At 46.0% G+C, this 144,179-nt stretch overlaps 1 protein-coding gene across 1 annotated transcript; it reads left to right on the top strand.

Annotated features, from left to right (window-relative positions):
- Positions 1-29,691: 29,691 nt before the first annotated feature.
- On the top strand, positions 29,692-94,820 carry Smad1 (SMAD family member 1). Its single transcript, XM_051168521.1, has 7 exons — positions 29,692-29,899; positions 56,145-56,720; positions 74,837-75,094; positions 77,760-77,876; positions 81,804-82,025; positions 87,813-88,069; positions 94,049-94,820. Exons 2-7 carry the CDS (start codon positions 56,321-56,323, stop codon positions 94,190-94,192), a joined length of 1,398 nt encoding a protein of 465 aa, XP_051024478.1. The 5' UTR covers positions 29,692-29,899; positions 56,145-56,320; the 3' UTR covers positions 94,193-94,820.
- The last annotated feature ends 49,359 nt before the right edge of the window (positions 94,821-144,179 follow it).

Here is a 144,179-nt window from a genome sequence, read left to right as displayed (position 1 = left end):
GCTTAGCACCCTTAGGATTCCCTGAATCTACCCAGCCCACACTGCTCTGCCTTGGAACTGTGACCTTGTGGGCTAAGAACTCACAACAAAGGATACACCCAATGACTTAACTAAAGATGTCACGATTCCATCTCAACAGCAACATAAAAAAGTTGAAGACGATACAGCTCTACCAAAGATGACTAATTCCGTAGTAATGATCACCAATGGCAACAAGTTAAGTGAAATTCAAAACACAGAATTGAAAAGAACACTTATGAAAATATTCAAAGAGGACATAAAAGAAGTGCTGTGAGGACACCAACAGATAGCTGGCTGAAGTCAAAGAAAACACAATCAGCTCAATGAAGCAAAAGAAATACTAAAAAAAAAAAAAAAAAAAAAAAAAAAAAAAATCAGGCTGAAATTAAGCTGGAAATGAAAAATACAGTAAATCTAATGAAAAGCTCAGTGGAAGCCTCACAAACAGAGTGGATCACATTGAAAACAGAACAATGGCACCTAAAAATAAGACAGAGGAATTGGATCGTACAAAGAAAATGATACAAGTTTTTTTTAGGCCTGCAAATGGAATATGCATGAACTTTGGTGCCATACAGGCACAGAAGAAGAAGAAGGACTGCAGATCAAAAGCATAGAAGATATTTCCAATGCAATTATAGAAGAAAATTTCCCAAGTCTAGAGAAAAAGATGCCCATTCTTGTGTAAGAAGCACACCAAATAGACAGACCCAGAAAATAAAGCAGCGCATTGTGTTACAGTTACAAGATTAGACATACAGAAAAGAGATGGCATCGAAAGCTGCAACAGAGAAGATCCAAGCAGCATAGAAAGACAGATCCGTCAGAATGACATCTGATTTCACGGTGAGAAATCTAAAAGTCAGAAGGCTTCGAGCTCAATGGTTCAAGTTGTGAAAGACCACAGATACCAACACAGATTGCATTACCTAGCAGAACTATCCATCATAATTGAAAGACAGAAAGGCTCTGATGATAGACACGGGCTAAAGGAGGTGATGACCGGTAAGCCAGCTCTACAGCGGATCCTGGGAGGAATAGTTCACAATAAAGAAAAAAAAATAAACACTTTAAAGAGGTTACAGGAAAGAAACAATAAGTGATGGTAGAATAGCAGTTATGCAAAGTGGGGCTAAGAAAGCCAACACCACAAAATCAACAAAATGACATCAGCCAATAGATTCCTCTCCGTAAGAATGTTATTACTGGTGTGAGTCTCCCAGTCAAAAGACAAAAGTTAGTTGATTGAATTAGACAGCAGGATCTAGGGCTATCAAGATGGCTCAGCAGACAAGGGGGCTTGTCATCAAGCCTGAAAACCATCTCTGGAATCTACATGGTGGAAGGAGAGAAGCCACTCCCACACATCCCCTCACTTCCAAAGATGTCCTGTGGCATGTTCACGTACACACAAATACATTCACAAATAAGTAAATGTCACTTAAAAATCAGGCTCCACCTTCCCAAAATCTAGAAGAAGCACATCTTACTGTCAAAGACAGGCACAACCTTCGAAGAGAAGAATAGAAAGCAAACGGAAAAGTAATTGTTCCAGGAAAAAGGAAACAAACAGGCAACACTAGTCTAACAGCTGGCAGAAAAGATAAACCTAATCAAAAGACATTAAAGGCTCACTTTAGTCTGAAAAAGAGAACATTTCACCAAAAGGACATTACAATTATAAACATACTCACTAAACCCAATGGTGAAGTGAATACTCTACTTTTGTCAATGAATAGGTCAGCCAGAAAAAAATTGACACAGAAATGTTGGATCTAAATAAATCATAGACAACATACCCAAAAGATAGCTACAAAATATCCTATAATCCCAGCACTCAGGAGGCAAAGGCAGGAGGATTTCTGTGAGTTCGAGGCCAACCTGGTCTACAAAGAGAGACCAGGACAGCCAAAGCTACACAGAGAAACCCTGTCTCAAAATACAAAACAAAAGAATATTCTACTCAAACACTACAGGAGGCATGTTCTAAGAAATGCATGGACATTTCCCTAAAGTAGAACATATATAAGAACACATAAAAAAATTCTCCCAAATTAGAAAAGTTAAAATGACTTCATGTATTCTATCTGATCACAGTGCAATAAAACTTGAAATAAACAGAAAAAGAAACTCCAGGAAATACACAAATTCATGGAGATAAACACGATTAAATGGGACATTGAAGGCATGAAGAAAGAAAGTTTTTAAATTTCTAGAATTAAATGAAAACAAATACACAATATACAAACTCTGGGATACAATGAAAACAGTCCTGAAAGGGAATTTGTACGTCTAAGTTTATACATGTAAAATATCAGAAAGAGCAGAAATAAACAACTTGATGTGCTTCAAGAGTGGAAAAAAGAATCCAAACCTAAAACAAGAGAGAGTAAGAAATAATAAAATTTTGAACAGAAATTAATGAAGTAAAAGCAAACTTTAAAAAAGTAAAGAATTAGTGAAATGAAGAGTTTATTCTTTGAAACTATATACAAGATTGTCAAACCCTTAACCAATTTTCCAAAGAAGGAAAGAAAAGATTCAAGCTAATCAAATTAGAAAGGAATGGGGAACCATAACACCAGGTACAAGGGCGTTGAGAAACATCATAAAGATATACCTTGAAAGTCTATATTCTCCCGAGTTGTTAACCCTGAAAGAAATAGATGAATTTCTAGATACATCTGACTGGCCACCAAAGTTAAATCCAGATGGCATTAATCGATTAAGTAAGCATACAACAAGCAAGGAAATTGAAGCAGTCATAAACGGATTCAACTGACTAAAAAGCCCAGACGCAGGTGGATTCACAGCAGAATTCTACCAGACTCCTAGGGAAGAGCTGCAGCCAATGCTTCTAACAGGATTCTACAGGTTAGAAACAGAAGAAGCACTTCCGAACTCCTTCTGTGAAGTTGTTATTGCTCTAACACTAAAAACAGATACAGACACAACCAATGTCCCTGATAAACAAAAATAGAAGCATTCTCAACAAAATACCTGCAAACTGAATACAGGAACATATATTTTTTTTAATCATTGACAATAATCAATTTGGCTTTATTCCAGAGATACAGGAATAATTCAGCCTGTTGAAGTGGTTAGATATAATAAGTCATATAAATGGAAATAAAGACAAAATCCATGATCATCTTAATAGATACAAAAACAGCCTTTAAAAAAATCCAACGTCTCTTCATAATAAAAGTCCTAGGAAGAAGAGTGTTGGAGGAAGCATATTTCAGCACTATAAAGACTATATACAGCCAACTCATGGCCAACAAACATCATGCTAAATGAAGAAAAACTCAAAGTAATCACATCGCCTCTACCTCTTCAATGTAAGACAAGAGAAGAAAATAAAAGGGATACAGGTAGGAATATAAGTCAAAGTATCTTTGTTTGCAGATGACATGATTATAAGAGAACCTAAAGACTCCACCAGAAAATTCCTGGAGCTTTTAGCAATGTGGCAGGATACAAAATTAACATAAAAAAACACAATGGGAAAGAAAACAATAAACAATCCCATTGACAGGAGCATTTCAAAAAAAAAAAAAAAATTCCTTGGAGTAAATCTAGCCAAAGAGGTGAAAGACTTCTATAATTAAAACTTTAAAACTCTTAAGAAAAAAAAAAAATAGAAACAACCAAGTACATAGAAGGGCCTTCCATATCAATGGGTTGGTACAATTAATACTGTGAAAATGACCATCCTAACAAAAGCATTATAAAGATTTATTATAACTCCAATCAAAGCTTCTGTGCCAATTTTCACAGGAAAAAGAACCCACATTATCTTAAAATTCACATGGAAACACAATAGGTCCCAACAACAGAAGCAATCTAACCCAAAAAGAATAAAGCTGGAGGCATTGCTATACCCAATCGCAGGTTACACTACACAGCGTAATAATAAAAACACCATGAAACGCATTGGACTAGAACGGAAGACTGACTTACACCCCCAAAATTACAGCCATATTTAAGAAGGATGCCAAAAACATACAATGAAGAAAAGACAACATCATGAACAAACAGTGTTGGGAAAATAGATGCTTATCTCTCAGTCTTATCAAAAGATCAGCTCCAAAGACCTCAACATAAAACCTGAACCCAGGAAACTGCTAGAAGAGAAGGGGGGGAGCACCGAGAGACACAGACAGAGATAAAAGACTTTCTAAGTAAGACTCTGGCCACCCAGGAAATAGTTGACAAACGAGATCTCATGAAACAGCAAAGAAAGCAGTCAGTGAGGAGAAGAGACAGCCCGCAGACTGAGAAGACCATTACCAGCTGTGTTTCCCACAGAGGGCTCATATCTAGAAAGGACAAGGAACTCAAAAGCAACCTATCAAGGGAACACACAGTCTAATAAGGGCTGTAGATAAGAACAGAGGGTTCTCGAGGGCTTTGTTATTCTGTGTGCCTTAACCACCAAAAAGCATCATCTGTTAGTGCGCACTGTAACATGACCTTGGATGGACAAGCACAATCTGTATGTTGCAGTGTGTCATATATGGATATTTTACTTGGAGAAATTCTTTAATTCTACCACATTATCATTAGTGACTTTAGAAAATAAAGCCACAGGTTTGGTTCTTTTTATTGCTTTGGATAGAACAATGAGAAAGTAGCTTAATTAAAATTTGAAATTGAAAACTTTTTTAAAAAATCCATTTATATGCCAGACGGTGGTGATACATGCCCATAATCCCAGGACTTGGGAGGCAGAGGCAGGCAGATCTCTGTGAGTTCGAGGACAGCCTGGATTACAAGGCACGTCTAGGACAGCAAAGGCTACACAGAGAAATCTTGTGTCGAAAAAACCAAAAACAAACAAACAAACAAACAAAAATCCATTTCTAGTAATAGCAATTAAAATGTGTTTAAGAATAAATCTCACAAAAAGTGCAAGAATTTCACGGCTCTCTTATAAAAGTGTACTGAAAAATGTCAAAGAAAATCTCAGTGCAATGAGACTAAAAAAGAAGTACGGTTTATCTTGACTGTAGACTTGATTAGATTGAAAAGAGGCCTCGGAGATCAGTGTTGGGTGTGTCTGTGGTGACTAACCAGGAGACCGGTTGCGGTTGTGGGGTGTGCCCTGAATGTGGGTGGCACCGGTCAGTAAACGGGGTGGAGCAAAAGGGGAAAGGGAAGCCCAGCCACAGGCGCTCTGCTTCCTGGCTGCCACAATGTGGACAGCTTTATACCGCGACAGCACCGTGAAGCCAGACAGCCACGGGGAGATCTCTGTAAACACGAGCTGAAATTAGCCTTTCTGTCTTTAGATTGCTATCTCGGATGCAGCATCCCAGAAACAAGAAGCCAGACTAACACAAGAACACAATAGTCCACATATATTAATTCTCCCCAAATTGATCTATCGTTTCAACGTACCATAATTAACCCCGCCCCCCTATGATGATTTTGGTGGTTCTCGACAACTGATTCTCATACATGTTCAGACGGATCACCAGTGCACGGGTCCGCTGGGGGGGAGGAGGCGGGGCATGAATAAGCACGGGAGTGGAGGTCAGAGGTTACCACCGAGCATCCTCCCATATTATTCTCCACTTTGTTTTTTGAGACAGGGTCTCTCGACTGGTCAGCGAGCTCCAGGGTCTACCTGCCTCTGCCTCCGCGGTGCTGGGGTTCTAGTCGTGTGCTGTCGCACCCGGATTTTATATGGGTTCTGGGGATCAGATCTTGGGTCCTAACGTTCAGGTAACCTTTACCCGCCGAGCTAGCTCCATAGCACCAAGATTCACCAGTAGTCTTGGGAAGAGACTAAATCAGATGCATTTCCCATCTGGTGTTCAAGCATTCACAGTTCTAGTAGTTAGGATAGTGCCGTCTTAGTGCAGTAACCGACACGTTGATCAGTGGACTAGAATAGAGAGTTCAGAAACCAGAGACGAGAGATACGGCAGCAGCTGCCTTGTATTCCAATTCGGCCAGACATGCTGGTACTGCCTTTGAGGCCAGCACGCTGGAGGCACAGACAGGTGAGTCTCTATGAGGTAGAGGCCAGCCTGATCCGCATAGTGAACCCAGGCCAGCCACACACATATGCAGACCCTGTCTCAAAACAGAAACAACAACAATTAGTGTACTGGGTATCTACCAATAACATTGGAGTGTTGCTGCATAAATATTGTAAAGCTGCAACAAGTACGGTATCGTAAGTCAGATTTCCTAAGTGGTATAAATTTATTTTCTCATAGTTCTGGAAGCTGGGAGTGGGAGATCCAGATGCCGGCAGAGTGTATTTCCAGGCAACCTTCCAGCCTTGGCTTGCAGATGGCCACTGCTTCTGAGTCCTCACCACACCTTTGCTTTGCACTCATGCAACAGTGGTGTGTCACTTTCTTCTTAAAGGCCAGAGCCTCACTGGAGCAGGGACCTGCCCTCACGGCCTCATTTAACCTTAGTGATGCCCCGTCTCCAAATCCGGTCACGCTGGGAGAGAAGATACAGTTGAGTTCATCATAGCTACTGTAGACCAATTAAGAGGGAAAACATATTCCAGAGCAAGGATTCGGTGTAAAACACAACACTGCAGGACACTGAGCGTGGCATTGGAACAACCATCCCGAGAGAGAAGTTAACAAGGTAAGCCCCAGATGATCCCAACTTAGTGCTCTTGGCAAGTTGCCAGGCTGTAGTACAGGAAGGAGGACAAAGTGACAGCCTGGTGGCTGCTGGGGTTGAGGACACACAGATGGGCGTTTAGAGAGACCAAGGCACCCAGGATCTGTAGGCTCAAGTACTAGATATATGGTTGCTCAGAGTTTGGGACATCGGCAGAGGGAACCCCATGAACTGTCGGGTAATTATTACATACTTATGCTGAGAGCCGTAGAAAGAGCCTCCAGAGGTCTGGTGAGATGGGGCAGTTGGTAAAGGCACTTGCTGCCAAGCCTGGTGACTTGAGCTTGATCTCCAGGATTGACATAAATACACACACACACACACACACACACACGTGAATAAATAAACTTTTTAAAAAAGATTTATCTATTTATTTATTATGTATACAGTGCACATCAGATCACATTATAGATGGTCATGAGCCACCGTGTGGTCGCTGGGAATTGAACTCAGGACCTCTGAAAGAACAGACAGTGCTCTTAACGGCTGAGCCATCTCTCCAGCCCTAAATAAACATTTTAAATGAGGTTTATTTGTTGTTGTTTTGGTTTTTTTTTTTTTTTCAGAAAGGAACAGAGGGTCCTTCAAAGATCACACTAAGCTACACAAGCTATACAAGGCACTCAACAGAGTATTTGAAGGAGCAGTGCTGCAGTAACAGGGCTGACCTAGCCCTAGACTAAAGTCTGTCTCGGTTCTACCTCAAAATGCTGAACATTAAGCTTTGCAAACTGTCAGTCAGTCTTCTGGTGCTTAAAGGGATCCTAGGACAGCATCTGAGAATATTTAAAGAAATACTCAGATTACAGCAAGATGAAATTCACAATGCTCAGTATGCCTCCAAAGTTTCCAGAAGAAAATAGCTGAGCGCCAAGGGGAGTGTGATCTGTAACACAGAGGAGAAAGAGGCTGGGGATGTCAATGCCGCCCAGCACTAGCTCCATACATCCTAGAAGGGAAAACCAACAAACAAAACACTGAGGCACATTTAGAAGAGACAGGAAACAGATTTTTTAAAAATTCAAACAGAGCAGATGTAAGAAATACAAAGATGGAGATGAAAAATGCATTCATGAGATTTAAAGAAGAGTGGAAATTAGGGGAAAAGGCTAGTCAATTTGAAAATGCCATAGCAGAAATTATTAAAAACGAAACACATAAGTAAAGGACATTATGCAGTTAGCTTGAATATGTGACAATATATTGGAATGTCTGAAAGAGGAGAAGAAAGGGGGAGGACAGAAGACAACAAATACCTGAAGTAGCTCTAAGCAGGAAGCATCAAAATTCCGGACTTCAAATTGTACTACAGGGCTATAGTGACAAAAACAGCATGGCACTGGGGCTTGCTCTCTCTCTCACTCTCTCTCACATGCACACATACACACATGCAGGCATGCATACATGCATGCCACACACACATGCCCACACATACATTGACAGAAACAGAGAATAATACATAACCCACGCAGCAATGACCACCTAATCTTTTGACAAAGGTGTCAAAAATGTACACTGGGAAAAAGACCCTATTCAACAAATTGCTCCAGCAAAACTGAGTGTCTACCTGAAAATGAATGAAATTAAGTCCACATCTATCATCCTGCATAATGATTAATTCAGAGTGGGTCAAAGACTTTTATTTAAAACAAAACAAAAGAAAAAAACAAAAACACTTAAATGGCTAGAGATAAGCATAGAAAACACATTTTAAGATACACAAGCAGACAAGATCCTTCTGAACAGAACTCCAATGGCACAAGAAATACCTCAAAATTAACAAATGAGACTACATGAAACTAAAAACGTTGCACAGAAAAAACCAAAAAACCAAAACCATCAAACTTATCAACACAGTGAACAAACATCACACAGATGATTAATATCTAGAATTCATACATAAAAAATTATAAAATCTAAACATCACTCTCCCCCACCAACAATGCACTAATACAATGAACAGTTTTAAAAAGAAGAAATACAAATGACCAAACAGTGTTTTTAAAAGTGTTCAACATTAAGAAAATGCAAATTAAAACTATTTTGAGATTCCATCTTATGCCAGGCAAATAGCTATCATTAAGACATCTAACAACAAATGCTGGTAAGGATGTGGGGAAATAAAAAAACAGTTTATCCACTACTGGTGCTATTATAAACTAATATATGCATTGCAGAAGTCAGTACTGAGAGAGCTGGAGAGAAGGCTGGGTGGTTAAGAGCACTTCCTGCTCTTCCAGAGGACGCGCGCTTAGGTCCCAGGACCCGTATCAGATGACTTACAGGCATATATAACTCTAGCTCTGCGGGATCTGATTCCCCTGGTCTCTGTGGACACCTGCATACATATGCACACATTATTTTGAAATATAATACAAACTGGTTTTTTTTCTACATAATTATGGAGGTTTCACAAACATTTTAATTAGGACAACCATAAAGCCCAGCTGTACCGTTTCTGAGTATATACCCGAGGACTCTGTACACTGCCACAGATGTACTAGCTCAGCTATGTCTATTGCAGCTCTGTTGACAGTGGCAAGGGAATGGAACAACCTAGACAGACATCAAAACATAAACGCATAATGAAAATGGTGTGTTTATTTAGCTATAAAATAGAATAAAATTTCGGAGGGAAATGAGGGTGGGGATCAGATGAGTGGAGAATGGGGGGCAGGAGGATGAGGGGTTTCGAGAGAGAAGAGAAACCATGGGGCACCTCTGAGACAAGGTGTAGACTTATGACAGGGTAGGCTCCTGGGAGGACAGGGTAGGCTCCTGGGAGGACAAGGTAGGCTCCTGGGAGGACAGGATAGACTCCTGGGAGGACAGGGTAGTCTGCTGGGAGCATAGGGTAGGCCCTGGGAGGACAGGGTAGGCCCTGGGAGGACAGGGTAGGCTGCTGGGAGCATAGGGTAGGCCCTTGGAGGACAGGGTAGGCCCTGGGAGGACAGGGTAGGCTCCTGGGAGGGTAGAGTAGGCCCTGGGAGGATAGGGTAGGCTCCTGGGAGGATATGGGGTCAATCTAGCTGAGACTCCTAATAGCAAGGGTCATAGAGACTGAAGAGGACACCCTCTAACCAGACAGGACTCCTAGTGAGGAAGGGGAACACCAACCCACCCGCAAAAACTTAGACCCAAAATTTACCCTGCTCACAAAATGTGCAGGGATAAACATAGAGCAGAGATTGAGGGAATGTCCAACCAACATCTGAGACCTGCCTCATGGGAGGAACCAACCCCCGATACTATTAACAATACTCTGCTATGCTTGCAGACGGGCACCTTGCATAGCTGTCCTCTGAGAGCCTCCACCCAGCAGCAGATCAAAACAGGTGCTGAGACTCACAGCCAAACATTAGAAGGAGCTTAGGGAACCTTGTGGAAGGGTCGGGTGAAGGATAGAAGGACCTGAATGGGACAGGAGCTCCACAGGAAGACCAACAGAGTCAACTTGCCTGGGCCCAGGGGGCTTGCAGACACTGAAGCACCCACCAAGGACTGTGTGTAGACTGACCCTAGGCCCCCTACACAGATGTGGCAGATGAGCAGCTCAGGCTTTATGTGGGTGTCCTACTAAAGGGAGTGGGGGCTGTCTCTGACATTGGCTCTGTTGCCTGCTTTGTGACCATTTCCCACTGGTGGGGCTGCCTTGCCAGGCCTCAGGAGAAGAGGAAGTGCTCAGTCCTGATGCAACATGATGATCTAGGGTGGGTGGGTAGGGGGGCTCCCCTTTTCTAAGGGATAGGGGGCAAGGAGGAAGGTGGAAGATGAAGGGTAGGGCCAGAAGGAGGGGAAGGAGGGGGGAATCTAAGGTTAATTAATTAATTAATTTTGTTTTAAAAAAAAAATAAAATTATGAAATTTGTAGCATCCAAACCCAGAAAGATAAAAACCAAATGTTCTTTCTCAAATGCAGATCATGTGAGTTATGGGTAAACTCTGAAAACACAAACCCAAACAGAACAAAAACAGAAAAGGCAGTCCCGAGGGAAAACAAGGGGCTGAGGAAGGGAGAGGAAAATGTCATATGATATGAAAGAGGAGGAAGGAGAAGAAGAGGGAAATCAACTAAAACCGTTCGGTTTGAAAAGACTGAGATGAGGCTGGGCGCGGTGGTACACACCTTTAATCCTAGCACTTGGGAGGCAGAGGCAGGGCCATCTCTGTGAGTTCAAGGCCAGCCTGGTCTACAAAGTGAGTCCAGGAGACAGCCCAGGCTGTTACCCAGAGAAACCCTGCTTGAAAAACCAAAATAAAATTAAAATTAAAATAAATAAATGCATAAATAAACATTGTAGTTGAGATGCTGGGGCGGGGGTACAACAAAAGGGCAGGAAGAAGGGATAGATCCCTGAAGGAATCCACTGGAGGAAAAATGACCAAGATGTCACTTCTCTGGCCTCAAGAGTGTGGAAACCATTAACAGAACTAAAGCTGTGAGGAGCTTGCTGTGGTCATGAAGTGCTAACTTTGAAGTCAAATTGTTTTTGTGACCATCAGCTAGCTAGCTGGCACTGCAGAACTGGTGAGGTGAGTTCCTGTCAGACAGGTGAAGTCAACCTGTTTATAATTGTGGGAACTGAAGACATTCTCCAGAGAGATCCCAGAGCAGATAGAGGGAGAGGACAAAAGCCCCTGGAGAGCCGCCCTGGGATAAAGGAGCATCCTGAAGGCCAGAGGAAGGACCAGGAGGTTGTCACAGCTCAAGAGAACAAAAATGTTTGTTAAAAAAAAAAAAAAAAAAGAGGTCACTGTACCCAGAAGGCTATAGAGTGAGAAGCTACTAGAATGTCTGCGTGGAGGGCTTGCCTCAAGACCTCAGAGGGAATTTCGTCATGGGTGAGTCAGGCCATGAGTGTGGGCTCAGGAACGCCAAGGAGACATTTAGCAGTAATGGGGGTGGGGCGTGTTAATCAAGTCAGACAATGGAGAAGCTCTCAGACTGGGAATAGTCCAAGAAAGAAGAGGATTCGGAGAAACTCAGAATTGAAATCAGAAAGAGACAGCTTGAAAAAAGAAGAGAGGACTCTGTTGGTGTCTAGAAAATGGCATTGGGGTGTGTGTGTGTGTGTGTGTGTGTGTGTGTGTGTGTTTACATGTGCATGCGCAGGAGGGGTGTGGGGTGTGGGCTGGGGACGGATTACAGTGGATGCCCTGGGGCAGTGAAGAGGCACAGTAGGTAGGGCGCTTGCTGCCAAGCCTGAAGACCCTAGTTTGATCCCCAGGATCCACACAGTGGGAGAAGAAAGCACGTTCCAACCCTCTCATACACACTACCCTCCCCCACAGCATACACCTTGAGAAACATACGTGTAACAGCATTTTAAAAGGTGATGCAGCTATGAACACAAGCAGAGGGATGGGACTCCCTGGGCACGCAAGACTTACAGAGATGCCAAGATCTGTTCCTTGCAAGCATGCACATGAACACACATGCAGGTGTACACACACACATACATGCACACACAAAACCCTAAAGCAGTATGTTTATAAAACGTACAGCAATTTTTATAATGGTAAAATTTTACAGGGTTTATTTTCTTCTGGATTTAGTGGCATTTTATTTTGTATTTATTATTCTGTATAAATTAAAAGTTTGGCATGTTTTTCTTTGTTTTTCCTTCTTTTGTTTTCTGAAGACATTTTCACAGTCTTATCCAGGCTGGTCTTGACCTCTGAGGCCAGAACCACCCTTTCACCTCAGCCTCCTGAGTAGCTGGGACCACAGGTATATTCTATCAAAAGAACCTTGAGCATTTTACAGGTTTCAGATCACAAGTCTTGCATTTCTTTTATAGTCGAAAGCATTCATGAGTTTTAAAATATTATTTGTCAAGGACACAGTTTTAAACAAACTCTCCTTAAGCTATAGGCTGAAATAAATGAGAAAGCGTATTTCATTTATTTCCTTATGTCTTTGTACTTTAGAATTTCTTTTTTCTTTAAACCCAGCACCTGCGATGCCGAGACAGGTAGCCTGGTCTACAGAGTTTCAGGGCAGCCAGGGCTACACACAGAGACACCCTGTCTTGAAACTAAAATTATTTTATTTTTAAATGACCTCTATTGTCAGGGTATGTGCACGCGTGCATGCTCCTGGAGGTCACAACAGGGCTCCAGATCACCTGGGTCTGGAATGATAGGCAGCTGTAAGCCAGCCAGCATGGCTTTCTGGGAAACAAACTTGAGTCCTTTGCAATGATAATGTGCTTTCTTAGCCACTGACCATTTCTTTAGCTCCCTGAAATTTCTTAATGTCCATTAACTTATTCCATAATCTTTAAACACATAAAGCTTTCAAGGAAAGCAACTTCAGTGTCCAACTGATGAACAGGGCAAAGAAAACCTAGTAATAAATACATTGAAAAATCTGTTCAGCTCTAAGAAAGGATGAAACCCTTTAATTCATGACAACTTGAATGGAACTGGGGGATACTGTGTTAAGTGAAACAAACCAGGTGGAGAAAGACAAATGCTCCCCAAATTCACCAATGTGGAATCTTAAAACATTGATCTTACAGAACTTAACAGTAGAACAGTTGTTAGCAGAGGCTGGGGAGGGAGGACAGTTCTTTTAAGAATAGTGCTTCATTGTAGAAGACCAGCTAAGATCCCTCAATGCTATAAAAACACGACAAAGAGACAGTCCTTCCCTGTGAGTATTTATATGTAGGTGTCCGTGGTCCTGAATGAGCGCATTTGTCTCCGTTAGACTGCATTTGTTCCAGTCATGGTAGGATGTGGCTACCCGGCCCAAGATGCTAAGACAGACAAAACCAGTCTTTGTGGGAATGGCATTCTCCAGCATGGCGTCCTGTATATCGCTGGTTCTTGTCTAGCCTTGACTCAAATGGCACTATGGGGAATGGTTGAGCATGTACAATCTAAAATGGATTATGGCCTCAGAGCTCAAGTGCTGTGGCTGAGGCCTTGAGAGGAAACAAGGTGACTCTATAGAAATACCCCAGTAGCCGTGAACGAATGTTCTAGCATTGGGAAGTTCAGGTCCCATCTTTAACTTCTGGTGACAAAGACACTTCTCTTTTCTCTCTCCTCCTGGCTCTCTGTAATGGGACTGGGCTCCTTCAAACTCAGTAAGTTGTAAGGTGGTGGAGGAGACCTCAGGAAGTCAGAGGACTTCCTGTCAGCAAGGGCAGGTGGGTACTCAAACACATAAAAGTGAGGTATTGTAAAGGTCAGTCCAGACACCTGAACCTCTGCAGAGTGAGTCATCCCCCTCCTGGTCTCCTTTGAGCTCTCTTAGATGTACTCTCCTAACGCCTGCATGCAGATAATTCTGTGCACATCTCCTGCATACTGGTAGCGGGTGCAATGAAAAGCAAGCATCACCTCACCTATGAGAAAAGTGGACCCAGAGAAGGAGCGTGGGAGCCCCTTGGGAGAAGCAGTCATGTTCAGTCCTTCTCTTCAAAGTGCTATTCCCAATACTAGTGAGGTGCTTCTTGGGACCCAGCTCCCTGAGTATTTCCAGGATCCATAGGACATTGGTTCTATGAAGGTAAGAGTCTCATGTGGCTTGCTCACTTATGGCAGGCCCGGTAGATGCTCAGTAAGTATTTACTGAACAAATAAGTGGTCTAGTCAGTTAATAGACATGAAAATACCCGAGCATGACAAAGGGGGTTTGGAGATGAATGCTATTTGTTTCTGCCCACTGAGGCTCTCCCTGGGGAGTGAGAAACAGGGCCATATTTGTTGGCATAATGTTCTTGTGGACTGTGTAGTTTACCCTTGTTCATTCAAATGCTGATTTCTCCACCCCACTATCTAGTTTCAATCTAGACATTGCATTGTGATGTTTATTCTAAATATCTCCTGTTTCAAGTTTGTGTAAACATGTCACCATTTGTTGGTTCTCTGTGTCGCCAACAAAAACCAATGAGCCAATGCTGAGCAATACCAGAGAATAGAGTGGACATCCTGGTCCAGCAAAGGGAAGAGGAAGGGCAGGAAAAACAGGAGGGATGCACACGGAGAGGACTGGGAAACACCAAGAGAAATGAACCGGGCCTAGTAAGATGAGTAAAAAGCAAGTGTAAAGTGGGAAGTCTAAATGAGAAGAAGTTATATTAGCTTAGAGGCTTAGGATGGAGTAATTATTGCCCAGGAGTGTTGCTTTAGGCTAATTAAGCATAGTCTCTCTGTGTGATTATTTGGGTATACACCTGGTTGAGGAGTAACACCGATTTAATAAAATAATATTTCAATATTAAATATTAATAATCATTCAACAACATTGATACACATGCTCTGAGGAGAAGGCCCATGTGACAGAGGGCTTCAGCCACAGGACCTCTCTTTGCTAAACCGTGTATACCTTGTCATGGTGCATACCTGTATTCTAGTACTTTGGAAACTGAGGCAGGGGAAACTGAGGCAGGTTTAAGGCATTCCTGCACTGTGCAAGAGGCCATATTTAAAACAAAACAAAAAAAAAACATTTGGGTGTAATTCAGAAAAATAAAAGAACAAGTGGGGGCCTTCAGCTAGGAATTGTAGCGCACAGGCCTTTGGAAAGCTGAGAAAAAAAACGATAGCCTGCGACAATCTTGTGCTAAGATGTTTGGATGCACTGCTGTCTGTGGGTACTCACAGTGCGGAGCCAGCAAAGGCGACTCATAACAACAGCAGGGAGTGTCTGAGAATCAAACGCAAGGTGCAAGGTGCGTCATTTGGCCCTGGCTCCCAGCGTTACCGTTCATACGAACTGTCCCTGTGTTGGACTCCTCCCTATGTGATGCTTGAGGGTAGCAACGTGCTCAAAACACCGTGCACAGTTAGAGCTGCTCTGGTTCCCTTTCCGCTGCGGTGATAAGACATTCTTGACCGAAAGCATGTTAGCAGAGGAAAGGGCTGATTCTAGCCTGCAGGTCATAGTCTGTCCCTACGGGAAGTCAGGGCAGGAACTCAAGGAGGGACTCCAAACCACAGGAGAAGAGTGCTTGCTGGCTCCCCGGCAGGCTGCCTAACACTCAGCTTTCTAAGGCAGCTTAAGCCCACCTGCCCAGGGAATGGTGCTGCCCACAGTGGGCTAGGCCCTCCTACAGTAAGCAGTAATCCAAAAACAAAAACAAAAAACAAAAAACAAAACAAACAAACAAAACAAAACAAAACAAAAAACCCAAAACCTAACAAACACTCCCACAAATGAATCAGATCTGGCAAATCCCTCAAGTGAGACTTTCTTCTTTGCAGGTAACTCTGGTCTGTGTCAAGTTGGCAGTTAAACAAGACAGTGTTCAATATTTGTGAATGAGTCAATGTCTTTGTTGTTGAATTCAATTCAAGTGGGTAGGACTTAGGTTTTTGTTGCAAACTGTGTAACCTATTGCTCGTGTAATACGTGTGTGTGTGTGTGTGTGTGTGTGTGTGTGTGTGGTGTAATCGACGCATATATACATACTCAAGTGTATGCTGAATACATATCATAATTTGGTCGACTTGTCAACATTTCCTTCACGTTAACTCTGCTGTTCTGAGTAACAGTCTCCCTCGCAGCTCACTGGTCTGCAAAGGCATTTTAGGCACCTAGATGGCCCTTTTACCAATAAAATCCATGTAGATTTTAAATGTCATTACCTGTTGAGTTTTGCAGTCATGGCAACCCAGACAGGCTTATGTAAACCTCCTAATTTCTCAGAAGCTTGTGACACGGCGGCTATTAATTCTTTTTCAGATGAAGCAAGGAGTATAAGTTTTTGGGTGAAACTCCCATGGCTCATCCGCCTCCAGGGCCCTGGAAATGCCCCAGTCATGGTCTATAACAATGTTAAAATAGCCGGGCGTGATGGTGTATGCCTTTAATCCCAGCACTCAGGAGGCAGAGGCAGGTGGATCTCTGTGAGTTCGAGGCTAGCCTGGTCTACAAAGCGAGTCTAGGACAGCCCTGTCTCGGAAAAACCAAAACAAACAAACAAACAAACAAACAAAAACAACAACAAAAAAAGAAAAAAAAAACCAAAAAAACAAAACCAAAAAAAGAAAGAAAGAAAAAAAAGAACCAAAAACAAAAGCAAAACAATGTTAAGATAATAAGTTTTGTCTTATATCTTATTACAGTTTAAAATTCAAAATGTCAAGTATTATTAATGACATGATTGTGGAGACTAGTTTTTCTTTCTTTCTATCCCCACACCCACCCCCATTCTCTTTGTCCTTAGGTTATATCTTTGTTAATGTTTCTTTCTTTCTTGTTTTTTCAGAAATGGTCTCAGAGTCTTGTCTGTCCTGGAACTAACTTACTGTGTCAACTAGGCTGGCCGACCTTAAACTCTCAGAGATCTGTTGGAGGATGTTTTTGTGCGCTGTGTATTCAAACGCTGATTTCTATACGCAGAGATCTGCTTGCTGTCTGGACTTTGGCATTATCATTATTTTGAAGCCTCTGCAGTCTAGGTCTGCTGTAAACCTCAGTCTCCATCACCTTCTGATTGGTTAAATAAAGAGCTGAGTGGCCAGTAGCTGGCTGGAGCCCAGAGAGAGCTCACAAAGGTCTCAGGAGGGGACCCTGAAAAGTTGTCATTGGGACGTGGATGAAGATGGAGGTGCCAGGGCGAGACTGAGATGGCAGGTAAGGGCCACGCGGCTGGGAAGTGGGCCAGGCCATTATTGTCGGGTTAGAATAGCTGTGTGTCTGCCCAGCTATAGTGCCTGGAGCTTTCAATAAATACAAGGATTTCTGTGTCATTCAGAGCAAGGGTGGGCCCAGAAAGTCATGCGGTTACAGAGATATGCCTGCCTCAGCCTCCCGAGTACTGGGACGAAAGGTGTGGGCCTCCATGCTTAGCAAGATGACTGTTATTTTGTCTTGTGACTGTATCTTTGTGAGACACTTGAAATAATTCCTCTCTGCTTCATAGGGTGCATTCACAAGTTGATTTATTTCTTTTTTTTTTTTCAAAAGAGTATTTTTGCTTTTTAATTATGTGAAATATGACTATGGTTCAATGTTGTAGTCTCAAAACATGTTATAGTCAGAAAAACCCCAAATTCCATTCTATTTCTCTTCTTTTTAAAATCTATGTAACTTTTAAATATGTTTTGGTGTATTCTTTCATTATCCTTTTAGTTGCCCTCACGGGCAATGACTTTTATTTATTATTATTATTATGATGATGATGATGATGATGATGATGATGATGATGATGATAATGATGATGATGTTTGGTTTTTTGAGACAGGGTTTCTCTGTGGAGCCTTAGCTGTACTGGACTTGCTTCGTAGACCAGGCTGGCCTTGAACTCCCAGCGAGTTCCACCAGCCTCTGCCTCCCAAGGCCTGCACCACCACCGCCCGGCTCCATGATCTTTTTTTTTAAGATTTGGTTTATTTGTGTGTGTGTATGTGCGCACACACACATGCATATGCGCACATATGCATGTGAGGGTAACAAGAGATAACAGAAGACACCATTTGATTCCCTGGAGCTGGAGTTACAGGTGCTGAGAATGGCCCACAGTAGGAGCTAAGAACAGAGCTTGGGGTCTCTGAAAGAACAGCAAGCACTCCTAACAACTGCGCCATCTCTCCAGCCCCAGATCTCCATGTGCAAAGAGAAACAACAGCCTAATATATACTTTTGTTCCTACTTAACTTTCTTCATTTGATATACCCTGAAGCATAGAGAAACGATTTTAATTCCTTATTGTGGCTCTAAAATATTACATTTGTTAACTGGTCCTCTAGGAATGATTTAATTCCAGTGTTTTAGGAAACGTTGACAGTGAGAGATGGAGTGGTGTGTAGTGAATCTGGGCCATTCAACAAAATGAGGCCCGAAAAATATCCATTAAGTTTGGTGTTATGAAGGCCAAGGACATTTTAGCTGAGGAAGAACTGTAGACACACAGTCTAGCCAGCAGGATACAGTGGCCTGGCTCAGTAAGGACAGTCCACTAGCAGGGCACAAATAGAAACTGGGCTCCAGAGGAAATGGGAGATCTTCCTTGGTCTTCTCGTTACTGTGACAAAACGCCGGACAGAAGTGGTGTGAGGAAGGAAAGGTTGGTTTTGATTGACAGTATAGGAAGGGATATAGTCCGTCACGGTGGGGAAAGAGCTTTTAGGGAGTGGCTGCACACTTGTGTGTGTGTTATGTACAGATTCCTCCGAGATTGAAACCTCCCATCCTGCTATAAGCTCCTTCAGCAAGAAGAGAAACAGCTTGAAATACCTTTTGGAAGTCTCCGAAATGGACAAGATTCATTAGGTCCCTCCCTGCCAAAGTAAGCAATAAAAACTGAATGTCCCTGTCAGACAAACAGCTGCCAAGAAGACTCTCCCACAAGCTAAGCTGCAAAGAAACCTTAAACGAAACCAGCGACCTAGAAGAAGCAAAGCCATGCAAGCTCCCTGGAAGAGGTTCAGACCAGCCAAGACACCTGGAAAGGACACCCCGCCCCCCAACTTATCGAGCTGCCTGCAGGCTGTGCAGTGTTGTCAGGTTCCCAAGTCTGAGGGCTGTCACCCATGCTGGGTGGGCTTCGATGAAGCAGCTGTCTTTTGCGTCATTTCTGATCCCATAAGTGACCTCTCATCCATATTCTCGAACGTAACCCCCAGACTGGTTCACCAAGTTGGACTTTGGTGGTGTCTTTACTTTGGTCTGTAGTGGGTTCCCGATCTGAGGTGAGTAGATGTGTGTGTGTGTGTTGTGTCTCCCCAGCAAATGCTTTGTCACCCAACAGTGTGCAGGCAGGAAAGCAGAGAGTAGAAAGTAAACGGAGCTGGCATACAAAGCCTCGAGGCCCACACTATATTTGATTACAATGTTAATGTATGTATTTTTGTTATTAAAATATTAGAGCAAGCTTATTGTTTATTCTTCATTTTATAGTTGTGGGAAGAATGGCTGGGAAATATAAATGTGGGATGAGTTTTTTTTTTTTAAAAAAACTACTTTTCCTGAGGCCAGTAAGATGGCTCAGTGGATAAAGGTGCTTGGGGCCAAGTCTGACAGCCTGCGTTTGACCTTGGGAAGAATTACGTGACCGGAGGGAACGGACTTTAGTGCAACGTTCCCTGACTTGCCACAGCACAGGAGCACCCTAAATAAAATAATAGAAGTGATTCTTCCTGATGTTCCCAGGCCACCATAAGAGGACACCGTCGTCCACTTGGCTAACTGCAGTCCATCTGACGTTCTCATTAACCCACTCTCGCTGCTCTACTGTTTCCGACGCACCCAGTCTCACTGGTCCCGTCAAACGACCACTGGCCTACCTGAGTGTGATGGCTCCTGCTGACTGTGATCCTGATGCTGGCATCTAGAGACCTAGGAGATCATTTCCAGGGCACATCTGTGCAGGGGTTTCTAGATTAGGTTCACTGAGATGAGAAGACCCATCTTAAATCTGGGTGGCTCCATTCCATGGTGTGTGTGTGTGTGTGTGTGTGTGTGTGTGTGTGTGTGTGTGTGTAGGTGGTGTCATCAGTGAATGGGAGCTGAGGACCAACACCTTCATCTCTCAGGGCCTCTTGACTGTAGATGCTCTATGACCAGTTGCCTCACGTTCTGCCTGCCGGGATGCACTTGACGGACTGTATCCCTGAAACTGTGAGCCAGCGCAGACCTCGACTCCCTGAAGCAGCTTTGTCCCAGTCTGATCACCGTGGCAACAAGAGGGACTTATAAACACACTGTCTTTCTACTGTCTCTCCTGCAACTTTATATAAAGTGTTTGGATTTAACAGTCATGCCTTTGGGGGTCAATACAACTTTTGGTTTTTGTAGTTCTTACTTTTCCGTTAAGAATCCTGGAGAAGGGGCTGGAGAGATGGCTCAGAGGTTAAGAGCACTGACTGCTCTTCCAGAGGTCCTGAGTTCAATTCCCAGCAACGACATGGTGGCTTACAACCATCTATAGTGAGATCTGGTGCCCTCTTTTGGCGGGCAGTCACACATGCAGGCAGAACATTGTATACATAATAAATAAATAAATCTTAAAAAAAAAAAGAATCCTGGAGACGTGGTCTCAGTCCTTCTTTCCCCTGCTTTAGGCCACATGACAATTTCCCATCCAGCTTAGAATAAACTCTGAAGTCTGGGTGAAGGTTCCAGCAGGATCCATAGTTTGTTTGGCATCTGCATTGTCCCCACCCCAGCTCAGAGGCCTCAGGGAAGCCATTGTGATCCCCTGCTGAAACAGACCCCTGCCGGGCCTCTAACAGCCCTATTATCCACTGTGTGATTTTTCTCCACACTTAAATGACCACATAGAGGTAAATCTATGTCCTTTGCTCATTGGGTCCCCAGTGGCAGCACAACTGCCATTCCAAAATGAAGCTTCCTTACACATCATAGACAGTCCAAGGCTGTAAGCCGTGTCCAGCATGCAGTCGGCACTCAGCAAATGCTCACTAGATAAGCCTTGTTCTCTCTCTCTCTCTCTCTCTCTCTCTCTCTCTCTCTCTCTCTCTCTCTCACACACACACACACCAGCATTTCTTTTTTTTTTTGGTTTTTCGAGACAGGGTTTCTCTGTGTAACCTTGGCCATCCTGGACTCACTTTGTAGACCAGGCTGGCTTTGAACTCACAGCGATCCGCCTGCCTCTGCCTCCCGAGTGCTGGGATTAAAGGCGTGCGCCACCACACCCGGCCACCACACCAGCATTTCTTACGATAACTTTTCCATCTATTCTTTCTCTAATTTAATACTGATGGCTATTGGGGTGAATACAACTATAACAAATTTAAATTTGTAAATAAATTTAAATAGAACAAATTAGATCTTCTAAAATCCCAAAGTTTATAGAGAGATTTACTTAGGCATAACAGACTACTCCTGGGTTTATTTGGGGGGAAAAAAAACCCAAAACAACTAAGCAAACCTGCTGTTTGTCTCGATGGAAAAGCTCAGTGTTAGTCTGTAGTCTGTGCTAGCTCGCCTTTCCGTAGCGAGGAGACAGTCAGGGTGGGTGTGCTTCAGGGTGGGCGCTGCTTCAGGGTGGGCACTGCTGCAGGGTGCGCAATGCTGGAGGAAACCAAGAAGACACTATCCTATGACAGGGAGCAGCCTATCCCTCTGCCTTTACACTGCTGCTGGAGATGGAAGGTAGCTGATGGCACCTGGAGGTGCGCTGTGGGCAGGTGAAGCTGGACACAGAGCTGAGACCACATTGTCCGTAGGTGACAAGAGTCTCAATTAGCCTTCCACCTCTGCTTTTTTATTCCACTTCACACTTAGGAGAGGAAGCACATGTATCTGTGTACATTTGCTTTTAAAAATGAATTTTATTATAAAAAAATTTGGAATGGAAGCTGTAAAGCCTCACACTAAATTTTACACTTTCAACTTGGAGTAACTGCAGAATCCAGGAAAGTAAAACGGGGCCATGGTGGGGGGCTGGGAGGGCACTAGGGAAGCCATTGTGGGGGCTAAGGGGGCAACAGAGGGATATTGTGGAGGCTAAGGATGTCTTGGGGGGCATTGCAGGATCTAGGTGGCACTGTGGGGATCAAAGGGGCAATAATGGGCCATTGCAAGCGCCAGGAAACCACTGTGGGACTCAGTGAGGGGCTGGGGGGGCCACTGTGATGTTCAGTGAGGGGCTGGGGGCCACTGTAGGGCTCAGTGAGGGGCTAGGGGACCACTGTGGGGCTCAGTGAGGGGCTGGGGGACCACTGTGATGTTCAGTGAGGGGCTGGGGGCCACTGTAGGGCTCAGTGAGGGGCTGGGGGACCACTGGGGTGTTCAGTGAGGGACTGGGGGGCTACTGTGGTGTTCAGTGAGGGGCTGGGGGCCACTGTGGGGCTCAGTGAGGGGCTGGGGGCCACTGTGGGGCTCAGTGAGGGGCTGGGGGGACCACTGTGGGGTTCAGTGAGGGGCTGGGGGCCACTGTGGGGCTCAGTGAGGGGCTGGGGGACTACTGTGGGGCTCAGTGAGGGGCTGGGGGACTACTGTAGGGCTCAGTGAGGGGCTGGGGGACTACTGTGGGGCTCAGTGAGGGGCTGGGGGATTACTGTGGGGCTCAGTGAGGGGCTGGGGGACTACTGTGGGGCTCAGTGGGCAATAGAGAGGCCATTGTCAGGGCTGGGGGGAAATGGAGGGGTTGGTCATTGCAGGGGCTAAGGGGGCAATAGAATGGCCATCATGGGGGCTAAGGGGAGAGTTGGGAAGCAGGGCACACAGGTCATCTGAATTGGGAAACGAAAACAGCAGAGTAGAGCTCTAATTAGGAATGGTGGTGGGGCACATAAAATAAGCAGTAAGGATGTCTGGAAAAGTCATGAGGGGGCTGGAGAGATGGCTCAGTGGTTAAGAGTACTGCCTGCTCTTCCAAAGGTCCTGAGTTCAATTCCCAGCAACCACATGGTGACTCACAACCATGTATAATGTAACCTGATGCCTCTTCTGGCCTGCAGGTGTACAAGCAGACAACACTGTATACATAATAATAAATAAATCTTTTTTTTAAAGTCATGAGAAATCAAACTACTAACTACCTAAGAATACCAATAATACCCGTAAATCAGTGTACAAAATATATACATAGCTTAGATGAAAATTTCCCATCTGTGCTGAAAATGTTCCCATCAAGAGTCAAAGACCATCTAAGAAATACCCCAACTCTGGCTGTGAGATGTCCCCTTTCAAATGATTGGTCTGGATTGTCCCACAGACTCCCAAAACATCACAGACTGTTGTTCTTGCCCTTGGTTGCCCCCAGATGTGGAAGGTAAGTCCCTGTTGCTGAAGAAGGGACTGAGGCAGGCACAGCTCTGTGAGTTCAAATCCAGCCTCCCAAGTGCTGGGGAAAGGCGTGTGTCACCATACCCAGCACAGGAATAAATTTTGAAAGCTGGATTTTTTTTTTTTTCCTTCTAGACAGAGTCTCTCTGTGTATCCCTTGCTGTCCTGGAACTCTCTTTGTAGACCAGGCTAGCCTTGAACTTGCGGAGACCTGCCTACCTCTGCCTCCCGAGTGCTGGGACAGCTGGAATTATTTTACACCGTGTGGTACGCTTGAGTCAGGTTATCCCTGAACTTAGAAAGGTGGACTGTCTTAGTGATATTGGGACTATGGAAATCAGAGGCTGTCTCTGGCCATGTTTGACTCTTACTGGAAAAATGGTGGTGCATGCCTTTAATCCCAGCACTTGAGTGGCAGGGGCAGGCCAAGGCCAGCCTGGTCTAGAGAGTGCATTTCAGAGCTATACAGAGAAGCCATGTCTCAAAATAACCAAAAACAAACCAACAACAACAACCACAAACAAACAAACAAACAAACAAACAAAAAACATAAAAAGAGAAGAAGAACGACCTTTAAATGACTTGAACAGAAATGTAAACAGCTTTATGTACGGAACTTCCAACGTACTTGCAAGAATGCTGAGCCTTCCCTAACGGAATAATAGAAGCCACCATAGAGGGACGGGCCTGGACCATTATGTAAGGAAGAAGGGGTTGCACCTCAAAAGTTCACTTAATTAATCGTTAATAAATTTGACTCATGAGTCAGAAACAACTGATGAAGGGCTGGGAGGGGTTGGGGGTGGGGTGGAGCCTCCCTAGCAGGAAGCCCTGGTTGCTTGCTTGATTCTGGTGTGCTGGTAAATGTTTAACAACTGGCTTTCCAAAGAGAGCCAGAAGGACCTTAGCTCGTGGTGTTGTCGGTTTTGTTGTTGCAGACATTCCTGTCATGAGTAACTTCTACAACTCGGTGTGTTAAAAATGTTTACAAAAGCTGAGCCTGGGGACATGGGTTGGTGGGTTAGTGTGCTTGCTGGGCAAGAGGATCCGGCTTTGAATATCACCATCCATATAAAGCCTGGCATGGTGGCACATGTAGGTAACCGCAGCACGGTGTGTGTGTGTGTGTGTGTGTGCCATAGAGCTCACTGGCCAGCCAACCTAGATGAAAGGACGAGCATTAAATTCACCGAGAAAAACTGTCACCAAAACAAAACAAACAAACAAGGCAGAGAATGATAGACATCTAACTGTGATTATGATATGTAAGGACATTTGAACAAACACATGAGCACACATCATCAACACATCCCCGCCCCCCCACACACACACCGCCTTCAGGGATGATGAGCCAGTGCAAGCCTTCTGAGCAGATTGTTGCTGTATCTAATTTCACCTTCTTCCTCACAGGGACCATGTAACCAGACTTAAAGGGCTGGGCACTTCCCTGCCTTCCTCGTGGATAGGAAAGAGCAGGGGAGAGCTGCGGTCAGTGAGTGTGGGCAGAGGTGGTAGGAGCGGTGGCAGCCACTCACAGGTGGTACTGAGTAGTGAGTGTCTTCCGTAAAGGGGGTTTAGGCTCAGATCACCTCGCCGACTGAGGCTGAAGCAGGCATTTTGTAGCTAGCCATGAAGGAAAAGCCAAGGGAAAGGCAGAGGGCTTCAGTTTAATGACCTTGAGTTGTCTCACAGGTCCTGGAATTATCCCATGGGTCTTTAAGCTGTGGCTTATTTAGGCTTTGGGTTACAAGTAGGCAGCTGCCCATATAGACAGAGCTCTCATATACATTTAAAAAAAAAAAAAAAAAAAAGCAGGCAAAGTCAGGTTTAGTCCATTATCATCAAGGCGGGAAGCATGGCAGCATGCAGGCAGACATGGAACTGGAGGGGCCCACTCAAGCTGCATGCAGCCTACTGTCTCAGTGGGCGTGGCTTGAGCTTATATAAGGCCTCAAAGCCCCCCCCAACAGTGACACACTTCCTCCAATAAGGCCACACCCACTCCAAGGCCACGCCTCCTAATAGTGCCACTCCCTATGGGCCTGTGGGGACCAATTACATTCAAACTACCTCATCGCTCAAGCCTGTCTTTCTCAAACTGCTCTCCAGCTTTGGGAATGCCCCTCAACTCAAGAAACTCACAAAGCCCACTAGAGACTGCCAACCCACTGACCTACCATCTTCCCAGCATTTCACCATCTCTCTTTGCGCCTCACTGCCCAGTTCCTTGTAGCCACGCCCCCGTCTATGCTCTCTAGTGTCTGACTTTCGTTCTATTGGGCTCACCTGCAAAGTACCCCCCCTCCCGCCCCCTCGATTGCGTGAAGTTCAGCCTGGCCTCCTCCTGCTTTAAAGTTATGATTGCTAACCTCAAATGGGTACTTAGCAATGTGGCCTGGTACGCCCACCACAATTCCGCACTTCCTGCGCTTTCTGACTCTCAGGAGATGACGCCTTAGGACGCTTTCTCTCTTCTGGCCTCCCAGCCACCCTCTCCATTCTCAGAAAGCTGCCCCGGGTCAGTTCATAGAGAGAGGGAAGCAGAAAGAGCCCGTCCTGGGGCTCACACCCGTGCAAGCCACCAGCCTGGTGCATCTGAACCTGCCTGCTGTTGTTTCTGTCTGCACCACTGCTCTGGCTTCTGATCGGCCATGAGTCTATGAAGTGGACTTGCTCTTTCCTCTGCTGGGAGGGTCGGAAACTGTTTTGGTCAAGGTTTTCAAGAAGCACGGAATAGGATGAATATATGCTGTGAAAGGAATTTATTAGATTGGCTTACATGAAGGACTAGGTAATCCAGCCAGGCTCATAAACAGGAGAGAGAGAGAGAGAGAGAGAGAGAGAGAGAGAGAGAGAGAGAGAGAGAGAGAGAGAGAGAGAGAGAGAGAGAGAGAGAGAGAGAGAGAGAGAGAGTGTCCAGTAGCCGCCAGTCCACAAGGCTGGATGCCTCAGTGGTCCCAGTGTGTTGCTAAAGGTTTGGAGGAGTGCTGGTATTCAGTCCACGTCGGAGGGCCAAAGAGGCAAGGCTCTGATTGCACCGAGGAGTGGAGGGAGGCAAAAATGCCAAACCAACCAAACAAGAACCAAACTAAGCCGGGTGTGGTGGCAACACACCTTTAATCCCAGCACCCACCAGACAGTGATAAGTGATGGGTGTGGGATGGAGGGGTAGGTAGGAGTTTCAGACACTGAGCAGGGAAGCTCTCACTGAAACATGCATGACAGGAGTGAGGGGATGGGATAGCAAAGCTGTCATGGACATGGCTGGGAAGGGCTGCCCAGGGAGGTAACGGTGAGCCACTACGACGGAGGTGGAGCTGTGTCCAAATCGTTCTGCAAGATGGAAGTGGCCAGGATGACCTGAAGAGAACAAGAGGGACAGACCAGCTGGAGTGGGAAGGGATGTCACGGAAGGTCACTCATGCATGGCCTCTACACATGCTAAGGCTGTTACTCTGAGCGAAGTGGGAAGCCAGTTTTTTAAAAAATAAAATAAAATGACTTTCATGGTGGCGCACGCCTTTAATCCCAGCACTCGGGAGGCAGAGGCAGGCAGATCGCTGTGAGTTCGAGGCCAGCCTGGTCTACAACGTGAATCCAGGATGGCCAAGGCTACACAGAGAAACCCTGTCTCGAAAAACAAAACAAAACAAAACAAGACTTTAATAGTGAGGTTAGTCAGAACTTACCACTGTCTCAAAAATGCCCTTTTTGAAGGACTATCCACTTTTTTTTATTACCACTTAAAGAAATAACTTGCACAAGGTAAAATAAAAATTTATAGTGTGTATAATATTAGTAATTATCATTTAGGGACACTAGGGGTACACTAAGAAAGGCCATCTGTAGTTTTTATAAATTATTTTAATGAACAATTATATAATGACAGTGAGTATCTCCCCTCGAGGAGTTTTAATTTATTTTTATTGTATGCACATGCGTGTTTTGCTGGCATGTGTCTGTGTATCATGCGCATGCCTACTGCCTTCAGAAGCCAGAAGAGGGTGTTGAATCCCCTGGAACTGGAGATACAGCTGTGAGCTGCCATGCAGGTGCTGGGAGTTGAAGCCAGGTCCTCTGGAAAAACAGTCAGTGCTCTTAACTCCTAAGCCATCCCTCCAGCCCTCCCTTTAGGATTTAAACAAAAATCACACACTGCCTTTAGTTGCCTGTCCCCCCATCCCTTTTTAAAAACAGCTTTATTGGGAGAAAATTCACAATTGTTTATTGCAGTCATTTAAAATATGCAACTCTATGGCTTTTTACTATATCCATACAGTTGTGTAACTATCAGACTTCATTATTAATCTTATTTTGAGTTCATTTACCACCCTGCAACCTTTGGTGATCACCTCAGGTCCCGCAATCCTGCACCCCCAACACTCAATCCCAGAAAAGTTTCTGTTCCCACGGATTTGTCTCCTGTGAACATCTCCCATGGATGAAGCAAATGCCATGTGGTCTTTCTTCCTTTGCTTGGCAGAATGCCTGCTGTTTGGTTGCTTATATCTTGTCGTTGACACAGGTCTCATGCAGTTCTTGTTGGCCTCGAAATTACTATATAGCCAAGGATGACCTTAAACTTTTGATCTTGCTCCAACCTCAAGAGCCTGCGATTACAGGCGAGCATCATTCCACCTGCCTTATTCTGCGCCAAGGGTCAAACCCAGGGCTCTCGTTCCATCTGTGGAGAGAGGAGCTGTGCTCCGTTCCTTCCTATGGCTGGCTAATGTTCCTGAGAGGCGTGCTGCCCCATTCCTTCCCAAGGCTGGCTAATGCTCCTGAGAGGCGTGCTGCCCCATTCCTTCCCAAGGCTGGCTAATGTTCCTGAGAGGCGTGCTGCTCCATTCCTTTCCCATGGCTGGCTAATGTTCCTGTGTGTGGATGTACATCATTCTTTTCATCAGTGGAGGCTCTGTAGAGGGTAGGGGAGTGACTCGGTGGCCTTAAACCAGACCCACTCCAGCTGCTGCATGAGGGACCAGAGAACAACCAACTATGTTAAATGCTGCTTTTAAGGAAAATAAGAAGAGATCCAAGAATTGACCAGTAAGTGCTCAAATAGTTTAATGAAGAAAGGAATTTAATTAGCAGAAATATTCTTCTGTATAATTTATAAATGGTATTTTATGGGTTTATGGGATTTGTTGCATTTCCTTTGAATAATTAAATATGGAATACAGATATAATACTTAAATAATTAATAAGAATTTTAAGTGGAATGCTAGGCATGTAAAGGTACAGGAGTAATTGGAGAGTATCATTAATTTGTAGTGGCCTTTGGTATTCCTTTGTATTGCTGGTAATGATTTTTTTTTTTAACTTTTTTTGGTTCGTGGGGCATTTACTCCTAGAATAGTTCTTCATTGAACATAACTCAACATTATGATAATTGTCCAAGATTTAATGCCAGTTTCCAGAAACTGACCAAGGGAAAAGGTGATTGTTTTGTGTGTGTGTGTGTGTGTGTGTGTGTGTGTGTGTGTGTGTAAACATATCAGGAAGATGTGAGCTCATTTTTTTGTGGTTATTTTGTTTGTTTGTTTGTTGCACCAAAATTTTACAATATTAAAAGGCTATTTCCTAGTTCAAGGCCAGCCTGGGCTCTACAGCGAGATCCTGTCTCCAAGTCAACAGGCAAACAAAGGGGTTGGGGGTGAAGCCCAGCTCCCTCCCCCCTTCTCTTTCTGAGACAGGGTTTCTCTGTGTAGCCTTGGCTGTCCTGGACTCGCTTTGTAGTCTAGGCTGGCTGAAGCTCAGTTGTTAATAAATAAAACTATGTGGTATTGCAGACCTGTAATCCCAACACGTAGGATGTTGAGGCCGGAGGAACAGAAATTCAAGGTATTTTCCCCCTAAAAAAGTGAGTTCGGGGTCATCCTGGGCTACAAGAGCCCAGGTATCAAACACACAAATGGCTTCTGTCATTTGATGGAGCAAGGGTACATCCTGGAAACAAATGCATCTGCCTAGCTGAGGTTGGTGTCATCAATAACAGTAGTTAACAGGCCACTCAATCTGGGGCTCACGCCACTAGGAAGACCTGTAAATCACTGGGTCAGTGATTGCAGGGCCTTTAAAAGACATTTTTTAGGACGGCTGGGTGGGCTCGGTGGTTGTGTTGGGGAACATTTCAGAAAATAACACAGGCTTTGGAACTTGACTGGCAGCTAGGCAGGGACTGCAGAGTCGGAGGCAGGCTCCAGCCCGGAATTTGGAGAGGATCCCTAGACGGCAGCGGGCGCGCGCGGTGCGCGTGTGAGCGAGGGCGAGCGGCGGGCGGGTTGTGCGCCGGGTATTGGCAGGCGGGCTGTGGAGGCTGGGCGGTTCCGACTGCCTGACGCCAGCGCGACCAGATCAATCCAGGCTCTGGGAGCGAGCGGGCGCACCACGGCGAGGCCAGGGCCGAGGCTCGGGGACGGCGGCTGGGAGCAGAGCGGAGCGGAGCGCGGGACCCGGCGCCCGGTCTCGTGCGTCCCCACTGATGGGCGCGCCGCCGAGCCGGTAAAGCCGAGCATACCCGAGCTGATTCGAGAGGGACTTGTCCTGTGCTGCATGGGGCACACGGGGACAGAGACCAGCTTTGGGGGGGGGGGGAGATCGGGGACTGGCTCCCGGGGGCATCCGGGACGGGCTACTGGGAGGATTGGGGACGGGCTCCGGGAGGATTAGGGGTGGGTTCCAGAGGCGATCTGGGACGGGCCCCCGGGAGAATCCGGGACTGACTCGGGCAGCCGCGCTAGGGGAATCTCAGGCGAGCTCCCGGACGCGGTGCCCCCCCCAACCCCCATGATGGCGCCGCGCGGCCGCGAACCTACCGCCAGATCTCCTCTCCCGTCTCCCCGCGCCTTTGTCGGGCGTGTCCAGTTCTCCCGGGACCCCTGTTTCGCATCGGGCCGCAGCCCCATTGTGTCCCCGCCCGGGCCTGCAGATCCTCGCGGGGACAGCGCTGCGCGCAACTAGAGTCTCCCTGGATGGAAGCGCGCGCGCCCTTCGGGGTCCCCAAACAGCCTTGTTTTAGGGATCGAGGTTAAGGAAAGTTCGCAGCGCAGTTCCCTCTGATTTATTCAAAGGTCTGGCGGCCTCGCTTCTCCCCCCCCCCTTCCGCCTACACCCCCTGCGTCGCCCAGTGTCGCCTCATTCCTTTCCCTTTACCGGATTCGATTGCCTCACTGCGCGTTCCGAGCGCCGGGAACAACTGTTCCCGTCCGGACCGTCTTTGTTAGTGTTTCAGTCGCGGGGTGGGGGCGGTGGGCGTGAGAGCGCGGGCCGGTGCGGCCGCTTTGCAGACTGCGTACGAAGGCTGCGGGGGACAGCGTCTTCCCGAGGTGCTTTGAGAAGCCTGGGGGGACCACCGCCGGCTACATCCCGATCCTGTGGTAGTCGGGGCTTTTGTTTATTCGGAGGTGCATGCGGGTTTTTTGGTTTTTTGTTTTTTTCTAAATGAACGTTACAAAATAATCCAGCCAAGAGCCCCAGCCCGTGCCACAGCCATCTAAGAGCATCGTTATAGAGTGCGTTTTGTCATCCTCCCTCTCCCCGTCTCTCTTTTTCCCTCTCTCTTGGGTTCTTGGGTGACATCTGAAGTTTTCAAAGCAGGGACCGGGACTGAAAGGAGTTGCTTGGTTTATGTAATGTCTTCCTGTTGCTGGAGTGGAATCACAGCATGCCCTTTACAACATTTCTCGCTCTAAGGGCCTGTGGTGGATAACATGCCCACACCTCGGCACAATGAGAAAGCTGTTCCCTAACCAGCTTCGTTTCTCATCTTGTTTATAATTTACCACTTTAAGTTGTACCGGAAGCAGGTGAGCTGTGCTGGAACAATTCACAAAGAGTCGAGGCAGGGGCGATGTTCACTGCCCTTGCTTTCAATTGGTGCAGATGTTTTTGCACCAGCGTTACTATGATGTAGGTGTCGGGCCTGTATAGGCTGTATGACTTACGTGTTTGCCCCCTCCTTCCCTGCTTTGCTCGTTTCAGTTACATATTTCTGTGAAGGTGAGGTACCATTTGTGTAATTCTGCATTTCGTAGGAAACTGTAAACCAGGGTCCTGGAGAGATGATTTTTCTGAGTCTGGGGATGCCAGAGCCTACCGAGGCCGATCGGGTTTCTTCGGTGGATGGGGCTTTGCCCTTGCTTTAATTTTGACCCTTGCAAGCATAGGTAGTAACCCTATACAGTCTTCCCTTTGCAGTACTCTCTAGCTGTCTACCCTAGCAGAGATGGTGGCCTCTATTTTGGAGGAAATGACAGGTTTTTTTGTTTTTGTTTTTTTTTGTTTTTTTAGGCAATTAAAAACATGCTAAACTCTTGTGCGTCTCGGGAGTTTAAATTCCTTCTCTGGTAAGTTCCTGTGAACATGAAGAGGTAGCAAATCTTGGGTTCCCCAGCCTCACATCTTAGTTAACAACGAAATTTCGGTTTCTACTCTTGATTCCCAGCGATTCTGGGCTCAAGACGAAATGCAGTGAGTGACAGGGGGATTGGAAGAAGAATAAACCCCAATGTAATTAGATGGGGGTAGTTAAGCTGCAGTCGCCTTACATAATCAAGACCCAGTTGTGTGTGTATAAAAGATCTCATTTGTGTGGTCTTACGAGGCTAATGGAGGCATCTCCGAGACTTTATAAATAATGTAAGTTGTGTATAACGTAGAGTCTCCAGAGAGGCAGAGAGAGCATCATTACCAGCCTTTTCGGCCTGCTTGAGATCTTAAATTGATTTACAGCGCTGAACTGTGCAAAATGATACATCAGGCTGACATGGGGTCAGCCCGTAAAAGTCTATGATGTCAGCCTATTAGTTCAGTCATCATAATTAAACCGTATTATAGGGGCAGCTAAGCAGGATATGGGTGGCGCGTGGATTTTGTTTATAATGGAAATGGGGAGATGGTCAAGAACCCCAGTGTTTCTACAAGAGGGCAAAGTGTTTTGAGCTTTGATTTCTTAGCGGGGGAGAGGAGAGACAAAGTAAGTGACGGTGGCGCTGCATCTGGTTAAGGATGTAGCTTTTTCATTTGATGCTTTGGGGTAGTGATAAGGACCTTGGCAGGTCTGGTCAATGTATCAAATGGTTCTTAGGACAACACCAATTTTAACGTGGCCTTCTGGATCCCCTGAGATGCCGGAGGACCGCACACTTCTTTGTTTCTGACCATTTATTAGCTGTGAAGCTTGCACTGTGTTGATAAGCGAGTCAACATGGCACAGCTTTTAACAGGTCATAGGTGCAAGGCTTCTGCTCGAGACGTCACAGCCCCTGCGGCGGGGGAGACCCTCTCTTCTGCTTAAGTTTTATGAAATGTATCCGATTTAGACACGCTGCCTGATAAGGTAGAAATAATGTTGTCTGTACAGCAAACCATTATTTATGATAGGACGTTGTCTTTAGCACTCACATTTCAAGCAGCCACGTGTGGCGGCCACGTTGAATGGGATGTGCGTGGGATAGTCCTTTCCTCACAGAAAGTTCTAGACTCTACAGTCTAGAGGGTTGACCCAGGACCTTCTTCTGTACAAATAACTGTTCTTCAGAAAGGCGGTTTGGAGTGACAGATGAAGACAGTGGGTAAGATACAGTTGGCTTCTCAGTAGATCTTATTTACCATCTGTCATTCAGTTCCATGATGTAGAGCAGTGGGTAGAGGGATATTGTTGTGGTTTTATTTTATTTATTTATTTTTTCCTTTCTGAATTTTCACTGTGTGCCAGGCATTTTTATGGTGGTTATAACCAATTTAAGCTGGAACTCCCCGGAAGGTTGTTAGCGCCATCTTACAGGTAATGAAGCTGAGGCAGAGCGAGTGCGTTGCGTGAGGGGGCACAGCTAGCAAGCTCTGGTTTACACTCTACGCAGGGATGTGAATCAAGCAACCCAGTTGGACCGTGAGCCTCAGTCTTAACTCTGTTTTCTGTTTAGAGCAGGGCTTCTTAAATTTTTTTCCTCTTGAACTCTCATGCCCAAGAAGTTTGTCCGTGACCCTGAATATACAGGTGTTTGAAATAGGTCTACAATTCAAATACTCACTGATAATAAATCATAAAGGAATATGCATTGTGAAAGGCCGATGACCTGAGTTTGACTCTAGAACCTACACAGTAGAAGGAGAGAACTGAATCCCACAAGTTGCCTCTTACCTCCCTAAATAAATGAAATATAAAGACATCTGGGATTTATTTAAAGATAGTTCTTTGGTAATACATCTCTAATTTCCCCACTTTCTAAAGAGGAAAGTAAATTGGCTAATTAACCAGATGGATGGTCTCGTTTGTTCATTTTACATTAAAACTGGCATGATGGCGCACGCCTTTAATCCCAGAACTCGGGAGGCAGAGGCAGGGATATCTCTGAGTTCAGAGGCCAGCCTGGTCTACAGAGTGAGTCTAGGACAGCCAGGGCTATTACACAAAGAAACCCTGTCTTGAAAAAAACAAAAACAACTGGCTGGCTATTTGACAGTACAGGGCATGGAGCCTCTTAGAGCTGTCCAGGGCTGATTGATGCTTTGACTTTCTAATTTGTCAGTGCTGAGAATGCCACTTCAACCTAGGTGTGTGGTGCGGAGTGGTGGAAGTGTGTTTAGGCCTGTTTTAGAGATTATTGGGGATCTAATCTGCTATTACCAAGTCACATTCATTAGACATTTTTTAAAACTAGAGCCAGCAGCTCCAACATTAATTTTTGTTTTTATTTTAATTTTTTAGAATCAAACGTTCTAACAACACAGCCCTGGGATACTAGATTTTAATACATGCTGAGGGGTGCTGTAGGGAAACATTGAAAGTTTTGCTTTCCAGAATTAAACTATTACTTTAAAGAAAAAAAATCCAAAACCCAAGCATTGATTTGTGTGTGTGAAGGGGGAGAGTGCACAACGCAGGAAGGCTAAGGACAACCTGATGCGGTCTGCTCTCTCCTTCACTTTATGGGCTCCAGGAATCACGCACAGGTTAGCAGGCCTGGCTATAGATAGGCGCCTTTACCCACCGAGCCTTCTTGCTGTACCAAGGCATTGCCGTTCTATAAGAGTTGAAATTTTGGTGTCTGTAGTAAAAAACAAAAAACAAAAACACACAGACACCCCCCACACACACACACACACTGCATTTCATAACATATGATAGTCTCAAATTTGAGCTGATGACATTCGTGTTTCTGTGTGGCATGAGGGTATGGGCAGTGCGAAGCATGCACATTTGCATGTTGCAGTCCAAAACTGCAGTGACGTCGTACGATATGGCAGAGGATGCCAGAAACACCTCAGATTCATTATGCGTTTGATTTTGAATCATTTGGCCGATGCACGCTGCCCATTTTCTTTGAGACCCGCAGGTTCACTTCCGCTGGGATTTGGAATACGCAGTAGGCTTTGTGGCCAGGGTTCTGCTTTCCATTTTAGGCCTTTTGTCAGATTCATTCTGTGTCTTCCTCTTTCGGGGGTGGCCTTCTCCCACCTCCCCTGTTTAAAAGAGAGAAACTCACGTTCATACTTTTTTGGTTTTTCGAGACGGCGTTTGTCTGTGCATCCCTGGCTATCCTGGACTCGAGTTGTAGACCAGGCCGGCTTTGAACTCAGGGATCTGCCTGCCTCTGCCTCCCAGGGGCTGGGATTAAAGGAGTGCGCCACTGGGCCTTCATGTGTCTGTGCTGCTATTGAAGAAAGTCTAGGTTATCTGTCCCATCAGAATTGCTCTGCTTCCCCTGAGCAGCTAAACACAGTGGCTTGAGATAGGCATAAGAAGAGTTCATTTCGAATTCCTTGGGGTCTTTTTTTTTTTTTTTTAAGCATGGGTGTCAGCTTTGGTAGAGAGCCTCACAGTTCACTTGCTCTTAACTCTTTTGGAGAAAGGGTCAGAGCTGAATAAGGGTCTGACGGCAGCGTCTGTTCCTACATCTTTTTTTTTTTTTCTGCTTTCCCATCCAGACATCTTGATGTGCACTGGTGAGTTGCTGCGGGAGGCCTTGTGCTTCCGGGCGGAGTACACTGTTTGACTTTGAGACTGTCTTGCCAGGTGCTTCGGAGACCACAGATGCTTATTGTTAAGCATTGCCTTAAAGAGTTTCTAATCCAATTGGCTTCCACCAAGCTGGGCACTCTGAGGCCAAGCGACGTTACCTGGCTTGTGTTATGTATCCCATCGAACTGATTGAAAGAGAAAGGCAGACCCGAATCCTCTGAGTACGTACGGAAGTTTCCTGTTGTGATCGGTGTTCCCGGGGGGGCATCGGGTGAGCATCTCCTGGATCATTGTGGGGAGGGGAAGAAAGAAGAATTTTTTTTTGGCATAATGATGTTTTTATACCTAACATTGTTTGAGCTAAGGAGCAATTAAACCTGACAACCATAGAGAAATGCTTGCTTTATACAGATTAAAATTGATTTTTTTTTCATTCTAGAAATTGAAAAGAAAAACCCCATGTCTGATTTTATCAGTGGGATCTTATTAGAAATGGGTGACCTGAAGTTGTACAAAGTACAAGTTAAACCAGACAGTCGTAACGTACTGAGGGATACATGAGGTTCTCCTTTTCCCTCTCGGACCATTATACTCCTCGCTGAAAGCTGAAGTTGGGAGTCTTTAAGGAAGGGACTAGGTGGGTAGTAAGAGAGAGTGGAAAGGCACGGGAAGAAAAAGGGCAATTTAACTATAAAATGATGGGAGAAATATAAGTCAAAATGATGTTGAGATTGGTGAAATGTCTTGAATATTTCTGTGGTCTTACAATTTTGGTGCCAAGATTGCAAGATACGTTTTGGAGACTCCTAGGCACATCTCTTCTGCAGTGCAGTCTTTTCAGTCCGTGGTCCTTTTTGGCGTTATCTGGTTGTAGACATATTTAGTTGAATCTAGCCATCAGTGATCTGATTTGTAGCAAAAACGCATGAAGTCTTTTCAGCAATTACTTAGCTCTGCAACTGCTTCCCTTAAGGAAAGAGACGGAGCTAGGAAGCGTAATACTGTAACTACTTCAGGTCCAAACCATGCTTCCAGGGCTGGGCTGAGAAGGGGCACAGCTAGTCCACAAAGCAGCCTCGCAGACACAAGTAGCATCTCCAGGGCGTTCATTTGCATAAAGGATGCTGTCCTTCCCTCGAGAAGAGCTTAAACTTCATGAACAGTTCACACTTCGGTGCCTACATCCGTTTTGGGTAGTGTAGCCGCTCAGCTTTGTACTCTTCCATTATAAACTAAAACCAAGGCTTGAGGACTGGGAAGAGAGCGCCAGCCCCCGTCAGGCTCCAGGGGTCTTGCCTGCTGAGCCTCCCGTGTCTGTTTTCTGTGTGGTTCCTGGCGTCTGAGATGTTTCTCTTTGAAGAACCACATCTGTGGTGTGGGAAATCAGTGGTGGTGGCTGTTCCTCCTCCTCCTCCTCCTCCTCCTCCTCCTCCTCTTCCTCCCCTCATTATTATTGCTATCAGAGACACGCCTGAATTGAAAGAAAACACCTAACACACAACCATTAATTAAACACCCATATGTTTCTTAGCTCAGGGTATCAAAGTATCTTCATGGTCATATTTGGGAAGGAGAGACATGTTCGTTCAGAAACACGTTCTTACAAACCAGCGTTTTGAATGCTTTACTTAGTTTTCTTTAATTTTGGGGCTCCCTTGCTATATTTTCTTTCTTACAATCTCAGGTAGGTTTAGGGCCTAGCTGTTGAAACTGTCCGTTCTTCCTGCTGTTTGCAGGATGTGTGGGTTCTTTATTGTCTGTGGTTTCTTTACTGTGTGCCTCTGCAGAGGAGAAGGTATTTCAGACCTGTACAGCCATTTTCCCTTTCAGTTTCAAACACCACAAGAAGAAAAAAAAACTAGCTAATTATCTTCAGCTACTATAATTAGGCATTAAATTAAGTCATCCACTTAGTTAAATGTACGTTCTTTTATTTGTTTACATTGAAAGAAAACTTTTTTTTTTTTTTTTTAATGGAAAAGGGATCTGAGCTTCTTATTTGGTGGTTTTTGGTGTAATGTTGTAGTTAGTGTATTTTTTTTTTTTTTTTTTTTTTTTTACAGTACAGTAATTCATGAGAAGACATAAAAATGAAAGAAAAAGAATGATCAATGCTGTAAGAATTGTTATAGAGCAGAATTTAGTCTGGCAACTCATGTAGGACTCATGTGGGGTGGAAGTACACGGGGCTTGTGTAGGTAGGGAGCACAGCGGATCAGCAAGAGTGTGTGCTCCTGAAGTAGCCCCGTCCAGTGGAAATTCTGCTGTGGCATGGTGTCCTCATCCACCTCCCAGAGCCCTTAGCCGTGGGTGACCGTCGAGCACTGTATGTGGCCGATGCAACCTGAAGGGTGGCCTTTATTCATGCCCGTCGATATGTGCGGCAGGGTTTTCACTAGCAGTATATGGCTGCCAAATTGAGCCGCACACACTTAACTCATCAGTGAGCTGAGCTGTCTGACCTTGGTGGCCATTCCTGACAGAGCCTGAGAGAGGGTATAGGGGTGAGCGGGAGTTGAGATGTACATCTGAGGGCTTGCTGTGTGCCGGAAGGCAGAAGCATTGGGAAGTCACTGGGGGGAGGGAAAAAAAAAAACTTGGTCATGAGCTTGGACTTGGGCTGGATGCTGTATGCAGGATTTTTTTTTTTTTTTTTCCTTTAAGCTTTGTTTTATAACCCAGCACGGTGATGCACACCTGTAATCCCAGCACTCTGGGAGGCAGAGGCAGGTGGATCTCTGTGAGTTCGAGGTCAGTCTGGTTTACAGAGTGAGTCCAGGCCAGCCAAGGCTACACAGAGAAACCCTGTCTCAAAAACAACCAACCAAGAAGAAGCAACTGTACAAAAGATGTAGTGTGGGAGGAGTAGAGAAACCGGGATTCCATGGGACTCCAAAGTAGGCGCAGAGAGGGTGCGTGCCCGTCACTTGGGTTAAAGGGGAAAGGGCATAATTAAGGGAATGTAGTTGGGAGAGAGAATGAGTGTATTAAGAAATGAGAACTAGGGGGCTGGAGAGATGGCTCAGAGGTTAAGAGCACTGACTGCTCTTCCAGAGGTCATGAGTTCAATTCCCAGCAAGCACGTGGTGGCTCACAACCATCTCTAAGGTGGTCTGATTTCCTCTTCTGGTCTGCAGGTGTACATGCAGGCAGAGCATTGCATACATAATAAATAAATAAATAAATAAATAAATAAATAAAATTTTAAAAAAATGAGAACCAGATTCTTATACTCTGCTAGTCTCTTATTTATTTATTTTTAAATATGAGACTGTATAGAGAGGTTGAAGAAAAAGGCTAAGAGAGCAATTAAAGTGCGATTATGATCTAGAGCACAGATGACAAAGTACTGACGCCTGTAATGACCCGGTGAGAACCGGGTTATAGGGGGAAGCACCCCATCAGAGTGCCCACCAGCTTGTCCCCGACCTGCTGTTTGCCTGTGTTTAAGACCGTGCCCCAAACATTGTAACTTTTGGAAAACTACTATTAGCGTGTGATTCTTCCTCACCAAGAGAAAAACAGAGCCAATAGTGCAGCCTAAGGATTGCTAAAGAGATGTGTGTCTGTAGTTCATCTCATTTGAGGCCTTATGTCATGTCCTGCCAAGGAAAACCACCTGGCTAGTTAAAGACAGCGGTTTGGGACGCATACTCTCTGTGTAGCTTGGAGAAACTAAAACGGTGTGAAAATGTAGGAGTTGCATCTCTTCAGGGCCAAGCGCAGAGCACATGACAGGCTCAGTGCCGGACAAGCCACCCTAGGAGCATTCGGCTCTGGTGTTTCTACAGCTGAGAACGTTAACGAGGGCAGTGCCTCATCCCGTTTCGATGAGGTAGTGCTGAGGTGAGGAGCTCAGCGTTGGGAATCATAGAGAAAGAAATGGTGGAAAACCATTGTAGTAATTGAATCACAGGTGTAGTAATTGAACTGAGCGGCGATTCCCTTTTAAAACGATCTACATAAGTTACATTGCTCAAAGCCTTTAAGAATTAGTATTCTGAGTTCCTCCAAACCCGTTGCCCTTCCACTCCATACTGGGATTAAATCTATGTCTTCTGCTTATTTGTTCCTTTTACACCATTTACTACTGTTAATTTTTCTTTCCTACTCTGACAACGCATAATTAATTGAGATGAATTCTGGGATAGATTCTTACCGTCTTGGACAGGAAGAAGTTGGCATCTGGCAATCCGAGGGCGTTGCAAGTAGGTAACGGCTGAGCCTTCCATATATGGCTCCACGGGCAAAGGCCAGAGAAGAAAGATTTTATTGACATGACAAATGTCCTGTCAACGGGTATGCACCAAGTGTGCAGATAACCCGACAGCAGGTCTCAACAGTGTTACCTCTGCCATTAAGAACCTTCTAGACACAACAGGTGGCAAGCAGAGGTTGCAGGGAGGTGTACAATCCTTGTAAGCTCTACCCACTTGCTCCACAGTAGCCTGTTTCTTCCATGAGAGGTCTTGGGGCCAGGGGTCACCTCACTAGAATTTCACGTTTCTGGCCCAGTTAGGGTTCCTGCACATGCACACTGCTCAGTCAGCTGGCAGGAGTAATGAGCCTTGAAGACACCAGTCTGCGCTAGCACATTTTGAAATGGGCTCCTCTTATACCTCCGTTGTGGTATTTGATTTCACAGTGGCATTCACTCCTTTATGTGAGATCTAATGATGTGTTTGAATATGGCTTTAATTGTCAAGACAGACTGGTCAAAGCAAGAAAGCACCCCCCCCCCCCCCCACATCCCATGTCACAAAATCTCAGAAGGCATCCAAATTTAATCTCCTGATTTTTTTGTTAGGGATAATAGTGGCCAGGGATGTAAACTGGCTTTTTTAAAAATAGATTTTTATTAATTTATTCATATTACTTATCAATTGTTATCCCATCTTTTGTATCCTCCCATTCCTCTGTCCCTCTCATTTCCCCCTACTTCCCTCCCCCATGTCTGTGACTGAGGGGGACCTCCTCCCCTGTATATGCTCATAGGGTATCAAGTCTCTTCTTGGTGACCTGCTATCCTTCCTCTGAGTGCCACCAGGCCTCCCCATCCAGGGGACGTGGTCAAATATGAGGCACCAGAGTACGTGTGAAAGTCAGTCCCCACTCTTCACTCAATGGTGGAGAATATCCTGTCCATTGGCTAGATCTGGGTAGGGGTTCGAAGTTTACTGCACGCATTGTCCTTGGCTGGTGCCATGGTTTGCGCAGGACCCCTGGGCTCAGATCTACTCATCATAATGTTGTTCTTGTAGGTTTCTAGGACCTTCTGGATCTTTCTATTTCCCCTAAACCGGCTTTTCATACATTGCCCAGAGGGGGTCTGCTGGTAGTGGACAGGATCCTGACCCAACTGGATCAAATTCTGCCGTGCCCCAGCATAAGGTGCCTGCATAGCTACTAGACCGAATTTGTTCATCTTCTCACCGTCACCTGTAAGTGACCTGAAAAATATTTCTAACATGAAGGGGAAAGCTTGCCTATCTTGCCTGTAGGCTCCGTTGCCGGTGGGCCTGAGGCCTTTTAAGTCAGAACGATGAGGGACATGAAGAGGGACATGAGTTGGTGTGCACTGGCCAGATGTGTCACTCAAACACTTTGAGCTAAGTTGGACAGGAAGACTGAATGTTGAGATGCTAATTTTGTTAGTTATAGTGGCTTTTCTCCTGTGTGTGTGTGTGTGTGTGTGTGTGTGTGTGTGTGTGTGTGTGTAGGTCTAGGTCTAGGTCTACAGACAGCTTTTGGAAATCAGTTCTTACCTTCCACCTTGTTTGAGGCATTACCGTATTTGAAGTAATTGATGTTTCTGTTTGTTTTTGTGGGGTGGAGGGTAGGGTGGTGGTGGCGGTTGGTTTTTGGTTGGTTTGGTTTTTTGAGACAGGGTTTCTCTGTGTAGCCTTGGCTGTCCTAGACTCACTTTGTAGACCAGGCTGGCCTCGCACTCACAGCCATCCATCTGCCTCTGCCTCCCGAGTGCTGGCTTGATGTTTCTGTCTATGCACTGCTTATTCCAATATAGCTGGTCTGTGAGCTTCCGAGCAATCCTCCTGCCTCCACTTCTCACCATGGGAATGCTGGGGTTGTGGGTGCACACTACCACATTTGGCTTTTCATTTGGGTTCCGGAGATGAAGCCTGCCAGGCAAGCACTTTTACCCGCCGAGCCACTCCCTGGCCTGGTAGCTTTTCTTTTGGAAATTAGACATGACCCCACATCCAAGCTCAGGCCAGTTGGTGGTGTGTGGCCTGCTGTCTCATCTGTTAACAGCTTCCTGTTTTGTAGTTGCCCCTTGCAGGCTATGCAGTCTCGACTAATGAATAACAGCCTGTTGGGTTTAGATAGTTTGTTTAGTTTGCCCAAGTTTGAAGGAGTCTTTGGTAGATTTTAAATGTCTTTTTGCTAATTGGAAAGAAAAAAAAAAAAAAAAAAAAAAAAAAAAAAGAACTTATCCAAATGATTGGCACAGAAAGTAGATGCCGTTTATTTGTTCTTGAAGAGAGTGTCATCAGATTGTCTGGGATGAGATGGTCCATGCTTCAGGACAACCTCCTTCCTAGAGGGCACTATCTTGTGTTGGTTTTTTTAAGTCAGCATGAGCCAACTCAACCAACACTCTATGCATTTCTACTTGGCCTCCTGCGCAAGGCTGTGCCATGTGAGAGGGAGACCAAGTGTGTAGTTTCAGTCCAGCTGGTAGGAAGGCTGCACGGTAAGTAACAGGAGAGGCCGCGTTATAAGCTGTTGTTTAATATTTTGTGGCTGAGTTTAAAGGCCGTTCACGTATGCTTGGCGTAGCCTCTCAAAAGCCAAGGGATTGGGAAGGAAATTTGATACAATTGGTAGGGTGTTCTAAAGTGTGTGTGTGTGTGTATGTGTGTGTGTGTGTGTGTGTGTGTGTGTGTGTGTGTGTGTGTGTGCATACCATGTTGTGCCTATGGAAATCTAGAGGACAACATGAAAGGGTTGGTTTTCTTCTTCCTCTGTGTGACTCCAGATTGAGGTTAGGTCATCAGGTGTGGAAGCAAACACCCTTACCCGTCTCGAACCATCTTACCTATCTGGGAAACTGGTTCCTGCCACATAAGTTCTCTAGCAAGTTTCAGGAATGCCTGAAATGTATATTTATGCTTCAGCACGTCTTATTCAGTTCGATAAAGTCGGGATAAAGGATCATGAACACAGAACTTGGACGGAGGGAGCTTGTAACCCCGGGGAACAGCACAAACCTGCTCATCAAGTCTGGCCTCTGTTGTAATTCCTTTTATTTCGGTTATCATGTTAAGGCCAAGTTCCTTGAGGGTACTGCACGGTGTCTTTGTGATCTCTGTGTGAAAGCATCGTGGTTCCCACCTTGTCTGTTCCTCAGGGTCTCATCAACAGGCGCCATAACTGGAGTACTTGGCCCCTCCATAGGGAGCCCTGCACAGTCAGCAGTCCGCCCGACACACTGACTACGTGCAGAGTGCGTTCTTCCATTTTGATGTTTTTTTTTTTTTTAAAAACGTGTTAGGAAATTTGCCGGGTTGTGTTGTAAGTGCCTTGTGGGTATGAAGCATACCTGGCTTTCATGCTTGGTAGCTCGTGGCAGGGTGTAGGATAAGTCTTGAAGCCCATCAATTAAACACTGAGGACTCTTGCTCTGTTTTTCTTTAAGGAGAGAGGAGACAGAAAGAATGTGGAGCTGGAAAGATGGTTTCACAGGGGGAAAAAAAAAAAAACGAGCACTTACTGCTCTTGCAGAGTATCCAAATTTGGTTCCCAGCGCCTGCATCAGGGAATTCAGTCACCTGTAACGTGCGCTCTAGGGGATCCAGCGCCCTCTCTTGGTCTTTGTAGGCAGTGCACTCGTGTGCACGTACACATACACATAATTTAAAGAGAAAGGATGTGTGTATTCAACGTCATTCCCTCTACCCTAGCCGGAACCAGAAATCCCTCAATTTGAAGAATTAGCAGGGCAGTGAAGTAAAGCTCTGGAGGCCCCAGGTGCTTACACTGCAAAGAAAACAGGAGGTGAGATGTGGAAGAACAGTGCGTAGGCACCTGGCAACAGTCTGGGGCCAGAGCGTGGGGATTGCAGCTGACTTGTAGGAGCTAGAGGCCAAGGATGCATCTCAAGTGCTGTCCTGGTGGGCTGGGAAAATCTTGGAACAGGGAGGGCAGGGAGAGGAGGACGTGGAGGCAGGAGGATAACGGAAGTAGTGTCACTGGCTGGTGCCTGGCGTACTGCTGTCTCTCCACTCTCCCACCCCCACGCCCCCCCACTTCCTGAGAGTACCGACAGCATTGGGACATGCAGCTGTGTCTGTGCAAGGCTGTTACAGTATTTTTATCTTACTAAAATAAGATGCTTGAAAAAAATTCTTGGCTCAGTTTTTTTCACTTCTATGCTTGCTCAATTGGAAAAGTATTATCCCAGGAACAGGAAGTGAGCCAAGTAATTTTTTTTTCTTTCTTTCTTTCTTTTTCTTTTCTTTTCTTTTTCTTTTTCTTTCTTTCTTTCTTTCTTTTTTTTTTTTTTTTTTTTTTTTTTTTTTTTTTTGGTACTTTTATATTTTTAATAAAGGACCTGGAAAATAAAGATTTCAAATTATATGTATATGTGTGTGGCTGTGGGTGGGTGCATGTGTGCCATGGTGTACATTTGGAGGTCAGATTACAACTTTCAGGAGCTAGTTCTTTCCTTCCATGTTGGTCTCTGGGATCATGATTGGCAGCAAGCCCTCCAGCTGCTGACTAGTATTGCCAGCCGAGAAAATGAATTTCTAAGAGGGAGTTCAGTGTCCCACGGGCGGCTAAGAAGGGGATGCCAAGAGCGGCGCCACTGTGTGGACCATCGTCGGTGTGGCAGTCCCTGGTCTCGAAGCCCTGCAAATTGATGTGAACAGAACTTGGTCACGGCCATCCTGATCCAGCCTGGCATTTGTCCATGTTCTAAGGAGATGGAGCTGTACCAAGAAGGAAAAACAACAGCGACAGAAACACGTTAGGAAAGGCAGGGCTTGGCGGGATTAAGATAAAAGACAAAGCAAACCCTTCTGCTTCATTCATCAAGCAAAGGGGGCTGTTGTTGAGGAAGGAGGGGCAGCTGGGGCCCTCAACAGCATCCATTGGCCCACTGGCCACTCAGGTCTTAGTTTTGCAGCCTCCAAAGTAACGCAGACCGTACAAGATTCCCGTTGGGACGAAGGGAATTGGTGTCCGTGGCTGGCTGAGGGTCCCTTAACCTCCTTTGGGTTTCCACTGTAAGGGGCGCACAGCTTAGAATACGCAGGCAAGATGGTGGCCACGAAGAAACTGACAGCACTGCTTGTTCTGCTTGCACAGGTGTGTTCCTCCGTAGATAAGTAGCCCAGAAATGGCCCTGTGCCAGTCTCCAGTGTCCTCGCTGTGTGGCACAGGCTTCCTCCCTCCATACTGTGCAAGCTCATGGGTGATAGAGAGGCTTTTTCATTCTTGTTTTTGTTTGTTTGTTTCCTTGCTTTTGGGTCAGTGATGCGCCCTTTAGGGAGTTGTTCAGATAGGACGCTAACACTGTCCAGTGCTTGAACAGATACTGGAGAGAAACGGTTTGTGTGTGGTAAGTGTTACAGGGGAAGACTTACTCCAAGGCAGGAAGGCCTAGACTGTGGGACAGCCAGACCATTTGGTCTATGTTTGTGTATAGCTATAAGCTTAGTTTTTCTAAATATAGGTGGAGGGGACGCTCACTAACGGGACAGAAGCCACCACTCTCCCGTTTCCCTCCCGAAGTGGCCACATGTGTCAGCCTGTTCATGTGTGGAAGGTGTTAAGGTTTATCGTTTTTTCTGTGGGAGAGGGAAGTCCAGAGTTCATTCTCCACAGTCGGTTTTCCCAACTCAGAGACTGACTCTAGAAAAGAGACCGTCTGCTGTTGAAGATGTTTGGGTGACAGAGAAAATTTCCCCCTCTTTTCTTGGTGATAATTGCATGTGCTGAGAATCTTGGTGTTGGTGACCTGCTGGCAGAAAGAGGATTTAATGGGAAACAAACTTACCTCTCTATAATAGGCTGCCATTGTGTAAAGTTGAATTTTTGATCCTATAGCTGAACTGTCTAATAAAAGGATTCGTTTGCACCCTCTGTTTATCTCGGCAAGATCGTGGATTCTAAACTGGGCACAGGGATGGGAGCGTTTCTCTGAAGGTCCCAGTTGAGTGCTTCTTCAATTCCTTTCCTCTTTATGTGTGTGAAAAAATCAATTGCAGCAACCTGTTGGTCACAGCGCTGTCTGTCTTTGAAGCTATACACAATGAACCTTTTACCTACGTTCAGCTTTTATTATTGGGGTTTTAAACGTGATGCGAATCCCAATCTGCTAAGAGAAGTGGTTGACTCCCGCAGCCCCAGCTCAGACGTAAAGGCCACTCACCACCAACTTTCAGTTTTGTTTGTTTCCACTGACGTTCGCAGCGCTCACATGCCCTCTGTGCACAGACAACTTTTTGGTTTTTGTTTGTTTTGGTTTTTGTTTTTTTAAAAGAGTTTTTGAAGAGGTTTCGTGGGAGAGGCATGGATTTGTAGCACCTTTTAACTGAGAAATTAATTTTCTCATGTGATTCACATGTATCTTTTTTTTTTTTTTTGTATATATAGCAGTAACCACGTGTACCCAGTGTATTAAATCTGGTATTATTAAACGTCTGTGTTCTTGTTTGTTTGTTTTTTTGCGACAGGGTTTTTGTGTGTCACCCTGGCTGTCCTGGACTCATTTTGTAGACCAGGCTGGCCTCTAACTCACAGCGATCCGCCTGCTGCCTCACAGATCTTCACTGCCTCACAGATGTTCACTTGATGAACCTGCTTTCTTTCCTTTAGCTCTCTCAGCTCTCGTGCATTTCTGTCGCATCCTTTGCCAACTCTAGACCATTTCCACCACCCTTCCATCCTTGTCAGTCACTCATGGTCTCACTGTGCATTGGTCACCTCTCTCCTGACTTAGGTTTGAGACTCCTCCTCCCGTATTCAGTCTCTTGGTCACCATAACACTGGGTTTTATACTTCGGAAAATTCAGTAGGTTTCTCTGGCCCTTTGTTTAACTGTTTTCTGTTGGCACATGGCTTTCTTCTCAGGACACACCCAGAATCTGACCACCTCTGACATAACACGCTAGTCCCTGGCCTTTAGCACCTTATGTTGTAATGACTGCCAACCTTTTCCCCTGGGACTGTCCCACTCACAGAGTCCCTTCAGTCTGTCACAGCCCAGCAGGCTGCAATAATCCCGTTAAACAGTCAGTCAGATGGGACAGAGTCAACCCAGATCTTAAAACATCAGTTCCCACCTCAGGCTGGTCCCCCACTTACCCGGGTCCCCACTGTCGCCTTCATCCGTGCTCCACTCTAGCCATATTGGACTCCTGGCTTTCCTGGAACATTGCAGGCAGTTCCTGACAGATGGTGTTTGCGCTCGCTCCCTCTGTTTACAAAACATTTCCTGGATCTCTTTTCAGGGCAGGGTTCTCAGGGAGGCTTCCTTGACACCAGAGTGTAGGTGCCACAGACTTCAGAACACTGCCTTTGTCTCAGTACTCAAAATAGTTCTTAGTCCACCCTTGGTGTTCGTTGAGTGAATTGAATAACCGTGGAAGCTATTTTTTTTAAGTATTAAAAAAAAATAATAAAGCTAGACCTTGATTAAACGAAAGGAAAATGAACAAGTTTCAAGAGAATCACTTGGCAAATTACTCCAGGAATGGAGTATGTTCAAATGTTTCAGTGTGCTGCCGTGCCCAGACTGCTGGCATTACTATATACCACACGTATCCCCTGTGAACACTGAGTGGGCTTGGTGGTGGCCTCAGCATGCTATGGCAGAGTAAACTGAGGACCAGAAGAGACAGCAAGTACACAGTGGGGAGCAGCAGTTTAAGCATCTTTGAGTTAAAGACTCTTTGCTTTTTATTTAGAAACCATCATAAAATGACAGAGAGAGGGGAGGTGGGGGAGAGAGAGAGAGAGAGAGAGAGAGAGAGAGAGAGAGAGAGAGAGAGAGAGAGAGAGAGAGAGAGAGAGAGAGACTGACTTTATTTGAAAGCCCGAAAAACAAGCTCTGGCTAATTTTGGTTTTAGTCTGCCTTTTGTTTCCATTTTGAAAACATAAAATAAATGGTTACTGTTGAAATTCCTGACAATGTCAAAGCAACAAGTTTTATTTCTCTCACCTGTGGAGGAAGTGGCCTCCACCCAGCTTAACTGAACTCGGAGGGAAGTGATTTTTTCAAGTGATAAAAAGAAATAAAATTCCATGCTCTTCCCCACAGGAGGGGCTCAACAATTGGGAGAGTGGCGTGAGACCGTCTGCTCGTTGGCAAAAGGATATAACTTGCAAAGATGTTTCCTTTGATGCCTGTGATGGACATAGACGCGTTTCCCTTCTAGAGGGTCCTGATTCAATTAAGCAATTAAGAACGGAGCTAAAGGAGCTAAATATAGGGAGAGAGTTCAGGCTGTCCTGCCCAGCACACACCAGCACGCCCTGCAGATGTGCCTGTTGTTACAAACAGCACCTGCAAGTTCAGCAGAAAAACAGACAAGTGTAAGATGCTAAGCAGTGGGAGTTGGAGGGAAAAGGGGGGTGCCCCTCCCGCCAGTGCTCAGATCCCTCCGCATCTGTGGGTTGCTGTTTGAATTTACTTGGTTTTAAAAACCCAATTCATAAACTTGTGATTTTATTTCTTGCTCCTTTGGGGAGGGTAGGGGTGCAGTCCCACTACATAGTCCCTGGTTAGCCTTGAACTCACAGAGATCTGCCTGCCTCTTCTTCCCAAGTATTGGATTAAAGCTGTGTACCATCGAACCCAGCTGATTACTGTGCCATTATGTTAGTCAGTACTGGTGTGTTCCAGAAGTTATTGAACCTCTGAGCCTCCAGACCTTAGGAGGGCCTGTGAGATGCAGAAACAGCCACTGTCCCCCTGGGCAGGCGCTCAGCTCACAGCACTGCTGCTGGTCACTAGTGGGGATTTTTCCCATTTAGCTTTCTGCAGTCTGTAAGAGACTGTTTAAGATGACGGTTCAAAGAGAATAGTGGGTTTGTGTCCGTCTGTCCGTTTGCCTTTGTTTGGTTTAGACCATGACTAAAGGGCTCCTCTTTCCTGCATTTCAGGAGTGAGTACCCGGGTGAGCTTTTACAGAGAAGGTTGCGGGGTTCGGCATCTGCCTGCCCAGGGTCCCTGCATGAAAGCATTAGCTTCCAGTGGGGGTCAGGGGCGATGCCAGGGAGATGGAGAAACCAAGTCTGTTGGAGACAGTACGGAAACTTTGAATTGGCAATAATCTAACCCAAAGAAGTAATTATCTAAGGAGATAGAGGGGAAAAAAAAAAAGGCTGAAATTTGCTATGCTTTGGGAATCTAAGTGCAGTGAGCCAGGCACCTCATTAGGTCTCATTGTATTATATATGCAGACGGTAGAGTTTTCTAATACAGGAAAGCTACCTTGAGATGCAGTCCTGATCCTCGAAGTATATAAACTCCAGTTGTACCCCGAGATGCCCCACTGTGGTGACACCCATAAACCCTTTGATTCTTCCTCATGAAGGGGACACTCCTTTTGAAGTCGTTTGCAATGTCACAGCCCCTTGTAGGTTTGAAAGAGGTAGTCTGGGCCTCATGTTCTTTTCCCACTTCACTGACACTCCCCGGACCATATGGCAGCCCTGATAGCCTGTCACAACTGTGGCTGGAAGCCAATGCTTGCACCTTAAAGGCAACTGTGCCTGCTGAGCGCTCTCTACCTCCTGGCCTCTCTATTCTTTCACTGCCTACTACGTCTCCCCGACTGGGGAAAATCAAACTCTGGAAAGGATTTTTTTTAAAAATGAAAACAAGGTAAACTAGATACCGTGCGCCATCAATCCCGTGATTGAGTAGGACCAGGGAGAGTCCTGTGGTCCCTGAACATCTTCATGTTGTTTTCTTATGTAGGAATCTTGTAAACCTACCCCCTCACCCCACCCCACCCCCACCCCGGGACTTCACTAAGAGTTCATTTTAGCTTGATTTTTCTGGCAGCGACATAATGTCTTTAAAACATGCATCCCAGGGAGGGGGCCAGAGAGAGGGCTCAGTGGCAAAGGTGCTTGCTGCCCAGTCTGACTGCCAGAGTCCCAACGCACATGGTGGAAGAAGGGGACTGACGCTGAAGAAAGTTGTTCTCTGACCTTTGCATGAATGCCTGCACGGTTGCGCAAACACACACACACACACACACACACACAGTATAATTTTAAAATTTAAGTTAGATGCCACAGAAGGAATATTAGGAGGTTGTATGACTTTCAATTTCCTTTTCTTCTAGGGTTTTCCTTCCTTATTTGGGCTAGCAGTAAGTAAGGCTTATTATCTGTGCTTGGCCCGAGTTCTGACAGGACATGTGGAGAGCTGACTGCTGTTCTAAGTGGGAGCAAGGAACAAGCAGGTAGTTTACCTGTTTCCTCCCTTGAGCAGAAACTCCTCCAAACCGTGAGGGACCAGATCACAGCATCCCTCCAGAAAAGATGCTTCCTGAGCCTAGCCCAGTGAGGCCACCTCCATTTTCATGCTTGGGTCACGACATTGAATTGTATGGCGCTTTTAAGTTGTCTTTTCTCTGGCCTGCCTTACCGTTTTGTTTCCCTTAATGAGAGCGACTTTTCCTACCTGACAGCTTCCTTCCTCTTGTTGGGGGAGGGGAGGTAAACGTGCCAGCCAGTCACACACTCCGCCTCCATTTTGAGATAATGTGTGGCCTTAGTTCAAACTCTGTATGTAGACTAGGCTCAAACTCGCATTATTTCTGCCTACCAGAGTTCTGAGATGAAAGGGGCTCATGACTCTGCCTGGCCATTCCTCTCACCCCGCCCGCCCTCACCGGGGGGCGCGCGGCGGCAGGGGTGGGGTGGAAGGGCCTGCTGTCAGAGGGCTGCCCACAATCAGCAAGGACTTCTTCCACCTTCAGTTAATTGCCTCTGGAAGATTCCAGGACAGATAGACCCAGAGGTGTGAATAACGCATTTGGGTACTTCTTAACCTAATCAAGTTGAGAATTAGATTAATTAACAAAGCCCCGTGTCTGTCAGGTGACGGGGCTGTAGCCATGTCTGGAGGCCCCTGTGCCGGCCCATCCGATGGGGATTCTTTTGTCTGCCTTTTTAAGTAAGAAATGCTTGACTTTATTGAAAGTTTTGGGCCCTTTGGCCTTCTGAAGCTCTGGTTAATACAATGGCCTAATCATTATAATGATAATTTTGCACTCATTTTTTAAAATTTCTCCATCGTATTCTGACCAACAAAACTCATTGTATTTCTTCTCTGAATTACAGGTTTTGGTGTTGGGTTTTTGTTTTGTTTTATCATATATTACTGACAGTAAACTCGTGAGAGAAAACTTTCCTGACATCTTTTGTCTTTTGACTCTGCAGCGTCTGGTCTTCTGGTAGCCTTTGGTGTCAGTGAGTGTGAGGAATTAAGTTTGTTAAAATCCATTTTAGAATAATGAAAGTTACGTTATAGGCCCCGCTGCGCTCCTTTTCGCCCCCTTTGGGCGGTCCAGTTTAAATATTGCAGGGGAAGCAGGACAGAACTCCCTGAAGTCGGATGCTGGCCTAGGTCAGGTGTGCCTTTCTCTGATGCTGATTCTGCAAAGGGGTTGAACTACCCTTTTACAGGAGTCGCCTGAGACTCTAGGAAAACACAGATACTTACATTACGATTCATAACAGTAGTAAAATTACAGTTATGAAGTGGCAACAAAATAGTTTTATGGTCGGGGTGGGGGCGGGGCGGGGGGCGGGTCACCACTGCATGAGGAGTGGTGAGTGTTGGTAACCAGGGGCTTGATTCCATCCCGCCCGGTACAGCTTTTAACCGTGCCCCATACAGTGGGTTTCTACAGTGTGTGCACCGCTCTGGTGTCCAAAGTCTATGGCAAGATGGTTTTCTATTCTAAAAATAACTAAGAAAGCTGGGCGTGGTGGCACAGCCTTTAATCCCAGCCTTCGGGAGAGGCAGAGGCAGGTGGATCTCTTGAGTTCAAGGCCAGTCTGGTTTACAAATCCGAGTTCAGGACAGTCTTAGGCTACACAGAGAAACCTACTTGGGGGGCGGGGATGACAGAGCTGTACAAACCTCTCTGTGGGTCTTGCTTATTCTTTGTCCATAGGATCAGTCCATCTGTGTAACGTGTGTGTGTGTGTGTGTGTGTGTGTGTGTGTGTGTAAGTAACAGGCCCTGAGCTAGTTTATTGAATTACTAGAAAATACTTTCTTTTTAAAAAATGCATCAAACAAAATCTTTAAGAGTTTTCTCTTGAATATCTTACCCAGCTGTTAAAAAGTTTCAAAGTAAAAGTTACTCCATTCCCTGCGCCTTTTGTTCCACTCAGTCCTCCTGATTGCTGGACTGGCTACTGTACCATTAGTTAAGATGGACGAGCTGGTGAGCAGTGGGGGAGGGGCCGGTGGCCGGCCTCCTGCTCTTATCTGTCAGTTACTTTTTTAAAGGTAGTTCGAGCCTTCGATTTAATTTTTCTCAGTCATTTTCTGAGACTATCTTACTAGAAAATTTAATTATCTTCTCAATACATATGAAGTCATGCGTTCTGTCTAGCCCACTGGTTTCTGTGCCTGAGTAAGAATTGACAAACAGCTTCCATGTCCTAGTGAGACCAAGAGAGGCAGTCTTTACCTGTCTCATCTCTCTCCATCTTATTAAAGGCCGAGTCAGGGGAAGTTTGGGGAAGTGGGAGACTCCACTCTGAAAGGCCCGGCTGCTGTTGCTGTTGGCATACCCACAGAGTCCAGAGTCTGCTCTGTGTACCCCACTTACCCTGAGAGTTTGTCTGCTTTCCAGTGGGGGTCTGTGAGCGTAGCTTCAGGGCCAATATGGTCCACACACCAGATGTGTTCTTAGTTATTGTCCAGTGATAAATAATTTTATGATGAAAATCTTGGTGTGAAGGGTTTTGTTGTTGTTGTTTTTTGGTTTTGGTTTTTTTTTTTCCCCTTCCCCTTTCCCGTTGAGAATATCTTTGCAAGTAAATTGAAGCTCCAGATGAGGTGGCTGTGTTAAATTAGAGTGTTCCTCAATGCATGATTTTCCCCCCTTTGGTCAGTGTGAAATGTTTGTATTTGCAAAGGAGGGAAGGAAATCTCTGCTTGCTGACTCATGTTTTTACTCTGAGCTTTAAACTGATAAGGCCGGTTGGCTTCTGACATAAACTAAGGCAGGAAGTACCAAAAGGATAGGACAAAAAAATCTGGTTGTGTTGCCAAGTGCATAGTGAGCGCTCACTTTGGGAGTCCCTCGTGTGAGGTCTGTTGCCTGTTTGACTTGCACCTGGAAAAGCCTTAACTCTCTTAGGTAGTCATTGGTCACGCTGTATTTTTGTGGCTGTGTTTATATTCCAAGGCCTGTGATCTTTTTAGTGTAATTATTGTGCGAGCCATCCAGACCTTGACTGCCCAGGTGACTGCTGTGTTGCTCCCAGCGTGGTGTCTGCGGAGACCCTACCTTCCTGAAGGTGCTACCTTCCCTGTGTTTTTCAGTCACATCCAAGGTTTGCCCTAACCTCCGCTGATAAGCTGGTAAGCCCTCCCCTGCCTTGCCTCGGCCCCCCCCCCCCCCCCCCCCCCCCCCCCCCCCCCCCGCCGCCTTGTCCCTCCTCCCCTGCCTTACCTTGTCCCCCCTTCCCTGCCTTGCCCCACCTTCTCTGGTTTGCCCCGCCCCTCGTCTTGCTGCGCCCCCCCACCTTGCCTTGCACCCCCACCCCTGCCTTGCTCCCTCCCCCCCATGCTTCTTCGTTTTCTGTCACTCCACACTGGCCGACCTTTTAGATTCCCGTCCCGCTTCTGAGCGCACGCAGGTTAGGGTGGCGCTTTAACATAAGTCTTAGGGAACAGACTTAGGGAAAAGTTGGTCAGACCTTGTCTCTGCCTCTCGGAGATGGACACAGATCGTGAAACAAAACCTCAACTTTCCGGAGTTCTACTTCCTCATGTCTAAAGTGAAGAAAATGGAAGCCCTTTTCAGAGTTTGTGGTTCACTTGTGCTGGGTGCTAGGAAGTGCTCAGGGCGTCTGTCATAGCCTGTTGTGTGCAGAATCCCTTCACCGGCTGTCTGAGCCTTTCCTCTTAGGAAAAACTTCCTGAAATCCCTGCCATTTGTCTTTTCTGGTCTGTATTGGCGTTTCACTTCATCTATTCAATAAGTTTCTGTAGCCTGTAGTATCCCAAGATCAGGAGTGACAGTTGGGGTGCTTACTCCCGCACAATATCTTCCGCCTGCATCCCAAAAGGGAGATGGTAGTGGACTCTCTGTGCAAAGTTTAGTGGGGTCTTTATTCCCAGGACATGACCCCCTCCCAGGGGCCACACCTCCTAATATGGTAAGGAGTTGGGGTTTCAAAGGAAGACTTTTGGGACACACACACACAAGTATCAGCCCGTACCCTTGCTTCCGCGTGTTTGACAACAGCATGTCATGTTGTCCTTGGAGCTGTCAGCATTCTGGCAGAGGCCCGGGAGGCGCTGAAGAGGGCTCCTCCAGGCCTGTGGGGGCTGCCAATAGATTAGCCGCCGCTCGCCTCATTGGAGTTACCTGGATGTTTTCACTTTGTTCTTGCCTTAACCGGAAGCTCCTTCAGGGTGTTGGTCACCGCTCCACCCACCCCCTTGGTAAATTCAGTCCCAGGTCTGTGATAGCTGTTTTGAGGGGAACAGAGATCCAGAATGGTGGTTCTTAGGCAACGCCAACACCCCAACATTTCATACGGTAAACCTTCATCACAAAATAACCCTCAAGTGACTTGAGGATAAGCAATCCCTTCTATTTGAAAGTCAGTTATTAAAATATTAAAAAGCTACTTGGGGGACTGGAAGAAATTCAAGGCCTTGTTTCTATTTTGCTACTAGAGACCTGGAAAGAACCAGTCTTTCCAGTCCTGAAACAAAACAAAATAACAAAACAAAACACCCCGCCCCCCTCCGTTTACTGAACACGGATTTACCATATCAATAGGTGCGCACTAACCAAGTGTGACCGCTGCTAATGGCTTCACTTTGTTTCCTCTCTTCTTTCCTGTTAAGTGAAAACTGCAAAGTGACTAGTAAGTTTAGGGAAAGCTCTTTAGAAAGCGCACGCAATTCTCTGTGACTGAAGTGGAGCCTTCAGGTTGGAGGGACTTAGGGAATGTGGAATCTTTTCATCTTAGTAATAAGTCCTTCCTGGAGCCAAGTTAGTCATCCAACATTTGCAAAGAGTCTGTCCAGGACCAGGTACCATGCTGTGCTCCAAAGATAGGGACATTGTGAGATGGAGGGGCCGGATCACTTCCTCCAGTAAGGAAGCAGACGTACTGGTTAGCCCACTTAGCTGAGGTGACTATTCATAATCATTGTCTCTTTGAGGGCCAGAAAGATTTCCCCAAACTTATTCCTATTATTGGTTATTTGTGGTTTTTCTATTTTATTGATCACTCTTGCTAAAAGATTATACAGTTTTACTAGTGTTTTGATTTTATAGGTTTTTCTCTAGTACACTTTAAAAATAATTTCTCAATTCCTTGTACTTTTCTTTGGGCTTAAATCACTGTCCACCTTTCCATGTTGAGTATAGCCTTTAGACTTTTTTTTCCTCTTCCAGTAAATGCATTTTAGCTATGAATTTACAAATGATTATGGCTTGTCACATCTTGCTATAGTTGGTATCATTTTTATAATCATCCAGTTAAAATGTTTCATCTCCAGTGTAATTTCTTCTTTGACTCAGGGTTAAAACATGGTTATTTCCCATAACAACAATACTGTTGATTTCTTAGCTATGTTAAGACTGAGGGACCCTTATTTATTATTACTGATAGTGTGCAGTTGCGTGCGCATGTTACAGACATCCAGAGTTTTCTACCCGGGTTTGTTTTGTTTTCCAGACAGGGTCTGTCACCGACCTGAGCTTGCCAACTGGTCTAGGCTGGCTGGCCACAAGTTCAGAGACCCACCATGCCCTCCTCAGGCTGGGATTACAAGCATGCAGCACTTCTGGCTTTTGGTGTGGACTTGGGTATTGGACTTGGGCCTTCACGGTCACGAGGCCAGTGTTTGAGACAGTGAGCTAGCTCCTCTGCGCCCAAAACCTGATGTTCCAAATGATTTTACTCCTTCACATATTGGGTTTGCCTATACTTTTGGTCCCGTTTTACACTTTCCTCTTCTGTACCTGCCAGTTCTTTCTGATCAGGTAATATGTCCGCCTCCCACTAGGACTGTGGGGTGCAAGAGCTGCTTTGATTCTTGCCAGTTTCCTGCCTGGTGTCTGTTGAGGCTTGTCAGTTGCGTATACATTAGAGGTGGTAAGATGCAAATTGCCTGAGTGGATCACTGTGCCCGAAACACTTCACATGCCCTTTGTCCAGGGCATGGGTGCTGCTGTGTGCTTTATTCGCTTCCTCTTGTAAAGCCGCCAATCCTATTGCCTCAAGGCCCCGCCCGCCCGTCTAATCTAATTTAACCCTACTAATCCCTTAGAGGCTCCAAGCCCAAATACATACAGTAGGTACTGGCCCTTTAAGGTGTGACTTTTAGGAGATCACACTTCATTTCCTGGCATCATAGAATACAAATGCTCATCAGGTCAGCATGGGGTCGCATAAGGCAGAACAGTGTGAGCTGGGGACCACCTGTGCAGAGACGCCGGTTGTTAGTTCTGGGCACATAGGAATTAGCTAATTGTGACCCGTCTAGAGGTGATTTTTAAATCCAGTTTCTCATCTTTTCTTTTGCAGGTGCTAACTGGGTCCCTTCTTGGAACAAGAAGGACGGCATTTTCTACCTTTCAGAACCACAGGCCAAGAAGCTAAAGAGAATCTATGTAAATCAGCTGACCCCTCTTTTGGCCTGGACCCACCCTGGAGAGTCCCTTTGCCCTGCCTGAGGAGTGTGGAAAACTAGACCAGGCGCTATGAACGTGACCAGTTTGTTTTCATTCACGAGTCCAGCTGTGAAGAGACTCCTAGGGTGGAAACAGGGTGACGAAGAAGAGAAATGGGCCGAGAAAGCCGTGGACGCGCTAGTGAAAAAACTGAAGAAAAAGAAAGGGGCCATGGAAGAGTTGGAGAAAGCCCTGAGCTGTCCCGGGCAGCCCAGTAACTGTGTCACCATCCCCCGCTCTCTGGACGGCAGGTTGCAGGTGTCCCACCGGAAGGGGTTGCCTCATGTCATTTATTGCCGTGTGTGGCGCTGGCCCGACCTCCAGAGCCACCATGAACTGAAGCCACTGGAATGCTGCGAGTTCCCTTTCGGTTCCAAGCAGAAGGAGGTGTGCATCAACCCCTACCACTATAAGCGGGTGGAAAGCCCTGGTGAGTGACAGCGTGACGTATGGTGTGTGCCCGGCGAGCCCTGCGGAGGTCCAGACAAAAGCGCCTTTCTGCTTTGGGTTGTAATTCCAAAATACTGGGTGGAAATGTTGCGTGTATTCATTCGTACATGCGTGTGCAAAAGAGAAAGCACAGGGGTGCTCGTATGTTAGCCAGCCTTCGCTCGCTGTGACACAGACCTGCAGCAATCACTGTATAAAGAGGAAAGGGTCACTTTTGTTCGTGAGTTTGAAGGGATTGGTCCGCGGCATCCTGGGGTAGGATGGGCGGTGAAGTAGAGCTCATATTAGAAGGAGCTGGAGCGCCCATGATCTCCCCCTCAGAGGCTAGGAGACCTCCCACTAGGCTCTGGGGACAAGCCATCCCCAGTGGAACATTTTGGAGGTGCTTCCAGGTCCCAAATTTTATCAGCCCTTGATTATTTCATGCATGCTAACAGCCCCCTTCTCTCTAAGTGACTTTCTTAGGAGCAGGTTCTTTTTTTTTTTTTTTTAATAATTTATTTAATTTTATATGCATTGGTGTGAGAGTGTCAGATCATCTGGAACAGGAGTTACAGACAGTTGTGAGACGCCATGTGGGTGTTGGGAATTGAACGTGGGTCCTTTGGAAGAGTAGCCACTGCTCTTAACCACTGAGCCATCTCTCCAGCCCCAGAAGCAGGTTCTTAAAGTTGACTTTCGTGTCTGAAATCGCTTCGTATGGTGCGCATTTGTGCTGCATATCTCTCTAGCAAGTTTAGGTGTGTGACACATCCGGAGAAGACAACAGAAGCATAGGCTGTCGCCAGGTGCACTGAAGGGAGGGCAGCATGGGGCAGCCGAGCCACTTCATGCTTCACGACAGCGCTTTATGTCATCCATGTGGAAGTGTGTTGTGGTGTGTTCCCTGCAGGACAGTGCTCTCCCGTGCAAGGACTTGATGCTGTTTGCTGTACGAGAATCTGTTTCCATGTGTATGGCATTGGTGTGTGGTAAAGGCCGTGTCGTCGGCCTCTCACGGCTGTGGATTCTGCATCCAGCCATAGAAAACATGTTTGTCTCTGAAGGCGTTCTGCATTTTTGTGGAATAAATAAGCCGTGAAAAAGTAGAGACTCGAGGAGTAATTTACCAACTTTTCCGTCCACCTCCTAGTTTAAGAAAGAGAGCAGCCAACTAAAACCATGTGTGGTTTCCTCTGACTACATGCCCTGTTAGTAACCACCAGTCTGATTTTGACATTTATCTCCGTGAGTATATCATACTAATATATTGGTCCATAAGAGGACGGATCATTTTGTGTATCTTAGAATATTACATAATGACGTTAGATTTTCCTGGAACCATATTTTGTATGCTGTGTGGTTCTAGGGCTACGAAGGGGCTGTGTCATTTGCTGGAATTTCACTTGGGAAGGATTGATAGAATTAGGCCCATCACGTAATACTGTTTAGTACTCCCAAGTTTTTGCTGTACACTTGTTACACATCTTCTGGTTTTATTTCTGGGTGACTTTTTATTGGACACTTTGAAAATTACCCGGTTACAGGCTGCTCTAGGCTAAAGCGGTCCTCTCTCTTTCTGTAGCATCCTTTGCGGCTTCTCATCAATGCGCACTCTGTAGACCAGGCTGGCCTCGAACTGACTGAGATCCGCCTGCCTCTGCCTCCCAAGTGCTGGGGTTAAAGGCGTGGCCACCACGCCCGGACTTGGTATTGACATTCTTGACTGTTTGTCAAACCAGATGGGACATGGGGTTTTGTTTTCGTTTATTGTTAGGAACAGCTAATATACAGACACATGGTTTTCTTTTTTAGCCAGAAACGGAAAAGGAGATGGGCGTCTCAGAAACCAAAGAGTACTGTGCAAATTAGACGCTTTGGGTACACGTGTTTAGGTCCACAGGGTATATTTTATGGTTGCGTAAGTAACAAAAGCTACTCCTCCAAGTCAAGGGACTTGTGTGTCAGACATGTGGAAAGCAAACGGGTCTGGACACGGGAAGTACGCTCACACCCAAGATCACTTACTGTTAGGAACACTGTGCGCATGAGGCCTCTCAAACCACCCCGCTCTCTTTCACTGCCAGCATTTTGCCCTGCGCTGCTGCAGCCCCAGCCCCCGTCGGCTCCGTAACTTCTGCAGCCTGTGGTCCACTACGTGGCTGTGATGGAAAAGTCCTCTTCTCTGTTGCTCTTTAGTAGAGTTCGGTCCATTCTGGTTCTTGTCCCCGTCTCCCACTTCCTTTCCCATTTTTTTTCCATGCTTGAGTTCTGTGCAGGCACCCAGCGCCTCTCCGTGTGTCCACAACTCCTTCCTCCTGCCTCCTGGTCCAGCTCACTGCTCTTTCTCCATCAAGTCTAAATTTAGCAGAGATCCGTCCCAGTGGGACTCTTCTTTGACTCCGCCTTGTTCTTACCCCAGAGAGATTATGACTTTTCCATAGCAACCCGCGCTTCTTCACAATGAGCAGCTCTTCAGCAGATGGCTGTGAGTAAAGCAAGAGTGTACGTCAGGCACTGTATGTACAGAAAGCGTAGGGCGGGCAATGTCGTATGTGCTGACGTCACTGTCTCAGCCTCCCCCCCCCCCCCCCCCACAGTAACTCCGAGCATTGTTGATCATTGAAAGCGATGTGACTCGTTTCTCCATGTAGACATCTGTTTGTCTTTCTGGAGATGAGTTTTCAGCTCGTCTGTAGCCTTTGAGAACCATCTTCTGTCTTTGGTCATTTCCTTGCTGGTGTAAGGGAAGCCATCCCTGGCACGACTCTGTTGTTAGTTGGTCACTTGTTCTGACCTAAAGGTTTGATGAGGAGGTGAGGTCTGGCCATATGTGACTGCGTTTCATGACCTTTCTCCTCTTCAGCCAAGAATGTTACCAGCCGTTCACAGGGCAGTTCTGGAAATCAGTTAAGGGTAAGGCTGAGATGTATTTGATTTAAATATATCAGGGGGTTTAACTTTTATTTTTCACACTGTGAAGTGGTATTGTGGCCTCTCAGTGTGTGTGTGTGTGTGTGTGTGTGTGTGTGTGTGTGTGTCAGAGAGAGAGAGTGAGAGAGAGAGAGAGAGAGAGAGAGAGAGAGAGAGAGAGAGAGAGAGAGAGAGAGAGATAAATAACAGCTGTGCTTTGCTGGGATTCTGACCATTGAACCCCTGATTAAGTATCCACGCCTTTAAATCCCAGCACTCTGGGAGGCAGAGGCAGGTGGATAGTTGTAAGTTTGAGGCCAGCCTGGTCTACAACAGGAGTCCAAGACAGCCAAGGCTACACAGAGAAACCTTGTCTCAAAGAAGCAAAACACAGCAAAAAGTATCCAGGCTAGTCAAGCCCCACAGTCCTGGTGAGCTTCTCCCATTCATAAGATGCTAATGAGTTGGTCTTTTAAGTCATTCAGCAGTTGGTGGTTTTCATGCACTGATACAGATAGAAAATTGATGTGCTCTTTCTAGATTTTTTTCCTTTAGCCTTTTAGCCTTAGCCTTTAGCCTTTTCCATCAAGGTTAGTGAGAGGAAGAATTGATTCTAGTTTCATTTGGTGTAGATTGTTGTCACCATTTCTTATTTTCACCATTTCTTTGCTCCCAAATAATTTCATCAATATAAGTAATTACAGTTTCCGCAACCTGTGGCATGTATCTTGTTACAGATAAAATGATGTAAAATGATGGTAGGGAAATCCTAGCACTTTCAGGAACATTGCCTCTTGTGTTTACTGTAGCTTTGGAGACCCTTTCTTCTGTGGAAAGGTCCTACACTAGCCACCGTTGGAGCATCCATTTCTCAAGAATGTGTTCGGCTTCACCCCTGCACACATGTAGACACTACAGGGAGCAGATAGGTCTTGGAGGCCCCGGAACTCTAATCCTGCTGCTGATGTTAGCAATCCCAATGCTTGCTTGACCTTTACTAGCCTTCAGAGTTGAGGCCGCTTATTCGTGATTGGATTAACTATCTCCTTTTCTTTTCCCAAAGTAAATGCTGACGGAAGCTGAGTAAGTCAGTCTCCTAGCTGTGGTATTTAGAGGGGGCCCTTCGGCTGTCGTCAGCTGCTCCCTCAGTGACTTAATGGGGCTTTCCTGTCCACTGCCTCCCTTCTTTTGTTTTTTTCTCATGTGGTCCTTGAAAATTATTTTTGCACTTTGAACTTCCCCATGGAAGCCCTCATCAAACTTGAGCTTAAAATTCTGAGATTTTTGTCTGGCGTGCTGGTACATACCTATAATCCCAGCATCGCTCAGGAAGCTGAAGAGAAAGGTTGTTTGGGGCCACCATAGCAAGACCCTGTCTCATAAGACACCACCCCCTATCCAGATACGGTCTGGGACTTCCATTAACAGTGAAAACGGAAGCCTCAGCTTAGGTGGCAGCCTAGTGGCTGCTGGCTGCTCAGAATTGAAACACCCTGATCTCATCTTCCTCACCTGTTGGCTGAGTATGTGCCCCAGCTGCCCGCTCAGCCTGTAATTTGTGGCTCAGTAAATTTTACCTGGAAGAGAAGGTTTTCAATGTTATAGAACTGAGAAGGATTTCTCTGAATGCCATAGCATCAGTGTCAGACGCTATTGCTGGTGTAGAGCTGCACATGAGTCGCAATCCAGGAAGTGTTCTGTGGAGACACGTCAGTGGGTCTCACAACTCAGTCGCCCTCCTTCTCTGCCCGGAGTCAGCCAGGGAGCTTGGAGGATGGTGAGGAAGCCGCTTCTACCTGGTCCCAGTGCAGCCTCCAATTTTGATTCTTTCCTGGGCTTGCAGTGTGCAGCACAGTGCTGGGGATGGTGGGAGAAGCATGGGGCCTCCGTTCCAGTCACACTCACCACCTATTGAGATTGCAGAAGGGGCTGACCTCCCCCACCGACGGTGCTGCACAGGTGAGCTTGAGGGTTAGATGCTTAGGTGAGCATGCCTCTCCAACTTAAGAGTATATTGCGCTAAAGGTTCATTCAGAAGTGACCCATTCATGAAATGCCATATGTGTAATACGTTTGCTGGGAAGGGGGCAAGGATTGACTTGACTTGAAAGTTTTGAGGTTGTAAGTCAGATACCAAGATTTTGAAGATTGGTGATACATTAACTATATATTAACTTGTAAAAATTAAAACGGGACAGCATGCCCTGTGTTTTGGAACATCTAAATTTCTCTTCCTTCTGACATTTACAATAAACACCAGAGTCTACACAAACTGTGCCCACCAAAAAAGACTGGCATGTAATTATAGTAGCTTATGCCGAATTGAGTGACAGGTGTGGACGGATGGTGATCTTAGGTCATAAACCTCAGAATAGCACTGAGAAGACTTCCTCAATTGAAGCACACCTGAACACCGTGTTCTCGCTAACCCTGGCCCACGGTTCAGTGCGCAGATGCCCACATGTGCCCACTATCACAAGGGGTTTTATGTGTGTGTGCATTTGGAGGCTGGAGTACAGCTTCGAGTGTCATTCTCAGGGGCATAGTCCATTTTCTTTGCAACAGAGCCTCTCACTAAGGTTGAAGTCACCAGGCTTGGCTATCTGGCCTGAGAGCTTAGGGCTGCTGGTGTCTCTGCCTCGTGTGTGTGTGTGTGTGTGTGTGCGCGTGTGTGTGTGTATGTGTGTGTGTGTGTGCACACGAGCGCGCTGGTGTGTCAAGGAATTGTAAGTATGAGTCATTGTGCCCGGAATCATGTCGGTTTTGGGGGGTGGAATTCAGGTCTTTGTGCTTGGAAGCTGAGCACTTTATCAGCAGAGCTGTCTCCAAGCCCTATACAAGGGATTGTAATCAGTTTTTAGGTGGAGAGAGACTAAAGTAACCGAGTATTTTTTTTTCCCCCATTTGAGACAGGGTTTCTCTGTGTAGCTGGCCTGGACTCACTTTATAGACCAGGCTGGCTTTGAACTCACAGAGATCCTCCTGCCTCTGTCTCCCCGATTGCTGGGATTCCAGGAGTGCGCCATCTTGCCTGCTGTAAATGAGTATTGTTATTATTGAAGCATGCCAAGGAAAATAAGCCTAAATGAAAAGGCTAAGACCAGAGAAAGTAACAAATATGAGTCCATAGGCATTGCTGTCATACAAATGCACTACTGTGTGCCAGTCTGGGAGCCACTGCTGGTGGTGCCTGGTGGGAGGGAGGTCGCTGAGATGTGTTCTCTTAAAGGGCTATTGGGCCCGGCAGATCATTGTGGTCCTTGTTTTCTGTGAGGCTGGGCAGCTTTGCTGTGCAGGGTGCTCCAGCTGTAGTGTGCTGTGTCACCATGGCCCATAGAACAGAGACAACCAACCCGAAATTGTGGGACGCCCATGACCCTCCCCCCGCCCCAAGCTCCCCCGCCTTCAGTGTTTTATTCTGTTAAGTTTGCATTGGCTTCCGTAACAAGTCATTTGATGACCTAAAGACCTTGCACTATGCCGGCCTCTGAAAGGTTCAGCCCAACCACGACACAGGAAGAGAACTGAAGATTGCTCTTACTCCGTGGGAGGAGCACAGAGTTGGCACCTGCCTCAGCCAACACAGAGGATGACATCTCAGAAGATGGCTCCCCTTCTCCACCTTGTTTTTGAAGCAGGGTCTTTCTTGTTTCTGCAGCTGGACTCCATGGAGTGTTTCCCTTTGTTTTGTTTCTTCTTGAAAGCCAGCTGTAGTGGCCCACATCTGTAATGCCAGCGCCACTCTGGCAAGATGGAAAGCCAAGACAGGAGCCAGACACTCGAATACACAACACAGCAGATTTGAGGCCATTTAATCAAGAAAGTCCTTAAAACAGAAATAGATTGTAAACCATTGGTGATAGGTCAGAAATCCTGAAACTGGTAGAGTGGAATTTCTTAGGGATTCAGGAGGGAACATGCCAGGTAAAGAAGACACCGGCTTCCTTTCCTAGTGGTGTGAAGACGCGGTAGGGATAAGCAGGGTTAGGCTGCCACTCCCTTGAGAGTTCCTGGTTGCTGACCCATCGGGGAAAGAAGATAAGGTTTGCAGTGGCCTCTTCAAGGTGGCTGTCTGTATCACAGTCTGTGAAGAGGCCTCTGTGGTACATTTGGAAATGATGTGGTCTACAGGGTGAGGAAAGTCAATTTTTTTCCTCCATCCCTTCCGTAGAAAAAAAATGAAATTTGCGATGTGAGCAAGTCTTCATGAAGCGAATACCTCCAGAAAACTAGTGGTACGCGTTACAGCAACAGTAGTGACAATGAGTGCTGCGCAGCGTAATTTCAACCACACTCACTTCTCGTTTGTTTCTGACCTAAGAAGCACGTGCCAGGGGCTGCTGAGATGGAGCGTTCGAGTAACCTCCAACTTGAAACCAGAGAGCTATAGAATCCAACTTCAAATATCCGCCTCTTAGCACTGCCCGGCACTGCTTCCCGTGACCCAGGAAACGGTGGTTTTCTCTTGAACAGCGGAGCCGTACATAGAGAATTCCTTGGTAACCGGCATGCGTGGGCTGGAAGCGGAGAGCTGGAGCATCCACGCCTGCGCCTTGGGTGCTTAGGACGATCCGCTCATGCGTAGTTCCCACTCATCAGTAATCGTTAGGAAACCAGTGCCTCCGCGTCGCAGGACGTATTTGCTGGGATCCGCTTTGAGCTCAGAATAAACTGAATACAGTTAATTGGACTGTGATAGTTAATGAAGCCAGTGTCTCGGAGGTCATCGTGAACATATCGGTGGATTGTCAGGTAGATGAGCCAGCTGCTCGGAAACAGAAACGTCCATAAGACCAAGGTGGTCCGGAGTTTCCACTGTGGAACCAGGCCGCCCAAGCCGGAACCTTGACTCCACTGGATATTAGCGGTATAACCGTAGGTGATCTAACCCCATTGGGTGTTGGTTCAGTCTTCTGAACCTGCCAGTATCTCCATGTCCACTTTTCTCTTATCATTTTAAATTACCTGTATGACGTTAGTCTGCATGTGCAGGTGTGCATGCCAGTGTGGATATGCCATGGAGGCCAGAGGCGTTGGATCCCCCCAGATGTGGGTGTTGGGAGCCAGACCCCAGTCTTCTAAGAGGACACAACACTTCAGCGCTAAGCCAGTGCCGCAGCTCCTCAGTTTCTTTTTTATGAGGCATGGATAACTTAGGGTAATGTGTAAGAGCCTCAGAACATTTGGTTAGCGTATGACATAGCGCACCTGAGTGCTGTGTGTTGGGACTGCTATTAAAAGAAAAAAGGTCTTAAAAATCTCCTAATACTTGTCTGATAAATAGTTAAGCAAAACCCTAAGCTTGGGGATCTAAAAGTAAAACTATATTGTTGTCTCTCATGCATTGCCCACAGTGGCTTGTTTTGGGTTTTTGTTGGTTTGTTTTGAACTCCTGGTGTGATCATTTTAGCTTACGCTCTGAAGTTATTTTCTACCCCAGCGGCTCCTGGACTCTCTTATAACCTAGCCCCTTTCCTCTGTGGAAGTGAGGCAAATAAATGTTCGGCAAGAGAAAGGAACCTGGGGTAAGAGCGGAAGAGACCAGGCCGTTGCCGGGAGACAGCTGTAGCCAACTCCAGCCCGTGGGATCACCTGCGCGAAATCCCCGCAAGCGCCTATGCTGCCTAAGTTCTTACAGTGGGGGCCCTGGGCTGCCTTGGCGTGAGAGAGACAGTGGTTTTTTTTCCCCCATGACATCACACTACTTGCCCAAAAAAAACCGGACACTGTTTTGTTTTGTTTTGTTTTGTTTTTACATACGTCTGTCTGTCTGTCTGTCTGTGTGGAGAGAGGCATACGCCATTGGGTGTGTGGAGATCTGAGAGCAACTAGCATGGAGTCAGACCTCTTCCTTCTGCTGTGTGGATTCCGGGAACCAAACTCAGCTCCTCAGGCTTAGCACAAGCACCTTTACTTGTTAAGCCATCTCTCCCGCCCCCTGACACTGCTTTCCAGTGAGCAGATGAAAGCCAAGCTGGCCATTCCCGTAGCCTACTGGTTTGAGTCTTAGAGATGCAAGGAGTCATCACTAGATATTTGACACAGGGGAGAAGTTTGAAGTTCGGTTCCATAGCTAGAGGCATACAACAAGAGACCCGTGTCTTACGCCAGGGTACAGGGACCCCTTCACCATCCCTCACCCAGGCTGAATTCACCCTAATGTCCAGCTCCGGTTTAGTGTGTCTGGGATGATGTTTACAGTCTGTTTTACGTAAGGCTGCGAGGAGCACTATGTTCGTCAATTGTAGTAATTGTAGTAAATTGTAGGAATTGTAAAAACTCTCCAGCATATTAATTGAAAACGCATTAGGGACCTTTTTATATGTCCGACTTTGGGTGATACATGAGAAGAAACAGCAGTTCTGCTGCCCTTGGCACGGTGCTCTTAGGTAAAGGAAGTCACCAGGAAAGCCCATGCAGCCACAGCAGGCCGCAGAGAGGAAGGTGTGCCTGCAGGGGTGGAGCGGGCAGGGAGGTGCCTCGGAAGACAAGGAGCTGAGAGGTGGAGGTGCAGAGAGGTGGAGGTGCAGAGAGGTGGGAATTGGACTGCAGAAGCCTGGGGTAGCTAGGTGGGGAGCATGAACTGACCTCAAAGACAAGGTCATGGCAGGAACCTCAGTCAGGGCCCCCTAGTCATAGCCAGCATGTGTGGGCACAGTCTCACAGAGTCACAGTTCACAGGAGCCATCTGTGGTGGACCAAAAATCACTAGCCTGCCATTGTCCAGGAAGTTGAATTTTCAGAAGTTGAGTTATAATTAGGCTATTTTTAAAGTAAATTGGAGGTTTGGCTTTTATTAAAACAAAAACAAAAGCCTGCTACTGGTATTGAAGGCAGTTCATTTTTTTCTGCTTGTGTTCGAACTGTGTTTGCATTCTTGCTTTCTGTGAATATACTTCTTTATAGTAATTGTGACATTCCTACACAGTAGATACTTACAGTGTCCTCCTTAGGTAAAAACAACCTAAGCTTGGGTGTGGGAAGATGGCTCAATAAAGTGTTGGCTGTGCGGACCTGAGTTCAGCCCTCAGCACCCACAGAAACAATCTGGTATAGTGGTTCATGGTTGTAATCTCAGTACGGGGAGGGGGGGGCGGGCGGAAGAGACAGGCGGTCATGGGCTCACTGGCCCGGCCAATCTAGCCGAAACAGTGAACTCAAGGTTTTGTGAAAAGAGCCTCTGAAGATATGAGAAACAACTGAGGAAGACAACCTCTCCCCTCTCTCTCTCTTTTTTTTTTTTTAAATATTTATTTATTTATTTATTTATTTATTTATTTATTTATTTATTATGTGTACAGTGCTCTGCCTCATGTATCCCTGCAGGCCAACAGAGGGCACCAGATCTCATTATAGATGGTTGTGAGCCACCGTATGGTTGCTGGGAATTGAACTCAGGACCTTTGGAAGAGCAGCCGCAGCCAGTGCTCTTAACCTCTGAGCCACCTCTCCAGCCCTCTCCCCTCTCTTATACATGTACAATACCTCTGTCTTTCTGTCTCTGTCTCTCTGTCTCTGGTCTCTGTCTGTCTGTCTCTTTTCCTCTCTCTCTCTCTCAGACACACCCCTACCCTACCCTCCCTCTGTCTCTCACATACACACATCACCCACCACCACTCTCTCACATGTACACACACATGGACACAGAGACACACTCACTACACATCCACACCCCCCCACACACACGCACATGCACATATATACCGCTCCCACACACCTATCAAAAAGCAGAAAGAACTTCTGTAGTGACTTTCACACACTCCTCTCAGTTTTGTATGTCTACATCCTAAAAGCCTGCTGGCTGTGAACAGGCTATCACTCCAGCCTTGGCTCCTCTTTCATCAGGTGCTGGATCCAGAATGAGTTACTTAGCTAGGCTGAGCCTGCTTCCCTGGAGATGCACAGAGTGCAGCTGTGAAGAGTGGAAACAGCCTGCGGTGGAGCTGTGTCCTCCCACTGACTTACACAACCACAGCTCAGGAGACCTATCTAGTGCTGCAAACCCTGCCCGCCCTCAGCTCACCAGCAGTGAGCAAACAGAAAGATAAAGGGGGTTGGCTGTTGCTTATTGCTGTTAAAATTTAACCTTGGTGAAGATCCCGAGAGCCATTTCTTCAGTTTCTGAGGCATATCTTGAAGTAAGGAATTTAATTTTCTAAGCAAACATACTATTAACGCGGAAACCATCCTACCCTACTTCTGTACATGAGAGTTTCTGTCCACAAGGTCAACCCAGCACACTCCATCAGGGACGTTGGTCCTACGCGGCTGCGTTGGCAACTTGCCCTTCTGGTAAGAATTGCTATTGCAAGGCACTGTTCTTACCCTGGTGAGGTGTCCTGAGACGCCGCCGGGACCGAGCTTTGCACCCTGCAGACCTAGAACAAGATACACACAAAGTCAAACACATGCAGAGCTCAGAGCAGGGCAGCCCCAGGGAAACGAGGATCTTGCTCTTTTTGTGGGAGGTGAGCAGGAAGCCCCAAGAAGTTGAATGATTTTTGGTCGGAGTCACAAAGGTGGTCATCCTGCTTAGCTCGCTTAGCCAGCCACCCCCTCCGGCCACGAGCACCAGCAGGCAGGAAGCGTTTGGGTAGCTTGGATCGCCATTCTGTCTGCGTGGACAGACACAGGCAAGAGGGCCTGGCAACTTCATCGCCAGAACTCTTGTGTGTTAAAGCAGAAACCAGCTGCCTTTTGGAGAACATTTGGAGGGTCACTGCACAGCTGAAGGCTTGCCAGGGTTAGACTAGAACACGTTGCCACTGACCATTTGGTGTAGAATTTCAGGCCACGCTTGAGACTCTGGACGAAGCTCCAGTCTGGGGTGTGTGAGTGCTGTTGAGCTCTGCTGTATAATTTTAGCTGTTCTTGGTCGTTCCTTTCCCATGCGCCTTGGCAACGCAGAAAAGCAGAGCCCAGTAGTAGAATCACAAATGTCTCCTCAGGCTTCAGCATCCTGTAGTTTTCATTCTCGGTTTGGGTTTCCTGTTGCCTAGAAAAGGGAGTTTTACTTTTTCAAAGAAAGAGATGCAGAGTTTGAAGAGCAGCGAGGAAAGGAAATCCAACTTGTCGTGTGTCTCCCCCCCCCCCCCCCCCCCGCCCCATGTCTCCACCAAAAGGTCAGGAAAAGATGGGAAGAGAGCTCATTCTACTCTCAAAGACGTAAGCCAAAGGGCTGGAGAGATGGCTTAGTGGTTAAAGAGCACATACTGTGCTTATAGAGGACCCAAGTTCAAGTCCCAGCACCCACATTTGTAGAGAGAATATCTTGTGTATTGTATGGATACATTGGCTGTCAGTTTAAAAACCTATGGCCTATAGGAAAAGGTGGAATAGAAGGTGGACATCTGGTAGGCAGAAAGGATGTTGGGATAGAACCAGGTGTGAGAGATTTGCCCAGGAAGATGTGAGGAGGACAGACGCATGGTACCTGAGCAGAGGTAACCAGCACATAACAGAATGTAGATTAGCATAAGTGGATTAATTTAAGTTATGAGCTAGTCAGAGAAGAGCCTAGCGATAGGGCCTAAGTATTTGTCAATAAACTTTGAGTCTCAGGAGTCATTATTTGGGGAGCTTGGGGAAAGGAGGAAAAACACACCCCCTATTCCACACATTGCGCATTTTACAACTGCCTGTAATCCTGCTTCCGGGGATTTAATACCTCCTGCCACAGAGGGCACCAGCACTCACATACAGGTACAGATGTGTACATAGATACTCACACTCACTCACATAGTTAAAATAACAATAGAAATATTTTAAAATAAAAACTTGAAAAAAAAACAAAAAACAAAACAATACAAAATAAAATAAAGACTTGGCAGAGAGAGAGAGAGAGAGAGAGAGAGAGAGAGAGAGAGAGAGAGAAGGAGAGACTAGGTTTAGATCCCAGCACCCACCCACAGGCCAGAGTTCCCTGGGCAGCATGTGCCTTAAATCCCAACAATGACGGGGTATTGAAGGAAGAGTCCTATAGTTCCAGGCCCAGCCAGTCCAGCCAGATCTGTGAGCTCCAGGTTGAGTGAGAGACCTTGTCTCAAAAGTTACAGTGGGAAACAATTGAGGTAAACAACTGATGTCAACCTCTGGCCTCCACACGCGTGTGAATGCTCTCTCTCTCTCTCTCTCTCTCTCTCTCTCTCTCTCTCTCTCTCTCTCTCTCTCTCTCTCTCTCTCTCTCTCTCCAGGTGGTTGTCAGGGACCTGAGAAAGGCTCTACTCATCCAGGCCCTTGTCTTAGGGAGAGCATGGAGCTCAAGCAGGTTAGCTAGCAGGGCTCTCCCAGACACACACCCTGGTCAGCTTGAAGACAAAGCTTTAGTGAAAAACCATAAGGCTTCACAGTCCAAAGAGAAACCTCGGGCCCTAAGGCAAAAAGAATAGATTACTGATAACATTGGGAAAAGCAAATTTGGCATCTGGCTTCTCGATGGTGTCTTGTAGAAAGAAGCATTTCCAAAAACTCAAGGAAAGCAATTCGAAAGCAAGCAAGCACACTGTGTACGACACTGCATGTGACTTCACGGACCAGGTTGCGTGTGTCCTAAGCTGGTGCTGAAGCTCTAACCCCAAGTACCATGGAACACGGGTCTTAGAGACAGAAACAGATAGCTAAGATGAAGGAAGGCATTGTGTGAGCCTAGTGTAGGCTGCTTAACATCCTGGGAGATGCGTTGGGTGATGCAGAGCTGCACCAGGAGCCGGTGAAACCTGCCCACCACTACCTTCATTTTGGACTTGAGCCTCCTGCCCCAGGAAAATGGATTTCTGCTGCTGCAGTCACCACTACTGTTTGGTATTTTATTACAGCTGCCCTAGGAAACTAACATAAGAGACAGTGTCTACCAGTCACAGAGACTCGACCTTCCTGGCACTTTTCCTTGGTGCTCCAGTGTTGGAGATGGACATGGGCCCTCATGCATGGCAGGCAAGCGCTGTTACTGCTAAGCTGTACCCGTGGATTTCTCTCCATTATAACGGTGTGCACATGCATGCAGGTGTCCTCCAAGTCCAGAAGATGGATAACTCAGAGACTGGGTTATTCATGTGGACCTGAAAGCAGCATGTACACTTATCTGCTGAGCCATCTCTCCAGCCTCTTTACTTTTGATTTTGAGTAGAGTCTTGTTAAATGTCCCAGGCTGGCCTAGAATTCATTCGGCTAGCCTTGCACTCATTGTCCTCCTGCCTCCATCTCCTGCCCAGTTCTTCCTTATTCTAAAGAAGACGTTTCAACACCAGGATACTTTACTGTCAACTTGTAATGACTGCTCAATAAGAGCTGCTTTGTTTCTGAAAGGTAGACAGAGTGATTACCAAAGCCATTTGCAAAGAGAAGCCTGCAGCTTAATACTGAGAAGAAAAGCCAACAAGAGCTGGACCGGCCAGTTATTTAGGAAAACACACACACACACACACACACACACACACACACACAGACACACACACACACAGACACACACACACACACACACACACACACACCCTGTTGGGGTGGCACGCACCTTTAATCTCAGCACTCAGGAGTCAGAGGCAGACAGATCTCTGAGTTAGAGGGTAGAGGCCAGCCTGCCTAGTCTATAGACTGAGTTCCAGGACAGCCGAGGTTATACAGAGAAGCCCTGTCTCAAAAAACCAATATCTCTCTCTCTCTCTCTCTCTCTCTCGCCCCCCTAATGTAACTAACAAAATGGTGGCACGGGCACAGCCTAGAGTAGAAGGAAATGTCTGGAAACAGACAGAACATTACGGAAAAGGCAGCCCTCAGTCCCAGGCCAGAGACAGACCTTAAGAGGGCTGGCTAATGATTTAGAAGAAGGCAAAATTAGATGCAGTCCATACCACAAATAAAACTAGTAGGTCAGAAACCTAAACAAATTGGAAACTCTGCATGCCCCAGAAGGGTGCAGGGATGAATTTGGCCATTCAGCATGAGTGTGCATGACTCTATAGCTTCACATTTATAACACACACACACACACACACACACACACACACACACACACCGGGAGGGCGGGGTGGGGTGGGAAGAGAGAACAAATAACCTGGGTGGCTACCCTTTGAGGACGTAGGACGTTAGGATGAGGGAACTGAACAGATGAGTCTGGACAGGAGATGTGTGGTTGTGACCTTCACACCAGGTTAGTGTTTTCCAGATTTACAAAGAACTGGGGAGATAAACTCCAAATTCCTAGGTATAGTTTATAAGATGGTATAAATATAGTAGTTTTGAAAAAATAAATTTAGTGTATTTAGAATTAAGGGAATTCTTGAATATATTGAAACTGGGCCAGGCTTGACTCGTGCCTATAACCCCTGCCTGCAGGAAGTGGAGGCAAGAGAATCGGGAGTTCAAAGTCATCCTCAGCTACAATTTTGAGGCTAACCTGGGCTACATGAGCCCCTGTCTCAAAATATTCAAGATTAATAAATAATATAAATATAAATATATATATAAATGAAGGAGGACAAATAAAAAGTTTGTGAGAATGGATTGAACTTGGGAGAAATTGGAAATGAAGGATTTCTACACATGAGGTGCACACACAGACACAGCCAGAGTTAGTGTGACAGTAGAAGCGTACGAGAGCCCAGGTTTGGGGTTCCATGACATCCCTCATTAATAGGAACAAAGGGGCCCAGGGGTAAAGAGGGAAGAGTGAGATGGGCGCGCAGAGCACTGTGTTTAAAGAGACACCTAAAGAGCAGTAGTATGTTTTAAAAGGCACAAAAAGCAAATAGTGGCCAATTGTTGGACAATACGAGCCACAAAAATAGACAAGAACAGCAACATTTCAGCGCACTTATCACGAACTCCACCGTGCTTGATGGATCATAGCTGTGGTCACCTAAGAATGCTGGTTGGTCTCTCCGTGATGTACACGGGGACCATCTCAGCACTGTGCCTTCAAGCCGATCACAACCAAACAACAGTGACAGCAGGACAGCGGAGAAGCACAGTGCCCTTTGCCCTCCATGGCCACCGCCACCTGCTGGCAGCCAGGACAGTTGACTCCCTAGCTCTGAAGCTGTTAGGCAGTGAGAGCCGTGAAAATAAGTGCTCAATATAAGACAAAGCTGGCCGTGCTGCATTTGGAGCAAGTGGTTAGCTGGATCTCTCACTGATGATAAGAAAGGCAAGATGAGAAAGCCAGGCATGCTGGGGCATGCCTGGAGTCCTAGCACCTGGAAGGTTCTTCTCAGCTACATTGGACGTTCAAAGCCAGCAGAGGTTGGTTCCATAGTATCCCCAAAAGGAAAGAAGGAAGGAGCGAGTGAGCGATTGGAGTGACCTCAGGCTGCGGCAGCTGAAAGACAAAGAGTGTTTATGGACCCATAAGAACTGAGCTGCTTTTCATAGCACGCAATTATTTCTCAAGACACATTTCTGCTGACAAATAGGGAGGCCTTTACCAGGGATTTCCTTTCCGTGGTTTCCATCTCAGTTGACTGTTGGAAGGTAGAAGTAGGAAATAAAGACTTGCTTTGGGCAGATTTTATCGCTATGCTAGAAAGAAATTTTATTATGATACTAAAACAGCAGGGAAATCCACAAGTGTTATCACCGCGGGATAATTGACACGTGGGGTGTAGTGTATAAGGAATTTTAGGACTTTCCCAAATCTACTTTACCAATGGTTCACAGCTTAAGTGAGCGATAATCTAAGTGTTCCTCAGGCCTTCCAGCGGAAGTACTGGAAAGCAGGAACAGGGCTCCCGGAAAGCACCAAGACTCAACTCCATTTCTAATGTCAGGAAATGCTTCTTCAGGGAAAAGCACCGGGGGCCCTAGCTACCATTGGCAGCAGCCAATTTCAAAGCTCCTTTCTCTCCTGCAGCTTTAAAACATGTTGCTTTTCTCTATTGTTTTGAGGCCACAAGGGCAGGAAGGCTTCCAAAGGTCTTTGTCACTAGGAAGCCACCTGGTGACTAGCAGCATTCCCCAGGGTGGGGTCCGCAGGTCGCTGTTTCTGTGGTGGCTTTGCCAGGCTCTGGGGAGTTACCCACGCTGGTTTCCGCCAACTTAGGCTTTTCACCTACATCTGTCCGTCAGCACTGACAGCGCATTGTGGTTTTGTCCAGGTGCCTGCCTCTTAGCCCCTCGTCACTTGAGGCTTTCAGTTAACAAATGTGCCTGTAACCTCTTTGTCCTCCTTGGCCCTGTCATGTGGATCTCGGAGAAGTGGGTACTTCCCTCCAGATCCTCAGAGAAAGGATGACTGTCCCCCCTGGCCTTTGGGTGTCACAGACCCACTGTGTTTACCTCTTCAACCTTCTTTATTCTGCTGCTTTTTATTTTAAAAGGAGTTAATGTGCCAATGAGGACACTTTCTGGTGAGTTTAAGGCTAGCCTGGTCTACAAAGCAAGTCTGGGACAGCCAAGGCTACACAGAGAAACCCTGTCAAAAACCAGCCAACCAAAACAAAACAAACAAAAAAGGACAAAAGTACCCACTTTCTGGTAAATAATATCATTCATTACATATTAACTCAGATCTTAGCAGTGAGAGTGCCAGTGGCGCCTTATAAATATGCAAACAGGGTAGCCTAGGCTAGACTACAGCCTCAGATCCCTTTGCCTTGGCTTCCTTCCTGAGTACTTGGATTGTGGGTGAATGCCACTGAGCGCTCCGCTTGCTCGCCCTCCCTCCTTCTCTCCCCCTTCCTTCCTCCCTCCCTCCCCCGCACTCTCTCTCCCCGCGCACGTGTGCAGTACATATGTATAGTTTGTGTGTGCGTGTGCAGTATATATGTATAGTGTGTGTGCGTATGGAGGCGTGCACATGCCACAGACCTACGCTGTGGAATTTATTCTGTAGCTCAGGTCGTCCGGCTGTGTGACAAGCCCTTTTACTCATAAAGCCATCTGGCTAGCCAATTATGTGTACTGTTAAGTGTGTTTTAGCTTTTTGTGAATAGGACCATTAAAAATGGAATAAAGCAACACATTTTCACCTGAGACTGTGATTTTGGGGCTTCCCTGGGTCAACAGGCTAGTGGCACTGCTCGCGGGCCGGGGGGGGGGGGGACGGTGGTCCTGTGATCCGGGCTCTACATGTTCTGAATAGGTTCGCTTTCCCCCTGGTTGCTGCTGTTGAGTTGACAGTTGGGGTTCAGGTCATTTGCCCTCACTTACTGTGAGGTAGTTACCAGTTTTCACCTTCCTCATTTGTCTCTCTCTCTCTTTTTCCATTTCCAGTTCTCCCTCCGGTGCTGGTCCCGAGGCACAGCGAGTACAACCCGCAGCACAGCCTCCTGGCTCAGTTCCGCAACCTGGGACAGAACGAGCCTCATATGCCACTGAACGCCACGTTTCCAGACTCCTTCCAGCAGCCCAACAGCCACCCGTTCCCCCACTCTCCCAACAGCAGTTACCCCAACTCTCCTGGCAGCAGCAGCAGCACCTACCCTCATTCCCCCACCAGCTCAGACCCAGGCAGCCCTTTCCAGATGCCAGGTAGGAAGGGGGGGGTGTTCAAGGACTAGGGGGGCTTTGGAGAGGTGGGTAGGCGTGGCCTGCAGAGAGCTCAGCCCCCCCACCCACACACACACAAGCGAGGTGATGCTTCAGAGCATCAGATGTAGAAAAAGGAATCTCACAGCTAGCGAAGGGGATGGCCTGTTTGATCTCCGCTATATTTTCCCCTTGTTTTCAAAAGTTTTGAAACAGCTGCACCCTTCTGGGAATGGCACCAGTGTCCCCACTCTCTCTGCTCTCCATTAAAGAAAGAGGAAAGATGTCATGTTGCACACAGTGCTGTTCTGAGAAGCGTTTCCGGCATTAAAGAGCCCTTGCTTCAGTGCAGCCGCAGAAGAGCTGTTTCCCGAGGGATGGCACCCCCAATTTAATTAGATTCATTTAGCCGGTGATGTAATCCCAAGAAGCATGTACTTTAAACAACAAGGGATTGCGACAGAAGTGCTAGAGACCACATGCTTATTTAGCTCAGCGAAGACAAAAAAAAACAAAAAACAAAAAAAAAACCAGTTCTTTTCCCGCTTTAGTCATAACGGATGGTGTAATAGTTATCAAAATAAGCGATTAATTAGAACGTTATAGGTTTCAAATTACAGGTTAGTAAATAAACATCTCAACTATCACTGCCTGAGTTCTTGCCAGTCAATGCCAGGAAGGACACTGAAAACGAAAGAGCTTCTTGAAATCTGTGAATTTTTTTGTGAGGGAAAATGGCTGGCCAGGCGTGTTTATGGAGCCACTTAAAAGTGCTTTAAGTTACATTTTAGTTCAGCATCCAGGTTTGAGCCTTCAGAAACTGAGAAGTGGTACACCATCGCCCCCTTTTTAAAATCACTCTTATTTTTCAACCTGTTTAATGCGGCATTATGCTTTTCTGTTTGGGATGAAGAGGAAAGGTCGATTATTTTAATAACCAAACTAAGTTACATTCGGTGGTTTCCCACCTACCTGTTCCCCAGCAAGAGTTGAGTCTGACAGATGGGTTGGTGGTGAAACGGTCCTTTCAGAGGGCTTCTAGGCAGGGGCAACCCCAGTCAAGAGAATCAAAGACTACTGCTAGAATTTACTCTTGTCCTTGGCTGTCAGGCATTAAAGCAGAAGCCCAGATAATCAAAGAGGAAGGGCGTGTGCTAGTGGAGATGGGTGAGCCCCATCAGCAGTGGCCCGGGCCCCTCTGTGGGTACCATGGTTGCTAGGGAGATGTTCTCTTTGGGTTCTGTAAGCAGAGTTAACCTTAGGGCTGCAGCAAGAGGCTGGAGTGAGGGGAGGGCAGACTGAGAAGTATAGGAAAGGTCCCTGGAGCTGGATGGCTCTCTGCTTTTTAGCAACTGGGTTATAATTCTGCAGGGGCTGGGAGTGGGAGGTGCCAGAGAGCCCTGAGGAAGGAGAGTTTGTTACTTGGGTCCCATGGTTGCCACTGAGTACTTACCTGAGCATTCATGGATCCCTAAGGCAAAATTTTCTTCTCAAGGCTCGGCTGTGTGTGGTGGGCGGGCTCACAGGCCAATGAGGAACTTGGCTTTTGAGTGCAGGGAAACGAATGTCCTATGTTTTACAGCAAGAAAAGACTAGTCTTGCATTAATGTGTGTGGTTTCAGTGATCATATTATATGTTAGGAACTGTCAGAGAGGACCTATGTAAATTCTGGAGCAGAAGACAGCTGAGCTAAACTGATTTGTTTCCTCGTATTCTGTAATTGGGGTTTTTAAAGCTAGTCATTGCTTAAATAGTTAGGGCAAAAGTAGTCCCAAGAGGTTGCTTAAAGTCGTAGGGAACCAAGTCTCAGTAGGTTGTAAGGAACCTGGACAGCAAATTTGTGGTCATGGTTTTAATGTCAGATGCCTTGACATAAGTTTCTCCTTACCAAGTCCTGTGGTTTGCACACCACTGAATCCAAACCTGAGTGTTCTCAGGGTTGCTGCATGGGAGCATGCTCAGATGTTCTCAGTGGCTTGAAGGGACCTGACCCTCAATAAGGAGGGTTTTCCCTTCTCACAGAAATGTCACTGGGTACAAAGTTTGGGCATGTTCAGGAACTGTACCTAAAGTCCATCTAGTCTTTGACGAGAGCATGGGAGCGAGTGCGAGAGAGACAGGCTCTGATGTAGCCGAGGTTAGCCTTGACCTCCCCATCATCCTGCCTCCACGTCCCAGCTGCCAGGATTGCAGGCACATGTCACCCCATAAGCCAGCCTTTTGTTACGGAGGTCGACTCAACTTTAGTGCTTAATAATCTCAGCACAGCTAGGCAGATCCCTGGGGCTCACTGGCCCAGCAACCTAGCCTGCTTACTGAGCTCCAGGCCCCTGAGAGGCCTTGTTTTCACCCCCTCTCCAAGAGAGTGAGGCTTGGCCAGATGGCTCAGTGGGTAGACATTTGCTGCCATTGTGAAAACCTGAATTTAGTCCCTGGAACCTGTGTGGTGGAGAGACCTAACTGCCTAAGTTATGCCCTGACCCCCACATGTTCCTCCTCTCCCCACAATAAGTTAAAAGGATGTACCCAGAGTTATCTCCTGACTCCCTACATACATGTGCACACGTATGCATGCATATGAACAGGTGTACACGTGCACAAAGATTGTCAACAGAGAAGAGAACATGCCTGAAGCATGTCATTTTTTTTTTCTTTAAAACTTTGTAGCTGACACACCCCCGCCTGCTTACCTGCCTCCTGAAGACCCCATGGCCCAGGATGGATCGCAGCCAATGGACACAAATATGATGGCACCTTCATTGCCCGCAGAAATCAACAGAGGAGGTAAAATTGGTTGCTACTTTCTTCCTTTTATTGTCTGTATGTCCAAATGTTACTTTGACTGATACAGACCCTTAAAAAGTAGCTACTGTATTTTTTGGACTATAGGACTCACTTCCCCCTCAAAAAGTGTTGGGGGGATTAGGGTATGCCTTGGTCCAATTGCTGTTTTTACTGTGTGTGTGTGTGTGTGTGTGTGTGTGTGTGTGTGTGTGTGTGTGTGTTTTGTTTGTTTTACTGCTCTAAAAACTGGGTGCGTCTTATGGTCATGTGTGCCTTATAGTCCGAAAAATAAGGTATTTGAGAAACAGAAAAACAGGGCTTTTGGTTGTTGTTGTTTTAAGCCTAAGGAAAGAATTCTATAGAACGCAGCTCTTAAACTCTTACTGTCCCAAAAGAGATCTCAGAACTGAATGAAGAGGTCTCGGATTTTCAGTAGTTTCTGAAATGGCTTTAAGCATCCTTCTGCCAGTTAGGTGAAGTGAGTCCTCATCATTGGTGTTTAGAAAACCCAACTATCAGTGAACTCTAAAGACTACCAAACACGCAGGACATCCGTCAGTGCTGGCCATGGTAGCACACGCCTTTAATTCCAGCACTCAGGAGGCAGAGGCAGAAGCAGGTAGATCTCTGAGTTCAAGGCCAGCCTGGTCTCCAAAGTGAGTTCAGGACAGCCAGAGCTACACAGAGAAACCATTTTTAAAAATGAAAACAACAATAACAAAAAGCAAATCTATTTCATTAGCATGCTAATTTTCTTTTACCTTTTGTAAATGGTGAAGTGAGATAGACAGACAGAGATCTATGCCAAAGAACTGTTTATTTAGTTGATATGTGGTTTGTGTAACTGTTTCATGTACCTCTATAAACCTGAGGCTGTTAGCCATCTCTTGGCCATGCAGAGCTAGCAGGAAGGAAATGGTTGAGCTCTACTTTACATAACAAATATATCTGTTATTTAGATGGACTTGTGTTCGGGTCTTGCGCAATTCACAACTTGGGGCTGATGCCACAAGAAGTGTTCTTAAATGGGCCAAGAGGAACAGGCCGCCCACAGTAGCACAAAGCAGGCTTCCCATGGGTGAGGCAAGCTCACTAGCAATCCATACAGCGGTGCATACGCGGTGGAGGTGGCACACGCCTGTAGTCCCAGCACTCAGGAGGCAAAGACAAGTGGATCTCGGTGGGTTCCAGGCCAGCCTGGTCTACAAAGCGAGTCCAGGACAGCCAGAGCTACACAGAGAAACTCTGTCTCGAGAGAAAAACAAACAAACGAAAGAAGAAGAAGCCTCATGGACTTTACAGCCCTTATCTGTCATCGAAACACGTAATAGTGCTTGTTTCCTTCTTTCTGTACTTGTGCCTAGCCTAGTTACCAGAAGAAATTAAAAGATAATAACTTGCCATTCTCCCTTCAAAGATTTCACAACTAACCTGAAGTTCACCCTTCCTCCTGGCGTCTTCAACGCCAGGTCCATTTCAGCCCAGTAGTGACTTGGTGGATGGCCCCACCTGCTTCCCAGGGCTGCAGTGGCATGCTGAGTAGGCTTAAGGGAGCAGAGAACGGAGATACTAGACTCACTGACACCCTGCCATGAACACCAAAGCCACACTGCCCCCATGCCACAAGATGCCACGCTGCCCTGGCAAGCCAAAGCTCCCGGTCAGTAACTTCTTCGGGAGGCTTCCACCAAGTAATCAACCTGGTCTGAAGCGAATTGAACTTAGGAAGCCATGTTATTGCTGAACGTGTCTTGTGCCTTGGACTTTGTCTGAGTTGCTGATACTTTGAAAGGATTTAAGTGTTAGGCTCTGTGTGTGGTAGTGTGATGATAGCAGCGTGCCCTGTCCGTGTGTGTTCAGACCCACAAACTGCACACCAAGAACAAGCCCTAATGCCATCTCTGGGGTGGGGCTGGTAATGTGCTCACATAGGCTCTTGGACTGCACTAAATGCACCACTCTGATGGTAGACCTTCGCGGCGAGAGGGCCTATGGAGGTCTCTGTGCCAATTTTGCAGTGACCCAAAACTGCTCCAAAAATAAAATGTAAAAATAACGATAACAATCTCAAAGAACCTTAGATGTATCGTTAAGTACGTTGGAACATATATAAACCAGTAATTTCGTTTTGAAGTTTTCTTTATAGGCTCTCTATATTTTATGGCTTTTGGTCATCATTAGATGTTGGGGGTCAACAAGTAAAGAGTCTGAGAGAATAGCCTCCATCTGACCCATTTTTGGAATTTTTATTTGGAGAGCAAGATGCCCTGTGTGGGCCCTATAATGGTACTGATGAGATTAGCTCGAATACCCCAAATCAAGACCTTACTTTTAAGATTTTCTTTTTCTTTTAAATAGCCTTTCAAACGTTCCCCATTACAGCCAATTCAAAGGGAAAAAAAGTTGGCTTTTTCCTGTTGTTACCTGTGGTGGTTCTCCCAGAGCAGGGGTCAGCAGACTACAGCCCACAGAGACAGTTCAGCCCACTGTCTGTTTTTATAAATAAAGCTTTATTAGAACACAGCTGTGCCCATTTGTTACATTTTATAAATGGCTGTTTTTGTGTGGTACAGAGGCAGAGTGGAATAGTTGTGATAAAGACCATATGTCCCACAAAAATCTTCCTTGCCTTTTATAGGAAAAAAATGTGTCGGCGTCTAAGCTAGATGAATAACATTTTGAACAGTGCTGAGAGCTGATAAAAGGGCCCTGTTGTGTGACTGTGGCGCGGCCTTCTCAGAGGTTTGGCACTAACGCTTTACTCCTTGAAGAATAGGAGAGCGACTGACAGGGAGGAGATACTTAGAAAACAAGGGAAATGGTTTATTTTCAGCTAAGCCACTTAAGCGTATAAGGCAGCTAACAAAGACCACACAAGTCTTTCTCCTTTCACTGTGCCTGGTGGGTTCACTCTTCATTTCTCCACACTGCGCACCAAGGCCCCCATCCCTGAGGCTCAGATCAGTAATAGTTAGGTTGGCAGTGGTGTGGTTGGGGGGGGGGGGGTCTCAAAGGTGCGTTACTGGAGGCTTGCTGCAGAAAGGGCTCACCTCCCAACCCTTTCTGGTTGGAAGCGTTTTCTGTTCGGAGGTTCGTCAGTCCTAAGAGCTTGGCCTTAACAAGCTGCGTCCTGTTCGTAAAGCTGGGTAGTTTCCACTGTTGACCCATTCTGGGAAGGGAGAGAGAGAGAGAGAGAGAGGGAGAGAGAGAGAGAGACAAAACACCTGCTCGGCATGACTTAAAGCAAGTATAAGGAAGTGAGCGTGGAGTCTGGATGGGAGAGATATGACTCATCCAGGGAGAACGGCCAGCTGGCAGGACTTCTTCCTGAGCTAGAAACCATAGCAGAATTGGAGCAGTGGCTGTCCCTGGCTCTTGGGGAGCCAGAGAGCCTCTCTATGATAGGTAGGTATAGTTTTGGGTGCTTTGAGAAAGCAGAGGTTTACCAAAGCTTTGCCAAAAGTGGTTCCTTTCTACACCAGCCACATTGGCACATCTCCCCCCCCCCAACTCCTCCCCCTACCACTCCCCCTCTCCCCCCACCGTCTTGTTTCTGTGTTCCCTTCCTTTTTCGCCAGTCACTTGTTGTATTTCTTATAGGTAGTGCGCCAGCAGGAGTGACTTCTATTATTTCTGTATGTTAATGAGCAAGTCATAGGCCCTTAGTATTCAGCAAATGGCTGCCGTTGGGCCTGCTCAGCTGGTATTCTGATGGTCGTTGGAGACGATTGTTCCTCCAGTTAAAGGAGAAGGGCCACCCTTAGTAAGAAGAGCTTCAGCTCTCAGAACGGTGACGTGTGACCATCACGGTTGCCCTTGCCTGTCTTCGTTCCCGGGACACCCAGCCAGCTTTACAGTGTGGTTTCGGTTTGGGGGTGCTCCAGGCACAAACCGTGAGCGACCGAACCTTGTCTTTACGTCTTGCAGATGTCCAGGCAGTGGCTTATGAGGAACCGAAACACTGGTGCTCTATTGTGTACTATGAGCTCAACAACCGTGTGGGTGAAGCGTTCCACGCCTCCTCGACCAGCGTGTTGGTGGACGGCTTCACCGACCCTTCCAACAACAAGAACCGCTTCTGCCTCGGCCTGCTCTCCAACGTGAACCGGAATTCCACTATTGAAAACACCAGGCGACATATTGGAAAAGGTGAGCCTTCCTTTTCTGCTCTTGCACGAGTTGGTCTCTTGCAGAAGTGATTCGGTCGTTCCTGTGGCAGAAGCCAGTGAACACTCAGATGCTCTTTGCAAAGTAGTTTCCCGACCCCTACTCTCTGGAGATTGTTCTAATCGATGGTCTTAGTGGTTTTCCAACTCTCGTGATGTTGAGAGGAATTAGCTAAGACTGGGACTGTTTGGGCACTACTCCACCTTGCATTTTCATTACAAACTAAAACAGATTTTAAAATCATTCTTACATTTATTATTAGACGTGTGTGCGTGCGTGTGTGTGTACATGTGAGTGTCTTGATCAAAGGACAGCTTCTGGGAGTCAGTTCTTGCCTTCCACCATCTGAACACCAGAAATGGACCTCAGGTCATCAGGCTTGGGGCGAGCACCTTTACCCATGGAGCCATGTTCTCATTCCACCATCTTTCTTAATTGACTTAATTATTTATTAGCGGTAGATAACATGTCACATTTACACGTGTTTACTGAATGGTTAAGCAAGTGACTACATGTGTGGGTAGTGCTCAGAGCTCAGTGTTTTCCCTGTGGAGGAAGGACAATGCAGTCAACCAGGAGTGTGGCACTGCATGGAATATGAGTGTAAAATTGCAATTCAGTGGCACGGCATGTGTTCGTATGCTCTTGTGCACGTGTCTGTATGCAAGACCATCCGTAAGCCCTCGGAACATGCACAGAGCTTTTTCTACTGGAAGGGCAAAGGAGCAAAAACACAGCGTAGCAGTAAGCACCCCGGGGTGAAGACCATGGCTGCTACTGTCCAGCCACACTGAGGGCAAGCTCTCACTGCCTGGAGGAGCTCATCCGACAACAGTGAAGGAATGCTTCTGAAAATGGAGGTGTCTCTGGGGTCCAACTCTCACCACACAGCTCTGTCCGGCGTAAGTACCAGAGTACGGTTGTGCTTTGGTGTCCATGGCGGGTTTGCTATGGGACCCTCGGGAGCTAAAAATCCCTGGACGCTCAGTTCCCTCCGTAAAACAGCGTAGCGAATCACTTCACACAGCGTAGCCATGCCCTTCACCTTCCACGCGTCCTCGTGAGTCACACCTGCTGCAGAGCTCGTGTCGTGTGCTGTGGAGTGAGTGACGAGAGGGCAAGGCCTGTGCATGTTAATGTTGGTGCTGTTGGTTTTTTTTAAATCGCTTTTGATCCGTGCGCAGTTGAAGCTGGATCCCAGACTCACAGATAATGAAGAGTAGCCGTAGCTAACTGCAGTAGTGGATCATGAGATACTGCAGGGTGTGGTCCTCCTGAACACAACTGTAACGCCATCGCTCGGGGGGCCTGAAGCAGAAAAGCAAGAGTCACAAAACAGGTTGGGCCACATAGTGAGATTCTGTCCAATAAGTGCATTCTAATTGATACAGCCGTACTAACCATTAATAGAAAAGTGAATTAATTGAGAAGTCCGATAGCTAAGTGGACAGCAAGGGACAGAATATAAAAGTCACCATTTTGAAGCCATTGTACTAAGGATCAAGCAAGAGTCATCGGCGTAGGGCTGGCAAGATGGCTCAGCAGGTAAAGGGGTTTGCTGCCAAGCCTAACGACCTTAGTTCAATACCTGGGACCGCATGGTAGGAAAAAGCCAGCTCCTACGCATTGTGCTCTCTATATATATTTCTCTCTATATATATTTCTCTCTCTCTCTCTCTCTCTTTCTCTCTCTCTCTCACGCACACACAGCACACACGCACACTAAAACAAGAAAATGAATGTGGTAAAGGAAAGAACCATCAGCATATGCCACAGAGGAAGAGGGATTTTATGAGAACCGGGCGTTTACATGCTTTAAAATGTTTCTCTACAAACTATTTTAGCTGCAAGGCAGAATAAAAATAAATTATACAGTGGGCAAACCTCCATAGCCAGTAAGTTAACTGATTCCTCCATCTTGACATCACCAGTGAGAGGCAGGCCGATATGTGCTGAGGAATCAGAAGCAGGCAAATGAATGAATGAATGACGAAAGAATGAATGAACGAGTGAAACATCTATAGCAATAGATCAGGTTAAAAAGATTATTTTAATAAGGGCCCAGGAGACATTTGAGAAAATATTTTAAAATTTATTCTTAGAGGACACCCAACAACTGTGAAGTGGGGCTCAGTAAACACGTCCTTATGATCAAAGGAAGGGAAGATAGAGTTGACGACCGAATAGGAGAAGGGGAAATGTTAGACATAGGCTCATAGCACAGAAGGGCGTTTCCTTCCTTCTGCCTGTGAGCCTCTGACTCTCCTGTGAAGAGTGTATGTTTCACTAAATTTGAAAGCGCCTATGCCCCCAAAGTAGTAAAAAGCAACACTGTAGAATTTCCTCTTTAAGAGTCAGGAGGGGGGTAAGGATTCCAGGGTGCACTTCCTAATGTCGCTCCAGACGCCTAAAGAGAGATGAGAAAGAAGCCAAGGGTCGCCATAAGTGGAAGCGCAGACTCATATCTTGAACTGGAAGCAGTAAGCAGTGACATCATCATAGACGTCATGACTGATGATATTCTTAGGATGGGGGCCTCAGAATGAATCTGGTAGGCCAGAGGCCCTCGGTTGTGTGTACTTTAAAGAGAGTTCCTATTTTTTTTTGTACCTCCCACTGGACTGCTTGTGGGTGAACTTCACGTCTGCCTGTGACATTCTACTTAGTTTACAAGCTTGTGCGACCGCTTTCCCTGACTCGGTGTCTTCGTTAGTTTTCTGTTGCTGTGATAAAACACCACGACACAAGGCAACAAGACAGTTTATTTAGGCTTATGGCTGCAGAGGAGGGGAAGCGTGGCAGCAGGAGGCATGGTGGCTGGACCAGACACAGGGGCTCACATGTTGAACCGCAAGCACAGAACAGAGAGAGAGAACTAGAAACGGCACAAGTCTTGAAACACACAAAGCCCACCTCTAGTGCAGTTTCCCCCCACAGGGCTGTAGTAAGAGAGCGAGAAAATGCACGGATAGGCAACTGTTGTTCCTTAAGGGATGGCTTAATGCTGCGAAAACATTTCAAGAGGATAGTGGTCCCTCCTATGTTATTCTGTGACTTAAAGCAAGTTAGTTTACAGAATGATGTTTTGTGGAAGCAACATAATGTGATGCTAATATTACTTGGAAGGATAAATAAGAATAGTTAAAAATGGACGAGTAAAGAAAAGATTCTTGGCCTTAAGGCCAGTAAAACTACAAGTAAAGCAATCGGTGTGGAGACAAAACATGAAGTAAAGTTGGCCTCTTACTGTACTGAGCTTGAGAAAGTTAAGTGATGGCCAACAGGTTGGTGGCATCTGCCGATGGTCCTGCAGTGCACACCAGGTGTGTGGATGGGTCAGTGTGTATCTGTAAAACGGCAAACAATTTAAAAGCTCAATGAAAATTTGTTGCTCTGGAAGGTGATCTTTTTGCCTCAAGAAAAATCATAAGTAATTCAGCTAAAGGATTTTAAAACTTATCTTGGTTGGAACATCTATCTGTCCGTCTGTCTGTCACCTGTCTATCTACACATATTTAAAATGAGTAAGATTGAAAGACAAAGGAGTGACAAGAAAATAAAAATAAATTATTTATATCTGGCCCAGAATGTACAGCTCATCAACAAATAAAAATAAAAATCCTACAACTCAGTAGGCAAGAAGTCAAGACAGTGAGTTCACAAGAGACGCCCAAATGGCCTCAAACCAGGAGAGCGCGCCCAGCCCTGTGTGCAAATTAAAACAATTATATGATTTTCCAGTTTTGGACACTTTGCTCAGGATTTTTGCTTCTGTGGGTCAGCTGAGCACAGCACTCGCACAGCGCTGATGTGGGTGTAACCCGGAAAGCGTGATTTCAGCCATTTCACTTCCAGGAATCTCTTGCGGGTATTAGTAAAAACAGGCTAGTGACATTTGTCATGACTGCAATAATAGAAAATTAGTGTCAACACTGGTGCACTGAGAGAGACAGATGAGGCCCGGGGAGCAGGACAGTCCATTTTGTTTAGAGCTATAAAATATATTTAAGGGAAAAGATACACAGAAAACTAAAAGGAAAAAAATCTTTTTTTCCTGATAATAAAGATGGTGACTTTCTATTATAGAAAATTAAGAAAGTGTATGAAAATATATAGATGTGCAAAGTGTTAATAATCCTTTGACAGAAAAAGGTGTGCTAATGGTGTGTGCGTTGACAGGGTTTGCAGTGACTTTTGCATGACTTGAGGTAGGGCTGATACTGAAATCTTAGCCCTGTGTGTCTATAGAGAGGACAGGTGACGTTTCCCTGCCACAGTCACCTGCAGGGGTGAGAGCCTGTTTGCTGGGTGCTTGTTACCCTCACAAGACTTCCTCAGAGGGATTTCCTTCTTCCCGCCAAAGATTTATTTTTTCATGCTTTATGTACACAGGGACATGTGGCACTCAGAGGACAATTTTGCAGAGTTGCTTCTTCCACCTTTACCTGGAGGTCACTGCTTCTGCCCTTCCCCTCCCCCTTGAAGGCCAGTGTTGCTCAGACTCTAAAAGTTATAAGACATTTTCAGTTATTATTTTTAGTAGTTCTTTTGGTGAGCTCTTATTTCACACAGTCCTTTGTAGAGGGATGTTAATTCAGAACATGGCTGCTCTGGCAAGAGATCACATCCAAAGACCTTCTAGGTCTGTGTGATCCATCTGGAATACAAACGTGTTTAATTGAGCGGACACAGGCGAACAGATCTGAGTTCAAGGCCAACCTGGTGTAGAGCAAGTATCAGGTAAAGAAAAGCTTAGATCCAGGTGTGGTGGCACATGCCTTTAATCCCAAACAAAGGTAGAGTTAGTTTGTAGAAGGAAGCGCCCATGTTTGAAAGTGATGTCTAATTGAGGGGCAGAAAAGGTGATGAATCAGAGATTTGACAGAATAAGATATGCCCAACTCTCAGGAGAAGAGAGAGGAAAGGGAAGCTACTTAAGAGGCAGTTTTACAGAGAAAGGAGGCAGATTTTACTAGGATAGAAATAGAGAGATGGGTTGCAGACAGAAATCTTAGGTGAAGATGGAACAAGCCAAAGAATGAGAAGAATCCAGAAGATTAGAGCAGATTGCTGAGTTAGTTTGAGGCCAAGAAGAGCAGTTCCAGGCTGAGAGAGAAGCCAGATTGAATAAGTCAGCTGGGCGAAGAGTTTGAGCCAGAACAGGTGCGTTGAATGACCCAGCCCAGAGCTCAGCAAGAACAAGTAAGGGTGAGCTCATTAAGCAGTAAGTCTCAGAGGCTGAAAACATTCTAGGCCTGGGTTAGCGGACGGGGGCAGTAAGCCTCCCAGACAACAGTTGAACTAAGAGAATAAAAGTTGCTTTTACCGTCCTTTTTCCCCCCCTTCTTTTTAAAAAGCTTTTGTTTTCCGCTAGACCTCCTGTCTCACAGCTTCCAGGACTACGTCTTCACCCCAGGCTGTGTGCCTCCATGTTTAGTAATCATCCCATCTCCCTCTCTCTGAAGTTTTCTGAGCAGTTTAGCCCTGGCATGAATGCAGGAGACTGTAAACGCAGTGCACCCCAGTAAACACCAGCTTTTATTGCACTCTATTTTTAGAGTGCGAATATACTTTCAACTCTGGCCAAGTGGGACATTAAATACTTACCAAAATGAAAGTGCTATACTTCATTATGCTTGAGAGGCTTTGTTATTTCCTAAACACACTGGTTGACACAAGGGTACCAGTTACCTAAGGGTTTTGCCAGAGTGCCTTTGCCCAGGCGCCTCTCGGCCGTGTAACTGATGGGCATGGTTTGTCCACCCGCAGGAGTTCACCTTTACTACGTTGGAGGAGAGGTGTATGCCGAGTGCCTCAGCGACAGTAGCATCTTTGTGCAGAGTCGGAACTGCAACTACCATCATGGGTTCCACCCCACTACCGTCTGCAAGATCCCCAGTGGGTGCAGCTTGAAAATCTTCAACAACCAAGAGTTTGCTCAGCTACTGGCACAGTCTGTGAACCACGGGTTCGAGACAGTGTATGAACTCACCAAAATGTGCACTATTCGAATGAGCTTTGTGAAGGTGAGCTGCGCGTGCCCATCCCCCCCATGCTCTCCCACAAGATGTAAATCTGTGCTTTCCTGGTATATGTTCCTATAAGCAGACGGATTTATTTTTCTTTTCTTCTTTTCTTTTTTGGTTTTTCAAGACAGGTTTTTCCTGTAAAGCCTTTTTCTTTTTCTTTTTTTTTTTATTGTTATTGTTGTTTTTTTGGTTGGTTGGTTGGTTGGTTGGTTTGGTTTTGGTTTTTCGAGACAGGTTTTCCCTGTGTAGCCTTGACTGCCCTGGATTCGCTTTTGTAGACCAGGCTGGCCTTGAACTCACAGCAATCTGCCTGCCTCTGCCTCCCAAATGCTGGGATTAAAGGCGTGTGCCATCACCGCCCAGCTGGGATTTTTTTTTTCAGACATCTAACAAGAGGGTCAGTGTGTCAGAGATTGTCGTTGGAACATAGCAGTGTGATCCTCTTCTCCCACCATGTGGGTCTGAACGATAGAACTCAGACTTCCAGGCTTGGTGGCAGGTGCCTCCCCACCCCCCTCCCGCCTCCCCTTAGCCATCATGCTGGCCCTAGTCAAACTTTTGTTATTTTGGAGAGAGAGGGGACAATGTAGCCTGTGGGGCTGGGTAGAGGATGGGGCTGGGTTTGAGATCCTGGTCTATCAGCTCTGTGTGCTGCCACTGTCCCATTGGAGAGTCTCTGGTGTGCTAGGCCAGTGCTCCACCCACTGTGCTGTGTCCCGAGCCCCATAGCTACTCTAATACCATAGAAATGGGTGTGTATTTAACATGTAGCCTAAACACATGATCATCCTATGCGATCACCTGAAGAAATGCATCTTTGTTCCTCTCGTTTTTGCTTTTAGTACTGTCAGGTTGCCCGTGCCTGTAGGTTGCAGCCAGTACCTGGTCTTCTAGAGCCTGTGAGGTGACACAGTGAGAAAAGGGACCTTCTGCTAAGCTGAATCGCAGTCTGGGGCCCACATGGTAGAAAGAGAGACCCAACACCCTCAGGTTGTTCTTTGACCTCCACATGTACACACACACACACACACACACCCACTCACACACACACTCACACTCACACACAGGGCTGGGAGGGCAATAAATAAATACGACAAAATAAGTAAGTGAAAAACGTAATCACACTGAAAGTTATCTTCAGTTGGTCGCAGTTTTAAAGTATTTCTAGTAAGTCTTGTGCTTTGTGTATAATGAAAAAGTTAGCAAAGGCCATGCCCTCAGCTCCAAGAATGTTCTGTAAAGCAGAGAAAGAAGGGCCAAGTCATTGCTTATAACAAATATCTCTGTCCCTTCTGACGCTAAGAATTGAAGTTTTAAGATGCCATTGAAATGTTTTTTTAAAAGCCACCTATCTGATGACGGCACAATCTAGTAACTGGCTTGTTTCTGAGTCTCCCAGATAAATCTTTATCCCGCTTTACCTTGAGGAAGAGAGCTAATTACGGCCTGGATGAAGCAAGTTGTCTTTCATGTGTTGTCTTCAAAAGCGCCCTGACGTCTTGCTGGGCCAGTTTAGCGATGTCTTCATCACCGGGGTGATCCCAGAGCTGAGCTTTGTTCGTCACCGTCCAGATCAGAGGTGCCTTCCTCCTCCTTAGCTGAATGGGGCACGTCTTTAATAGGAAAGGAGGCTCTTTTTAACCCCTTAAAGCCGTATACATTGTGTGGAACTATGACCACAGAGCCTCTCCTTGTTCATTTTTTCACAAGCGCCATTTGGTTTTTGACTTAGCATCTTGGCTCAGACGGTTTTCAGAATGAGGCCGGCCATTTGCCAGACTGGGTTTTGTTTGGAGGAAAGAACACCTCTTGAGGACTGATGTCTTAACTGGGGTTGAGGCACAGCGGTTGTTCTCGGACCTCCTGCGCGGTCTGTAAAATGAGCCTGAATGGAACTCGGGCCTGGGTAATTATGCTCGCGGTCCCTTGATTGGGCTACAGTGCTTGAATTCTTGAAGAAGTTTTGACTCGCGGTGCTCCGATAATCTATCTCCTTGGCATTTGTTTCCTACCATGTCGCTAACAAGTTACTTTTATATAACTAAAAACAATGTTTACACTAATGTTAGCTATTTAAAGATTTTTATTTTTACACTTAGCGTAAGTATATGTATATGTGTGAATGCCACATGTGTGTGTGTGTGTGTGTGTGTGTGTGTGTGTCAATAGAGGCCAGAAGAGGGTGCCATATCTGTTGTAGCTGGAGTTACAAACTGTTGTGAGCAGTTGTGGGGCCCTGGAACCAAACCCAGGTCCCCTGGAGCAGCAGCAAGTACTCTTACCTGCTGAGTCATCTCGTCAGCCGGAAGCTACAGAGACAAAATGTATTGGCTTCTTTTTTTCTCCAAATATGTTACCACTATTCCAGAAAGACAATGCAAAGAGAGAAAACACACAGAAGGTCCCTAGCATCCAGTTGCACAGGCTTCCTGTAGCTTTCATAGTAACACAGCATTAGAAAATGTGATATGCACTAACATGGTGACTGTGCAAGATAGGACGGATGTGGCTGGGAGTTTCGGATGGGCAAATCTTGTGTACTACAAAGTTGGTGATGGGCTAAAGAGATGGCTCTTACAGAGGACCAGAATCCTGTTCTCAGGATTGCCTGTAACTCCATCTCCAAAAATCTGACACCTTTTGTCTTCCATGGCTACCTGCATACACATGCGCATAGGCCTGGAGTATAACAAGCTCCATATGGCAAGAAGCCATATCAAAAGAAGCCATATCAAAAGAAGCCATATCAAAAGCTTGCACACTTTCTGCAGCTCTGCTCCCTGCTGTGAGGGATGCTCACTTGGCTCCTCCTCCTCCTGTCTTAGAGAAATAATGAGGGGCAACCTCATGTTGTCTTTGAGAGGCTTGATTTTGGTGTTAATATAAAAAAAAAAAAAACAAACCCATGCTTTATGAGTGTTAAAAACCTAAATCCTTCCTATCTGAAAAAAAAAAAAAACAAAAAAAACAAAAAACAAAAAACAAATCAGCCTGGCCCAGAAAGTACATGTGGAGCTTTTGCCTCACACTGGTGACTGTCTTGGATGTTGGAGGTCAGATGTCAGCCCCCTTCTTCAAAGAACTCACTGTCTAAAGAGACAGACCTGCATGGTAACTGTAGCTGTTGAGTGGGCATGCATGCCCATACACGGGTGTTCATGTGTTCCAACTTTGTCTTAGAAGTTCTCATATTCAGATGTATTTCTTAAAAGTCGCTGGAAAAGGTACATAGCAGAGACCCCATCTTCTTATTCACATCACCACCATTTTTTTTTTCACCTTAAGACAGGGTCTCATTGTATAACCAAGGTTAGCCTCAGACCCAGCGTAGCCCAGGCTGACTCTGAACCCATTCGTGATCCTCCTGCCGTAGCCTCTCACTAGTGCTGGGATTCCAGGCTCATCCAGTCACACCTGGCTTTCATGGTGACCTCTCCCGAACATTACTGTCCTGATGGGTCATTCTGATGCCACCTAGCAGCGCACCAGATGAATGACGGAGCCTGTCGCTTCAAGATGATGACCACGTGTCAGGAAGAACTCGGGGGTCTGTAACTTTCCTCCCAGATTTCACTTGAGACTGAAGATAAAGATAAAAAAACCTGTGGTGTCAACAGGTAGATGAAGTTTATCTGCCAGCGTGGGGAAGAAACCGAATGTCAGTCTGTCTGGCATCACCTTCAGCATATTTACTGAGGGTAAAAGGAGGATTTAATGACAGCTTTAACAGGGCTGGGGATGTCACTCAGTGGTGGAGCGTGTCACTGGTGTGTAAGAGGCCTTGGCTTCCATTCCCGGTGTCACAACAAGGGGCAGAGGGAACCAGGCATGGTGGCCCACACTTGTGATCCCTGCACATGGGAGCTTCAGGCGAGATGATTGCCCCAAGTTTGCAGCCCACTGGGACTGGGGAGTAGGTTTCAGGCCAGCTGGGTAAAACCCTGTCTGAAAAAAATAAAATAAACAGGGGCAAGGAGCTGGTTTAGTCAGGGGATCGCTTGCCGTACAGTCATCAAGACCTGAGTTTGTCTTGCCGACACCCATTTCTAAAAGAAAAGAATAATGACCAGCAGGCTGGTGGGAGGCGTGTTGTTTCGTTGTATGACACTGTTCCTGGGGACACTCACCCCACACCAGTGACAAACCAAAGTATGGATATCACCGAAGTCCAGCCTGGTGAGCCAGTGAGTTTTCCTGGGGTTACTTAGAGGAACAGAAGTGATTCAGAGACACCCCGTGTCACCAGAGGCCCACCCCTAGCATGGGTGACAGCTCACAAAGGCTGGGGACTGGAGCTCCCTGCACAAAACGCAGGCGGCTCAACAGGCTGGAGAGGCTGTTCCCAGAAGCTCGGTTGGCCTGAGCGCTTCCGGGCAGTGTGGCTTGCCTATGTCTTCCTGGCAGCCCAGCTGGTGTGGGTGTCTCAGCAGCCCCTACTGCTCACATCAGCTTGGGGGGAGGGGACTGTGAATCTGGCCAGTTTCATTAGGACTTCCTAAAGCTTTTTGTGTTGTGTGCTTCCTGGGTTTTAAGGAGTTTGCCTAGAGGGTGGAACGTTTTGCCTCTCCTGGAACGTTTGGCAATTAAGGCGCTTTCCTCTTAGATAGAAGGTTTTATCTTCAAAGACATTGCTGCACAAGTAAAGGTGGGAAGAGAAAAGTGTGATTGAGTTCACAGAGCTGTTCTCCATGTGCACACTGGTGTGCATGCACATACACATATGTGCAACTGTTTAAAAAAAAAAAGCTGAGTGTGGGGCTGTACCCCCGGTAATCCCAGCACAAGAGACAGAGATGGGAACCCGTAGGCTTGTTGGCTGGCCAGTCTAGCCTAGTTGGCAAAAGCTCCAGGCATAGCAAGAGACGTTTTCTCAGAAAATACAGTGGAGTGTGACTCAGTGAGACAGCCAGTGTTGACCCTCCTCTGGCCTCTCCAGACGCGAACGAACACACACACACACACACACACACACACACACACACACACACACACACACAGAGCCAAAGGATTACTCAATTAAGAGTGTGTAGTATTCTTGCAGAGGTCCTGGGTTCAATTCCCAGTAGCCAGTTTAGGTGGCTTAACTACAGCCTGTATGTAACTCCGGGCATCTGAGACCTGCTAGACCCCACAGCACTGCATTCATAGACAAATCCACACTCAAACACATACATATATGCATGATTTTTAAAATAAAATCTTAAAAAGAAAATAAAGCCAGGGGCTGGAGAGATAGTTCCATGGTTAAGAGTACTAACTGCTCTTCCAGATGGACCCTGGTTCAATTCCCAGCACCCACATGGCAGCTCACAACTGTCTGTAACTCCAAGATCTGACACCTTCACACAGACGTACATGCAGGCAAAACACCAGTGCACATAAAATAAATAAGCTACTAAAAAAATAAAGCCAGGTTTGATGATGCACGCCTTTAATCCCAGGACTCAGGAATCAGAGGCAGGTGGATACGAATTTGAGGCCAGTCTGGTCTATATAGGGAGCTCCAGGCCAGTCAGGGTTACATAGTAAGAACTTGTTTTAAAATTTCAATAAGTAAATAAAATTTTAACACAACAATAATATAACAGGAAATAAATATTTAAAATATCTTCATTCAGACAATTGTTGAATGTATTTTAAAGTTTTAATTATTAAAGAAAGTGTATTTATTTATTTGAAACAAGGCTTCACTCTTGTACCTCTGACTGACCTAGAATCACAGATATTTGCCTGCTCCTGCCTCCCAAATGCTGGGATTATGCCACCATGGCCAACAAAATGGGTAATCTGGGGTCCTTGGATGCACTTTCAGGAGTCACTGTCCATCTCCCCAAAATACCATTAAATCGTGTATGCATTCGTGGTGCATTTTTCTTGTGGTACATAGCCGTAGGTCCAAACAGAATTGTATGAATTTAGGATCCCTGAGATAAAGCTTTGAGTTAAATGACTCCTGGTGTGTTTTCTTTTTCCTAGGGTTGGGGAGCCGAATACCACAGGCAGGATGTTACTAGCACCCCCTGCTGGATTGAGATACATCTGCACGGCCCTCTCCAGTGGCTGGATAAAGTTCTAACCCAGATGGGTTCGCCCCACAACCCTATTTCATCAGTGTCTTAAGGGGCCTCGGGCTTCTGTCTCTTGCAGACTCTTGAGCCTTGCATGTACTTGAAGGATGGATAAGTCAGACAGGATGAAGAGCCGACGAAAGAGCCTTGATAATACTTGACCTCTGTGACCAACTGTTGGATTGAGGAATGGACAAACCTCGGTGTGGCGTGCTGATGACACCAGGAAGCCGTTCAGTTTACATTGTGACGTTCTGTTGTAAAATCAACTAAGATGCTGACTTCTAGCAGGACTTTTGTGTATAGTTGAAAATGACATGGCCAAGCCAGGGACAAATAGCTATTAGGGGGGGAAAAATCCTAGGCAATCCCTTTGCGTGTGGGCAGAGAGGACTGGCGTTGTGGTCTTTCTGAGGTGCGCTTGTCATCAGGTGCAGCGCCCACGGTGACTCATCTTCTCATGGGTTCTCATATTTTAAAACTATTTGTTTAGAAATGAATGGGTTTTCTGTTTGTTTTTAAAGTAAAGGTTAATCTTTATGACACACATAGTAATCTTTCTAAGACTGTATGCTGGCTGTATTGCTGTCAGAATGACGTCAGGCGTATGCTCTTTGCTAAATATGTATATACAGAATATTTGGAGGTTATGAATAGTCTAAATGGCTAGTGGATCTAGAATGGTTCTGGGGGGGGGGGGACGAAATGACAACCGCAATTGTAGACTATCCCGTAAAGTTCAGTTTGTTGCCTTAAAACGAACAAGCTGGTGTCTGAATTTGCTGTGTTTCAGTTTTCTTAGAGTTTTATCTGACTTTTCTTTCTTTTCTTCTGTCTCATCTGCTCCACGTCGCAGTTAAGCAGCTGGTTAATTCCTGTAACTGTGAGAACAAATGGGTAGTTCCTTCCTTTTGCAAATCAACTGGCTTTGTATTTCAATCCCCAGTGTATGAAAAGCTTGAGTTTAATGAGCAGTTTTTTATGGAGTTTACAATTCAGACATAGGCTTTAATTTCCAAATAGGTTGTTTGCCAAACCTAGTAACTCTGTTCATTTTTAAAGACGATCTCTATTGGAATCTATTTCTAATGTTTTTTTATTTTGTTTTGTTTTTTGTACTGTGTGCCTTTTTTTTTTTTTTTCTGTTAATTTTTTTCTATTCTCCTTTGCTCTCATACATTGAGTACTTTTATTCCAACACTAGCAAAGTTTTCTCTACAGGAAACTTTTAAATAAACCTGTCATTATTGCTTACTTTGATTAAAAGTGTGTCACTGTCTTTCTTTGCATGTTAAAATTTATAGTGCCCTTTGAGTACTCTGCCAGATGCAAGATGTGGAACCTGAGTCGCTAAGAGCAGAGTGGCTAGAATCAGAAGAAAAAGGATACATAAAACTGGGGGAAAAAAAGAGAAAAACTAGTAAAATCTAAATGTGTAAACTTAAAACCAATTTGTGGAGGGAGGGACATGTGCCCCAGGGCACCTGTAGAGGTCAGAGGGTATCTGTGGAGTCAGCCCTTCCTCCTGTGATGTGGGTTTCGGGGGTCAAACTGAGGTCATCTGACTGTGGGTAAACACCATTACCCTCGGAGCCATCTTGCCAGCCCACAGATGTGTATACAGTATGCGCTGCTGAGGTAGCGGCACAGTTGCCAGTGGGGACCTGAGCAGACCAGAAGAGTAGATGCCGGAACTGAAGGTGCACACGTAGGGTAACCATAGAAGCTGTAGCGAAGGTGCTGAGAGCTCAGGCTGCACAGGAGAAAATGATGACCTTGTTGCAGGTTTGGGGAGTAGGAATGACCTACCAAGAATTTTTAAATTTATTTAAAAAGGAAAATATTTGAGGTCATTATGTTTTCTAGCTACGTAAATGCCAGTTTCACCTTACATTCTTTGCTGGACTTGGTGCACAACCCCAAAATTTAAGTATCTACTGTCTCTCATCATTTGAAATCCACTTTTAAAAGAAAAGAATGCCTTGCTCCGCTCCCCACTGAAAGTACAAAATGCATTCCCTAAACAACGACAAGACCCAAGTGTCTCTTTCTTACTGTTTTCCCCCAGACCATCAATGGCAAGCAGAGAAATCCTGGGCCAGGGGACCTACATTGTGACAGTTTCCTCTCATTGTATATGCATCGGGTGGAGATAGCATCTTCACAGACTTGGTCTGGGAGACATTCAGCTAAGGTCATGAATACCTTAGAAACGTAAACGTCACAAATACAAGAGCCACTTTTCTTGAACTTTCTGTGGTCTGTGTCTTTAATCAGCCTTTGTCATTCCTTGTGCCAGTGACCTGGACCAATGGCAGTGACAGGTAAGATAGACGGTGATGATGATGATGTTGACGACGACAAACTCAAACTGGGTGGAGTCGGGAGATGTCACAGCTGGTAAAGGGCGAGTGTGAGCATCAGAGTTTACATCCCCAGCATCCTCATAAAGTGTGGATGGGTGTGGCAGCCAACCTGTAACTCCAGCCCGAGAAGGTAGAGACAGGATCCCCCAGAGCAAGTTGCCTATGGAGACTAGCCATATCGGTGAGCTCTAGGTTTGATTGAGAGACCCTGCCTTAAAGAATAAGGTGGAAGAGCCATTGAGGGTGATTCCTGACCTCAGCCTTGGGCTTCCGCATGCATGTGCACACACAGCATACACATCACAAACCCATGAAAATGGCAAGTGGGAATAAAAATTACCATTAAGTAATGGTATTACACACAGCTAGAGATCGTCTTTCCTGGTGGAAAGCTGCTTTTGCCTTCCTGCAGTTCCTATTGGCTGCTGGGCAGTTAGTGAGTTGGATATTCGAGGAGTTATTGTCAAGTTCGTGCCTTGAAGATGTTGCTCATCCTGTCTGCTGAGACCTACTAGATGCTGGGGTGTGCAAGTGCGGTGCATAAAAAGGCCCCTTGTGCTTAAGGCAAGTGAATGGAATTCTAGTAAAATCTTAATGAAACACATTCTCATCAGCCATAGGAGGTTAATGAGTAAGACTTTTGGAAATATTTTGTTAAAACAATGAGAAAAATCAAAGCAACTATTTGTCCAGATAATGAGAAAACCAATGAGGTCAGTAAGATGGCGGAGGTAGTGGGGACGGTGTTCTGAGAATCAGTAGCTGGGATGTTTAGCGAGCCTTGGCCCCACCACCTCCGTTCCATAATTCAACAAAATTCGAGCTAGAAAATGTCTTGCGTTCCTTGCACATGTCCCCCCATCTGTAAAATGGAGATAGGAAAGCTAACCTCATTGGGCCACTTGAGATTGGCTGGACAAAGCACTCAGAACGCCTCAGACAATGATTAAATCATCTGCCTGGGAAAGGGCTTTGGTTCAGCTGGCAGTTGGACAAGACTTCGCCTTTAAACAGTCAGAAATCCTGTCCGTGAGGAGCTTACAGCCCGGAGGGCGGACACTGGAAGCGCGTGAGTGCCTAGGTCTTGTGCTCTAGGCATCGTGCCAGGGGCTTTCCCCCATCAGTCCTCTCTTCCTCACAACTTAACGACTCCATCCCCAACTCTTGCTATCCTCTGCAGAAATAAACCATCAAGACAGTATATAAAGAGAAACCACTTATTTTTGGCACCCGGTGTGGAGGTTGTGGTCTATGGCCTGACCAGGGTGAGCCATTACTTTCACACCTCTGTAAGGGACAGAGGTGGGCACGTGCCATTGCAGGAGCACAGGGCAGAAATGAGCGGCTCACTTCTTGGCTGAGCAGCAAGGGGGATGTGGGATTGGTGTGTTTGACCATCTCCTTTGAAAGCATGCCTGAAGACCTCTGACTAAACCTCACCATCTCCTGACAGCACAGTTCTGCCAGCCGAGCCTTTGACACAACAGCCTGCTGAGGGACTGTTCTGAAGTGCTGTCCCCTGAGCATAGCACTCATTACCACCTTAAGCAGAACAGGCCTGACTGCCTGCAAGAATCCCTCCAAGTTGGTCTGTTATGTTCTCATTCTCGTGAAGAGTCCTCAGACCCCTCCTGAGATGCTAGCCACGCCCTGCTCCTCCATGCCAGCTATAGGTTGTTTTGCCCAAGCTGTGCATGGTTCTGCCTGCTGCTTGAGTAGGTGGAGATTGCGGAAGGCTAACTGAAGTAGAGAGACCCCATGTAGACAGCCGTAAGGAGGTCACCACGATGGGTGAGGCCTCGGTGATGCGGTTGTTTTTCTGGTTACCCATGCTCCTCTCATCATGTCCCTGTAAGTAAGCACAGTGAACTCGCCAGCTCACCAGAGCAGAAGTGGGTAGACTCATTACTTCGGTCTATCGTTTGTTTCCCTATCTGACGTAAGGACACCTGTGCACACCTTTGCAGGAAAGATTCTCTCTCTCTCTCTCTCTCTCTCTCTCTCTCTGTCCTTCTCTGCCTCTGTCTGTCTGTCTGTCTGTCTGTCTGTCTCTCTCTCTCTCTCTCTCTGTCTCTCTGTCCTTCTCTGTCTGTCTGTCTGTCTGTCTGTCTGTCTGTCTCTCTCTCTCTCTCTCTCTCTGTCTCTCTGTCCTTCTCTGTCTGTCTGTCTGTCTGTCTGTCTGTCTGTCTGTCTCTCTCTCTCTCTCTCTCTCCTCTCTCTCTCGTCCTCTGTCGTCCTCTCTCTCCCTCTCTCTCCCGTCTCTCTCTCTCTCTCTCTCTCTCTCTCTCTCTCTCTCTCTCTCTCTCTCTCTCACACACACACACACACACGTGGCAGTAATGCTTAAGAGCAGAACCACACATCATTTTTTAAAATATATAAATAAACCAGCCCAGAAGCTAGCTATCTTGTCCAAAGTTGCCTAGTACAAGCATAAACTTACTACAAAATAAGGGAGACATGGGGCGGGGGTTGGGGAGGAGGGGGAGAGAGCTGTGTTGCCTGTTGAAGGAAGATGAACAGGGGTTAGACAGGGGCTGCATTTAAGTATGAAACTTGTAAGCTGGGTTACACGTGGATGATGGGAGACACCTCTAGGTAGAAGAGTCAGGATCAGCACCTATGAGCAATGCCTATTGTTTGCTTTGGCCTCTGAGACTGCCCTCCAGTCCCCTGGGATGATGCCCCTGAGCTGTCTGTGTGCTATCTAGAGACTACACCTACAAAAGACTATGGAGGGAAAGTGTAAGCATGTATACAAGGCAGACAATAGAAAAGTGCAAGTGGACAAGAGGTCCAGGTGTATTTGGGAGCACCGGAAAGCATAGGAGAGTTAGACAGGGGCCACACCATTAATGCTCTTGGGTACATTAGGCTAAGGAATAGGACTTCTTTTCCCTCCTAGGATTATAACCCCTTGATTGACAGGATCACTTGAGGATCAAACACACATCCAAGATGCAGCTCCAGGGAAGGACGGCAGAAAGGAACAGAGAAGAAGCAGAGAAAGCAGGCTTCCGCAAGCAAGGAGCAAGGTTTGCTTTACAGAAGGGCCCACACAGGACAGAGAAGGGCGGGGCCTGAGAATAAGTTGATACTTAGGACTTAGGAAGCCATTGCTGAGCTACGAGCTTTGGGGGGTATTTGGCTTCTTTTCCTATTGCTGCAATAGGCACACTGACAATAACTACGGGAGAAGGAAAGATCCGTAACTCACAGTCCAGGGGGAGTCCATCATGGTGAGAAAGCGAGGGCAGGAGCAGCTGGTCCCACTGCACCCACAATCAGGAACAGAGTGATGTACACACTGCTGCAGCGAGGCCCCCTTTCTCCAATTATACAACTCAATGCCAGGGAATGAAGCCGCCCACAGTGGGCATGTGTCTTCCTACCTCAAAGAACACAATCAACTGTGGTGGTTTGTATAGGAACGGCCGTTATATGCTTGTGTGTTTGAATGCTTGGTCCATAGGGACTGGCACTACCAGGAAGCGTGGCATTGCTGGAGTGGGTGTGGCTTTGTTGGAGGAAGTGTGTAACCGAGGGTGGGCTTTGGAAGCCCCAGATGCTCAAGCCACACTCAGGTCTGCATGAGCGCTGCACTGCTTCCTATCATAGCAATACTGCCTAAGCCTCTGAAACTCTAAGCCAGGCCCAAATGAGGTGTTTTCTTTTATAAGAGTTGCCTTGGTCATGGTGTCTCTTCGCAGCAATGGAAACCCTCAGACAGCAACACAATCCCCTACCGTCATGTTCACATGCCCATCTGCCCGGTGACTCTAGATTTAGTGAGATTGACAGTTAACTCATCCTTGGGGATGAGGAAGCCGTGGTATATAAAGTCAGCATGTGACAGTTTGGAAGTCTGAGCTGAAAGGAATGAAAGCAGTATTTTTGAGCTCTAGAAAGGTTTATTGGTGAGGAGGCGACAAAGATGGAGAACGGAAGATGATGGGTAGGAGGAATGGTCGTGTTAGGACCGGAGAGATAGCTGTCTCCTGGTGAGTCCTGCACAGCCAGGGGATGGGGTCAGAGCAGCTGCCGTGAGAGAGGGAGGGGCCCACTAGTTAACCAGCCAAGCATCCTCAAGAAGTGCAGGCATCGCTGACGTGGGCAACAGGCCTGCTGTTGCTCCAGCTGGAACAGGGGCTCAGGGAACAAGCCTGTGGCCAAGATGCGAGAGCCGAGGGTTGACACAGCAGCCCTGAGGGGAGTTCTATAATGCTTATTTTCATCACGCTGTGACCATGCTTGTCTCAGTCACTTGTTTCCTTGCTGTGGCCAAATTACCTGACAAAGGCAGCTTAAATAAAGAGGGGTTGGTTGGTTGCTTGCTTGGTTTTTGTCCTTTTGTTTTATTTCAGAGTCCACAGTCCACCATGAGGACTATGGTGGGGAAGCTGTGGAGGCAGGAGCCGGAGGCAGCTGGTCAGACGGCATCTGCAGTCAGGAAGCAGAGGTGGATGGATGCTGGTGCTCAGCTCACTGTCTCCTTTTTGAAGAATAAGTATAAATATATATATGTGTGTGTGTGTGTGTGTGTGTGTGTGTGTGTGTGTATACACAGACACATATAAGGTTTCTCAAGACAAGGTTTCTCTGTGTAGCCTTGGCTGTCCTGGGCTTGCTTTGTAGGCCAGGCTGGCCTCGAACTCACAGAGATCTGCCTGCCTCTGCCTCCCAAGTGCTGGCATTATAGGCATGCGCCACCATCCAGCTTAAAATCATGTTTTCTTTAAGACAGTGAGTTATGTACCCCAGATTGGCCACAGACCCACAGTGGAGCTAAGGATGACCTTGATGTTCTGATCCTTCTGTCTCCATCTTCCAAATGCAGGGATGATGGTGTTGGGGAGACAACTTTGGCCTCACGAATGCTAGGGAAAATTCCTGGATTGACCCTGGGCTGTTCTGGTTTGAACAGACAGTCCACCGGACCCTATGCTCCCAACTCCCTCTATCGGTTTCAGGATCAACGAAGCCACAGGAGCCACGCCGCTGGGCTCCTGTCATCCCCTTACCTCATCGGCTTTGCGGTTAGCAGCCTGTGTGTGTCACCATCACCATATTCCTTAAGCCATTCACCTTCCGGGTAATTCTCCATCCCGAACGCTCACCCTTCGTTTTGTAGGTGAGGACTTATGTTGGTTAATGTAACCTTATCTCTTCTGGCCAGGACATGGAAATCATTTCTTCCACTTCTGTGAGTGTATGCTCTGTAACTAGGTGACCTGGCAGCCACTTTGCCCTGGGTGACTGCCTCAATACACAGCACATTCTACTGTCACCAGCCATCATATATTAATAGCCCGCTTGTATTGAGTAAGATCCATTAACTTGTCCCTACCAATGTTCTTACCTCATCCTGCACTTGGCTCCCATCTAAATATAGTTAGAAACCTTCAGTTAGCATAGGCCCTGCTTGCTCGGAGGAAGAAGACAACGTAAATGAATTTAACATTTATAGGCTGAGTAATTCTGCTGTAGCGTAAGTACTACACGTAACATCACTCAGACATTTCTCTAAAGTTAATCCCTGTACGACAGTAAAGTGCTTTAAAGTTCAAGCCAACATGGCTCCAGTATCAATGAGTTGTGACATTAATCTATCTTTAAGATGGGAGGAGGGGTCTATATTTATTCCAGACCCCAGCTTTCATCTCTCGGAAACTGAATAAAAGGGGAGAAGAAAGGGCTTTGAGTAAGGAGACCTGTATCCAGATCCTGGCCCCTGCACTTCCTCCTGAGTGGTTTCTGGAACATTCTCCAGATCTATTGAAGCCCTGTTTTCTATATGAAAAGAGGGCAGGGCTATTCTTCATGAATGTTGTGAAGACTAGGGATAATTAAGTCCTGTTGACCATACCTATTAAATAGTAGTTATATTATTATGTTTCCTTATGCTGGTGTGTGGTAATAGATCTCTCTCTCTTTCTCCCTCTCCCTCTCCCTCTCTCTCTCTCTCTCTCTCTCTGTGTGTGTGTGTGTGTGTGCACATGCGTGTTTGAAAATGTGCAAAAATCACTTTCAAGTTTAGATTTAAAGTTGTACACTCAGCACGGAAGTTATACTTAAATCAGCTTGTGAATTTTCTATGATGTAGAAAACAGAATCCATCAAATTCTCTCAGAAGATGTGTAAGTGACTTTTAAACTGAGAAACCCTAGTCTTGTACTGGAGGTGACCAATAAATATCGATTACTGAAGTCAACTGCCACTGTCTGTGTGAGCATGGGCCCGAGGCCGCCCTTCTGCGGTCTGCCTGTAGTGCAAGCATTAATTACTCCTTTATAGCACACTATTACGATGACATCCATTCTCTGCATTGGGAAATCATTTGAAATACATAAAGGAGCACACCCTCATGCTTTGATAAATGAACATAATTAGTTCCAAAAGTTTTAGCCACAAGCTAAAACTGGTGTCATCAATCATTAACTATTCCCATTAAAATTAATGTGTGAAATGTCAGAGCTCCTCTTGATAGAATAATTAATAGAGAAATGCTTTGTTTGATAGTATTGGGGTCCCCAAGGCTCTGTCCTGACTGTCCCTCCACCCACCCTCTCTCTCAACATAACCTGTACTCTTCAATCAATCAATCAATCAATCAATCCCAGGGTCCCATTGCCTCCTATGTACTGCTGATCCCTGGATGAGTCTCCAGTCTCAGGAATGGTGTAGACCCACGTTTTCTTTGCCAATGTCATCTCAAACTTAACACGGGGACAACTCAACTCCTGTGTCCCATATCACTCTCTCACTCACAGTGTGATCTTCTCTTCTTGGTCACCATTGACCAGGGACATTTACCCAGGTACTAAATCAGCTCATCCCACATCCAGACCATTAGTAAGCCCCTCTGCCTCCCCCTCCGCCCATCCTCCGTATGCCCGTCTCTTTTCAGATCTACTTTCCCCACCTTAGCTGAGGTGACTTTATCCCTTGCCCCAGCCACAGCTTCTGAAATCGTGGGTCACAACCACACAGATGGTCACAAAACTGAATGTTGGGGGTTGCAAAAAAAATAAATAAATAAGGGCTTATAAAAGTACAGTGACCGAGAATTATTTCAAAGTCGAATGCGTAATGAAGCCAAGGCATTCTGGCTGTGCTCACCGCTGTTGAAGCATGTCCCTTCACCGCAGCCTTGGTTCAGACCACAGAACCATTCACTCTTTGCTAGTGCATGCCTCCATGCCACCGCCAACAAACATTACCCGCACCTCCCAAGCTCACATTCAAGATGAGCATATGATATTATTAGTAACCTCGCTTTTACTGTATAGTTTTCTGTTCTTATGAAAACATAATGGTTTAATTACAGAAAACCAACACTTTCAATATTTTCCTACTGGTGTTCCAATGTAAGTATTGAACTAATATATCCTTGGGATGTATTGTATGCGAATGCTTGATTTTAAAGTTGATGTTTGGATGCGAAGTCCCATATAAGTAATTGTCCAATACATTTTGGCTTGAGACTACGAGAGAATGTACAAATACCAGATTGCCCTACGTATGATCCTGCCATCTTGTATTATGTATTCATACTGAGTGGTTCTCAGATTTGGCTATTACAAAATCAAAATATCCATCAGCTCTGCAAACTTTTGAAGATGCTTCGCATCCAACGATGTCAACTACTCTGCCAGATTTACCTCTTTTTGGAGAAATAAATGAGAGCGCCTTTCTCATTAGTATGCACATTTCTTTTGTATTAATGAACAGTAAACCCATGTACACTAAAGAATGGTTTTATTTTATTTATTTATTTATTTTTGGTTTTTCGAGACAGGGTTTCTCTGTGTAGCCTTGGCCATCCTGGGCTCACTTTGTAGACCAGGCTGGCCTTGAACTCACTGTGATCCGCCTGCCTCTGCCTCCCGAGTGCTGGGATTAAAGGCGTGCGCCACCACACCCAGCTAAAGAATGGTTTTAAAACGAACTTCTTGTAACAGAAACTATTTGCTTTACAGGCCTTAGTTAATACACCTGCTTATCTGGGGGCCGTGAAACGGGCTCAGGTGCCACGGATGCGAGGGGGAGGAGGTGCCAGCCTGGCCTGAGCTTGCCCTGGAGCTGCCTCCCTGCACACTCCCCAGCTTCACTTAAAGCTTCAACTGAGCCCATTAGTCCAGCTTTTGGATCTCCGTGAGTTCAAGGCCAGCCTAGCCTACATAGTGAGTTCCTGGACTGCCAGAACTACATAGCAAGATCTTGTCTCAAAAGAAAAAAAAAAAAAAGAAAAGAAAAGAAAAAAGAAATAACCAAAAACAAACAAACAAACAAAATCTTCATTTACTCTGAGGTGATGTGAAAATGTGCATCAGGGCTGTAGGGAAAGGCCAGCAGTTGACACGCTTTCAGCTCAGGTGTGTGGACGGGAGTTCACATCCTCTGATCCTGTGAAAATGCTAGGTAAGTGTGGTAGCTGCCCAGAAATTCCAGTGTAGGAAGGGAGAGACAAAGGCTCCCCAAAACAAGCTGCCTAGTAAGACTGGCCCTTTCAGTGAGCTGTGGTTTTGATAAGGAGACCCTGCTTCCGTTGATAAGATGGAAAAGTGATTCAGAGAGAATGTCAACCTCTGACCACTGAGCATGCACACGTGCGTACACACACACACACACACACACACACACACACACACACACACACACTGGGTCTCCCTAAATGCTCAATCACATGCTGTAGAGAGGTGCAGTCTGTGAGCCTGGATGGTTTAGCATCTCAATCTGGTGGTGAAGCCCAGGAGGATTCCTGGAGAACTGTGGCTCTTGAGTGCATGTTGGAAGGCCAGAGAATCTGGGTTTCAGTGTCAATGAAGGGTGGCAGCAGCAGCGACAGCATCAGAGTAGATTCACTCACCAGCAAGAGAGAAGGCAGGCATGCAAAAAAACCAATAGCTTTCCCCTTGGACCTCCTTACATCGGTGCCTGCATTGGAAGGCGTCAGTCTCTCTGGAGCAGAGTCTTCTCTCAGTTAAAGCCTCCAGAACACACCCTTACAGACCCACCCAGAGGCGCACCTCCTAGTTGACCCAACCAAATTTAATCATTAGACAACACAACACTATCTCGGGCAACAAATACTCCCAGTGTGACTTTCCAGCCACAGCCCCCAACTCTTCTAGTTTTAGTTTGAAGAAAGACCATATCTCATTCCTCTGGGGGTTTCAGAACTTGAAGATGACAGGTCCTCTCCAATGCTTTGCATGAACAGACAAATGAGCCAGCCAGCGCTCTGTAGCCCTTCCCACAGAAGAGCACACAGATGCTTCGTCTTAGTGGTCAGCTTGGCTGCATTTAGAATCACCTACAAAAGTCAACTGTAGAAGAGTCTGTGGGGGGAGGAGGCATTTCTAGAGAGGTTAAAATGAGAAAGGAGGGTCCACCCTTATTATGAAATGGCACCATACCATAGGCCAGGGTCCTAAAGGGGCTGAGCACCCGTGTCCGTCACTCTCTTTCTCCTAACTGCGAGCACAGCTTGAGCGGCCGCCTTACAGCCCTGCTTGCCGGCCATAACCTTTTTTGGCAGTGCCACAGTGAATTTGGGCCTCCAAACTCTGAGCCCCCAGGGCGACTCCTCTTTTCTTAGGTTGCTCCTTGTCAGGGATTTGGTCACAGCATTGAAGGAAATACCTACAACAAGTGTACATTCCTACTTTAAGCCTTTTGTCTTTTAGAAGTTGAGCATGGGTCTGGAGAGATGGCTCAGTGGTTAAGGCGTGCTTTAACTGCTCTTCCAGAAGACCCAGTGCCAGTTCCCAGCACCCATGTCAGGAAGCTCATAACTACTTGCGTGCCCAGCTCCCAGGGATCGGCACCTCCTTCTGGCCTGTTTTTAAAGACAAACATGACTCTTCTTCCCACAAAGAGGTAGAGGCCTCCTCATGCAGCTTGAACATACAGCTGTAACTTTCCTTCGGATTCTACCTCTTCAATGCATTGTTTGATAAAAACCATAGCTACGGGCTGAAGAGATGGCTCAGTGGTTAAGAGCACTGCCTGCTCTTCCAAAGGTCCTGAGTTCAATTTCCAGCAACCACATGGTGACTCAACAGCCGTCTAGAATGAGATCTGGCGCCCTCTTCTGGCCTACAGTTGTACACGCAGGCAAAACATTGTATACATAATAAATAAATCTTTAAAAAAAAAAAAACATAGCTAGTGTGATGGCAGGTGTAAAACTGGCAAAATTTCATTGAAAGTATGTGTGAACACACAATTGTGTTAGGGTTTCCAAAAGGGTAGAGAGTGTAGCCAGCCCCCCATCCCCACCCCGGTTCACGGTTAAACGGAGACAGCCCGGCTTTGGGCATAGGAAAGCGTGAGGGACCAGGTAGATGATGTTAGGCGCAAAGGCGGGGAGTCTCTGAGGTTGATTATAAAATGTTTTGTCTAAGTCCCAATGTGTAGCTTCCCAGAAAAGGTGGGGGCAGATGTGCTCACTGCCTTCAATAAATTCTCAAAACCATCTATCCTACCAACCAACTTCTCCCTTGGTGGGGAAACTGAGCCTAACCAATCAGGTGTTTGTCTGAGCCCCATAACTCCTCAGCACTTGTCTGAGCTGGTGGCAGGTGCTTTGCAGACGTCACCTTCTCTGTGAGTTTAAACTCCTCGAGCTCCTGTCCTCACCTACAACTTTTTTTTTTTTAATAGCCTGAGGGCAATGCTGTCTTGGAATTTACTCTGCTAAACAAATCAGTCCATCACTGTTGATCCGACCTCACTGAAATTCTCAGGACGCTAGTGAGGTGTGGCCGGAAAGTAACAAGAGTTCGCTCAAGGTTCGCCCTGAAGCCTCAGGAATTTTCCCCTTACTATCCGTATTTCCACGGGAAGTCTGGTTTTTCACACTCCTGCCGCATTTGGCCACCCAGCCCTGCGTATAGCACTCCAGGACTTCTTGAGACAACGCCTTTAGCTCTTCCACATCCCCCCACAAGCCAGGGGTCTAAGAACAGCACGGTGAGCCTATCATAGACAGCCCTGTTTCTCAGTACCGATCTTCTCTATTGGCTACCTCCCTTCCTATCACTGCAACCAAGGGCCTGACAAGAAGCAACTTATAGTGGCAGGGCTGCCCTGGCTCCTGCTTTGAGGGTGCAGGCATCCTGGAGGGTAGGCGGGTGGCAGCGGCAGAGGCAGCTTGGCCTGCATTTGTGTATCTCAACACACAGAGGCCGCGCTGTAAATCTTAAGCCCCATTCCCCAGAGACCTGCTGAAGACATGTTTCCCTGTCCCCTCCTCCCCCCACCCAGAGACTCACTTCCTCCGGATGGGCCCCAAGATTCCACAGCTTCCCCCCAAACAGTACCAGCAGCTGGAGACGAGAGACTTAGTGATTAAATGCACCAATCCGTGGGGGATGGTTTACATTCGAACCATAACCGCTTCGTAGATTGTTGGCAGGGCTCTATGTATCCTAAATCAAATATAATATTTAAAACAGGGGTGACACAATATGCTTATTACATTTGGTGTCCATTTCACACCAGATAATGTAACTGCACTAGGATCCTTTCAGGTCCCGTCTCCCCCATCCCCCACCCCCTCCCCATCACACACACAATGCTATGGACACTCTAATTCCACTTACATTGTCAAAATGCAAAATACACAATGAAATTACTGGGTTGTGTTTGAGCTTTTAAAATCGTAGTTTCACAGGCTCTTAGTTTCTAAAGTAAACATGACGCGCTCTATTTATGCACCAGTCAAGCTATTTTGACCTCTAAAGGGTCTGCACATTTTATTGTTGGTCTGCGCTGTAGGAAATTATTACCCAGAGCACTTGGAAGATTCTTGTCTCAGTTCCACCTGTATCTGTTTGGAAATAAAAGCATCCTGCATCTCGGTCGGAGTACAGATAAGGAGGAAGCTGTGTGTTTTTGTTGCTGGTCCCTGAATGCGGTCTCTGTAGTGCTGTGACTTGGTAAAATTGCTGATGAGTGCAGCTACCACAGTCCACTGTCCAGTTCTCTATTTTCATGGTGTTTAGTTATTGTGTGTATGTGCATACATGCGTGTGTGTGTGTGTGTGTGTGTGTGTGTGTGTGTGTGTGTGTGTGTGTAGGCTAGAGATTGACATTGCATGCCTTCCTCAGTCTTTAATTGACTTTTTTTTTTTTTTTTTTTTTTTTTAAGGCAGAGTCTCTTGCTCAACCTGGCACTCATTGATTTGGCAGGGCCAGTGGGCCACTGAGTCCCAGAGCTCTTCCCAAGGCTGGGATCACACTCACACACCACGCGTTAGGAGTACCTAATGTCATACATGGGAGTGCTGGGGGTCTGAACTTAGGTCTTCCCGCCAGCGCAGCAAGCGCTTTACTGACTGAACCATCCCCCGGCCCCATTTTCTCAGCTTCAGACAACACTGAGGGATAACAGGATGCTCTTCCCAGGCTATGTACTTGTCTGTGATGAAGCTATGGCCCTTTGGGGGAAGCTGGGAGAGATAAGAGAGAGAGAGAGACAGTGGTTCAGATTAAGATCTCTCCGTGGTATTTTATGCTCTTGCCAAAGAATGAATTCAGAGACAATGTAAGACTGGGAGGAGCCTTCACCACAGAGTGAAAGTGAGGTAGGGGATGCTAGGCCCCCAGCTGCTTCCCGGCACCATTTGGGCCACATGAGCATCTACGTCAGCTCCCTTCGGTACAAATGGCATGAACCATGGTTGTTAACACCCTTCCTGCCACAGGCGGCAGGTGCCTCCCATACTGGGGCCCCTTGGGGACAGTGGAACATCAACATCCTCTGGCTTGAATAGCTTAGTGGACGACCAGAAAACCCCTTTCCAAATGGCTTGGTTAGTGGCCTGAGAGCATCCTTTTGATGTGGACAGCAGGTGCTTCCCTTGGCCAGACCTCTGGTAAGAAACAAATCCTGTTTTACAGCCTTATGGCCGGCTTAAAGCCAGAATTTGGAAAGAAACATGACACACCTGCAGCCATGACAAGAAAACAGGATGAATAACTATCCCCTTAACTGAGATGCGTGCTTATACATCTCAGAAGCTCCTCCCTGAGGCAGTTGCATGCAGATTGACTGGGAAACCTTAAATTCTGAGCTCTAGCTTAGAAAGCATTTCCCCTCCTCTTCCTTCCCTTCTCTAGACTCCAGCCAACATCCTGTACCTGTTTGCCTGAGAGGCTTCCTGGGCACCCTCACCCCTCAGAGGCTTCCTGGCATGCTGGGCATCCTCATCCCTTAAGAGGCTTCCTGGGCATCCTCACCCCCGCAGAAGGCTCTCCCACCGTGCAATGGCTTGCACGGACTTGCATTAATATAGTTGCTGGCTTTACTAACTTCTGCCTCAGAGGTTAACTTTATTTTCTTCCTCTCGCCTCCAGGCAGCTGCTAGGGTCTTTAGCTTGCTGGTGCTGTTGTTTTCTCCCTGCAGCCCAAATAAAGCCCTTCAGTTCCTTTCAGATTCCTTTCTTTAACTTCTTCTATGAGAGCACAGAACTGCAAAAAAAAAAAAAAAAAAAAAAAAAAAAAAAAAAAGGGCCCCACACCTGCTTCTGGTACACACTCTAAGGACGACTGTTGGCATTCTAAGAGAAAGTAGCCCTCATCAGAAAATGCACCATCTACATCACGGGCAATCTTTTTCTGTGTTTTGTTTTGGGTTTTTGTTTTGTTTTGTTTTGTTTTTCGAGACAGGTTTTCTCTGTGTAGACTTAGCTGTCCTGGACTCACTTTGTAGATCAGGCTGGCCTCGAACTCACAGCAATCTGCCTGCCTCTGCCTCCTGAGTGCTGGGATTAAAGGCGTGCGCCACCATCCCTGGCAATCACAGGCAATCTTAACGAGGGGAGGATTGTGAGCTACTTGTGGTGGGGACGGGTGGAGGGACTTTTGGAATGAGTCAAGTTTGTCCAGAACAGAGTTCATTTCCTTCTTCTGTGCTTGTGTGGGGTTTCAGGCTAGTCGTGGCCCCTGATGTGTCACGAAAATGGCCAGCTCTGCAAGGCTGACACTACAGTGATGTCACGATTAGGAAGCAAAGGACATTTTGCTGTGGATCACCTTGGTGGGGCATGTTGGTGCCAGTCTCCATTTTCCGTGTTTGAGTGGTCCTGTCGTGACCCTGGCCAGCCTGCCTCAGTCCCACTCACAGCTGCCTTTATTGCTAAAAATCTTGCTCTCATGGGGCAAGGGAGGGAGAGAAAGTGGCCAACTTCTGAAGAGCTCTGTTATATTTCTAAAAAGCCATGGGGGCAGGCAGGAGGCGGTCCTTCCCCTTCTCCAAGAATACTTTACACAAGAGAGATGGAGAAGAAAGAGAAGCCAGAAGAAAAAAAAATGGATCTGAGCATTATGCAAATGTGGCCAGATACCACATTAGCATTATGCACATATAAGGACAAATGCATGCAAATTGCAAGTGCAGAAGTGAGCAGAGGACCTGGCCAAGAGGGATGGCCTGGCAAAACCCCAACCCAGAAGGAAGAGGATGGGAAGGGAGTCTGGGAGGACCAGGAGGAGAGCAGGCAGCTTCTGGATGTTACTTGAATGCACGTGCGTTTCTTCTGTGCACCCGTACTGAGACCCTCTGCCAAGAAGGAAGGTTTCATTTAACATTGGAGCAGGGCTGCCAGGAAATTGCAAGGAGGAAGTAAAGCCTGGAAGCAGTCCAGCAAGAGCCTTAGTCACCTGCAGTGTGTGGTCATATTCAAATAGAACCAGGGTCCTTGGTAAAACAGTCTTGTTCTCTCTGGGCTCTTCACAAGACTGTCAAGCTGCAGGATAAGTGGGGAAAGGCACAGATGGGTCCTGACTAGGGGTCAAATGTTTTATTATTATTATTATTATTATTGTTGTTGTTATTATCATTATTATTATTATTACTACTACTACTACTACCTAATTCTTGACTAGCTAGCCAGTATCCTTCTCAGGGTCCAGACCTGCTATGTCTTGTCCGACTGACCTGTGCCCGCTGGTCCCCAAACAGGACTCATGAGGATTTCGCCGCAGACACAGTGAGGTGGTAGGAATCTGAATGACCACCCTGGATTCCCTTTGTTAATCGGATAATCATTCCATGTGTTCCTGTGCCTTGCTTCATCTTTTACTCATTGCACACAGCTCTAGTTTTGTTTGGGACTTTTTAGTTTTTAAAAATACATTTATTTAAAAATATTTTATTGGGAGGCTGGAGGCTGGAACCATTGCGTAGCTGGCAGCCGGGATCATGAAGACTGAAGAGACCACCTTCTAGCCAGACAAGACTTCCAGTGGAGGGAGGAGTACACCAACCCACCCAAAAACACTTTGACCCAAAATGTACCCTGCCTACAAGATGTGCAGGGATAAAGATAGAGCAGAGATGGAGGGAATGTCCAACCAACAGCTGGCCCAACCTGAGACCCACCCCATAAGAGAGAGCCAACCCCTGACGCTATTAACAATCCTCTGCTATGGTTACAGACAGGACCTAGATAGCTATCTTCTGAGAGGCTCCACCCAGCAGCCAACAGAAACAGATGCTGAGACTCATAGCCAAACGTTAGACTTGTGGAAGACTCCGGGGAAGGATAAAAGGAAGGGGACAGGACCTCCACAAGAAGACCAGCAGAGCCAACTAACCTGCCCCCCTCCCCCAACCCCAGGTTGGGGGGCGTGCTTACGGAGACTGAAGCACCAACCAAGGATCACGCACAGACTGGATCTGGGCCCACTACACAGATGTAGCCGATGGGCAGCTTAGTCGCCGTGAGGGTCCCCTAGTCAGGGGAGTGGGGACTGTCTCTGACATGGACTCTGTTGCCTGCTTTCGATCTCTTGCCAAGAAACAGTAGAAGGAGATGCACTCGGTCCTGATGCGACTTGATGAGCTGGGATGGGTTGGGGGGCCTCCCCTCTTCTGAGGAGTAGGGGAGGGGGATAGAGTGAAGAGGGACAGCGGATGGGACAGGGAGGACGGGGGGAGGGGAGGGAGGAGGCTAATGATTGGAATGTAAGCTGAATAAATAAAAATAACTTATTGGGGTGACATGCATTTGACTAATTAACAACTAAATATTACAGGAAGATATCATTTTGTGCAACCCTGGGCTCCACTGCTCCCCTCTTTACACCTTGCTTCCCCGGGGCAAGCACATGTTATTGTGCTCTTCTGGGTTGCTAGCTCCGTAGCTCTAAAGAATAAACTTCTCCATCTATTTCTGGTTTATTAACTTCAGGCCTTATTTATTGATTTCCGCCTGTGACAGAGGACTTAGCTGACTTCCACGGCTCCCACATCCCTTTCCTGCCTGCTCCTAACATAACAATGTTATATGCTCTCACTTCCTCCCGGCCTTCGAGTCTTCAAACTGCAGCACGCCCTTTCTCATACCACGCACGGCACATGGCTCCTCTTACCTGGCCCCACCGTGAGATGAAGACACAAAGTTCCCAGCTGACCCTGGGCTCTGGGACTTCCACATGTGTGGCGTCGAGGCTGATGGCATTTACCCCACGGTCTTTTCATTAAGCCAAGTCTCAGGCATTTGTCCACAGTGGATTTGAAGGGTCCCAAGGCAATGAACAGCATTTTCATGACCCTAGATATTATGTCAGGTGTCCATCTGGGGCCACACGCTGGGCTCTCTGTAATTCTCCCTTCTCCTCCCTCGCTCCAAGATCCATCCCTGAACCCTTGAGTGGAAAATGTTTCCAGATCCAAGTTCAAGTGTATGAATGTTGCCTGTGTTGTCATTTCAATTTGGTTTGCATTCAGACCGTGGTGCTTGGACAGGCACACACCTGTAACAAGCCCAGCCCTTCACAAGTGGAGGCAAGAGGATCAGGAGGTCAAGGTCTGTGAGCTCAACAGAGTGAGTTGGAAAACAATCTGGGCTGCATAAGACCCTGCCTCAAACACAACCTCCTGGGGAGATGCCTCAGTAAGGGTGCTTGTCACCAAGCCTGACAACCCGGTTTAGCTCCCAAAGATCCACACAGTGGACAAGGGGAACTGAGCATTGCAAGTCATCTTCTGACCTTCATATGTACACTGTAGCATGCACATGTGCACACACATACAAATAAACTGTAAGTTACTGGTGATGGGATTCCTCTATACAGTTCTCGATTCTTCTTTAAATTCCTCCCTTTGTTTGCCTGAGTCTTACTGGCTAATTCAGGCTGCCCTCAAACTCACAAGGCCCCTTCTTCAGTTTCCATAGTGCAGGAATTACAAAGAACATCACCAGCACACCAGTTTCTGATTCATTCTCTCTCTTTCTTTCTCTCTGTCTTTTTGGATACATGGTCTCCCAAGACAGCCATAGCTGACCTAGAACTCCCCATGCAGACCAGTCTGGTCTAGATCTGTTTGCCTCTGCCTCCCACGTGCTGGGGTTAAAGGTGTGTGCCACTAAACTCAGCATGCAACCTATTTCGGAAGACTCACTTATTTGTGAGGACCAGAGGGTATGCGCATGTGAGTGCAGGTGCAGCAGAGGCCAGAGGCAGTGGGTCCCTTGGAGCTGGAGGCAGGCTGTTGTGACGTCTGAGGACTGGACTCCAGTCCTCTGGAGGAGCAGTTTCTTCACCACCGAGCCGGCCTCCAGCCCCGCTTGTCCTGTCTTTAAGCAGGGAAAGCTTAATGGCTCCTTCTGTTACGTTCCACTTGCTGAAATCACAGTCACGGTTCTGGACACCTCTGCCTCCCCAGCACCTTACTGGCGAAAAGAGACCTCAGGTATGACTAAACTAAAAAGCTTACGATGGAGTAAGTGTCCAGATGTGTCCCATGCAGCCACAAGGTCTTCGAAGGGAGCAGGAAGAAAGGGGAGGTGGAGTCAGAGCAGGACAAATCGGAAGCTAGGGTGAGGGAGAAAAGCAAAGCAGGTGGGGAAGGCACAAGGCTGCTTTTTAACTTTGAAACTGGGGGGTGGGACAGCAAGCCAAGGAAAGCAAGTGACCCCAGAAGCCAAAACAAGGCAGACGCATGGACAGTGGCCGAGATGAAAGGTTCTCTGCCTCACTTGCCATGCCTTTGGGGTGACACCAGCCTGTTTTAGGTGCTGCCACCTGCCAGCTGCTGTGGGGCCAGCATTTGTCATCCTCTGTACACATTCCAGAGACCGATGATGTCTCTGCCATCTTTAAAAAGCGATTGCTCCTTTAAATTACGATAGTAACAGGATCTGATTGTATACATATTAACACATTAACACATTCCTCGCTCTCTCAGAAAGGCTCTGGTGGGCTTCAGTGCACCAGACACTCTGTGACGTGGACAATAGAAATCCACCAAGCCCGACATGACCGTGCCGTGAAGGCGAGGGCACACTGCCACAGGCAAAAGCAGGAAATCCTTACCACCAGATAGAGAGTAAAAGTCTGTCCTGCTTAGGGCTGCTTGTGAGCTCAGCAGTTCTGAAGATCCTGGTTCAAACTCCGCACGAAAGAGAGAAAGAGAGACGCCTACACAGAGGAAAACCGAGTAGTCTTTACTCAGCGGTTCAGAAGCACCCCAGTGCAAAGGTGTCCTACCACAGACAGAGGCCCAGGACAAGTTACCCACATTTCCAGTAGTCTGGGGAAAGGATACTAATAAGGGCATGATTTCCCCCCTCAATTGCTTGTAACGGTGATTACCGTTCATTCAATACTCAGCTAGTTAACAACTATTTGTTTTGTACCAACTACCATCTGGGCCTGAAGACACAGTGGTGGGCAAAGGGGAGGCAGATTCCCTGCCCTCCTTCCTGCAATCACACAGCCTCTGGAAAACAGCATCCCTCCCTGGTCCATGGTTTGCAGGAGCCTGGGGTGGGAGGGAGAGTGCTGGCCTAGACTCAAAGGGCTAGCGAAGAATATATCTGTGTGACTGGACTTAAGAAGAGCATAGTATCAGTTAATGCTATTGTACATTGTGTGTGTGTGTGTGTGTGTGTGTGTGTGTGTGTGTGTGTGTGTGTGTGTGAGATTATTGCACAGGTAGGCTTGATCCAGAGTACACCAGAGACACAATCAGGAGACCTAGGAGGCTGATGGCCTTTTCAGTTCAGCTCTGAACACTGGGTCTGTGTGACCACACTCAGCGCCACATAGTTTTGTTTTTTTTTTTGTTTTTTGTTTTGGTGTGGGGAGTGTTTTATTTTATTTTTCATCTGTAAAATGAAGGAGCCAGGTGAATGATCTGTTAGGTAATTTCCAGGTTTAAATCCACCTTTCAAAATGTGTGCATTAAAAGTCAAATTTGCATTATATGTCACACATACACACACACTTTTTGTTCTAAAATACAGCTTCTTTGCAAAAAATTTTGACCATTATTTAATTATATGTACACACATTTCCTTGTACACACACAGGAAGAGGGAGAACAGTTAAGCATGCACTTATAAAATAGAAATAATTTCCGTTTTCACTTAAAAGGACGACATCATCAAACACATATTTCATTATTTCTGGGAGTCATGTTGACTAAAGAATGGCATTTTGATTAGTTTTTTAGTCATGAAGTAGTCTCATGGGACTTTGGGTCCTGGGTTTATTTTAAACTTGAAAATTACTAAAATGTTAACCTAACAGTGTTAGCTATTGCTGTTGAAATGTTATTTATGAGAGCAGATGAATGAGTCTGTTTGTGCACTGTTTATGGCAACAAAAGACCTCTTTGGGAATTATGAGGTTTTTTGTTTGTTTGTTTTTTTGGTTTTTTTTTTTTTTTTTTGTCCTCAGAAATAGTAACTTTCTCAGGTTGTCCAGATGATTTGACAAATTCAAAGAAGAAACTTGCCTAACATGCAGCAGATGCTGGGTTCGAACCCTAGGGCAACAAAATGAAGAACATCTAAAACCCACTTTAAGAACTTGGGCTGGCTGTGCTGCTTGTTCTGTGTGATCTTTAACCCTTTGCTGTTCAGGGACTTTTGTCTTGCTTCATTAGTCATATCCACAGTTGAGACCATAGCTCTGAGTAAATCAATTGCCTATGCGATTTTAGGCAAATATATGCACTTTTGTCATCTTCTTCTTCTTCTTCTTTTTCACTTTTGTCTTCTAAGCTATTTCCAAGATATCCCTTGTTTTATTCATGCTTTTGGTTTCTTTTTTACTATTTTATTTGAGGTACTAGGATCAAGGCCAGGGCCTCTTGCATACTAGGCCAGCACTCTTCCACAATGCTGTACTTTGTAGCCCCTCAAAGTTTTAATGCCTCACTGCGTCTAAACCCTCTTGCTCTTCACGAGTTTCAAATTAGTGACTCCCTTGACCATGGATTCTAAGTGAGTCTGTTGTTTCACCAGCGGGGAGGCCTACTGAACAGTCACAGCTCAGGTGTGCTTTAGCTAAAGCCCAGGGAAGGTGTGACTCTGCTGAGTCTTTTGTGTAGGTTTGAGGCAGAAAGCAAAGATAAGATGCCACCAAGAAGGGCTGGGGCACAAGCCATGGCGCAAAGACAAAGGCTGGATGGTCTATTTTCTCCCTGCCCAGGAAACAAGGTCTCCTCCAGGAGGAGGAGGAGGAAGAGGAGGAGGAAGAGGAAGAGGTCCCCTACCTCCTTGGGTCGCCCAGGGTGTTTTGACATGTGACCACAATTGCAAATGGAGTGTGACATGTACGTGGAAGTATTTAGACAGCATGGTCCTTAGAAAATGGCTCTCTCTGAAGACCTCTGTTCAGAGGCCCAGTGCGTGAATTAGTTGCTTTGCTGATGCTGTGACAAAACACTGTGGCCGAGGCAGCTTATAGAAGAAAATACTTGAGCTTATAGTGCCAGAAGGATGAGTGTGGAAGGAATCTCTTGTGTGTGGTGTAGACGCAACACCTGTCAATTAAAAAAAAAAAAAAAAAACAACTATGTATGGCTTATAGCTTAGGCAGGAAATAGGGGTGCAACATCTGGCAGCAGAAGGAATTCTGGGATAGAGACAAACATGTAAGATTGAGCCACCAATGTGAGGAAGATGGATAGATGGTGCCTGAGCTCAGGTAGGCAGTCATGTGACAGAATGCAGATTAGAATAAATGGATTATTTTAAGTTATGAGCTAATCAAAGAAGAGCCAAGCTATATGGCATAGGTATTTGTATAATATTTAATGAGTCTCGTGAGTCATTATTATGGGAGCTTAAGTATGGGAGGGAAAAAAAAAAACACCCAAAACATAATGGCCTCCTGCTACTACAGATGAGCCCATCATGGTGGAGAAGCAAGGCAGGAAGTGGCAAGAGTGGTGGCCGGGGTGGGAGCTGAGGGGCCACACCCTCAGTCACACACCGGGGACAGAGAGAGCAAACTGGAAATGCCTGCAGGCTTTTAGTCTTAAATCCCATGCCCAGCGATGTATTTTCCCCCAGCAAAGTGTAGCACCTAAACCCTCCCCAAACAGCACAACCAACCAGGGACCAAGTGTTCACAGGTCTGAGCCTGTGGGGGACATTTTTATTCAAAGCACTATAATGTGAGCCTTCCGTGTTTTCCCAATGTCTTGTCTTGAGCTTCGTATGTCCGATGTTGATGACCACTTACAGGCCGGTGTGCAGCAAGGCAGCAACACGCATGAATAAATGAATGTAAAATGCTAGCAAGTGTCTCTCAAATGACTCTTTTTCAAGTATATTTGAGTTATTTTATAAAGGCAAGGTGTGGGGCTGGAGAGATGGCGTCTTGGTTAAGAGCACTGACTGCTTTTCCAGAGGACCTGGTTTCAGTTCCCAGCACCCATATGGTGGCTCACAACCACATGCAACTCTAGTTCCAGGGGGTCTGATGCCCTGCTCTGGCCTGTGGTTATTGCATACATGGGATGCCCAGATATACATGCAGGCAAAATACCCATACACATAAAATGAAAATAAACAGATCTTTTAAAAAGCCAATGTAGGGCTGGAGAGATGGCTCAGAGGTTAAGAGCGCTGACTGCTATTCCAGAGGTCCCGAGTTCAATTCCCAGCAACCACATGGTGGCTCACAACCATCTATAATGAGATCTGATGCCCTCTTCTGGCCGGCAGGTGTACATGCAGGCAGAGCCACTGTATACATAAGAAAGCTTTTTTAAAAAGCCAATGTGTTATCATTACGCAAGCACCCATCAACTGTGGCTACATCTAATTAGCAAAGATACAACCATGAAGGGATGGGAAGGGCTGATGAGATTTTCTCATGAGACATTCCCACAGCAGCAACATGGATGACGGCGAGAAGACATTCATGCATCGTCTGAACCTACACACCTGAGCAGACAGTCAGATCTGCGCAATAAAATCGCGCTTGGTTATAAAGATGCACATTTTAACATTAAATATATTATGGCCAGGCATCATGTCACAGGGCTGTAAACCCAGCATTTGGGAGGGAGAGGCACCAGGATTGCTACAAGTTGGGGATTAGTTTACGGGACAGATAATTTAAAAATCAGGCTGAAACAATGTATACCAAGTGGTGGCTCTGGTGTGTACAAATGTTTTAGCAAACTGAGCGCTGAACCATTAGCAATTATGGTTAATAGTGACTACCTCCAGGCAAGGAGTCGAGTCACCGATGCATTATTTTACTTTTTGCTGATCTTTTGTCTCCTATTTTCTCCAAGTTTTCATTGCTTTCATAATAATACAAAACAAAAACAAAAACAAAACAACAACAACAAAACACCAGTCTTACTGAATGGCGGTGTTTCAGATTGCCTGACAGTTGCGGTGGCCACTAGCATTTAAGGGAGATCATAGAAAATCTCGATGTGAGTAACAACATGAATGGTTGTTTTTCACAGCTCAACCTTTTCCAGCCTTTTCACATGCCCATCGTGAGAACCAACACAGTTCACACCTCTGGGACAAGATTGGGAAGCAGCTTGGTGTGGAAGATGTTACTGTCATGTTCCGGCCCCTAGCTTCGATTCCTAGCATCCTTTCCCTGACCCCAGGAACGCTGGTAGAAAGGATTCTAAGCCCCTTTGCCAGCTAAAACTGCATTCCAGAAAGGTCTGCGGTGGAAAGCTGTGTTGCAGCAAGCATTTAACCACAGGCCTCGCGCTCACAGAACCATAGGAGATGCCGTCTTCAGGTTAAGTCTACAGAGGCCCTCTGTCCTTGCGTTCTGTTGCAAAGGCCTCTTGTTTCGACTGCTTTACCTAAACAAGGAACTCGGCAACCAGACTCTCATATCGACACACGCACAGAGACTAAAGTACAACATAAAGTGGCGCCCCCAAACAGCAACAAAGGGGAGTCCACTCCATGGCCCAGCAATGCCTGTCACAGGACTCTCCTGGGGCGGAGGCAACTAGGTCCCTTTGCGTTTCTCTTTGTCACTGGCTTTGTAGACAGAAGGGGCGTACATTGCACAGCGCAGAGTGCAGCGAGGCCGCCTGTAAATGAGTCCGGGTGGATGCTAGCCGGGGTCTCCAAAGCGAGTCCGCGGTCAGCATCAAGGAGCTTCGGCTTCAGCTTCAGGGTCATCCTTCCTTTCCCTCCTCCATCTGCCCTCACTTTCTCCATTCTGCAGAAACGACTCTTTCTACTGAGAATGTCCAGAGCTGCCTTCCGGCCTCCACGGACCAGCCCCTGCTGTTTGCCTCTCCCAGGAGTCACAATTTAGGATATATGTAACTGCAGTTGTGTTATAACTTTAAAATGCTAATAAGACCGTTTTTACTGTACTGCGTTGGCGTAATGTTCTTGTAGACTGTGCGCAGTTTACCCTGGTTCACTCAAATGCTGATTTCTCTACACCACTCTCTAGTTTCAACCCAGACCTTGCATTGTATGTTTATTCTAAGAATCTCCTGTCTCAAGTTTGTGTAAACATGTCACCATTTGTTTCCTGTGTTGCCAATAAAAATCAACTAGCCAATGCTGAGCAATACAGGGAATAAGGTGGGACATCCAGGCCCAGAGGGGAGCAGAAAGAAGAGGAAGGACAGGATGGAGCTACGAGAAAGCCAGAAAACATCAGGAGGAGTGAACCAGGCCTAGGAAATGATTTAAAAGCAAGCATAGCTGGGAGAGGTGGCGCACGCCTTTAATTCCAGCACTCAGGAGGCAGAGGCAGGCAGATCGCTGTGAGTTTGAGGCCAGCATGGTCAACAAAGTGAATCCAGCATAGTCAAGGCTACACAGAGAAACCCTATCTCCTAAACAAACAAACAAAACAACAATAACAACAAAACCAAAATAAAAGCAAGTATAGTGTGGGAAATCTGAATGGGAGGAACTATACTAGCATGGATGTTTAGGATGGAGTAAATTATTGTGCAGCATTGTGCTGTAGGCTAATTAAATAGATCCTAGTCTCTCTGTATGGTTGTTTGGGTATAAATCTGGTTAAGAAGCAACTGCTGATTTTATTAAAATTATTATTAATATTAAGTATTAATAATCATTCAACAGTACTGGAGTATGCATAACAAGGTTATTATTTTAGCCACTCTTAAGACTATGCTTCATTGGCATTTAGGGTCATATTGTCATTATCAGCATCCACATCTGTAACTTTTATATTATCCCAAAAGACACTGTGGACCTATTAGCTCTTGATGACTGTCTCCCACAGCCCCCAGTAGCTTCGGTTTTACTTTCTTTCTCCATGAATGCACTATTTTTAAGCACCTCAAGTAAAACAAAGCAATCAATATGTATCTGTCTTTTGTTCTTGGCTTAATTCACTTATTGCAATTTCCTCAGCGTTCATTTAAAACAGAACGTTTTCCTACTCACAATAATCTCTGTGAATATAATAATCATAGTCATAAGTCATAATAATTTCCTATCAGGGCAGCATGGGCCCGTGTCTGATCTTCCACCAGAGATTTTTGTAACGAGGTAAGAGATGAGGAGTTTGAGTTGGCGCTCACACGGGTCCTTTCTTGTCTCATACCGTATCTGCTACAACAGAAAGTCACAGCTGTTAGTCATCAGGATTGGAAAGGCCACCCCAAACCTCTGCTGGCTCTAAATGCTTGGCTCCACCTGACCGCAGACCATATGGTAGGCTTCTTCCTGCCGTAGTGGTATGGACGAGCTGCAAAGATGGCTCGGCACTTATAAGAGCACTTGCTGCACTTTCCTGTGAACCCAAGTTTAGACCCCATATACACTTCTACTCCCAGCTTCCACAGGCTGGAGACAGGAGAACTGCTAAGACTTGCAGCCTTCCAGCCTAAGCAAGAAAAGAAAACTTCAGGTTAAGGGACAGACCCTGCCTCAAAGGAAGAAGACCGAGAGAGTGATGGAGAAGCACATACAATGTTCTCTTCTGGCGTCCATGCACGCTCAGGTGTGAATGCCTGCACATACACACATAAATAAGTAAATAAATTAAGTACATGGGATGTTCTGTGTTTCCCTTGGAGATGGCGATAAACAGTCTTACTTTCCTCTGTTTCCATACGGCTTTGAAAAGTGTTTCTCCAGCTGTGACAGTATCATCTAGATTTTCTTGTCTCCCTCCTCCCACCCCTGACCCCCTTTGAGACAGGGTTTCTCTGTGCAGCCACTGTGTAGACCAGGCTGGCCTTGAACTCAGAGGTTCGCCTGCCTCTGCTTCCTGAATGCTGGGATTAAAGCCTACCTTTCACCCTGCTCTAGCCTAGAGCATCCGTGACACACATCAGTCCCTGCAGGGAAAGGCTTCAGGATGTCAGAATGCCTGCCTAGCCTCTGAGACTCTCCATCATCCAAAGCCCTCAAGTGGCTACTCTGCTTGTGAGCCAGAGCTGGCTCGCAAAACCCAAGTCAATTTTTGTTGCTATGAGGGCCAGCACATGGAGGGGAGCTACTGAACCAGATTGCATACAAACCAGATATAGTTCCTGCCTTCTCGGAGCAAACGACAGAACCTCAGGTACGCCAATAAATCCCCACCTATTAATGCCAGTCGTGCAAGCACCAAGGAAAAGGGTGCGCTTAAACTGACAGGTCAAAGGCATGCACAGAGAGCAGTGTGGTCTGGCTTGGAACTCCTCTGGAGAGAGCTCTCTGTAAGTAGCCACTACCCATCCCTTCCTAGTGAGTGGCAGGAATGCAGGGCACCAGTATCTGGGCACAGCTTGTTTTTTGTTTGTTTTTGTTTTGCCGATTCCTCATGTGATGGTTTTGCCTGTGTTTTGTTTCCACTCTGTTACGGGCAGAGTTCTAGCCCCTGGGTGTACAGTGGTGAGCCAGGCAGATAGGATTTCTGTTCCCGTATCACTTTATTCTAGAGGTGAGATTTCTTTCCCAGGACACGAAAGAGGAAAATATGGCTGGACCCTGGACTGTTAAAAAAACACTTATAAAGAACATCATAGGTGGGCCAGGGAGATGGCGGGGTGGGCAAAAGTGCTTGCTTTGTAAGCATGGGGACCCGAGTTCAAATCCCCAGCGCTGAGGGGAATACAGGGGTGGCAAAGACAGGAAGATCCCAAAAGACCACTGGCCATTCAGCCTAGCCCCAAACACAACTTTCCATTCGGTAAGAGACTCTGCCTCAAGGCAATAAGGCAGCCAGTAACAGTGGAAGATGACTGGTACACTTCTCTGTCCTCTACATGTATGCATACATGTGTATGTACCAAATGCACCACACACATACACACATAGAACACCAATAAGGGAGGAGAGAGGACTCAGTGGCTAAGAACACTTGCTGCTTTTTCAAACCACTCAAGTTTGGATCCTAGCACCGCAAGTGGGAGGCTCACTACTGCCTTTACCACCAGCTCCAGGTGATCTGGCTCCCTCTTCTGGCCTCTTTAGGTACTCACACATATGTGGCATACATACACACAGACACACACAGACACATAGATAAACAACAAATCTTTAGGAAAAGAATAGAAATAGAGTGTTAGCCAGTATCACATGACTGTCTAATCACATGCTTAAACATTTATACCCATGAGAACTTTTTCACTGGCAACGTAGAGTGGGCTGGTGAGCGGGGTGCCACAGCCCTGATGTCACCTCACTCTTCTCCTAAAGTTGGGCCTTAGTGGTAACTTGCCTGTAGAATGTGCCATGGGCTTCCTGATCACGCCCTCTCGTCTCTGTGACTGGGCCTAGCAGGAGTCTTTACTGGAGGTAGATCCCGAGAGCTCAGGAACTGGGTCGGCTATGAGGTAGCGCAGTTCTCCCCACTTCCTCCCAGTAGCTGGAGCACCCTTTCTTGGAGGCCAGCCAGGATTCCCCAGGAGATGGCTGGCCTCTTCCTGATCAGCCATCTGAGTCAGTGGACAAGAAGGCTGTATTTTAGAGATCCCCAGTTATCCCTAGGGAGAAAACAATGATTTAAGGTACCAGGTAAGACTGGGTATCTCAAGGCTCACAATAAACCATTTTTGAGAAATTGACTCATATTCTCAAAAGCTGTCAAGACAGACTAAAAAAATCTAGGACAATGAACGGGCATCTTTTGATCCTTTTATCAATGCACTTGCCTGGGCACCAGAAGGCAGGCAGGCTAGCTCATCCACTGGAAGTCTTTTAATTAAACCAACAGGAATTTCTCATTTATTCCGCGAGCTGAGATAGTGCCTGAGATCAAACAGGAAACAGTCGCGGTCCAGTCCGGTCCCCTTTTCTCATGAAACTAAAAGAAAACAAAGCAAGACATTTGTGTCAGATGTCTAGGGCCTGTGAATAATAGTCACCCAACACCAAAGCTCCTTTCCCCAAACTCAACAAAATTGCACAAAGAATTGGATAAGCACTGAGTTATTCTTCAGGCAACAGCTCAGACTACAAATGTAATCTTTTAAAAGTGTATTCTTATTTGAAATTAAAGTTCATCACTAGATATGATTTTGTTTTGCTTTGGTTTTCAAAGCAGGGTTGGTTTCTCTGTGTAGCCCTGGCTGTCCTGGGCTGGAACTAACAACGGAGACCAGGCTGGTCTCGAACTCACAGAGATCCACCTGCTTCTGTGCTGGTGTTAAAGGCATCTGCTACCACCGCCTGGGCTATCTCTTTCCTTTTTTGACTGGATCTTCTTATTCTCAGCTCCACATTATATAAACTCTTGTTTGTATCCTGTTAGCATCTCTTGTTTTCTGACTTCTTGTCTGTCTTCAGTCACTTTAATTCTCCTTTCGGCTGTTTCCTATACATTGGTAAATCTGAGACATGTATTTTCATTGTTGCTTTGCATTTCAAGAAGTTTTGAGCAGAGCGTGGTGGCGCACGCCTTTAATCCCAGCACTTGGGAGGCAGAGGCAGGCAGATCGCTGTGAGTTCGAGGCCAGCCTGGTCTACAAAGTGAGTTCAGGATAGTAAAGGCTACACAGAGAAACCCTGTCTCGAAAAACAAAACAAAACAAAAACAAAAACAAAAGAAGTTTTGTTTAGCTCTTACAGACATGCTGGGGTTTTTTGTTTTGTTTTGCTTTGGTTTGGTTTTGCTTTGAGATTTGGTGTTGTTGTTTGCTATTTCCTGGTTCTTGTTCATCATGACTTCTTCCCTTGTGCCTTCCTTACTTCTATCAGCTACTTTTGAGTCTCCCTTGGCAAATTATTTCTGAGAATCCCCGAGGGACAAAAGAGAAATGCCTTTCTGCGCAATGCAGACACTCCCCCAACTGAGAAACACCTGAGCTCGGGCTTAGGGCTTCTCAGACCACCTTAGGTTTGCACAGCTCGAGCTCCTGAACCCTTCGTAAGGCAATGCTTTCTCAGAGCTGTTGATCTGCTCTTCCAGCGCTGCTTTGTCTGGGTCTGAGGCAACTCTGCCCATGGATGTGCGGCACGCCACTTACAGCTCAACCTCATCCTGAGCAAACCGCTCGGCTCTGTGAGAAAGAGTCTCCTTTTGGGTCTTTACCGTGGGTCAGCCCTGGCTTCTAATTTCTATTGTTGACCGTCCACAAGGACTAAAACCAGAGTTTACCGGGTTCAGCAAACACTACTAGACTATCAGTAATTTCTGTGCTCTGCCAACATCGCTGGCGTCTTCTCCATTTAGGCTTTGTCTGAAAGTCCTTCCGGTCTCACGTCTCCTTATTACTTTAAAGATTTTTTTTTTTTTACTGTGTTAAGTGGCCCCCATCCCTGTGGGAATGGCTGAATAACCTAACCCATCTACCATATTGTTAGGATGGTAATCTCTTTTATAATTAAAAAAAAAAAGGGGGCAATTTGCTAAGTTTTTCAACTTAGCATGTGTTGTGTGTATGTGTGTTGTGTGTATGTGTGTTGTGTGTTTGTGCCATAGCATATGTGTGGGTATCTGAGGACAATTTATAGGAGTCAGTTCTCTCCTTCCACCATGTAAGTCCCAAGGCCTTAAGCTCAGAGGCAAGCACTGTCACCCACTCGAGCCTTCCTGCCGGCCCTAATTCTAGGCTTTTAGTGCCCTGATATCTTATCAGTTCTACAGATCCTTATCAAAAAGAAATAATCACATTCAAAGTGTTTTCTTAACAGCCAGTGAGTATAAGTAACATCTGACCCTGAGCTTCTGATTCAGTAAGTCTGGGATAGAATCAAGGAACCCGCACATCTGACGGCTTCGGGCGATGTTGATTCTGCTCATCCAAAATGGTAAGTTAAATTATATTGCCAAGTTGTAACAGCCAAATGTGTGAGAAATTGTTTGAGTGGTCCCTAAAGGGCACTGTTCATTTCTTCCACAGTCGGAGTTATCTTTGATTTTGCAGGAAAAAACAATGTTTTTCCTGGGAAGGAGAGGAAGCCAGCAGTGTCTGTTACGGGGTTCTGCCTCCCACACCCCCACCCCCGTGGCCCACTGTGGAATCTTACCGGCTCTGCACGACATCACTGTCCAGCTGGCCTCACTTTGTTTTTAAAGTCACCTGCTGTCATTTAGTTCACTTCCTCTGCTGTTTTCCTTCCTGCGGAAAGTCTCTGACCTCTGTCCCACATGCCTTCTGAACACAAAAGTTCATCGCTTCCCTCTTTTTAAAAAAAAACTTCTGAGTCAGTCACTCTAACTCCTTTACGGTTGTAATCTTTTCATTCCTTACGTTGAAAAAAGATACCTGTAATTTGCGGGTCCTCTTTTTTTAATTACTTTTTAAATTAATTTATTCATATTACATCTCAGTTGTTAGCCCTTCCCTTGTATCTATTCCTCCCTCCCTCCCACTTCCCCCCTTCTCCCCTCCCCTATGTCTGTGATTGAGGGAAACCTCCTCCCCCTGTATATGCTCTTAGAATATCGAGTCTCTTCTTGGTAACTTGCTATCCTTCCTCTGAGTGCCACCAGGTCTCCCCATCCAGGGGACGTGGTCAGAAAAGGGGCACCAGAGTTCGTGTGAGAGTCAGATCTCACTCTCCACTCAACAGTGGAGAATATCATGTTCATTGGCTAGGTCCTGGTAGGGGTTCGAAGCTTACTGCCTATATTCATCTTTGCTGGTGTGCGGGTCCTCTTTTTAAGATTGTATTTTAAAATCTTTAATTACATTCTATGGACATAGTTAGGCCTGATCATTGTCTCTTTAGCAGCATATGGATGACTTCACTGGCACCGTCATGTAGGAATTTTGAGTAACACTGGACAATTTGCCAGTCGGGTGCCATCGGGATCCATGGCACCCCATAGAAAGAGCACACTGAAATCACATGATTAGGGGATCAAAATAGCCTTGTTTTAGACTCTAGTAACCCCACTGCCAAATGGGGTTTAGTAAACATCAGGTATGGGATGACGGAGTCAACACGAGCCTGGGCGTGTTCCCTGTCTCCTCTCACACTCTGGGACCCATGCTGAGCCTCCATGGACAGCAGCTTCCTTGTGTAAGATGTGGGCTCTAGTAGCATCCACCCTGCAGGGACACTGGAGGACCAGTTAGTAGCATGGCACAGTGGGAACAGTGGCCACCCTACACCTCAGTGCTCAGCTGGGAAGTTATAAACAAGATGTGGCACTTGGTTTCCCCTTCATGGTCAGACTCACGAGGGGAAGAGTTTCAGAAAAGAAGACATATCCAGGGATTGTGGAAAATAGCGTAAATGTTCTCAGGAAGATCAGAAATTAGCAGGGTTAAAGCAGCACAAAACACAGAGTTGAAATAACAGCTCAAAAATGTGTTTTTAGAAGAAGGTAAGGAAATGCAGGGAGGTGCTTCAGAACACTAGCTGGAAGTAAATTTTAGGGCTGAAGAAATGGCCCAGTGGTTAAAAGCCATGGCTGCTCTTCCAGAGGACCTAGGTTCAATTCCCTGTATCCACACAGTAACTCACAACTGTCTGCAAATCTAATTCCATGGGATCTGATGCCCCCTTCTGGCTTCGGAAGGCTTTAGGCACACACACATAGTATGTTTTAAAGTGAAGTTTGAAAAGTAATCTGGTATATTTACACGATGGAATACTACTCAGCTATTAAAAACAAGGAATTCCCGAAATTTGTGGACAAATGGATTGATCTAGAAATTATCATAATGAGTGAGTACACCCAGAAGCAAAAAGAGACAAACGGTATATACTCACTTATATCAAAACACTAGTCCAAGGGATACATACCATGAAAATCTTTACTTACCAAGAAAGTGGGTCAGAGGAGAGGATATCCGATTGAGACTTTAGGCAAGAGTAGCATGGAAGAAAGAGGAAATTGTAGGACCCACAGGGTCCTGGAAACCTACAAGAAGAACTTTATGACAGGCAGATCTGGATCCTGGGGTCCTCCTCAAACTAAGGCACCAGCCAAGGAGAATATAGGCAGTAAGCTTCGAACCCCTACCAGGACCTAGCCGACGAACATGATATTCTCCACCGTTGAGTGGAGAGTGAGATCTGACTCTCACATGAACTCTGGTGCCCCTTTTCTGACCATGTCCCCCGGATGGGGAGACCTGGTGGCACTCAGAGGAAGGATAGCTAGTTACCAAGAAGAGACTTGATATTCTGAGAGCATATATAGGGGGAGGAGGTCTCCCTCAGTCACAGACATAGGGGAGGGGAGAAGGGGAGAAATGGGAGGGAGGGAAGAATGGGAGGAAACAGGGGAAGGGCTAACAATCGAGATGTAATATGAATAAATTAATAAAAAAAATCTAAAAACAAAAAAAAAAAAAAACAAAAAAAAAAAAAAAAAAAAAAGAAAAGAAAAGTAATCTTGCTAAATTAAGCCTGACTGGCAGTCAAAACAAGTAAGCACAGAGAATGACTTAAAACTTTATCAAGAGTCACTTTTAGAAAGTACTTTCAAAGTGCTTTTTAACATTAATAACTATGTAGAGTCCCAAATCTTCTTAAAGATCTATTAAGCCAAAACTTGGACCTTAATAGATCCGTGGAAAGGATACAGTTAGCACAAAGCCGGATGTTGCAATTTTTCCTTAAGAAAACATTTCAAGTATTCTGTTGGAATAATGGGATGAGAGAGATTTAGTTAGCAGAGGAAATGCTAGGGGTTTCTCCCTTGAAACCATGCCTCTCTACAGAACAGCATTAGTCATCTGGTCAACCAGAACCTTAGTTTGCAATGGTAGGTTCCCCAGAGTCAGCCTTGTTCAGTGAATTTTCCTTCTGCCATCAGGCAAATGTAGTCTACATTCTATTTACTAAATCCATCTAAAGAAACAGATTTTCTGTTTTGTCAACTAAAGCCATAAGTGGGAAGGGACACAAGAAATACCAATTTTTTGATTTTTAAGTATGCTGTAATTCTACTTGTGGTACAATGTTTCGAGGAAAACCAGTCCACTTCAGGTGTTTCTAGAACATTCCAGCTCAGGGCAGGACCAGGTTAGTGCAACTGTTTGGAAACTGGCACTAATCATCGCACACCCATTTTCACGTGCATCCACTGGCAGAGGAGAACACGCCCTGAGGCCAACAATCTCGAATGTGCTTGTCACTTCATTTATTTACATATTTTCATTTACACAGTTTTGTAGTTTCAGAATACAGCTCCCATCTTCCATTGAAATAATTTTAAAGTATTTTTTGCCACTGTTGCAAAACCTGTTGTTCCAATTGCTGCTTGCTAGCACGTAGAAATGCTTTTATACATCGTTTCTACCCTATCCCTCACATTCCTTCCAGCAGAATTAAGAGGCTCTCTGTGCATACAGCCTACAGGGACAAGGAGCTCTGCAGGCAGAGTTGTCTGTATTGAGCTGTGAATAGTTTAACTCTCTTCCTTTCTAATCTTCTGTCTCTGGAAGACTTGTGAGACCCTAGAAAAAAGCTCAACAGAGGCTGTACGACAGCCAGCCTCAATCGTTGCATTGTCAGTCCTAGGACACACTCGCCAATCAGCATGCTGGTGGCCTCTTGTCACCCACAGACAGCATTGTGTAATAAGGTTCCTTTCTTCTAGCTCTACAGTTGTTTTAATAATGAGGTAGAAATACAGATTGGGTTCATTGTTGCCGGGGTGTAAGTCTTCCTGTTTCCATCTCTCACTAAGTACCTGACTGGACTTCAACTGGCGTAGGCAGGCTTTGAATTTGCGATCCCACCTTAGCCTCCTGAGAAGCTAGAATTACAAGCCTGTGCCATCGTGTGTGATTTATTTATGTTGGGTGAAGTTACATTCTGGAATAAGCCCCCCTTTGGCTGTTGTTGTTTTCTTCTTGCTTTGCTGTGACAATCTGCTGGTATTTTGTATATGAATTCTGCATCTGTGTTTCTCTGGGGGTACCTGTTGGTGATTAGTTTTTCTAACATCTGTTTTTATAAGATTATGCTGTCATTATTCCTTTCTATTTTCCAAATTTATGTGCTACTGATATCACATTAAAACATTTTTTTAACAGATTTCACCAGTGAAACCATCTGGGACTAAAGGGTTTTTAAAAAATTATCTTAAAATTATTAATCCAAATTTTCTATTTCCTTTTCCGTTTTGGTTTTGGATGGATTTATTCATTTATTCATCTATCTGATTTTATTGGTCTAAATTAATTTATTATATTCTTCTTTTACAGTTTTAACTAGGACTTTTCAACTTTAGGATCATTATTGTTTGAGGTCAGCAAGGCTGAGGGAGATAGTTGTATGTGTGACAGAATAGTTAGCTGCCGCCCTGACTTCACTCACTCCATTTTTTTTTTTTTTTTTTTTTGTTTTTTGTTTTTCGAGACAGGGTTTCTCTGTGTAGCCTTGGCCATCCTGGACTCACTTTGTAGACCAGGCTGGCCTCGAACTCACAGCGATCCGCCTGCCTCTGCCTCCCGAGTGCTGGGATTAAAGGCGTGCGCCACCACGCCCGGCCACTCACTCCATTAATAGCAGTGCTTCTGACTGTGACACCAAATATGGCCCAGCCATTACCAACATGGCAGGCACTGGATCAACCAAAGCTTTTGTCTTACGCCTCTAGAGGAGTGATCAACTCCTCCAGACATGGCTAATTTGTCTCTTTATCCTTACACCGTTAGTAGTTTCACTAGAATTTTGCAGTACACAAGACAAGCTATGCACTAACTTGTCGCTTAGCCCAGTTTGTTGGCTCTGTCTTAGATGCTTTAATTTTTTCTCTATTTCTTAAACAAAGTCTTAAAAAATATATATGTATTTGTCTATATGTCTGTCTGTCTATCTATCTATATGAATTCCTCAGCTACATTGCACAAATTCTGAGATAATTGGATAAGTGGACATTAATTTATTGGTGGCTGTGGAGAGTGTTCATCCTTGGCACTAGCATGGGAATATAACACATGTCAATCTTACAGAAGCTTAGGCAGCAAGCACAATGACATTAGTCTTAGAAAAACTAACAGACATTAGGAAAAGGTCATACACCAATATCAGTCATAAATGCATATGCAAAATGCCTTAACAATGATGAACGAAATGATAAAACGAGAAAGAATATTAACTGCAGAATAAAATTCAGTTACGTAATTTATGTCTATTCTCCCAACCAAGCAATAAGCGGATGCAACTTCCCAGGTGGCAGCTGCAGTGTCCGTTCTGCTCTCCCTAAGAAAGGTCAGCCTGCCACATCCAGCATGTTAGCCAGGGCAGGAGTTCCTGCAGCTTACCTAGAGCACTCATCTGCTGCCACCTGCTGGGAGGCAGAAATGGGCTCCCAGCATCCTTCCAGGGTTTGCAGAGATGACCTTGGATGTAAAGCTTTCCCCTTTCCCTGAGATTGGACATAAAAAGATACCTTTGGGCCTGAGAGCGACTTGAGGATAAACTGGCCGCATAGAAGATGCGACCTGAATATAAAGCGGAGGCCACACTCTTTTCCACCCATAGAAACTAGATGGCACATTTGCACTTCTCATCCAGTGGTTTACAACGCAGGCCCCCCCCCTGCCCGTACCTCACAAGTACTGATCGAGTGTTTGCTTAAAGGTAAATAGTGGTAACCGTCTGACTTGGGCTAATGGAGAAATGAAATGCTTAAGAAGAACCATACAGGTAAGTATGAAAAACAGTTAATCTAAAGAATATAGTAATGGTTGTCATTGGCAGGATAATGACCCCTTAAAGCCATCACATTCTCACTTCAGTCATGGAGAGGTGTGTCCCTGACTTTGAGTAGAAACTGCTGGGTGTGCTTGCAACTGTATGTGACTGTTGCTGCCCCCCACCACAGTCCCCCTTTGTCTTTTTTTTTTAATTAGGGATGGTTTTAACTGCCATTGTCTCTTGCTCTGGCTGTTCTTTGTACCCTGTGTGCAGAGAATTCATTTTCTAGTTTCCGGGGTCTAGATAGGAAATAATTTTGCCCTGGACAGGAACCCAGAGTCTCACCCATATCTAATCTAGACATTTTAACTGATTCAATCTTTGGGGATGTAAGTGAGATGTTGTAATGCTTTGAAATTGTGGGGGTTCGCCTGGGGAAGGAGGAGTGAATAGCTTTTACATGGACACACTGAATCTTTGGGGGCCAGAGGGTGGACTGTGGTAGAGAAAGCCTCCCTCTAACAAAGATGTCCACGCCTTCACCACCAGAAACTCAGTATGTTTCCTTACAAAATGCAAAGAGGCCTTGCAATGGGGAAATTACTCTAAGTGGACCCCATTTTGTCACACCAATCCTGAAAATGAAAGAGGCCTTTACTGATGCTGCTGGCTTTGAAAGTACAGAAACGGAGCTGCAGACCAAGGCACCTGGATGGCCTCTAGAAGCTCCAAAGTGCAAAGTAACACTCTTCTCTGAGATTCTAGAAAGGCATGAAGTCCACTGAGTGGCTGACCTCAGCACAGGAAGGCTAGTTGCACCCTGACCTTCAGAAAACAGTACACTTCGGCTCTTTTAAACTGCTAAATTTGTAGCAATCTTTATGGCGGTAATAAAAAAACAAATCCAGTGATAACTGCGGTTAGTATTTCCTAGCTTTACAGTGAGAGTTCCCGATAATTGACGTGAGGAAGGAAGCAAAGACATCTGTATGATACTCTGCCCCCTCGCTGTCCAGCGTATTGACTCCCTGCCCTTCACTGCGGCTCACAGCACCCACTCTGGTTTCCCTGTTGTGTTCTTTAAACAAGCCAAAGATGGGGACACAACGGCACCCTGTAAAAGGGAATTAGCATGCTATCACCAGGAGTTCCAGGAACCTGCACAGTATCTGGAATGGGGCAGCTACTCAGATTTGTCAAATATTTAAGAAGTCGTAACCAACCAATTACAAAAACTCCCAAGTCTTCTGGCAGGCCACACACAGCACTGTGCAGTGACCAAAAGAAGATATGCATTGCTTCAGTTGGTGAATTCCCAGGCCTTAGTATATAGAGTTAAATATGACACCTGTAACAACGAGGTCATTTCTAAACCCTTTCCACATGCAGTCCCTAGACGTGGTGCAACATTTCTTAAGGTCAGATTATAAAAGAACTAGTATTGATATACCAATTTTGTGTTTCTTATATGTGAATGTTTAAATAAATAATGGCTAGATACAAACAATGTCTTTCTGATATATATATATATATATTTTGTCTCTCCGATTTTTAACTTTCCAAGCTATTTTTATGTGTCTCCAAGTATGTATGTGCTCTACTACCTGCCTGGTGTTCAGAGGCCAGAAAAGGGCAATGACTTTTTTGGAACTGGAGTTAGACGGGTGTGAACTGCTTTGTGGGGACCAGGAATCCAACTTGGCCCCTCTGCAGAGCAACCAGTATCTTTGTTTGTTTTTCTGTTGTTATTTTTTTTGGTACTGACATTTCTGAAGACAAAAAACAAACAAACAAACAAAAAACCCCCCAAACAAACCAATTTTGAATTTTTCTGTAGGGCTCTTAACAAGGAGATTCAGACTATTTTGGGAAGACTCCTGCACAGATGGACCTCTCACAGCCTTAAAGGTAGGCTGCAGTTGATGTCCTGTGTCCGTTCCCCACCTCGCCCCCTCGCACTTGTGACAGGAGCACTTCTGCTCCATGAAGCATCTACTAGCATTTTGCACACTTCCCAAAGGAGTAATGATATTCACGAACAGTTGGGGAATATTCAATTTTTTAAAAACATGCAGAAAAGTATTTCATAGTTTGCAGAGTGAACAGCAAGTAAAGGTTAGGGAGTCAGTTTTCTAGTTAGCAAAAACTTCATGAGTTTATCCTTCATAAATCGTAATCATCTTTATCAAAAAAGAAAAATATTGTGTAGATCAGCGTGGATGTTACCTTGATTACAGTAGAGAAACTTTCTCATAAAAATCCTGTACCATGGCTTCACCACCTGTTACATGTTTTTGTTTTTTAATTACTAATAGCATGGCGCAATGGGGCACACCTTTAATCCCAGCACTTGTGTGGCAGAGGCTGATGAATGTGCTAAGAGGACAGCCAGGGCGACCCTGCCTCAAAAAAACAAAAAACAAAAACAAATTACCGGGGCTAGAGAGATGGCTCAGTGGTTAAGAGCACTGCCTGCTCTTCCAAAGGACCCGGGTTCAATTCCCAGCACCCCACATGGCAGCTCACAACTGTCTGTAACTCCAAGACCTGACACTTTCACACCAATGCACATAGATTAAAAAACTAAATAAAATATTAAAAAAACAAAACAAAAAAACAAAAAAAACAAATTACCATTTAGCCCATGTAAAGTCAACTCCTTTTAACAGAGAGCCTGCCCGCGCCAGGCGACTTCCTCGGATGTTGCAGTGGCGGTAAGCACCGGCCCCCTAAATGTGGGGCATGTTACGAAATATTACTACGAGTGCATCAGTTAATAAAGAGAAAACCCGTGAGCTCTTCGGCCACACCAAACCAAGGCGAAACTTGCATTTAGGCTGGGGGTGGAGCGGTTACTCCAACAGGTGGCAGCTTTGCCAAGTTTGTCTACATCGTCATCAGTAAGTAACCCATCTCAAGCTTCCAGGCGCGGAAGGAGAGTGCTTGGCACCCCGGCCGCGGAGAGCTGGGCAGGCTGGAAGGACCCGGGGGAAGCCGAAGACAGGTCGCGATCCGGCGGGGAAAAGCCGAGCCTTGCGCGACTTTCTTCCGGCATCCCGCCCAGGAGGACCAGACCTCCCGCGCATGCCCGCGCTGCCACGAGACGGACCTACTCCCCCCGCCCCGTCCCGCCCCCGCCATCAGCCACTGCGCCTGCGCGGGGGCGTTACGTCGCTCCTGCGTGCCGCCGGCGGCGGAAGGGGCGGGCAGAGCGGAAGGAGTGGGCGGAAGGGGCGGTGTGATGCTGCGCGGCCTCGCGAGGGTGAGTGTCGGGCCCTGTGCGCGTGGAGGCCGGGAGTCGGGGCCGGTGCGTCCTCCGCTCGGGGTCAGCCCTGCTGTCGGGGGCGCCCCCTGGAGGCTCGCGGGGGGCAGCGGAGGAGGATGTGGCTGAATTGGGGGCGGGGTGTCTGTGGTCGGGCCTGGAGGGACAGCGTGCTTTTTCCTTACATAAGAAAGGATGCTCAGATGCTCGTGGACTGGTGTGTGAGCTCATCTCGGGCCGCAGGGAAGGAGACAGGGCCAGGCGGCTGCTCCATGGTAACCAGCTCCGCCTGTGGAAGGGAGCAGCAGACGCCGAAGAGTGGAATGAGTGTTCATTTTCAGGGCGTTCAAACCAGCATATAAAGTCTGGCTCAAACTAGGAGTCACAAAGCAGTGTCTGGGTTGCCAAACACCGTCTGCACGGCGCTGTTCCAGAGAGGACATGCCAGCTTCAGATATGTGTTCCTCATTTCAAAAATGAAAAATGGCCTAAGCCATAATTAACGTGAAAAATGTTTCTTACTGCCGCCTTTCTTAAAAACTGGGGCCCATGCATGTATTTTGGAGAACAAACAAAGAAACTATAAAAAAGTGTATAAGCAAGTAGAAAACCAGTTTCCAGGAGAAATGAAACATTTGGGCATCATTTACAGTGTTCAGAATGTTCTCTGACAAAGTAGATATATTTAGGGAAATAGTATTTTTGAAAGGATGGTTCTCTTAAGGCTGTGTTTCCTATTAGGAGAGACTATAAACACGGAAAGTTATATAACAATGAGGAAATGTGAATCGGTGCTAACAAAATTTGAGAGTGTTAGAAGAATCTATTTGGAACGGGAGAGAGCAAGTGAATAGTTGAAACGTGCCCCGGCTGATTCGGGTCAGATGGGAAAAGCAGACACTTAATCTTCCTGTATGTAAGAAAGGTGTTGTAAACATTGGCGTGGGTCTTTCACAGAGATCCAGCTTTCTACAACACAGATTTGTATTTTTATGTGATCCTTCTCTTGGCTTGAATGTGATTTGGCCTTCAGTTGCGTTAACATGGACCCCCTGTGTGCCGGGTACAGTTTGTTAGAGATCTGTGGAGAACAGGACCAAGCTAGTAATTCAGAATTGGAATGAAAGAAGAAAAAGAGTCCCCAAGGCTGGGATCATCAGGACAGGATTTAAGAAAACAGTGAGTGGACTTTAAAAGGAGGAGGAGAAATGGCACAGAAGAGGAAAGATGTGACCTGTGGGTCAAATCCGAAAGTTGCGAAAGTAAGCGGCAGGTTTGGAAGACACAGTCTCCTTGGAGGGTTGAAAGGGAGAGTGTAGGGAAATTGTTCCGCAGAGCCTGTGATCCAGAGACGGACTCTTGGACTTTGTTCCTAGGGCAGCAGTTGTCAAACAGAAGGCCTAACTCACAGTCTCAAGTACAAAGTCTGGAGTGCGGCCTGAGAGTTTCCCTCTGATCGTGCCTTCCTGGTCTGGTTTGGAGAAGTGCTTTCCTGCGATGTGGAGGGATCTGGAGAGAGTGAGAAGCCTAGGCTCATGTTCCAGTCTGTGACCTGTGGCGAACTCCAAGGGTGTGGGCGAGGCACGGTGTGTCTTAGTGCTTATCAGCATGCGCTCGCTGGGTGCCAGGTCCTAAGGCAAGCCCGTGCGTGCATGCACAGCATTCATACTTGCTCTGCCCCTTGCCTGGGGGCCTGGTACATTTTGCGCATGAAGAACCTGAGGCTAAGAGAATGCAGATTTGAACTTGGGTCAGAGCAGAAGACTGACTTAACAATTCAGCGGTGAGAGGCTCCCACCACAAGTTGACCTAGCGTCGAAATTTGAAGTCTTTCTGGAAACAGTGGAGGGTAAAGTGGGAACTTGAGAGAAGCCCTACCCATGCAGTAAGTGTGTTCTGTATTACTGTCACATATCACTGGCCTGCTTAAACCTTGCTTAATAGTGGCTTTCTTAAGAAAGTCTGCCCGCCTTGCAGACATACTCTAAAATCATTTGAAAGGGAGAGGTGAAGCTTCACGCAGGTCAGTGGCATCTGACAGCTGAGCTCCCAGACCAAGAGATCCTCGCGTGGGGAGATTGTGTGGCCTGTGTGTGTTGTGCTACTACACAGGCCCTGACCTCATGCGTTGTGCTTGAAACGCCTTTTCTTGCCATGGTAACCAGTGAAACTAAGAGTATTCACTTGATCAGTCCCAAGACAAATTTTCTATGTCAGGCCCTACTGCTGACCAAACTCCTAACGAAGAAAACCAGATATATTTCAGACTCTAAAAAGAAAAAAATGCGTATTTACAAGTGTCCTGTTTTTGAAATATGAATTAGTAATCAGTGCAATGGAGCTATGGACTCATTGTAAAATTATTGCACATATTCTTTGATTCTGTGAACAGTAAGCTATGTGTACTGAGAAACTGTGGTCCACAGAGGACGGCCATCGTATAAGTGACCGCAGTGCTCTGTGATGAGGGTTGTCAGAGAGGCAGGAGTAAACTGCAGACATCGAGAGAGCAACCAGAGGCTCTGTAGGGGACACACTCGAGCTGGTTCTTGAAAGCTGAAGAGGATTTTGTGAGGTGATGAGGAAGAGGACATCCCACATAGAGAGTATGAATGACGGCCACTCTAGAAAAGAGTGCAGCCCTTGCTGGGATCTGTGTGCAGACCAGAATGGTTATAGCAGGGAAGCAAGGGTTGAAGAGGGGAGTGGAGGAAGTTGGCGAGGATGACAAAAGCCTTCACGAAGGAGTATGCGATATCTATGTGATGGCTGCCTTGCCTGGATGATGGGGAACTTCATGACACCAGGCATCATGCCTGACCCCTGTGTCAGTGCACTCCAAGGTCAGTACAGTGCCCTGCATGTATAGCTCCTGCATAAGTACTTACTGAATGAACGGCATAGTCACAGAAGAGACACTGATTACAGCTTTTCAGGTAAGGCAAGGGGAATCTTTGAATGCTTTAAGGAGGATAATATGAACATGGGTGCGTGACTGTGGACGATAACTAGATAATGCTGAGAGAGATGGCTGCAGTAGCCTGTGCTCTTGTAAACGTCACTGTTGCAGCATTAATTGCCCCTGAGATCTCTACTGTTCTAGGAGCAGACCCTCACCAAGCGAGCCTGTGACAGTAGGCCTTGCAGTCTGCATGGGAAAGCCAACAGAGACAATACTAAAGTGCATACTGTGTAAAAGGGATAAATGTTAGTGGGTAACGTTTGTGTTCCTTGTGTGCTTGTGTACATGTGTGTTGTAGATATATTTCTTACGCTTTACAGAGCTTGAAACCCATTGCACTAGAGAGATGTGGAGGATGGAGAAGAAAGGATGAATAAATCATATTTGAGGGAAGTAGATGTGACCTTAACATGTTACTATCCACATGAACTCTCTTTCTCAAGGGAAATATATTTAATTGTTGTTCCTGTAACAAAGCGAAGGTTTATTTTGGTTCAGTTTTGGAGACTGTGGTCCCTGTTGGCCCTGTGGTGGCACCGTGTGTTATGGTGGGAGTGTGTGGCAGAGAAACTATCTGCCTCATGGAGCGAGGAGTGAAAGAGAGAAGGGGCTGGGATTCCAATATTCCTTTGAGGGTACCCCCATGGCACAGCTTCCATGAGGCCCCGTTTTCTCAATGCTCTGTTGCCCCTAAAAGCACCAAGGGATTATAACCATGCATACGGCCTACTAGTACCTTTAAGATGGAGCCATAGCATGAGTGGTGACTTAACCTATGTCAGTCTTTGTGCCTACTTACTGTTTTTCACGGTATGTTAAAGCACTGGCATCCTGCTTTACTGTGTATGACGGTATGAAGTAAACAACTGAATGTTGTAAATGCTGTAGAATTCTGTGTTCTGGCGTGCACAGCTTTCAAATGTAGGATGAAGTCTTTCTGTCAGAAGTCATGGCAGTTAGTTGCACAGTTTAACTGTGATTAATGGCCATATTCTCTGGTGTCTGTCCTTCAGCAGAGATGCTTAGTCACATGAGCAAGTAAGAAGCCCATTTCCCTGATAACTTGCCAATACAGTGGTCAGGCCCTGCTAGAATGTCAAAATTACAGACTTATTTCTCTTTTCTACCTGTGACATGCATATTAAAGATAAGTTCTGAGCTGGGCGTGGTGGTGCACACCTTTAATCCTAGCATTCAGGAGAAAGGCAGGTGAATCTCTGTGAGTTCAAGGCCAGCCTGGTCTACAAAGCGAGTCCAGGACAGCTAAGACTACTCAGAGGCGCCCTGTCTCAAAAAACCAAAAAAAGAAAATAAATAAATAAAGTTGTTCATTAGGCTAAGTTATATTCGATTTTAAGAAATGTGTTGAGCCCTTTAGAATTAGTTTAATTAAATGATAGGATTATATAAGCTATAGATTTATTGGGTGTAACTTTTCTGTAAAATGAAGAACATTTTAAAATGTTTAAATTTTAGTCTGTTTTGTACTTAACTCACTATTGGGTGTTCAAGCTGACTTTCTAATTTTGACAAAAGTGAAAAACCATGTAAGCAATGAGCATCCAGATGAAACCATGACGCATTCCAATGTGAGGCTGTTTCCCTTCCTCTTAGGTCTCAGCATACAGGTCTGTGTTTGTGAAGTCCCACCACTACTCGTGAGGCCTTCGCCAGTCCACCTCCCCGTGCTGAGCTGCTCGCCTGGGCAGCAGGATCTCCGTCGTTGCAGGGTTATTGCATGGATTAGGTAGGGAGTGCCCAGGGAGCCTCATGCACACCACACACGGAGTGAAGCAGCGCTGGTGTGCCTGCCGTTCACGTAGTCCCAAGAGATGGGGTGGGGGGAATCAGCCCTCAGATACAGCCGGAAGGCCTTAGTAGAATCTGGGTACTTTTTTTTAGTGTATTGGGGGAAGGTAAAAATGATACCATTCTGGGGCTGGAGAAATGGCTCAGCAGTTAAAGGTACTAGCTATTCTTCCAAGGATCTGAGTTCAATTCCCAGCCACTACATGGTGGCTCACAACCATCTATAATGAGATCTGGTGCTTTCTTCTGGCCTGCAAGGACACATGCAAATAGAGCACTCATGCATAAAGTACATAAATATAAATAAGTCTTTAAAAAATGATACTATTCTTTCCTTAGGTCTTTTGTTTCACTTAAAGGACTTTTAAGATCTGTATGGGCATGAAAGAACTGCCTGTAGAACAAACCCTCAGCTGGTCAGATAGCATGGAGAGAGATTGTCATTAAATTGTTGCAGAACACTGCATGCATGAAATTCTCAGCTAGTAAACATATTGTCTTAGGAAACAGCTTTTTTTTATATGTTAAGGGAATTATACTATTTTTAAAAAGATTTATTTATTATTTATACAGTACTCTGTACACCAGAAGAGGGCCCAGATTGCATTAGAGATGGCTGTGAGCCACCATGTGGTTGCTGGGAACTGAACTCAGGACCTTTGGAAGAACAGACAGTGCTTTTAACCTCTGAGCCATCTCTCCAGCCCCTATATTATTTTTATTAGACACTTTTTATTCATTTTGTTTAGAAGATCTGCTGTGTTATGAATGGACATACCTCCATCTGGTAAAGTTCTTGTTATGGTTTTGGTTCCCTCCGTATTTAATTTCTTCTTTGGAAGTTTGGTTAGATGCCAAAGACGTCTTGATTGACAGCAGGGAGCGCGGAAGAGCAGAGTGTGTTCTGTAAGGGCTCTCAGATCACAGGGGTTTCACTGTTAGTCAGACTTTTCCCCATAGGCTGAGGTCCATTGATGAGTCAAAGACCCATTTTGAAGGTGCTGCATGCCAGACACTGCTCTAGAGCCCGAGGAGATAAAGACTAGACCCTGCCCTTTCTGTGGGAGGATTGTCAGCTAACAGGGGTGGTGAGAATTGGTCAATAGATCTCAAGACAAAGCAACAAGTACTGTGCAGCAGATGTGAACAGAAAGTTGGGGAGCATTGACTAGCATGACTAATGCCCTGGAAGGTTGGAAGAAATGCATCTCAGTGGGGGTGCTATTCCAACTTGAGGTATTTGTCAGTCAAAAAAAAAAAAAAAAAAAGAAGAAGAAGCAAAACAGACATAGTGGTGGGCTGTGGACGGTAACACCCTTCAGAGTGTGTTTGCACTTCTAATCGCTGTATGATTCTGATAAAAATGTGTGTGTAGCACCATGGCTGAAACACTAACCATCCTTTTCACCTTGCATGTGCTTCCTGTGGCTCGTTTTGCCTTTGGAAGATATGCTAATTTCATGTCTGATTTGGAAGCTGACATGCACGCATATTGAATGTAACACTGAAGGTGACAATAAATAGTAAAAGACCCATCAAGTTGACTTCCGGGTTAGGAAGAGATCTAAATGAGGAATGGAGAGGTCTTGGGTTATGGCAACGATAATTAAATCATGAGTGCTTATTAGACATTTCTCATTTAAAAAAAAATCTAAGTTCTAATCTTTAAAAAAGATTCTGTGGTTGCTATAGCAACTGCATTAGTTTTCCATTGGTGGCATTCGTGTGTTGCAAGTTACCACACACTTAGTCAAGAAAACAAATTTATTTTCTTCATTATTAATTGGTTTGGGGGAGGGCACTCATGCATGTGGAGGTCAGAGAGCAACTTAATGGAGATTGTTTTCTTTGTCCGCTTTTACTTTGGCACTATGGCTCAAAGTCGGGTGACTAGGCTTGCATGGAAGCCCTTGTGCCTGCTGAGCTGTCATGCTGCCCCAACAAATTATTTGTCTTAGAGTTGGGTTGGCGGTGCCTGATGTGGGTGGAAGTGGCCTACAGTCAAGGGCCATGGGTGCTTTAGTCCGTTCTCCTCTCGGTGAATTCTGCCCCTTTGATTTTTCCAGCCTCTCCCGTCAGCTGTCACTGCTTGGCTCTTGGTCCCTATACTCCAACCGCAAAGCCAGCGTGAGGGGACCGAGCCCTCATGCCATCAGGCTGCTCTTTCTTTCTGCCTCTCTCCTCACTTTAAAGGCCCTTGGTGATTGCACGGAGCCAACTTGGACTAAGTAGACTAATCTTTTTATCTTAAACTTCGCTGACCAGCACCCTGAGTTCTGTTATCACATTTCAGTTCCCCTTTCTAAAGTAACATAGTATGTTCTCAGAGTTGAGGGCACCAGCAACATGGACACTGTCAGGGATGCCAGTATTATATACTATAACGGTATGCTGCTTTAAAAAAATCATGTGCATGGTCTGCCAGAGCTGGGCGTGGTGGCGCACACCTTTAATCCCAGCACTTGGGAGGCAGAGGCAGACGGATCACTGTGAGTTCAAAGGCCATCCTGGGCTACAAAGTGAGTCCAGGATGGCCAAAGCTAACATGGAGAAACCCTGTCTCGAAGAAAAAAAAAAAAAAAAAGAATATGTTCTGCCAAGAACAACCTAGAAGCACCATGGTAATCCTAATACATGTGAAGTTTTATTTTTAAAAACATGCTCTCACCTCTTCTATCTCTAAACAGTTTTAAAAGAAGCTTATATCTCATGGATTTAAACAACATCTAAATGTCATTGATACCCAAATTATGCCTCAACTCTGATTTCGGCTGAAATGAAACTGCCTGCTCAGTTGGATAGTCAATTGATCTTAAAAATTAACTCTGGGGCTGGGGAGCTGGCTCAATAGATAAGTCCCTTGTCATCCAAGAGTGAGGACTGGGGTTCACATCCTCAGCCACCATGTAAGTAGCTGCCAGGCATGGTTCTCAGCACTCAGAAGGCAGATAGATGGAGCTCCAAAGTGAGCTGGCTAACTAGACTAGCTAAGTTAGTGAACAGAGAGTTCAAATGATCGACTTACCTCAGTATCAAGATGGAGAACAGTCATGGAAAACGTCTGACATCATCTAGCCTCCACAGGCGTGACATGTGCATGCCTGGCCATACCCATGCACACAAACATGTGTCTCCCAACATAAAAAGTAAAATTGATTTTATTTTTGTGGCTCTCCCTCTCCCTCTCCTTCTCTTCCTCCCTCTGTGCCTCTCCCCTTAACTCCTGGTCATGCTTCAAGCCTCACCTCCCAGTCAGCTTTCTGTGACTCAGGGTAGACCTTTACCTAGGCCTTAACCTGCTTCGTTTCCCATGCACGTCTTGTATGAAAACAGCTCCTTCAGAATTCATATGGAATTTGACTCAGCAGTACACTTGAAATAGTTTTCTCACTTGTTTTCTAATCTTTGTTTTTACATCTCACTCCCCAATACCTACTTTGGAATTTTGTATGAAACAGACAGGGTGCCTTAAAAAATGCATGCATTAGCCTGGAGACATGGTTCAGGAGTTAAAAGGACTGGCTGCTCTTCCAGAGGTCCTGAGTTCAATTCCTAGTACCCACATGGTGGCTCATGACCATCTGTAATGGAATCTAATTCTTTCTTCTGGTGTGCATGAAGACAGAGCACTCATATACATTAAATTAGATAGATAGATAGATGAAAACAGAGTATTCATATACCATATTTTTCAGACCATAAGACGCACTCACCCCCCAAAGTGGGGGGGGGGGCACATTAGGGTGCAGCTTATGGTCCTATTGCTGTTTTTACTGTTTCTCTTGTTTTACTGCACTAAAAACTGGGTGTGTCTGATGGTCGTGTAGGTCTTATAGTCTGAAAAATATGGTACATTATGACAGACAGGCATGATAAGTTCTTTGTCCTAGCTTCCCATCTCACTGAAAGTTAGTATACTCATCTCTCGGAAAAGCCGTGTATTCCACCTGTCTTGGTCTCTTGCACTGTGCCTGTGGCTCATTCAGATCCAGCCAGTGACTGACTGAAGGACTGACTGAAGGACTGACTGACAGAGAGTAGGTTGCTTTTCTCCTAAGAGTATAACCTTCATGGTGGCAGTAGTGTTCTTTGTTGCTGCTGCTGTCTTCCCAGTGCTAGACTAGTGCGTGGCACATAATAAATGCTCAAACGCTTATTGGATGAATGGTGCACAATGTTCTTGGTTTGGGGTTTCCCCTCTCTCCTCAACGTATTACTTCGGGCTTGTTTGGTAACCAGAGGTAGTCATGGGAAGGCCTGTTAGTACAAAAAGTGTATTTTAAGTGCTTCTATTTTGCTTTTAGACAGCATGTGACAGTATCTTTTTGTAGGATTTCTAGGCAGGACTGGATTGGATGCTGTG

Source organism: Acomys russatus, chromosome 26, assembly GCF_903995435.1.
Source record: "Acomys russatus chromosome 26, mAcoRus1.1, whole genome shotgun sequence".
NCBI classification, from domain to species: Eukaryota; Metazoa; Chordata; class Mammalia; order Rodentia; family Muridae; genus Acomys; species Acomys russatus.
This window is presented reverse-complemented; position numbering and strand designations above follow the sequence as displayed.

Bases quoted from the DNA above. Each gene is read 5' to 3' on its own strand.
- Smad1 (XM_051168521.1), top strand. From the start codon at position 56,321: ATGAACGTGACCAGTTTGTTTTCATTCACGAGTCCAGCTGTGAAGAGA. The intron at 77,877-81,803 runs GTAAAATTGGTT...TACGTCTTGCAG, and splicing joins CGCAGAAATCAACAGAGGAG to ATGTCCAGGCAGTGGCTTAT. The intron at 82,026-87,812 runs GTGAGCCTTCCT...GTCCACCCGCAG, and splicing joins CAGGCGACATATTGGAAAAG to GAGTTCACCTTTACTACGTT.